Genomic DNA, 140065 nt, shown 5'->3' with positions numbered 1-140065 from the left:
GTTCGGAGAGTCAAGCCACAGTTAGTCCTGCGCAAGACAAGTTCCTTAATCCCTGTAACCTCTCCCTGGCCCCAAACTCAGCCTTCTGGACGGTGTCGTTCTCTATAGCCACTGGCCACCTCTTAAGATAACGCTTCTAATCATGCATCTCTGCCGGGGCAGCTTGTGTATGAGACCCTGAGCACTTCCTGGCCTCCCCAGCTGTGTCTGTGGCACAGGGCACCCCAAGGCTGCATCCCCGCTCGGCCTGTGAGTGTACTATTAAGTGTGAATAGAACACTCTCTCCCGTGCTGTTCAATTGTCTGGCTGGATTATAACTTGCTGAAGTGTTAACGGTTAATAACCAGGCTTGCCCATCCCGCCCTGCCCTGTCCCAGAGCATTTAGACTTGCCCTGCTGAGTCCACTGAGGCAATGGGAGAGGAGCGGAGGCAGGTGCTGGGCCACCCACCCCACACTTCTGAATCTGCTCAGTCCGTCAGAGGCCGTCCTGGGTCCAGGACGTGTATTTTTATTGCCACGGCCCTGAGGGAAACTGGGTGGAATGAACCCCTTTCTTAAGCCAACTCATGGGGTTCGGTTCAGAGTCCAGCCTCCTGGCACGGCGCCCCCTGCACCCCGTCCCATCATCCCTCCCCATCTCTGCCTGTATCAAAAGGCCCAGGTATAAACCCCAAGCCCGCAGGAGCGGAGGCGGAGGGGAGCACTCGCGGGCTGAGCTTCATGGTAGAGGAATGAGTTCACTGTTTCCCGCCCACTCAAAGAGCAGGAGGGGGCTCAGACCTCTGTCCTGGCCGTGCATTCCTGGCGGCTAAGCCTGGCCGTTACCCACCTTCCCGGATGGCCTCAGTGTGTTACTCCTGCCGCTGCTCTGAGTGTCGAAACCCCAGCGGCAAGCCCAGTCCGTTGCCCGTCCCTGACACCGCTGTGCGCAGACCTCTGCTGCCTTCCTTCCGTTCTGTGAGGTTCGGGCTTCGTGGGCCTCCTCCAGCCCTGCTGGTGTGATCGGAAAGCCCGTGCCAGGAGACTGCCACCTCAGGTTCCTGTCCCGGGCGGTCTCTCTGCTGCATGCTGCATGCCTATTCCTGAGCCACTTTCCAAGTTGGCACAAAGGCTCAGGCATCCGGACACCCACTCTATGGGGCGGGTGAGCTCGTTGAGGGCGCGTACCAGTGGCTCACACTCGGAAATGTGCCGCTGGATAGACTGTACCAGCAGAAACGGGTTTCTATTGCCCCAATTTCCTCTGACACTAGTTTGACACCATCCAACCAACCGGGGCACTATTGATATACCTGCCATTCCTAATGGCAAGAAACACGGATTGTAACGCCCGCCTGCGGCCAACGCTCAGCAAAATCTCTTTTGAAGAGCTTTTAAACAAGGACCACGGGGTGCTGAGGAAACTCTTAGGAAGCAACCAGGAGGAAGTTGTGAGAAGGAACATCCCTCTAGAGCAGAGTGCTGAGTCTCAGACCCTCTCTGCTCCCCAAGGGCGAGCTTTTTGGTGGCAGCAGGGAGTGGCGGCTGGAGAAGCAGCCTTTTCTAGCTTATTCAGCATCCACAACCTCCTAAAGGTCAGGCCTAAGCCCCGCGTCAACTCACACTGAGTCCAGACCAGGGCTGTTTAGGGGCATATTGGGGAGTGAAGAACCGCTGCCTCTCAGCTCCCAGAGGACCACTTCAGAGCATCAGAGTGAGGTCAGGAGCACTGGAAAACAAGCACTTTCATTACACACTAGCCTCCGCTTAACAGCCCAAAGCACAGAGTGGTCAAACCCAGCAAGAAAAACCTGCCAGAGGTTCATTTTGTACCATGAGCCCCCCTGTCTTTAATATTCTCTCCCTAATATTAATATTCTCCTGGTGGTTTTTTCTATTTTAAGAGTCACTAATATATTTTTTTATTGAATCACCATGAGATAGTTATAAAGCTTTCATGATTGAGTTTCAGTCGTACAATGATCAAACACCCATCCCCTGGGCTGGAGACATAGGGTTTGCCTTGCACGCAGCTGACCCAGGTTCGATTCCCAGCATCTCATATGGTCCCCCAAGCACTGCCGGGAGTAATTCCTGAGTGCATGAGCCAGGAGTAGCCCCTGTGCATCGCCGGGTGTGGCCCAAAAGAAAAAAAAAACAAAACCATCCCTCCACCAGTATAATTTCCCACCACCAATGTCCCCAGTATCTCTCCCCCCTCATCCCAGCCCTCCCCCTGCCTCTATGGCAGACAATTTCCTTCCTACTCTCTCTCTACTTTTGGGCATTACGGTTTGTAATACAGATACTGAGAAGCCATCATGTTTGGTCCTTTATCTATTTTCAGCACACATCTCCCATCCCGAACAAATCCTCCAACCATCATTGACTTAGTGACCCCTTCTCTATCCCAGCTGCCTTCTCCCCCAGCTCATGAGGCAGGCTTCCAACCATGGAGTAAGTTTTCTGGTCCTTGTCTTTATTGTCCTTGGGTGTTAGTCTTACGTTATTTTACATTCCACAAATGAGTGCAGTCATTCTATGTTTGTCCCTCTCTTTCTGACTCACATCACTTAGCATGATACTCTCCATGACCAACCACTTATAAGAAAATTTCATGATTTCATTTTTCCTGACAGCTGCATAGTATTCCACTGTGTAGATGTACCACAGTTTCTTTAATCAGTCGTCTGTTCTTAGGCACACCGGTATCAGTCACTAATATTGAACTGTCAGTGCAGCTGTATTTTTATTTATAGCTGTGATTAACACTTGGTTTACACAATCTTGGGAAGGCCTAGTCAGCTATCGTGAGCCAGCAGACCTCGCTAGATTTCCTGGTGCAGCTAGAGGGGAGCAGGACCAGCCGCTGGCCACCCCCACCTCTTAGGACCATCCAAACAGGAGCTGCCTGGCTGCACCTGGCATTGCTGGATGCTCGACCCCTTTCAGAGCAAATCAGTCTCTGGAGATCTCATTCTCCTTCATCCACAAGAGGAGACTGGGGCTCTGGGAAATGGAAGCAGAGCTTCTCGGATGTTCCTCGCCCAGGTGAGGGCAGCTTCCCACAGCGCTCAAGGCTGCATTTTGGTTTGGGGGTGGGACGGGGAATTGTTTTTTGGGTTTTTTTTATGTTTGTTTTATTATAGTTTAGGTCATATGTTGACTATACTGTTATCGCTTTGGGTTTGTTTTGTTTTGTTTTTGCTTTTTGGGTCACACCTGGTGATACACAGGGGTTACTCCTGACTTTGCACTCAGTAATCACTCCTAGCGGTGCTCAAGGGACTATATGGGATGCTGGGAATTGAACCAGGGTTGGTCGAGTGCAAGGCAAACGCCCTACCCACTGTGCTATCGCTCCAGCCCCACTTTGAGTTTTGATGTACACCACTTCCCACCTCTCCACCATCAAAGTACCCAAGACCCTCCATCAATGCCTCCCTGTTTCTTTCAGTTCACCTCATTCTTCCCCTCCACTCACTCCCAGGGGATGCATTTTGGACCTTTCCCCACACACAGGTATGTGTGTGTGCATGCATGCATGTGTGCATATGTGTGCATGTGTGTGCATGTATATATATATGTTTGTGCATTTGTGTGTGTACAGCTCTGACCACAGTCTGCAAGGCAAGTAGCTGAAGGTTTTGGCCCTGCCCTCCCCCAGAACTGTCTCTGGTTCTCACGGGACCATTGCTCTCCCCTTGTTCCCAGCTGTGCCCTAACACCCAAGAAGCAGATTTGAGTTCCTGGCACATCTATGGCCTGGATATGAATTTGCCAAGCCTTTCCTGAACCAAGCGTCCTGTGGGCAGATGCAGGTTTTGTGCATGTCCAGAGCATGGCTGTGGGAACCCAGCTGCCACCAGAACAAAATGTTCGGGACCCCTGCACTAAAGAAGGCAACAGAACAGTTTCACACTCAGGTCCGAAGGAGACGGCGTACTCTACAGGGCATGGAGCGCGGCCTTCGGTGGCTCTGCTGAAAGGCCCGAGGGAACCCTGCCCACAAGGGAACCCTGACCCCAACGGAGGGAAAGGCCTCAAGCTGCAGGGCATTGAGAGCTGTGTCCGTCCACCCTGTGGATGTACCAGACCACGTGATCAGTGCGTGTGCCTGAGCTACCGGCAAGGCTGTTTATGATCTACAGCATGAAGCTCCCGGAAGAGTCCTTGGCGATGGATTGGGGGGTCAGCAAGGGGGGCTGAGTGAAGTGGGGCCCGAGCACAAAGAGGAGCAGCATGAAAAGTCCTGCCCTCACTGCAGGGGTAAAGACAATGATGAAGATCATGTGCTGTGTCTGGGAGTAGTGGGTGGAGTGAACCAAGGTGTCAGCAAGCTGATTTTCATGAAGAATTCTTCAAAGGGCCACTGGGACTCGGGGAGAGCGTCTTGTAGGACAAAGCCAGAGGACATGACGGAAATGTGAATATAAGAGTCCCGAGTCCCAGACTGGCTCACCAAGAACAGCCTTTGCACACAGAAAGAGGGGAGGGAGCCAGGAAGGAAGTGACTCTTACCTGTCACTTCTTACCCAATCCTCTTGGCACCTGGGCCCAGAGTTCCTCGAACAGAAACAGAAGGGTTGGTTGGTGACCCGAAAGAAGAAAGAAGGAAGGTGGGGACTGAACCAAAGACAGCAAAGGGTTAAGGTACTTTCCTTGCATGTGGCTATCCCCTCTTGGACATCCAGCACCACACATGGTGCCCGAGGCATCACTGGGAGTCACCCCTGAGCACAACCAGGTGTGGCCCCAAACTCCCCAATTTTATTTTATTTTACTTTGCTTAATTTCAACACCATGGTTTAAAAAGTTGTTTGTGATACAGCTGTTACAGGTCTTGGTGTTCCAGCACCAATCTCCCCACCTGAGGGACCTTCCCTCTACCACTACCCATTCCCCAGCCACTCCCCAAGTCTGCCCCCTTGGCAGACACACAATAATGCTTTTTATTTTGCCTGTTACAATCGAATTGGGGCTGGAGCGATAGCACAGCGGTTGGGCGTTCGCCTTTCACGAGGCCGACCCGAGTTCGATTCCTCCGCCTCTCTCAGAGAGCCCAGCAAGCTACCGAGAGTATCGAGCCGGCGCGGTAGAGTCTGGCAAGCTACCCGTGTGTATTGGATATGCCAAAAACAGTAACAATAAGTCTCACAATGGAGATGTTACTGGTGCCCGCTCAAACACATCGATGAGCAATGGGATGACAGTGACAATCAAATTGATACAGTAATTATCAAAAAATTCTTCAGTAAAAAAAAAAATTTGTGGAAATTGTTTTCTCTCACTACAGGCTATGAAGTGAGGATGTCCTGAGCTGTTCACTGCTGGCCGAGACTTCTGTGTTACTGTTTTTGTTTGTTGGATTTAGTCGGCTTCTGTGTTGCTTTCTCATCTGACTTAGTGTGCTCTTCGTGGGACTTTATGTGTCAATAGTCCGGAAGCTTCAGGATCTATAGGACTAGAATGAGCCTGCAGAGATTCTAAGTGAGGCCGTGGAGCTAGTCCATGGGCCTTTGGCGTGTCAGCCCTGGCGGGGTGTGGGTGCGGCTGCCCACAGGACTCCAAACCAGGGCTCAGCCCCCCTCCTCCTGAGGGCACCCCAGAGGGCACCCAGAGTCTACAGCCTGGGGGACCATACATCCGTGAACTTCAGCTGCTTGGCTTTCCTCCCCTCAGGGATTAGTCTGTGGACCTAAAAAGATCCCCGAGATCTCCAAACTCCCCAAATTTTAAAAACAAGCTCCCCACTCCCCTCTGTGCTGTGCTGCTCTGCTCTGGGACTATCTCCAAGTCGCCAAGCCCATGATTCAACCCTCCAACAACCTGTGGACCAGCCACTAGCAGAGGGCCCTGCCAGCTGGCCAAGGGAAGGGTGTACAGCACAGCACCGAACCATTTCCATGGAGAAGACAAATGCCACCCGCTCTGAAGGCAGCATCAAGAATGGGGGGATGCTGGATGCTGAATTTGGATCCTTAAAAGTAACACAGCCCGGGGGCTGGAGTTAGATAGCACAGCGGGTAGGGTGTTTGCCTTGCACGCGGCCGACCCGGGTTCGATTCCCAGCATCCCATATGGTCCCCTGAGCACCGTCAGGAGTAACTCCTGAGTGCAAAGGCAGGAGTAACCCCTGTGCACTGCCGGGTGTGACTGGCAAAAACAAACAAACAAACAAACAAAAAAGCAAAAGCAAAAAAAAAAAAAAGTAACACAGCCCTGGGGCGGGCAGCTGGTGGAGTTGCTTATTGTGAAGCCCAGGTCCTGGGCATTGGGAGTGCCCTGGACACCGGGGTCTGGGGGGCTGGAAGTCACTCCTCCATGAGACCCCCACCCAGCAGGTGCTGCAGCCGGGAGCGGGGGTTACCATCCTAAGTAATCACCCCCACACAGACACAGCCCCAACACACAGATGCAACTGCAGGGGACCCTTTCTGGAGCCGCCTACTTGTGGGGACTGTCGCACTCGTGTGATTCCTAGCTCGCTCCTGCTCTTGACCGCAGCTGACCTTCCCACACAGCCACGCACAACTTCATCCTGTTCCTTCTCCACCCGGCCCTGCAGGTTCGGCCGCCAGCTCTGCCTGCTGACGACCATCCTCATCAACGCGGCTGCAGGGCTGCTCATGGCCGTGGCCCCGACCTACACGTGGATGCTGATCTTCCGCCTGATCCAGGGGCTGGTCAGCAAGGCGAGCTGGCTCATAGGCTACATCCTGAGTAAGAAAGAACCCTGGGGCCCCACGGCGAGGACGGGGCACGTGGCCAGATGCAGTCCAGCGGGGGTGGGCCGAGGAGAGGAAGCTGGGCCCAGCAGGACCACCGCGAGGAGAGATGTTTGCTTTCTGTGTCCAGAGCAGTTGGAATATCGTTTCTGTCCACTTGGGCTGTTGGCTTCCGACCTCATTCGTGAGCCCAGGCCCTCGGGAGTCAGACGAGTCTGCTTGGCAAGCACTGGCCGGGGGGTGCCTGGTGTGACTTTGCACTCGCTGGCATGGTAGAAGTATCTGTCGCTGCATTTCTATCGGTTTATAGAGTGACCATCTTTAACACGGCTACCAAACCTTTAAAGCCTGACTGTCTCCCCTCAGGCCTGAGAGCTAGGACCGGGGGTAAGGAAGGCATTTTCCTCTTACATGCAGCCCAACGTGAGTTTGATTCTCAGCCTCATGTGGTGACCTCCACATGATCCCCTGGGAACCGCCACGGGTGACCCCTGAGCATTGTCAGGTGTGGTTCAAAACCTCCCACAGAAAATGCTATGGCTCTGGGAATAGGTGGGATTTCTCTCTGCTGAGCTTGGATGTAAAATGAGGGTCCTCTGAACGCACACAGGTAGCATGTCCTCAGACCTCTGTCACGGGCAGTCATGCGCAGGATAGAGCATGCCACCGTGAACTCGGGGTGGAGAGAAACAAGGTCTTGGGGAGCAAAGAGCCCTGACTTAGCACGCTTTCTGATTTTTCACTTGTATATGTTCCCCCATGCCACGTCTAAGACCCCATGGTTGGGGTCGGGGAGAGAGCACGGGGGCAAGGGCGCTGGCCTTCATACAGCTGCCCCCGGTCCCTTCCCTGGCACCGCACATGGCCTGCCACACACCTCCAGCACAGACCCAGGCAGCCCCTAAGCACCGCGGGGTGTAGTCCTAGCCCTCCCCCAGACGATGCCAATGGGTTTAACAACCAGCTAGCAGCATTCTCGAGAGCTTAGGAATCAGTTCCTTCAAACCAGACCCGGCTGACTCAACAGCCCCTCTTGTGTCGGAGGGCAAGCTCCCTCAAAACCCCACCTGACACTTGGCTCAGGACATCGACTCTTCAGTGATCTCCTCCTGGCACCAGGTCAGAGCGGGCTTTGGGTCCGAGGTACAATTGCATTTGCCCCTGACAATCTATTTTTCTTTTTTTATTTTATTTTATTTTTATTTATTTATTTTTGCTTTTTGGTGATGCACAGGAGTTACTCCTGGCTTTGCACTCAGGAATTACTCCTGGCCGTGCTCAGGGGACCATATGGGATGCTGGGAATCGAACCCGGGGTCGTCCACGTGCAAGGCAAACGCCCTCCCCGCTGTGCTATCGCTCCAGCCCCATGACAATCTATTTTCCAAAAGTCACCTGGTTCCCATGGGCGGACTTTTCACCTACTAACGTGGGACCGTAAGATTTTTATCTTCAGTCACACAACAGCCATAATGATAACAAACTATGCCTCGCGGACCATCTAGAGCTCTTCAGAGGAGACTCTGGCGTGGGGGTGACGTGTCTGTGTGGCACTCTGCTTTCCCCGGGGTGGACGGCCAGCTGGCTGCACTGACCCCCGGGCTCTCTGCAGTCACAGAGTTTGTCGGGCTGAGCTACCGCCGAACGGTGGGGATTTTTTACCAAGTCGCCTTCACTGTGGGGCTCCTGGTGCTGGCCGGGGTGGCCTACGCCATCCCCAACTGGAGGTGGCTACAGTTCACGGTGACCCTGCCCAACCTCTGCTTCCTGCTCTACTACTGGTAAGTACACTCGGACCAGGACAGAGTCCGGTCCTTCTGCTCCCCGGTGGCCCATTCGCCCACCCCCGTCCCCTGTGCCCCTCCCCCACCCCGTCCCCTGTGCCCCTCCCCCACTCCCTGCCCCTCCGCCCCTTTTGTGACACCCCCCTCCCGTCTACCCCACCCCCAGCAGCCCACTTCTTCCCTCACTTGTAGTAGGAAGCCCTGGCCCAGGTTTTGGGGGGAGCTCTCATGAGTGACCCTCTGTGTCCCCACGTCCACTCTGAACCCGCTCCAGATGGCCCATGTCCTGCTCAAGGTCACACAGCCCACCCACCCCCCACCCTCCTGCACCCGCATGCTCAGCCCCTGTCCATCTCTGGCTTTACACAGCTCCCACCCGGGGCCCCGGCGCTGGACAGACAGATCAGCCTGGGCCCTGCCTGTACCCACAGTCTGCAGACACCCCTCTGCACCCCCTCTTCTGAGCTCCCCACCCCTTGCCCCCGCAGGGGCCCATGGCTGCCCTGCCCCTCCACGCTGGGGTCTGAGCCCCACAGCCCGCTGCCTCCACACCTCTTCCCCCTTCCGGAGAGCCTCGTCCTGGACACACAGGACGCGGGTCGCCTTTGGGAGGAGAGGGGGTCACGTACCCTCCCCCCCCCCACCCCGGCCCAGCCATGTTTCCTCTCTGGCCCCAGCTGAGCTGAACCTCAGAGTGCACAGGAGGGAACTGGGTTATGATGGGGGTGGGGCGAACACACCCCCCACCCCAGCGGTGCTGCTGACTGTTGCCTTGCCCAGGTGCATCCCCGAGTCCCCCCGATGGCTGATTTCCCAGAACAAAACCGACCAAGCCCTGAAGGTCATCAAGTACATGGCGAAGAAAAACAGGAAGCCTCTGCCCGCCTCTCTGCAGGTGAGCCCCGGAAGGGGGGCCTGGGGGGGACACCAAAGTCTCTCCACTGGGGGTGCAGAAAGGCTTTCTGCAGACAAGCGGACTTGGCTGGTGCACGAGCACGTGTGCCTCCTGGGGCCCGCCCGAACCGGGATAAGGTCACACCAAGGAAACCCCAAAGCCTCCAAGGCCGAGAGAGGAGGGACAGGAGAGTTCGGTGGAGCGCGCGCGCGCGTGCGCATCCCCAGCACCCACTGCCCCGAGCTCCTCTGGAACTGGCCCCTTCGAAGGAAGCCACGAGCAAAGGGTCGCTCGCTCAGTGCCCACAGGCAGTGCCCGGTCTGGGTATCAGGTCCCGGGACCCGGGACCACAGGGAAGGAGGCATTCCCGCGGGAGAGAGACCCAGATCGGCATGGCAGCGCAGACCCCGTCTCCGACACCGGAAGCACCTGGGGAGACGGTCCCCGCGCCTGGCTTTGGCAGTGGGGACACCCGTGTCCCTGCGGTCGGCATTCGCCTCTGGGGGCTTCGTGAGCCTGAACTCGGCCCTTTCCCCCTGACAGCGGCTGGCAATGAGAAAAGCACGCTTGTCGGGCAAAGAAAGGCAAGGATTGGGGCTGGAGCGATAGCACAGCGGGGAGGGCGTTTGCCTTGCACGCGGCCAACCCGGGTTCAAATCCCAGCATCCCATATGGTCCCCTGAGCACCGCCAGGGGTAATTCCTGAGTGTAGAGCCAGGAGTAACCCCTGTGCATCGCCGGGTGTGACCCAAAAAGAAAAAAAAAAAAGGCAAGGATTGGCGCATGTCATTCCCGATGTGCACCAGGCCTAGGGCTCCCTGCAGGGTGGGGCGTCTCCAGGACATTCCGATGGGGGTCGGGGCCTCGCCTCGCCCCTTCCTCTCTGGTTTCCGGCTGGGAGGCTCGTGCCCTCCTGCCAAGGGCTCTCGGGGTACATCGTCTGGAGGGCGTGTCTAGGGCACACGTGAGTCAGGGCCCCGCCCAAGCGCAGGGTCACGTGAGGCTGGTCCCCTCCGCTCCTGTGCGTTCCCACACGTCCCTCCGCTGCTCTAGGAACCGGCAACAACAGAAGAGAGGGGGCCGCTTGCCAGAGCCCCCAACTCCAGGGCCCAGGGGCGTGAAGCCCAGTCCACCCACCCCCCACCCCCCTGGGCCCCCTGGAGAGCAGCAGGCCTCGGGTGCCCGCGCCTCTGCCCAGGACTCACAGTCGTGTAGCTGACTTGGGAAACACGGATTCGGACGCAGCCAGGCGGGGCCCGAGGAAGGTTCTGAGCGGGCCCCTGAGGAGCAGAAGTGTAGCAGCAGGGAACACAGCATCCTGGGTGCCCAGCGCTCCTCCCGTCCCCCGGCCCCCGGGGGGTAAGCGCCGGAACCCCTGCAGGCTCGGGACAATGAAATGGGGGACATATGTGAAGGGCTGGGCCGGACAGTGAGCACGAGGCCAGCCCCCCAGGAGGAAGGGGCTGCGGGGACCCCGGCAGGATTCCAGGTCAGCGTCAGCTGTCCAGGCTGCTCTCACAGCTCTTTCCCTGCCCAGAGCCTGAAGCCCGACGAGGAGGACGTTGGTGAGAAGTTGAATCCCTCCTTCCTGGACTTGGTCAGAACCCCCCAGATCCGGAAGCATACTCTGATCTTGATGTACAACTGGTAAGGGCGTCTGCTGGACCCTTTGAGCCCACCTCCTCACGAGGCCCCCCCCCTGGGAGTGGCAGGAGGGGACACACTTGGTGACACCAGGTACCTGGCACTGTTGGTTGGACTCGGGGTTTGCACTTTGCGTCGTTTCTTTTCATGTACGGAAGGGCAATATGTTCCAATCAACTCTCGATCGTGAGTCGTTGCTATGAGCCGAAGCATAAATGCACGGAAACAATATCCTGTCTGGAAGTGACATGCTGCCCGGGGCCAGAGCTACACTTGCTCCCAGGGCTCTCTAGCCATGTGGGATGTGCAGACTCCCAGAAAGACGGAGTGTGGGGGGGGGGCATGACCAGGGCTATGTGGCCATTGCTAGACACCAGGTCACCTAAAGCTGCGTGTGAGAGACCTCGCAACCAGAAAGTTCAGGAAAATGACTTCTGTGCCCTGAGGCCATTGGGAAAGAGTCGCTAGAAAGGTTGACTGATAACGAAGAGTGCCCCAAACGGGCCCTTCTGAGTCATGGTTCTGAAAGTATTTACAAAAGGAGGATAATTGCTTTTCTGAATTTCCAACAAGTTAGTGTCCAGCTCTCGTCCCAAAGCATCCATCAGTGCTTGCTTCATCTTGGCCCTGCCCGGGGCTCTCCTGGGAGGTCCAAGACCAGACCACACACTGCAGGCCCGCCCAGAGACAACGATTGACCTGAAAGACCCAGGAAGCCCCTTGCTTTCCTCGATTCTTTAAGAGATGTAGATATATACATACACACACTTGGAACATAAGTACTACATGTTATATAGGATCTCAAGCTGAGGGCTACTGTGTAAATGAATCATGATAAATGTTAACTTTACCTGATTAAAAGGGGGTGGGAAGGGAAGACGTCCTTTTTTCGTGTTCTTTTGGGGTGAAATCTACTTGCTGAATAATTGTGCATGAGTAGAATGATGTTTCACTCCACAATCCTTAACTGCAAGCTGTGAGCCGTCCGCTTCGCCCCAGCCCTCCCTTGGAGCACGCTCCCCTTCCCAAGAGCATCGGGACAGCCCACGCCAGCCCAACCAAGATTTACAATCACTGACAAGAGCAGAGCTCATCGGGAATTAATTTAGCAACCTCCACAATCCTGTGTAAATGGCAAGGCCGGCACTTGGCTTCGCTCTCCCCCTCTCCTACTGTGAACGCATGTGACTCCCGCCCTCTGACCTCATCCTTTCCATTACAGATGATAAAGGCCTTCAGTCAACACAGCTAGAAACAGTGTCAAAATGTAGTGCATACCATGGTAAAGATAAATATCCAGGAAGGGGTGTGTGCCCACTGGGGAATTCGGAACCCATTTGGGGCTCCTGTTTTTCTTCATTCTTTTTGCATAAAGTAGTCAAACCTTCTGATCCCAACTGAATTAGGAGACCACGAATAGGAGCCGTAGATCGCCCGATACAGGGGGCTCGGTAAATGACTCCTGAATTGGAGGCAACTTCCATTTCTATTTGACCAAGGAAAGTTATCCTAATGCCCCCCCTTACCCTGGGTGTGAGCTCACAACCCATCACCCCCAGTGAATTAGATGGTGCAGAAACTCTGGCACACCAGAATAGCCATGACCAAGGACAGAGAGAAGTGACTGAGATTCTACTTTAGGTTTCTCCAGAAGCTTCTCCCTTCTGGTGACTGGTCTCTGGCGCTCGGCTTGACCTGAGCTCTCCTCTTTGCTCAGGTTCACAAGCTCTGTTCTCTACCAGGGCCTCATCATGCACATGGGCCTTGCAGGGAGCAACATCTACCTGGATTTCTTCTACTCGGCCTTGGTTGAGTTTCCCTCTGCCTTCATCATCATCTTCACCATAGACCGCATCGGCCGCCGGTACCCGTGGGCTGCGTCCAACATCGTGGCAGGGGCTGCCTGTCTTGCCTCAGTGTTTATCCCCGATGGTAAGTTTCTCCCGAGTCCTGAGAAGAAGGAATGCGAAGGCCCTTGGAGACGAGGCCATGTCATTCAGCATCCAAATCTGTTTGGAAAGAATAAACTTTGCATCTGGGACTTCCCTGAGAAAATTCTTGGGCCGCATCTTGCCTTTAAAAACAATTTCACTCAGAGATTTCCCAATAGAACAGAAACAGACAAAATAGCCCAAAGGGACAGAATCACACCAGTGGCAGCCTGACAGGGCAGTCTTACCCCAAGGATGGTGGCTCAGCCCGTGACGGACAGTGGGGTATAGTCTCAGCCAATGGCCAACTAACAGGATAGAGTCTCACCCGATGGCAGACTGAGTCTCACCCAACGGCAACCCAGTCTAATGAAACAAGAGCAGCTCTGAGGACCTATGACACAGATGCTCAAGCTGGCCTAGGGAACATGGGTTTGGGGGTTAACTTTTGTTTGTTTGTTTGTTTGTTTGCTTTTTGGGCCACACCCGGTGATGCACAGGGGTTACTCCTGGCTCATGCACTCAGGAATCACTCCTGGCAGTGTTCGGGGGACCAAATGTGATGCTAGGGATCAAACCTGGATCATTTGCGAGCAAGGCAAATTGCACTACTTGCTGTGCTATGGCTCCAGCCCCTGGAGTTAACATTTTTTTGCTTTTTGGGTCACACCCAGCGATTCTCAGGGTCTTCTCCTGGCTTTTCACTCAGGAATCACACCTGACATGCGGGGGACCATATGGGATGCTGGGGATCGAACACGGGTCAATCGCATGCAAGGCAAATGCCCTACCCACTGTACTATCGCTCCAGCCCTGAAGTTAACTTTTTTTTTTCCTTTTTCTTTGCTTTTTGGGTCACACCTGGCAATGCACAGGGGTTACTCCTGCCTCTGCACTCACGAATCACCCTGGCGGTGCTCAGGGGACCATATGGGATGCTGGGAATCGAACCCAGTCGGCTGCGTGCAAGGCAAACGCCCTACCCACTGTGCTATTGCTCTAGCCCCCTGAAGTTAACTTTCATTCCAGTATTTCCCCCAGGTCTGAGTTAAGGCAACTCCCTTGGTCTCCCTGCATTATCCTGGAGGAAAATTGAGAAAACTTCAATAGTTGCCATCAATGAACAAGTTCCATTCCCTTCTTCCCTTTTTAAATGTTTCATCAGTGAGGGAAGTAAACGCCTGTGTGTCAGGCTACTTCTCACTCACGGAGCTTTGTTTGTGCCCTTCCTTCAGCAGCAGCTCTGGAGAAGAAGCCCCCTGTTGCTGCTTCCTTGGGGGAACCTCTGGACACTGTTTGGGAAAGCTGGGGTACTCTTGCTACCGTGCATGACTGAGACTTAAAGTTAAGAGGGTCTGGGCATTGCATCTGAAGTGCACACAGGGTGGAGAGCTAGTACAGCAGTTACAGCACTTGGTTTGCATGCGGTCGGCGCCACTTCCATCTCCAGCACTGCAGAAGGTCCCATGAGCCTCATCAGGAGGAACATTCGAGCCCAGAGCTGGACGTAGCCGCCAAGCAGAGCTAGTGCTCTGGAAACCAAAACTATAAAGTGAAAACACACCAACATGGGGTATCTGGGTCAGTCGTCCTGAGAACAGAAAAGCACCATGGTCGTTTTGGGTTGTTTTTTTCAATGTGAACTTTCTCCTTTCAACCCCTCAAAGGGAGTCATTGAGACCACCAGGGATTATTTGTAATGTATCGTTTGTGTGTGTGTGTGTGTCTTTGTGTTTCCTTCAGACCTGCAGTGGCTCAAAGTCTTGGTGGCATGCTTGGGCAGAATGGGGATCACCATGGCCTACGAGATGGTCTGTCTGGTCAACGCCGAGCTGTACCCCACATTCATCAGGTGGGTGAAGGGGCTTGGGGCCTGGACTGTGGTCCAGAGAGAGAGCACTTGCCTGGATCCCTGGATTCTTGCCTTGGTACGCAGTAACAGTCAGAGTACTAATACTCTAGGAAAGGTGACCGAGGTGTTTGCTTATGGCCCAGCAGCAACCCCAGCTCAGGGCTCTGGACCTTCCCATCCTGCCCCAGTCCCAGCCCCAGACTGTGCTGACCACAGAAACTGGGACGAAGACAGATCCGCCAGGGGCACTGCCAGGCGGGGCCCCCCTGAGCAGGAGTCTCGGTGATGGGTGTGAGACTGAGTCACACACCTCCTGCCCCCATAAAGCCAGGAGGAGGTTTCATGGAGGAGACTGCACCCCAAGTCTGCACGGACACAGACCAGAGAGATACGGGGCACTGAGACTCGGGCAGTTTTCGGGTCCCTGCTGGACCACCTGACAGCGGCTGCTCACCAGGGAAGGGGGCGCTAAGGTTAAGCTCAGTTACGTCTCTGCCTCCAGGAACCTCGGGGTCCTCGTCTGCTCCTCCATGTGCGACATCGGGGGCATCCTCACGCCCTTCCTGGTCTTCCGGCTCACGGACGTCTGGCAGGAGCTTCCGCTGGTGGTTTTTGGTAAGAAACTCTGAGATGTCTCAAGTAAAACCGATTTTCTAGAGGTGTTTGTTTTTTCAACATTTACTTTTTCCTGCATCCAAGTAGGCACCATGCCCGGGAGCAACTGCTCAGTCTGCCCAGTAATTAGTACAATGGCTGAGCAGTACTAGCGCTGCTGGCAACTGCTGACACTGGAGCATTAATGCTCTAGGACTTGCCCTTCCAGGGCCCATGTTCAGGAAAGACAGATGGAGGCGAGTCTCCCTGAAGAAGGCCTTATGTCCCTCCCCGAGTTGCCACCCATCCTCAGTCCCTGGGCCAGAGAGAGGATCCTCCGTCCTCAAAGCTCAGGGGTGGGAAATGCCAACTCCCTGACTTCATGGTGTCTAAGAGAAGCAGTTCCGGTTTTGCAAAGGGGGCTTCTGGAGCCCAAGAAAACCAAGCCATGGTGAAGCCCGCGTATCAGTGCTGGGGATCTTGGTGGCTGTCGGCAGCTCCAAGGGGCCTGGGCAGAGCAGATGAGAACGTCAAGACGGGACCCCAAGCTAGACCTCCAGTCCGAAGGACCCTGGAGTCATGGCAGGGGACACCCAGGCGGATCCTGAGCCCTGTCTGCCGGGCCGAGGTGGGAGTCCCCTCCCTCAGCGCCCACCCCACCCCCGTGGCCTCACACATGCTCTCTGCTCTCCCCTCCTCTCTGGGGACCCAGAAGAAAGTTTCCACTGCTCTCCATGTGCCAGCTAAGTCCCAGTCAGGGCGAGACTCGCCTGAAATCAGGCCTGAGGAATTCCTCCTCACTCCAGCTACATGACCGTGAACTGGCCCCGGACCCTGGACACCAGTCCCCCAGTTCTTGGATTTAGCCCCTGGGAACCTACGTGGCCCCAATTTTAGCTTCTCCCATAGGTGGTCAGTGTGTGGACCCAGGGCTGGGCAGTACTGTGGGGGGAGGAGCAGATACCCGCTGGGTCCCTGAGGACCATTTAGCAGAGCTGGGCCACAGGCCACTGGAGCAAGGCCAGCAGGCCAGATACCACTGGTGACCCTCCCTCAGGCCTTCCCCTTGGAGAGATGGAGAATCTTAGCCACTGAAGAGGTCCACACACAGACAGCCCACCACTTCTTTCTCACCGCCAGTTCTGCCTTCTTCCCTCCCCAGACTTCAGCCTGAGCTTGGCAGTGTGAGAGGACCACATTTTAATCTCATCATCCTGCTTTTCTGCTCAGAGTGCTATGCTGGCTATGGTCTTGAAGTGGCCAAGGACACTGTTATCTGGACGTCCAGAAAGGACAACCAGGCCAGGGGCGTCCTTCTTAAAAAAGCACTGGGACCATAGCTCAGAACTCCCCTGGGTGCTAAGGCCCTTGCCGGCCAGTGTAAAATGCTCAATAGATGCTTATTCCCATCAAGGGTCATCCCGTAATTCACCGGCTCTGGAGCTCCGGAGAATCAAAGCCAGCTGAGCACAGTTCTCACTCGCCCTAGGTACCACCAGGAGATTCTTGCTAAGCTTGAAGAGAATTCACAAGGCTGTTTCAGGTGGATCCTTTCCAGCCTCACAGCAGCAGAGCTGGGAGCATTCCCAGAGGGGGTCCAGACCATCAGGAAATGGAAGAGCTTCTTTGGGGCTCCAAAACAAGCAAGTGGGAGGTCAGGAGAGAGAAGCAGAGAGTGGTGGCCTCTGGCCTCTGCTAACGGGCTCAACTGGAGTCCAGCGCTCATTTTTTTTTGAAACCCCCCAAGCTAATAAGGAACACACACCCTGCTTCCTCTTTTCTGTTATAGAAAAACATGAAAAGTTTCCTTAAAATTCCAGAATGTTAGGAGGATTCTCAAAAAAGACGAAAACACTGTCATGTTTATATTACGTGCCCCCTCGTATATGCAAAACAATTTAGAGACCAAGGAAAGAGGAACTTGTCCAACCTCTGAATCAGAGCTGAAAGGTCTGGCTATACTTATTAATTCTATTTTGCAGTAATGTGTGATTTGTTACTGGGACCGGTTAGTAATGATCCAACTTTCTGACTCATTTTCCTTACTAAGTACTGACACGGGCAGCCGTGCTCTTCCTGAGAGAGGACTTTTTTTTCCCAGAGCTATTTTCTCACTCCCAAGCATCTTACTATTGTGGCCATGGCCTCTAGCCTAGAATAACCTTGATTCAAAATGCACAGTGTTCCATTCCCCTATAAGGAGTTGTAATTCAACCGAGTTTGAAATCGACATAATATTTATGGTGGAAAATAGGGCAGAAATGGCAAAGGAATCCGTTAAGTATCGGAAAATACCAAAAACTAAAATCTTTTTTACAAAAGGAGAGATGTTCTAAGTATAGCACCGCCGCTCTTGATGCTCAGGGATGGCTCTCTCCTCGCTTCCAGCGGTGGTCGGCCTCGTTGCTGGGGGGCTCGTGCTGCTGCTCCCGGAGACCAAAGGGAAGGCTTTGCCAGAGACCATCGAGGAAGCTGAAAACATGCAGAGGTAAGGAGCTGAGTCCCCTAAATGAACATTCCAGAACACGAAGAGGGAGGATTTGGCCACCAACTGGAAAGCAAGAAGCGGAGAGGCCAGAGAGACAGAGTAGGAGATGAGGCACTCGCCTTGCATGGCGTCCCTTCGTTGGTATTTCTGGTTCAACATATATGTTCCCTTGAGCATGGCTTAGAGTCACTCCTGCGCACAGAGCCAGGAATTGCCTCTGAGCACTGCTGTGTGTGGCTCAAACCTTCCCCACCCAACCCACACCCACCCCCAAAAAAGAAAGAAAAATAAAAAGGCATGGTTGAAAATGTACCTCACACCATGAATGAAATCTATTCAAACATACCCAAGATCTAAAACCACACACAAAAAAAGAAACCGCAAAATTGTGGTGACGCTGTAGGAAAATCACTTTTTACTTTCAGATTGGGGGAAAATCTTTGTAAACCTGATGAGAAATTTGAGACTCATTTTTTTAAAAGATTGACAAGCTTGCCTTGATAAAAAAAATAAAGAATTCCGCCTTCAGGAGCCAAGGGGATAACTCAAAGCATTGGTGTGAATGCTTTGCATGCACAAAGTCCCAAGTTCAATACAGGGAACCCAAGGAGCCCTCCCCCTGGCATTGCCAGGGTTAGGCAGTGGCTCTAGCCAGCTGGACCCAAGTAGCCCTACCTCCAGGCCCACACCTCAGGCTATGCCAAGAGTGACCTCTGGGCTCCTGAGAACTGCTGTAGAACCCTCACTCTGATGCTCACACACACACACACACACACAAATTCTGCCTTGAAATACTACCCAAAGCAAGACCTAACTCTCTCCTCGCATACTCACCTAATGCCTAGATGAACTGCAGGAGCAGATCTTCTAGAAGCTGATGCCATGCCTTATTGGTATGTTGTATATGGACCAAGATAGCCTGAGTGCAATCGTGGAGGGCATAAAAGTCTACCAGGTTGACTTGTCCGTTAATGACCCGAAGTCTTCAATTTCTTGTTCTGCAAGATGGGGATTTATATATAGTATACAAACGCTTTTTTATTACAACCAATTTTGAATTAATATCCCTAAAATATGGGGGGAGGGGTTGGAGCGATAGTACAGCGGGCAGGGCGTTTGCCTTGCATGCAGCCAACCCAGGTTCAATTCCTCAGCCCCTCTCGGAGAGCCCGGCAAGCTACCGAGAGTATCCCGCCCACATGGCAGAGCCTGGCAAGCTACCCGTGGCGTATTCAATATGCCAAAAACAGTAACAAGTCTCCCAATGGAGACGTTACCGGTGCCCGCTCCAGCAAATCGATGAGCAACGGGATGACAGTGATACAGTGATACAAATACTTAAGTATGCTACCTGAGACTCTGATGGAGAGAGTGCTATAAATGTTTGGTTTTTTAGAAAAAAGAAAGAAAAACTACCCAAAGCTAAATAATGATGATGATGATGATGATGATGGAGTTTAGAGGAAAGGGTTATTACTCTTCAAAGGGCTAGTTACTCCAATATATAAAGATCTAATAGATCAACCACTCTATAGAAAAAAGTAGTGAAGAACTTGAACAGATAAGTCAATGAAAAGAAGTATGTTCAGTTCTCAGCCAATGAACAGTACGATGCACAGGTAGTGAGTACTCCCTTGAGGCCCCGAAAGACTGTTCAGGGTAGAACCGTTTCCTGGGAGGCACAAAGCCATGACTTTGATCATGGCATGACACGGCCCCAGTGTGACCCCTCTAGGTGGAACCTGTGTGTAACCCGGGTACCTCCGCTCGGGCTGCAGAGTGGCATGCTGCATCGGAGAGAGTGCAGAGAAGCGGGAGTCACCGTCACGCCAGAGAGCACACAGCTGCCTTCTGACAGATCATGGGTGACAGGACGCAAATGACAACTGTGCATGTTGCTTCACCGGCACTTCCACACTGCCAGGAAGTCACACATAGAAAGTGATAAACTTCAGGATTGTTCCATGAAAGCAATTTCTGTGTCACACAGAAAGTTGCAAACAGCCTAAATACTCTCCCTTGGGAGATAGTTACAGAAATTATGGGCTATTCAGCAAGATACTAGACAGCCTCGTAAAATAATGAGATGGTGTGATATACTCTGATGAAGGATGTTCTTCGAACTACAGACTTTTTTGAGGTGCCGTGATTTATACTGCTGTTTGTGATAGACACCCTCGGTCAGGGTGAACTTCCTCCGTCAGGGTGAACAATACTCCTCTTCCTGATGGACAGGAGTATTGTTCAGCCCAGGGTCCCCTCCCCTCTCCACCTGCTAAGCTCTGTAGCCCAGATCCCAGGTTCTGCTGGCTTTGGTCATTTGCTATTCCCTTACTACATTTTTTATAGCTCACATATCAAAGAGATCTCTCTATATCCATCCCTCTCCTTCTGACTAACTTCACTTAGCATGATACTTTCCAGATCCATCCATGGAGCAGTAAATTGCACGATTCCATCTTTGCTTTTAGCTGAGTAGTATTCCATCATGTATATGAATCACAGTTTCTTTATCCAGTGGAGTATCTGTTCTTAGATATTCCACTTTTTTCCAGATTTGACTATCATGAATAAGACAGCAATGAACATAGGAATGCAGATGCCTTTTTAGAATAGTGTCTTTGGGCCCTTGGGTTGCATGCCAAGAAGTGGAATTACTTGGTCAGAGAGAAGCTCAATTTTCAGGTTTTTGAGAAGTGTTCATAAAGTTTTCCAGAAGTTGAACCAATCAGCATTGCACCAGCAGTGGATAAGGGTTTCTTTTTATACTGACTGTTTTCAATTTGATATAGTCCCATTTGTTTATCTTTGCTTCTGTTTGCTTGGCCAATGGCATAGAATCATTGAAGATGACTCTAACTTTAGTGTCATGAAGTATTCAACCTATGTTTTTCTTGAAAGAATTCATGGATTCGGGTACAATAAGGATGTCTTTTGTCTATTTTTATTTTCACATGGTGTTAGAGAGGGGGTCTGAATTCTGTGAACTTTGTAAAAATAATTTCTGAAGGGCCAGAGAGATTGGACAAGGGTAAGGCTCTTGCCTTTCTGCAGCTTAGCCGGGTTCAATCCCCAGCACCACCAGTGCTCCTGAGCACAGAGCTAGGAGTGGGCCTTGAGCACTGCTACGTGTAGCCCCAAACCTAATAATAATGGTAATAAAAAATATTATTAGATTTATTTGTAGGGCTGATGCTTTTGTGATCGTCTTTTGGGGTGGGCCACAACCAAAACCCAGCTGTGTTCGGGGGTTACTTCTGACTCTGTGCTCAGGGATCACTCCTGGCAATGCTCTGGGATCATATAGGATGCTGGGGATCGAACCTGAGTCAGCTGCCTGCAAGGCAGCAAGTGCCCTCCCCACTGTACCCTCAAACATCATTTTAGTGACATAAGATGAAGAAGTTTGAGGGCTGGAGCGATAGCACAGCGGGTAGGGCGTTTGCCTTGCACTCGGCCGACCCGGGTTCTAATCCCAGCATCCCATATGGTCCCCTGAGCACCGCCAGGGGTAATTCCTGAGTGAAGAGCCAGGAGTAACCCCTGTGCATCGCCAGGTGTGACCCAAAAACCAAAAAAAAAAAAAAAAAGATGAAGAAGTTTGGGTTTTACTGGTTTCTCTGTCATGACAACAATGAAACAACATGACAGCAAGAAGCCCAGGCCGGCCCCACTCCCCCAGGGCTGAGGAACCGCTCGGGCCGGCCTCGTTGCTTCCTCACCCATCTGTGCATTTTCTTTCTGAGAGTCGCCGCATGGCTGACCCCAGGCAAAGTCCATTCCCCTTTGCGCCTTTGGTTTAGTATCCACCCGATTTTGCTCTTTTGTCTCCTTGTAATTTCTTACCCCCCCCCTCTCAATTTTTGTTGCTGTTGTCGTTGCAGATCAAGAAAAAGCAAAGAGAATATGATTTACCTCCAAGTGAAGAAAGTGGACATGTCTCTGAACTAAGAGCACTACCCGCTGCCCCCCACCCTCACCCCCAACCGCCGAGGCCTTGCCTCTGTGAGACCAAGCCGGGGCCCAGCACAGCCCACAGACGGGCGTGGAGCTCACGGCGGTCCCGTAGAGTCCAGCCCTCCCGCCGAGACCCGTCACGCAGCACAGTGCACTGCCCACCCTGAGCCACAGCTCCTGCGAGGCGCTGGAGGCCAATCCCCCCGGCCACACAGAGCCCACTTTCTCCCCACCCTGCCCCCGGGCCCCCACCTGGATGGCCTTGTCTCCATCTGTGTCTCTCTCTGTCTTATGCCTGGCACCAGGGGAAGGGTGGGCCAGCAGACAGACGGACAGACCTAGAGTGAGTGAGCAAAAGAAGTTGGGACTGAGAAATAAAACCTCCCAAAGCAATTACAAGTTGTCCAGGACATATGTCAAAGGCGTTGCCAGTGTGGCTGGGGGAAGCTCGAAGAGCTAGCATGCCTCAGGGGCCCCGCGATCCAAATCCTGGACCATGTGGTCCCCCAAGAGCTACTAGGAATGGCCCTAAGAACAAAGAATGTTGTCAGGATCCTGTGGAAAAAATATGCTAAAGGCACTGACCATCTTCTGCGTTGAATTTTAACAGCGATAATGTGTCAGCGTGGTAAGAAAATGTTGCCACATTTGTGGATTTCCACAAAAGTCCTTCGGGCCAGGAATGCCTTGGGCGAGGCTCTCTGTGGCCCACTGTGGGATTTTAAGGCCTCGAAGTAAATAAAAGTCGAAAATCCTATTACTATTCCTGGTGTCATGTAGTAACTAGATTTTTTTTTTAAGGCCTGTAACAAATTTTGGACGTTCTTCTCCTGCTCTGAGATTTCCTCAGAAATTTCAGTGATCTGAGCTGACTCCTGTTTCCCCGAGAATTCTCTTCGTATATTTAAGTAACTGGCTCTATCTTGAATTTCTTGATTTATTTTTCAGTTTTGAATAGAATCATTTGACTTTCTGGCGTTAAAGGCAAAGATTTCTTCCTTTTCACCTTCCCCCTCGTTCCCTGCACTTCTTCCTCCCCTCACGCTCTGTTGCCACGTTTTCACTGGATTGAATCACACTCTCATCTCTGGCAGCTGCCTTCCTCCTTCTTTCTTTCCCAACATTGGCTCTTCTTGAAGCTTGGATCTGATTGACTTTTTTTTTTTTTTTGGTATCTTCTCGCTCATTTTCCTCCAGCCCTGGCAGACCATCAGCCCCTGGGGCCTCTAAGCGGTCACAGATGGCCCCTGTCCTTCCAGGGCCCTCCCCCACACCCACCGTCTTGAGCTTTCCCAGCCCTGTGTCATTGGCGACACATCACCCAGTTCTCGGTCAGCCCCTGTGTGGAGGGGGCCCTCGAGGGCCCAAGAGGGAGCACACACTTGCCCTTCTCTGTCTCTTCTGAATTCTGGAAACAAAACCTGCCAAGCACGAATCCCAGGTCCTGTGTCACCTGGGGGGTCACAGGGCCAGATGGGAAGGGAGGAGCAGGAAGGAAGCCGGTTCCCCTAGCCCCGCCTGCGTCCTCCTGGGACCCAGCCGGGCGCAAAACCCCATTCCTGGTCTCCTGCAAACAGCCTCTTCCTCCCTTTGCTCGGCCAACCCTTCCCTTCATGAAGGCTGGGATTAAGTAGCCTCCTGGGGAAAGAACTAACAGGCTTTCAGGTGTGCTGGCTGAGCCGACAGGCAGGAGAAAGACCCCCGCAATGGGGACATGAAACCAAGCGCCCGTCTGAAGCCAGGTCGTGGAGCTAGATCACGGCCAGGGCATTGTGCTGCAGACCTGGGTGAGGGTGATGAGGATGGAGACGCTGGGAAAGTACGGAGGGAAAATGCAAACTGCAGGCCAGAAGGAACCGGGGCGAGGTGCTGGCCAGGAAGGCGGCACCTTCATTTAAAGCCCCTTAATTAAAGGAAACTCTTGTGTTTGGGGGAGGAAGACAGATGCTACTGAAACACAGGCTCTGGCTGCACAGGAACCTCGTGTCTCTAAAATGTTAGTTACATGGAGAATGGGAAAGAGTGGACCCCTGGGAAAGAAAACGGGGGGAAATGAGGGGGTTTAACTGAGCCGCCCCTCCCCCACCCCCTAGGCAGCAGGAAGCAGCACCCTTCTCCCCTTTGGTACGAGAAAGAGACTCCCTGCTGACACTGACCCCTTGTGTAGATGCCTTCAGAGGGTCCCGAGGTCTCCCCAAGCCAGGCCCCTGTTATCATGCCCAGGGACAGCGGGACTTATTCCCAGCATGTCTGGGGGAGAAGCGGGAGCCCCTGTAGGGAGGACACAGCTTGTCCCCACACTGCAGCCGATCTCAGCAGAGACCCAAGAGGGCATTGAGGAGGAGGGAGGCAAGACCGAGGATTCAACACACCGACCCAGACCCAAGGGAGCGCCCAGTGCTCCAGAGTCTAGAGTCTGGCTCTTCCATGCACCTGGAGTCTGTTCTGGGGCTTTGCAGCACAGCAACGCCAAAAAAGGGGTCAAAGAAGGTAGGTCCAGGATCTGAAACAAAGGCAAAAACAAATGCAGAGACTAGAAGAGTGAAGGGAGGATCAGTTTGATACACAAAGCTAAACTAAGCTAAGCGAAACCATACACACACACACACACACACACACACGCGCGCGCCATTAAAAATGATAGCTTTAGAAAAAAATCTGAACATAGATAAAACATTTAAGTGGCTAATAACCCAAAGGAAACAAGTACTAAAACTCAATAAGGGAAGACGGAAAAAATTCAAAAGGGTGGTAATTCACAAAATTATTGCTAAAAATTATTCAGTTATTTCAAATAACTTGTATCCTTATGGCTAACTAGGAAAACACAAAAAAATGGTGAAATAGTTTTCCCTACAGATAAATAAATAGCATTGATCAAAATGAATACAATTAGGAATTGGAGTGATCGTACAGAGGGTAGGGAGTTGCCTTGCCAGTCACTAAACTGGGTTCAATCCCTGACACCCTATATGGCCCCCCAAGCCTCCCAGGAATCATCCCTGAGCACAGAGCCTGGTGTGCCCCAAAACAGCCAAAAATGAATAAAATTAGTCCAGAGAGAAAGTAAAGGAGTTGGGCTGGAGCACTAGCACAGTGGGTAGAGCGTTTGCCTTGCACATGGCCGACCCGGGTTCGATTCCCAGCATCCCATATGGTCCCCTAAGCACCACTAGGAGTAATTTCTGAGTGCATGAGACAGGAATAACCCCTGTGCATCACCGGGTGTGACCCAAAAGGCAAAAAAAAAAAAGTAGAGGCGTTAAGGCATTCGCCTTACACACAACTGGCCCCTGTTAGCTCCCCATCACCCCAGAGGGTCCTCATGCACCATCAGGGGTGACCCCTAGCCACAGAGCCAGGAGTAAGCCCTGAGCACAATCTGGTATAGCCTAAAAACCAGAAATAATAATAATAAACTGATAGTGTCAAGTGCCAATGAGGGTGTGAAGAATGTCCACCAGCTGCTGGCCAGAACCCAGACAGATCAATAATGCCTTAGAGGACAATTGATATTAGGGTCCACCAAAACGGAGGCTTCATCAAATTGGAAATGCACCTGACTCACACACAACAATGCCCCCAGGTTTCTGTCTTCCAGAAACACTTCGGACTCCAGAGACATCTCAGAGGCCACCCTTTCGTTGGTGCTTTGGAACAAGCCAGTTCTTCACTTTGGCTATTGGGGATGCTTTAATAACCCCTGGCATACCCACACGACTCTCAAAAAAAATGGGAAATATTTATAGTTGCTCCCTAGAAAGACCCCCCCACAAAAAAGGGCAAAGGTGAGTTTGGGGGGTAATAATATAGACATGAGGGACAGGATCCCTCGGTGAGTTTGGACTGAGGAACTGGACCCCTCAGTGCCAGGACGGGGAAGGGCAGATCTGAGCCAGGACTGGGCACAGGAGACAGATGTCCAATTTTCCCGAGATTCTTGCAGTCTTTTCTTGTGCATGTGCATGGCATATGTTCATGCAAAAATTAGTGACTAACTATGGAAAATAGTTTGACAGTTTCTTTTAAGCTTTTTAAAACTGAATATATATTTATAGATGACTCAGCCACCACCACATTCTTGGGTATTTATCCCTGAGAAATGAAAACGTATGTCCACACATAATTCTACCCATCATTGTTTGAGGCAACTTTATCTGCACTGGCCCAAACCAGAAAATAACCTAAACATCCCTCCCTGGATGGATGGATAAAGGAACTGTGAAATAGCCACCACAAGGAATATTACTCAGCAAGGAAGAGAGCTCGACTAGCAAAGCGTGCTCGTGCTGAGCGGACTCCAGGCTGTCAGAGTGCTGCAGGACAGAACTCTCCTCAGAAGCTCTTCTTCGTGCCAGAAATGGAGACAGTCGGTGGTCAGTCATGACAGCCTCCCATGGCAGCTTCCATCTTCCAGGCTCACATGCGAATGATTTGAGAAGAAACCCTCCCAGGAGGGAGACCGAGGACCTTCCTGCTCTCTTTGCACTAACCACTGACTGGTCACAGACTGCTGACCACTGAGCAGGGCTTGCTTTACCAGGGAAGGAGGGTCCAGGTGGTGACTGCCAGAGTCGGGGTGTGCCCCAGCACAGGAAGGGTGGAGCTCTGTCACAGCCGGTCCTGCTAGCAGAGTGCAAACACCCCCAGCCCCCAGGCTCCCACCCCGTGACACGGGCACTGCGCAAGAATCCTAGGGAGCCCTGAACTTGCGGCCATCTAAGGAAGCAAGCGGACTCAACACACGGCCCGAACGCAGCCTTCCAGGACGGACACAGCAGAACCAGAAATCGCCGGCACAGAGGCAAGCGCATCCCCAGAACACTAGACACAATAGAAGACATTTTTAGCAACAGTTTTGTCCAAAATGGTTGAAAGAGAAATAGAGAGGGGCTGGAGCGATAGCACAGCGAGTAGGGCGTTTGCCTTGCACACGGCCGACCCGGGTTCGATTCCCAGCATCCCATATGGTCCCCTGAGCACCACCAGGAGTAATTCCTGAGTGCAGAGCCAGGAATAACCCCTGAGCATTGCCAGGTGTGACCCAAAAAGAATAAATAAATAAATAAATAAATAAATAAATAAATAAATAAAGTTTACTTTCATAAAAAAAAAGAGAAAAATAGAGATAAAATGAAGGCGGGGTCCCTTTTGATCATCTTCAGAATTCTGGCATTGACCCCAATTTTCTGTAATGTGTTAAAAGAAAAGAGTAGATGTGAATTTTTTTAATGATATTCAAGGCCTCCACGGCACAGGTTCGAGGCCTGCATTACCGGGGAGGGTTCCTTTCCCTCTCGCAAGTATGGACCAGGCCAGGGTGTCCAGCGCTGTCCACTCTCACATGCTCTCTTCTCTGCGTTTGGCCTTTGTTGTTTTGAGCTCAGGGATGGTGTCGTGGTGTCAGGGAGCATGCGGCACTAGCAGCCAAACCGGGGCCAGTGCCCAGGCCTTTCTCCTGACCTCTCTAGGAGTACCAAGTGCAGCACCCAGGCTCAAACCTGGGCTGGCTGCAGGCGAGGCTCTGCACGACCTCTCCAGTCCCATCATCTCATTACTCTCCACTCTTATTTTTTCTGCATTTTTCTGACTTTGGGTTTATTCTGTGGTTCTTTGTCTAATTCTCTCTGGCTATTTAGCCAGAAGTCTCTCTGCGCATCATTTCTCTAAGCTCCAAATATATGTAACTTGTTTAAAAGAAAAGAAAAATATCATGTTTTAAATCCTGTTTCAGAGCTGAAGTGACAGTACAGCAGGTAAGGCGCTTATCTCGCACACGTCAACCCAGGTTTAATCCCCAGCATCTCATATGATCCCCCAAGTCCTCCAGGAGTTATCCCCAAGTTCAAACCCAGAAGTAAACACTGAGCACCCCTGGGTGTGACCCCCAGACAAAAACAAATCTTCTGTCGCTGTTTTTCACAGATTGGTCACTTGGGGTCTTAGATTCCTGGAGCATTTGTGGTTTATTTCAATTCACACGCCTCTGACTTATATGTAATTGTGTTTGTGTGAACTTCGGAGTCTTTTTTGACCAAATGTAATCCAGTAATTGTAGCAAGTAGCTACCATTCCATCTCTTAAAACAAAAATAAAATCCCCTAGCCAGAATAAAACACAATCTAATTACCAATCAAGTTGGTTATAACCGAGGAAAGATCTTACAAGTCTCTATTTTATGAAAGCAAATAAACTCTAGTAATTTAATAAATGTTTATCTGGAAAAAGGAACACATGGGTATACTTGAGGTTTCTTCGGTTATTGAAGATTCCAAGTCTTTTGACATGTTAGGAAACAATGTTTATTCAGTTGACCCAATAATCCTTAAGAATTGGAAACTGCCCAGATGAAATGGACTATTTGTTTTTATTCATTCGAACCAGATGCTGGTAATAAAAATCTGGCACTAATTACTTGAAAATGTGACTTAGAATAACATATCATCTTTACTTGACATACTTAAGAAAAGAAAAAAAGCAGAAGTTGTCATACTTGGGACTGAAAGCGACTATCTCGTGCGTATGATGCAACCTACTACTTTAGGGAGATTAAACAAGAGAGCAAGAATGTCTCTCCTCAACCTCAGAAACCCTAGAAAAAGCACATGCCAGACTTCTAAACGGGCAGCTCGGAAATGCACCAGCACATGTTCTCACAACCCATTCGGAGCTAAAAGGTGCCATCAGACGAAGAACCGCTTTAAACATTCATGGTGTTGCATCATCCTAGACCAAGCCACGTGTGTGGTTTTGAGCTGCCACCAGCCGCCAGCCACACGGGTAGGTCAAAAGACACCGCTGCCAGTAGTAAAAGGCGGTCACAGAGACAGATATTAACCCCACCGGACCTGCGTGCCTTTCTGAACCCCAGCTTTGCGGTCACTTCCTGGGCGCCCAGCTACATCCGGACACCCTCCCTTTAGCTCCTGTGCAAGGCCCTGGTCTGGTCTGTCTCTGCAAGGCCTGGGAAACAGAGCGTCTGCAAGGCTTCGAACAGGCAGGGCCTGAGCCAAGAGCGTGAGAGCAGGACCTCTTCTAGGGGGCACTGCCGGGGGCTGCCGCCCCCTGGACAGGCTGTGTGGGATTCTCCGGAACCACTGCAGGCTTCCTGGGTTGGAGAACGGGAGCGGCCTAGGGCTCCAGGCGAGAGTCCCAGCCGGGTACTGAGCGAGGCGGGGCAGCACTGCAACCCAGAGAGAGAAATTTCCTGATACTGACGGAAGCAAATAGCCGTCTGCAGGAAGTGCCCGCGCTGTGCCCGCCCCGTCCAGCCAGGAGCAACAGTGGCCCCTCCCACACTTCCTGACACCCCCTCACTCCCCATTCCCACTGGCAGCCCCAGGCTCCTGCTTCTCACTGCACACGTGTGTACGTGGCAGAGACCGCCGTCCACTAGAAACGGCGAAGACGGCAGAAAGTGAGATGGTTTTATATTTTTTTTGGGGGGAGCAGTTGGCTCATGGCCAACTCCCGCCCTGAGGCCCTGAAGCCCCTCCACCCGCCCGCCCCTCCCAGCACTGCCCATTACCCGGGGGTCAGGCAGATCCTCAGCTTTTCTCTCTGCCATCCCCACTGCCCAGCACGGCCTGAACCCCGGACTGACCGGGGCCGGCAGTTACTCAACACACAGTTCATTGCATTCCGTTTTCCTGTTTGCAGGGGGCCACACGTGGCTCCGTGCTCAAGGGCTGCTCCCGGCTCTGTGGTCAGGAGTGCCCCCTGGGAGTGCTCGGGAGACTGTACGTGGTGCGGGGGGCTCCAGCCCACACAGAGCAATGCCGGCCAAGGGCCGAGCCCTGCAGCATGGTCCCCAGACCCCAGGCCAGATTCCGCTCCTGTCTTGGGGTCTGTCGTACCTGCAGGGAGGTCTCTGACGCGCGTGCTGTGACTCTGGAGGAAATGTTGGGGACGGGGCTGGGGGTCATTTGTGAGGCCCCCACTTACCTTGAAGGCACCTCGGGCTCATGTCCACTGCTTCCCTGTGGGGGGTCCGGTAGGCCCCCTGCCTGGGTTTGGTGCGGGAACAGCCCCACAGTGGCCCTCGGGGGGCTCCCACGCCCCCAGCAGGGGCTTCCTGGTTGCTCAGGTCACCTGTGCCCACAGCCCTACAACCTCCCACCTGGCTCCACGCCAAGCGCCCCATGCCAGGCGGCCCCCCACGGCCACACACAGGCACCTCCTTCACCCTCGCCAGCACGCATGGGCGCTGGCCCCCAAGGAGCGTGCCCGACCCCGGCCACCCAGCCCCCATCCCAGCCGGCGTGGGCGCTGCTGCTGCTGCTACCTCTCTCAGTGACTCTGCCCGGGCTCAGGGCAACCTCGAGGAAGGTCCCCAAGAGCCTGAGGCAAATCAGTCAGAGCCTTTCAAGCACAGGTTGACAAAAATGACTCAGAGCTGCAACTTTCCTATTTATTCCCAGGAGAGAGTACAATCATTCTGGTCCGAAGTGTCAGCCTAAGGAAAGACTGAGCTCTGAGGATGCTGCAAAGAAGAGAAAAGGGCCCCGCCGTGAGTCCAAGTACGTTTCGGGTTTGAGGTGGCTTGCTGGGGTTGGGCCTCGTCCCGCATTGCCTGGGGCTACTCCTGGCCCAGTGCTCAGGGGCCACGCCCAGCATGGACGATGGGGACCATACAGTGCTGGAATCGATCCTTCATGCCTCCAGCCCTTAGAGCTATCTCCCTGGCCCCGAGGGTCTGTAGTGTGTGTGTGTGTGTGTGTGTGTGTGTGTGTGTGTGTGTGTGTGTGTATGTGTGTGTGTGTGCATGTGTATATGTGTACATGTGTGCATGTGCATGTGTGACGTGCACATACACTCAGTACCAGGAGCTAAAGGTCAGGCTTCCCAGCACCTATATCTGGTCTCAGAGGCAGGCAGGGAGCTGTTAGTTGTGTTTGGGCCCTGTGTCCACACGTCGCTGAGCCTGACTCAGGTCAGCCACCCAGGCAGAAGGGCCTTCAGCACTCCTGGGTTAGCACCACTGGATGGACCCCTTCTTCAGGCAGCTGAGTCCTTCCTGCGTCCCCACCGGCTCTCACGGCCTTGCTGTTACATCGTCTGTCTCACCAGTAATGAAACTTTCAAATCGAGTTTTGGGGCCATACTTGAACTTCTGAAAATTCAAAGAGCATATTAAAAATAAGCTGATCTTCTTGCGGCCTGTCTTCTGAGCTATTTCATAGTTAGCGTCTGAGTTCACCTTCTGGAGTTCGCAAGGAGAACCAAGCCAAGAAAACATTTCTGGAAGAGAGGTGGCAGAAACTTCTTCCTCAAAGGGCCCCCAAGGACTTTCGACTTCGAACAAAGCTCATGTTTTGCTTCATCGTGAATGTATGCACACGGCTGACATCATTTGCTAATGTGATGCCATATTTAAAAATGATTGCACAGCAGAGAGGGCGTCTGCCTTCGCACGGCTGACCCGTGTTCAATCTCCAGCACTCCATATGGTCCCCCGAGCCCACCAGAACTGATTCCTGCGCAAGAGGCAGGAATCAGCCTTGAGCACCACCGGATGGACCCCAAAGTGAAAGAAAAAAATTTCAATCAAATAAAATGAAGACATCCCAGAAGCCTACATTGTTGACGTGCTTGCCTAGAGACATGGAAGTATTTTCTCCCAGAGTGAAGAAAGTGGTGCTTTTACTGGGAAACTGCATTCGGGGCCTCTCCCAGCAAGACTCGGGCCCTGCCAGATCTGCAGATGCTTTTGGTAAAGGTTCGGAGCCAGAACAACGCTCACTAGAAGGGGGAAGTAGAGAAGCCAGCCGCCACCTTGGAGAGCTGAGAGAAAAGTCAAGAAAGAACACCTAGAGCCCGCGGGAGTGGGGGCATGTCGAAGGAGGAGGAATACAGGAGAAAACTTCTGGAAATTTCTTCAACCACCTGCCACTGTCTCCATCTCTGCCGCGTGGTCCCCAGGGAGCCCCTCTCAGGGGCCTGTGCGTTCTGAGGTGTGGATCCGAAGGTAGATCTTATTTTCCTTGGGCTTTGCTTTCCTGTGAACAGCACGGGTCACATAAATAAATCTCGAAAGAGATCAGAAGCCTCAGGTAAGCTCGGACCCACGCGTGGATGAACAGACCAGGGTAAACCAGAGGGGGGCAGGGACCCCTGCAGCCGCTTGCTTCTACAATCCAACATCACCACCATGCTCCCGGCCGGAGGATGGACTTCACCAAGATAAAGTCTGCCCAAAAATCTGGTATGCGGGGTTTGTGACTGAAACCTCCAGGCTTTCTTGGGATCAGGATGGGCTACCTCCCCCACCTCCCTGTACTTCCAGAAGCCTTGGCAGTCACATCCACACCCCAAAGCGGCCACCCAATTGAAAAGCTACTCCAGCCTTACTGTCCTGATAAAAATCCCGAATGCCCTGAACAGACACCATGACCTCTTAGCACCTGTATTGCAAACCATAATGCACAAAAGGAAAAGGAGAGAGAGAGCAAGAAGGAACGTGCCTCCCACAGAGGGAGGCTGGGGGTAGCGGGTGGGGGCTGGGGGATAGTGTTGGGGAAACGGGGGACAGTGGTGGTGGGAAATGTACACTGGAGGAGGGGTGGGTGCTGGATCCTTGTATGACTGAAACCCAATTATGAACAGCTTTGTGATGGTCTATCTCACGGATATCCAATTTAAAAAAAAAATTTAAAGAAAAAAAACATCATGGGTCAGAAGGACGGTGAGCAGGGAGGTGGCCACAGAGCCAATAATTGCAGGGAGGTGGGGGGCCACTTCGGGCAGCCCCTGGGGCTGAGCCTGTTTTTACATTTTGAAACAGATTGTTCAAAGCAGGATGGAAGTGTTGCCCACCCGCCCCCAGGGAGTGGGCTGGACTCTGGGTGCCCACCCAGAGCTTACATCCTGCTGGACCCAGGGCAGCTAGCTGCAGGCAGTGGGGAGCAGAGACCCCAACCCCTGTGGCCCCCAAGCCTGCCGTCCCTGCTCCCGGCTTCCACACAGGCGGCCGGCCCCAGACTGATTGTCACTGGTCGGTGCTGCCCTTTGGAACCGGGGTCCGTGGGGGCCGCCAGGGCTGTCTCTCCTTCCTTGCCCAGCCGGAGGGACGGGGAGTAGGAGCGGCTACCCCGCAGAGGTGGGTGAGAAGAGCCCGGAGCCTGCATGGCATCCATCCTGGGGATCTATTCCCCAGATTCCCAGACCGTGACTCAACCTCCCCACGTGCAGGGAAGGAGCCATTTCCCAGCCCTGTTGCGGGGGGCCCAGTTACTATTTCTGGGTGGATCCCATGGAGACAGTGGGCAGTGAAATAGGAAGAAACGGGGTGAGCCTAATGAGAGCAGGGTTGGGGGGATGAGGGTGTGGGGGCTCCCCACGGGGCAGGCATGAGGCTTACAGGAAGCTCATGAAGGGGACCAGCCGTGGCCCCCACCTGCACCCACCCCGTGAGGAAAGTGCCCGGGCGGCTGTTCGGGGGATCCGAAAGTGAGAGCTCTGCGGGGCCCGGCCTGGGTCACGGAGCCGGCAGAGTGCACTGGGCCAGAACACACGCGTGTGAGGCCCTGGGGGGCGCATCCACACACCACGCTGGGTGGTGCCTGCCTTGACCTCCAGGTCACTGTCCCACCATCCATCCTGCTCTGGACTGTCCTCGGGGGCGCCCAAGGCTCCTTCAAGCCCTGCCGTGGCCCCGGCACCCTCATCGAGGGAAGGAAGCCCCAAAGGTGGGACCCCACCAGAGCTCACGGGAGGGGGGGGGAGGCTCAGAGACGGCTCTCGATGCAGAGCTGCTGCTCGGGGGTGCACCCAGATGGCACAGGAGACGCAGTTCAGAACGAGTGTGCACCCCCCAGGCCCCCCAGTCCGTGCCCCCACGTGCCGCCCGTGTCCAGCAGCTCTGGCAGGACAGCGGCAGACACCCCAAAACCTCCACCAGAGGAAAGGAGAGGGGGGAGGGGCTCACCCTGAAACCTCCAGAGGAGATGGAGGGGTTCAGCACACCTCAAAGGCTCCCCCGGAGGAGGGCAGGGGGCCAGCCAGATGGAGGAGGGCAGGGGCCAGCCAGAGGGAGGAGGGCAGGGGCCAGCCAGAGGGAGGAGGGCAGGGGGCCAGCCAGCTCACCTCCCCAGGCGCTCAGCGTCCTCGATGGTCTCCGGCAGTGCCGCCCCTCTGGTCTCAGGCAGAAGCAGCGTCAGGACCCCAGCAAGGAGGCCCAGGGCAGCTGCAAGAGAAGGGGGGTCCCACATGTCACTGAGCCCCCACACCCTAGGGAGGGTAGGGGGACCCCAGTGTGACACAGACCCACCCAGACAGCCAGATTGTGGTTGAGAGCAAGAGGGGCTGGTGCTCCCGCTGGTGCTCCCGCCGCCCCTCAGAGCCAGGTCTGCACCCACGATGCTGGGGTGGGGGCTGCTCGGGGACCCAGGAAGGACCGGGAGGGGCAGAGTGCGTGGTTGGCAGCTCTGCAGGGACACTTCCTGCAGCCGACTCACCAGAACACACGACTCGCCACTCGAGATCTTACCGAACAGCACGAGCGGCAGACCTTGCCAGACCTCCATGAGCCTGAAGACCAGGAAGGGGGCGACGATGCCCCCCAGGTCGCTCAGGGACGAGCAGACCATCACCCCCAGGTTCCTGGGGAAAGACAGACAAGCCCGACGCCGCTCTAGGACTCCAGTCTCCCTCCCAGACGGCTCTGGGGTGAGGGTCCCTACACAGGACCCTCCCAACTGCCAGGACCACACAAGGGGGTCTCCATAGAACTGTGGGGACAGAAGCACCTGAGCTCGGGGACCTCCCAGGCTTCATCCCGAGCTTCCCTTCCTCATTTGCATTTGCATAAATATGCATCGTCTTTGCATCACATTTGCATTAAACACCTTTGCATCCTTCCTAATAAACCAATAAAAACGAAGCCAGCATTTCCCTGGGTCCTAGGGGTGCTCATTGCAAATGATGCCCCAACTCCAGGAGGGGACTGTGACATCCGATGGAGAGGGAGTCGGTCAGGGGTGCAGGGGGCCCCAAAGGGTGGCGGCCTGAATGTCGGTCCACAGGGTGGGGGAGGTGCTGGTCCCAGGGGGTTAGTGCCAGGACTGAAGGGAGAAGCCCAGGAGCTGGGAGCATGGGTGGCTCCATCTCCAATGGTTTGGGGGCCACACCCAGGGGGGCTCGAGGCTCACTCCTGGCAGGGCTTGGGAGCCCGGGGAAGCGCCCTCCCCGCCACACCATCACACAGGCCCAGCCATGCCAGCTTTTGTCCTGACCCCTCTGGGCATGGGACACCTGCTCCCTTCTTTCTCCTTTACCTTCTCTGTTAGACTTCCTCTTTCCCAGGGACTGGGGCGACAGGACAGCAGTTAGGGCCCTTGCTTGCATCCCAGGACCCCTTGTGCTCCCGACCCCCAAGGCAGGAGCGATCCCTCATTGTAGAGCCAAGAATGTGTGGCTTTTCTGGCCATCACCTGGCTTTATCTTATCTAAATATCTACCTTTATAACTCTATGTGATAGACTCGGCCGGCACTCTATTTCTTTACTAACTTCCTAGGAAAAACTGTTAAAATTAGTCTCTTTCTACTTCCTTCTCACACCTCTCGGTGCACCCTTTTAGTTCATTTAATCACATTTACAGTGTTTGTCTCCCTATCTTAAAATACATTTGGCACCCGAGCCACGGCATAGCACGCATCTGACACAGGTTGGATATCCAGCTCTCCATCTGGTCCCCAGAGCCCTCCAGGAGTGATCCCTGAACCCAGAGTAGGTCCTGAGCACCACCAAGTTGCTCTCCCACACCCGCCCCCCCAAAAAAAAATGATACTAACATTCATTGTGTTGGTTTTGGTGATCGGGTAATGCCTGCAGTGCTCGGAGATTACTCCTGGCAGTTCCCAGGGGACCATATGCAGTGCCAGGGATCAAGCCCAGGTGGGTGGCAATGCAAGACAAATGCCGTGCCCCGTACTATCTCTCTGGACTAAAGTACTCCCTTGTCTGAGACTTGAACTAGACTTGGAACCCGAGCCGGGGAAGGGTGTTGAGGCTCAGTGGCGGCAGCACCAACGTCCTCTCCTCTGCCAGCGTTGATGGATGGAGCCACTCTTCAGTGTCGGAGTTGGGACACAGTGTTGATGGAGTGTCGGAGTTAGGACACTTCCTTTCTGCCCCGCTGCCCCAGCCACGCTCCACTACGCTCCCACGGAGGCTTTGAAACACTGCCCTGTTCATCACTAGGTTTGCAGGGACATTTTTCCCCCAACAGCTTTCTTGGAAAACGTGTTCACAGGAAACACGCTCAGAGACTCCAACATGGCTGAGTCTTGTGTGGGGAGAGCCATGAGCGTCGGGCCAGGCCCGGCCCGGGAAGAAGGAACACAGCACGGCCGTCCACCCGCATGGCGCAGAGGGAGGGAAGCCGAGTGCCCCACGCTCCCTCTGCAAGAACATTCTGGGAAAGGTCACACCATGGGCAAATAGACCAGGCTGGTGGTTGCTGGTGACCTGAGGTGGGGAGACAGGAGATGACCCCACGAGACAGGGGAACCATCTGGGAGTGCTGGGGGTTCTCTGTGCTCATCATTTTTGGGGTCCATGATCTTTGGGGTCAAAACTCATCCCAGTGTGTGGTGCTTGGGAGAGGGATTTGCGCTAAGCAAATTTCCCCTAAGAGCCCTGATGGGAAGCCGTTTGCGCCCCTTTTGTGGTGAGGAAGAAGCCTTGGGGTGCAGGGGGCAGGGAGGCAGCCCAAAGAGCTGGGGCTCGTGCTTTGCAAGCTGGGAGCCCTGAGTTTGGCCCCCACGTGGCAAGGTCCCCTGAGTACCACCAGATATGAACACCCCCCCAGCCCCAATTCCTTTCACAGTCGTTGGTTCCCACCTGGCCTACTCATTCCCAAGTGGTCTGGCTCTCAGCAGGCCCCCGGCCTGGCTCAGTTTCCTTCATCTCCTCCCCAGGGGCCCAGAGCACCCAGGACACAGACGGGGCAGGACTCCCTGACCGGGCTGATGCCTTGTCTAGTCTCTCCACGCAGGAAGTGCCCTGGAAGGGAACCACGTCCCTGGGCCTCCTCCACGGAGCATGACTAGGAGCGCGGGATGGTGGGGGACACCCTCCACTGCCTAGCCCCTGATAGCTGTACCCTGAAAGAGACCCTGGCCTCTGGGCCCCGCTGCTTGTCCCCGTGTCCCCCAGGGGCACGCACCTGATGAAGGTAGGGTACAGCTCAGTGTTCACCAGGTACACCAGCTCGAAGACAACGGTGATGCCCATCCGGCTAACACAAGCCAAGGCCGTGTGCAGCCAGGGTTGCTCTGCAGAGGAGACACAGGGTGAGGGCAGCCCCAGAGAGGGGTCGGTGCCCCGGTGACAGTGGCAGACACCACTTCTGGGCTTGAGAGTGGCGGGTCCTGCCTAGGTCCTGTCATGCTGGGCCCTGGGGCCTGGGATCGGCTGATGACATGCAGACACAGGGTCCCGGTGAACATCAGTGTGGGACTCAGCACACCGACCGCCCCACGTGCTCAGTCTGTGGCTGGGGGAAACCAGGGTGCGACCCCCCCGCCACTCCCCCCGCCCCCACCTGGCCTGTCCGGGCTGGGCCGTGGCCAGTGCAGAGCCAAGCACAGACATGTCACGTTCAGTCCTGCAGCTCACTGGCCACGAGCCCCGGGAGAGAGATCTGGCTGTCAGCCCTGCCCAAAGGGGCGTCCAGGCTGACAGAACCAGCTCCATCTGGGACCCAAGACTCCATCGTACAAAATCCCAATTACGGACGCTCGAGCGGGCTTCCGGTGTCACCGTCTGAGGCTGACGCCAAGCTCACGGCTCCCCTTTCTCCAGGGCAACCCTGTGGCGAGCTGTGAGAAACCCTCACAGCTACTCCCCTCACACCGGGACCCCGGGTGCAACAGGGGAACTGGCTCCTGAATTTCTGCCCTCCGGTTTGTAAATCTAAGGACCGCCCCACCCCCCCCTCCATGAATGCCTTTACTTGGTTTTAGCCTCGTGTTTTTCTTGGCTGACATCCTTGGTCTGATGTTTGTTTCCAAACACACTTTTCCCAAAGAAACCTCTTTTAGAATTGCCAGGAAGCAAATCCTGGTGCCGTCTAGCTTGGGCACGAAGCCCAGTGGCACCGGTGACGGCCCAACACTTCCCAGCAGGGCACGAGCAAAGGGGTGGGCGCCACCCACTTCCCCGAGACCCCTAGGTGCTCCTGCCCCGTCTCCTCAGAGCCTCTGGGGTCTCGGACATCCCTGGATCCTGACCCTTATGTCCACACCGGCCACGGACAGGAGATGTGGCCCATTTCAGGGGGCAGGAGAGGGTGTGGGAGAGTGGGGTCTGCGGCCAAGGGAAGGAGCCTGCAGCCGGGCTGACAGAGTATGTCAGGGTACCTGCCGCCCAGCCAGCCCTCCCGTGGGGAATGCAGCCCCCACGCCCCCGTTCTCAACAAATCTGAGAGGCCTGGGTATAGACACAGGTGCAGAGAGAGGGAGGCCCCTGCTCCCGAGGTGCCTTCTGGAATCTTCCCTCCTGCACCCTGGACACGAGTGCATCCGAGGGGGCCCTGTGAGGCGCCCCACTCGCTCCACTGCCTGGGGCCCTTCTCGTTCCCCCTCCCCAGAAGCCAAGTTCCCTGCAGCAAGAACGTCCCTGTACTGCCCTCTGCCGGCGTGGAGGGCCCGGGCGGTGCAGGTGCTCGAAGGCACCAGCAAAGTTCCTGGCGGGAACGAACGCTCCTCCTCTGAGCAGAGGCCAGCAGCTGCCGGCCAGCGCGGCCAAGCCCTGGGGTGCAGATCCCCTGTCCAGGGAAGAGCTCGGGCTTGCTCGGCTGTTGTGCTGCCCCCTGCTGGTCCTGCCTGTGTGTGGCGGCAGAGAGTCCCCAGACAGCAGGGGGGAGGAAGTGGGACAGTCCTTGGTTCAGAGGCACCGCCCCAGCCCCTGCCTCTCCATCCTTGTTCCCTAAAGACCGGTTTCCTTGCCCTCTAGGCTCAGTGCCCCGTGCTCAGCATAGCCTGAGCCCTGAGGGTCCAGCCTCCGGAGAGGCTCCCCCCGGCCCTGCGCCCCGCGGCCTCAGGGACAGGCCGGACCTGCCTCCTGCTGATTCTCCCCATTTCTTTTCCTGTTTCTGTTTTGGGGCCACAGCCCGTGATTCTCAGGGCTGACTCCTGCTCTGTGCTCAGGGAACCGTATGGGATGCCGGGGGTTGAGCACGGGTCAGAGCACAAGGCAAGTGCTCTACCCACTGTACTACCCACTGTACTATCTCTCCAGCCCCTGTATGTCCCCATTTCTGACGCAGTGGAGGAGCCCAGAGAGAAAGAAAGAAGAAAGAAAGAAAGAAAGAAAGAAAGAAAGAAAGAAAGAAAGAAAGAAAGAAAGAAAGAAAGAAAGAAAGAAAGAAAGAAAGAAAGAAAGAAAGAAAGAAAGAAAGAAAGAAAGAAAGAAAGGAGAGAGGGAGGGAGGGAGGGAGGGAGGGAGGGAGGGAGGGAGGGAGGGAGGGAGGGAGGGAGGGAGGGAAGGAAAGAAGGAAGGAAGGAAGGAAGGAAGGAAGGAAGGAAGGAAGGAAGGAAGGAAGGAAGGAAGGAAGGAAGGGAGGGAGGAAGGGAGAGAGAGAGAGAGAGAAAGAGAGAGAGAGAGAGAGAGAGAGAGAGAGAGAGAGAGAGAAGGACCCAGTAACCCTGAGTCCCGGGTGGTAGAGGTGGTTGGGGAGAAAGTGATCGTATTTCTCCTCCCAGCTTCACATAAGTTACGTGTGGGGCCCACCGACATCAAAAGGAAGGAAGGAAGAAAGGAAGGAAGGAAGGAAGGAAGGAAGGAAGGAAGGAAGGAAGGAAGGAAGGAAGGAAGGAAGGAAGGGAGGGAGGTAGAAAAGGAAGGAAGAAAGAAAGAAAGAAAGAAAGAAAGAAAGAAAGAAAGAAAGAAAGAAAGAAAGAAAGAAAGAAAGAAAGAAAGAAAGAAAGAAAGAGAGAGAGAGAGAGAGAGAAAAAGAAAGAAAGAAAGAAAGAAAGAAAGAAAGAAAGAAAGAAAGAAAGAAAGAAAGAAAGAAAGAAAGAAAGAAAGAAAGAAAGAAAGAAGAGAGAAAGAAAGAAAGAAAGAAAGAAAGAAAGAAAGAAAGAAGAAAGAAAGAAAGAAAGAAAGAAAGAAAGAAAGAAAGAAAGAAAGAAAGAAAGAAAGAAAGAGAGGGAGGGAGGAAGGAGGGAAGGAGGGAAGGAAAGAGAGAGAGAAAGAAGAAAAGAAATAAGGAAAGAAAGAAAGAGAAGGAAGGAAAGAAAGAAGCCCCGTGAAATGGTCACCTCACAGGGCTATTTCTGTAGCCTTGAAATCAGTTTTGCAGAGAAGCATGAGAGGGCCTTCTTGGACGACAAGATGAACTTCTCAGCATGTTGCCACGGAGTATGACACACGCTCATGTATGTGGCTACCCTTCACTAGATGAGAGAGATCTGTTTATGCCTAACTTGTTAGAGGATTTTATACTTTTTTAATAATAAATTAATGTTTCATTATATTGGATGTTTCGTGTCTATTCAGGTATTTTTTTGCATCTATAGGGATCTTATTGCAATCTTTTGCTTATTGATACAGATACTTAAGCATTATCTGCGATATTTCCTAATGAAGTGGCACATGGTGAGTTCACGTGCAGCCCTCACAGCCAGGGTCGCCCCTGTGGCTGAGCACCCCCGCCCTGCAGGTAGGAGGCCTCGAGCCTGACGCCGGGTCTCCTGCATATCCTGAGCACGGTCCTGACAGTGCCATCAATGCAGCCACACCCTGTCAACTCCAGCAAGTCCCACGGCCACGCGTGCAGACTCTGTGCCAGCTGTGAGCCCAGAGAGAACCACGCAACATGCATCCCCCACGATGGGGGTGAGCTGTAAAGGGAAGAGGGGAAAAGTCCTAAAGAATTCACATCGCTCTTGGCGACCTTCCAGTAGCAATCTTGCAAAGCAGCATGCCCAAAAGGAGAGAGAGAGAGAGACAGAGACAAAAAGAGAGAGACAGAGGACAGAGACAGAGAGATACAGAGAGAGACAGAGAGAAACAGGGGGGGGGTGATGGGAGGGAACCTGGGACACTGGTGCTGGGGAAATGTGCACTGGTGGAGGGATGGGTGTTGGAACACTGTACGACTGAAACCTAATTGTGAGCAGCTTTTTAAGGGTCAATCTCACAGTGATTCAATGGAGTCACTGTCACTGTCATCCTGTTGCTCATCAATTTGTTCGAGCGGGCACCAGTAATGTCTCTCATTGAGAGGCTTATTGTTACCGTTTTTGGCATATCCAATACACACAGGTAGCTTGCCAGGCTCTGCCTTGCGGGCTTGATACTCTCGGTAGCTTGCCAGGCTCTCCGAGAGGGGTGGAGGAATCGAACTCGGGTTGGCCACGTGAAAGGCGAAAGCTCAACCGCTGTGCTATCGCTCCAGCCCCCAGTGATTCAATATAAATAATAAAGTAAATAACATTTTTAAATAAATAAACAAAGAAAAATAAATAAATAAAGAATTCTCATTGCAGGGGCCCAGAGAGACAGCACAGTGGCCAGTCAGCCTGGGTGCCATCCCCAGCCCCCACTATGGTCCCTGGGTTCCACCGGGGGTGACCCCTGCGCGCAGAGCCAGGAATAAGCCCTGAGCACCACCAGCTGTGGCCCCCAAACCAGCCCAAAAGAACCCATGTCGCGAATTACGTGTCGGTAACATCTGGACTTGGTGTCTCTCAGTCCCTCGGTGTGGGGCCGGCGCGGCGACGGGCACGGGTCACTCACCGTGGGCCAGAACCATGAAGAAGCAGGCCGCGCCGGTCACCAGGTTGCAGCCGGCCAGCAGGTGGCGGCGGCCCACGCGGTCGATGACCCCCACGATGATGAAGCTGGCGGGGAACTCCACGAGCGCAGAGTAGAGGAAGTCAGGTGGAGGTGGCCGCCCGTGGCGCCCACGTGCATGATGACGCCCTGGTAGAGCACGGAGCTGGTGAACCTGCCGGAGAGACACGGGCCTGGGGGACGGACGCGCTCTGCGGCCATCACAGGCCACGGCGCCTGCTCGCACAGGGAGCACCGCGGCCGTCCTCATGCCCCAACAGCCTGCTGGGCAAGCTGGGTGACCTTCAGCCAGTGAACGACCTCTCTGGGCCTCGAGCTTCTCCGCGACCCTCCCCAGCACTCTGGTTTGTCTCGGGAGTGTTTGAGCATCTGCCCAGAGGAAGCTCCGCCTGCCGTCGGCGTGAGTCAAGCAGAGCAGACTGGGCGCTGACGCCGGCCGGTCTCTGGAAGGCCACATCGGGGCCCCCGGCTCCCCTACACACAGCCCAGCACTGGCCGTCCACCCTGGCCCAGGAATAACCGCAACACGGCAGGGCCCAGGTGGGCTCCCACTGGGTCCATCCAAGTGTCACTGGTGAGAGACGATGTCACATTGGAGGCCAGAAACAATACTGATACTGACCCTGGAGGGGAGAGTCCATTCCCCCGGGAACCCTGCCTGTCCCGGAACCCCTGCCTGTCCGGAATCCCTGTCCTATTCCAGAATCCCTGCTCTATCCCTGAACCCTACCCTATCACAGAACCCCTGCCTGTCCCGGAGCCCCTGCCCTATCCCAGAACCCCTGCCCTGTCCTGGAACCCCTGACCTATCCCAGAACCCCTACCCTATCACAGAACCCCTGCCCTGTCCTGGAACCCCTGACCTATCCCAGAACCCCTACCCTATCACAGAACCCCTGCCCTGTCCCGGAACCCCTGCCCTCTCCCAGAACCCCTTCCCTATCCTGGAACCCTTGCCCTGTCCTGAAAGCCTACCCTATCACAGAACCCTTGCCCTGTCCCGGAACCCCTGACCTATCCCAGAACCCCGGCCCTATCACGGAACCCCAGCCTTAACCTGGAACCCCTGCCCTCTCCCGGAACCCTACCCTATCACAGAACCCCTGCCCTGTCCCGGAACCCCTGCCCTGTCCCGGAGCCCCTGCCCTGTCCTGGAACCCCTGACCTATCCCAGAACCCCTACCCTATCACAGAACCCCTGCCCTGTCCCGGAACCCCTGACCTATCCCAGAACCCCTACCCTATCACAGAACCCCTGCCCTGTCCCGGAACCCCTGCCCTCTCCCAGAACCCCTTCCCTATCCTGGAACCCTTGCCCTGTCCTGAAAGCCTACCCTATCACAGAACCCCTGCCCTGTCCCGGAACCCCTGACCTATCCCAGAACCCCGGCCCTATCACGGAACCCCAGCCTTATCCTGGAACCCCTGCCCTCTCCCGGAACCCTACCCTATCACAGTACCCCTGACCTATACTGGAACCCCTGCCCTGTCCCGGAACCCCTGCCTTGTCCCGGAACCCCTGCCTTGTCCGGAACCCTGCCCTACCACAGAGCCCTGCCCTGTCCCAGAATCAATGCCCTGACCTGACCCAGAGCCACTGCCTCGCCCTGAGGGGACTCACAATGCAGCCTCCGGGGGGAGCTGCGAGTTGGGTTTCTGGAAACAAAGTATTCTTGGAGGGGCAGCAAGGTGGCGTTGGTGAGCTGAGACCAGCCAGGGGCCTGTCCTGTGCTTTGGCACTGCCAGGGAACCCTGGACGGACTTGTCCTTACTGATGTGGCCACCCCATAGGCCTATCCAGTGTTAACCCACGCCGCGCTGCCACCTGCTGGCAGGTCCTGTGAATTGCATGGACCGTGAGCCCAGCGTTCACTGGGGCCCCTTCTGAGCCCCTTACCCAGATTCCGTCTTTAATGCCCCTGAGCCTTACAACGTTGGCACTTACAACGTTACCCCCCTCCCACTTGCTGACGAAGAGATCAAGTCACAGAAGAGGTGAGGAGGTGGGCAGGAGGCAGGAGTACCTCCCCCCATCCCCCGCCCAGGCACTGCAGTGAAATAAGGGGGTGCCCACAAATGTGCCAACAGACGTGTCGGACACGTGGGATGCTTGAAGGGCCCCCCTGGGGAGGGTGTGGGACTCCCAGCCAGCACAGTGACGTGGAGGGATCGGTGACCCTGGGGAGTGAGGATTCACTCAGCCTGCCCCCACGAGCTCCTATGTGTCCGTGCAGGCCCACTCCCTGGTGCCCTTCATCCCCCCTAGCGCACAAACCAGGCAGTGCCGCGGTCCTGGCCCCACCCAGGGAGCTTCATGGCCTTCCCAGGCCGGGAGCCGAGCCTGCGTCCCGCACCTCCTTCTGAAGAGAGCGAGGACTGCGGGGTCAGAGGGCGAGTGCCAGCCTCCCCGTCCCGCAGTGCCTGCTGCGAGATCTAAGCCGCAGGCAGCCCCCGGGGAAGCAGGGAGCCCCTGCACTCGCGCCTCTCCAGGCGGAGACGAAGGCGGAGGGAGCCCTTCGGCGCGCGCAGAGAAGCCTGTTCCTGCTGGAAGGGCGCCTCTGAGGGAAGTGGGAACAGGGTCTTCCAGAGTTTGTTGGATTCCGACCTCTGGAAACCCACTTGCATGCATTTCCCTACTTCTCTGCCACTATAAAAGATGAAATCAGATTCAAGGCGGCAGTGGGGGGTGGGTCAGGGACTGCAGTGGGGGTGGGTCAGGGGTCAGGGGCTGCAATGGGGGTAAGTCAGGAGTCAGGGACTGCAGTGGGGGTGGGTCAGGGGTCAGGGGCTGCAATGGGGTGGGTCAAGGGTCAGGGGCTGCAGTGGGGGTGGGTCAGGAGTCAGAGACTGAAGTGGGGGTGGGTAAGGGTCAGGGGCTGCAATGGGGGTGGGTCAGGGGTCAGGGGCTGCAGTGGGGGTGGGTCAGGAGTCAGGGGCTGCAATGGGGGTGGGTCAGGGGTCAGGGGCTGCAGTGGGGGTGGGTCAGGGGCTGCAGTGGGGGTGGGTCAGAAGTCAGGGGCTGCAGTGGGGGTGGGTCAAGGGTCAGGGGCTGCAGTGGGGGTGGTTCAGAGGTCAGGGGCTGCAGTGGGGGTGGGTCAGGAGTCAGGGGCTGCAATGGGGGTGGGTCAAGAGTCAGGGGCTGCAGTGGGGGTGGGTCAGGGGTCAGGGACAGCAGTGGGGGTGGGTTGGGGCCCACAGTGTCAGGGGCGAGTCAGGGGACAGGCAGGCGCCTGGTGGTGGGTGTGGACACGTTGGGGACTCAGATCTGGACCAACAGTGAACTCATAAAACTAGTTTCCCTGGCACGGAGCCAGGAGGGAGCCTGCGCACCCCTGGTGGTGTGCCCCCCCCCCCAAAAAAAAGTGAAATTTTAGAAACTCAGTGTTTGGGGCTGGGTGGCGCATGTCAGTTTGGAGGCCACGGCCTGGCCCTCAGGGTCCCTCGTAGCTCTGCTCGGGAGACCGTGCGGGGCTGAGCCCGAGCCCACAGGCGCCCTGTCCCCCGCCGGGCCCCCGCGGGCCTTACCACAGGTACATCAGGACGAGGCTGTGTCGCCGCAGACGCGCCGTGCGGAACAGGTCCATGCAGGACGGCCGCCGCGCCTCCGTGTCCTCGTCCCCATCCAGGGACAGGAGCTGGGGGGAGAGGAGATCAGCCACAGGGAGGGGGCAGGGACCACCTTGGGGCCCCTCCCCACCTCGGCCAGCCTCTCACCGTACCCCCAGACCCCACCAGCCCCTCCTCCAGGCAACCCCAGAGTCACATGCAAGTCCCCAGAGCCCCCCGTGCGGTGCCACATCCTACCCCACCCCAGGCACCTTGAAGCCTGCAGGAAGCAGCTTCCCATTCTTCTGGGCGATGTGTTCCAGAACCTTCCGGGCTTGGGAGTTTTTCTTCTGTGACAGCAGCCACCGCGGAGACTCGGGCAGACGCCTGCGGACACACCACCCCACTGGGCGTCGCCCCAGAGCTTGGGGGGGTCACTCCCGAGCCGAGTGACGCTGAGGCTCAGGGACGCCCACTCTAGCTGGGGCTCCCGGTTCTGAAGCAGAGATGGGGGGTGCGCAGGCCCAGGAAGGGGGCACAGGGAAGCCCCACGGGCCCCTCACACTCAGCAGCACGGGGCCTTCCTCACGAGCAGCAGCTGTCCTGTCCCCTCGGTGGCCACGTCTCCCGATGGCCAGCCCTTGCTGGCATCCAGAGATGTCGGCATGCAACACTGGAATGAGTCTGATGCCCTCTAACCCCCGCAGACACCCGGCTGTCCATGCAGCACAGACCCCCACCCTGGGAAGCTCTGGCAGAAGACCTGAGGCTGCTGAACAACCAGACCCAGATACGGTCCCCCAGTCCTGGAGGCCCTGAGGGGAGCCCAGCAGGGCCCAATGTAGGGGTCGAGGCGGTGACACCACCCTCCTCTCTGAAGCACTGAAGCAGCGAAAGGAAGCCCTAGTCAGTGCTCACTAGGGTGACTACCAGCAGGAAGGGGGGGTAGGAGGAACTTCTGCTTTTTCTATTTGTTTGCCTTTTGGGCCACACCTGGCCATGCACAGGGGTTACTCCTGGCTCTGCACTCAGGAATTACTCCTGGCGGTGCTCAGGGGACCATATGGGATGCTGGGAATCGAACCCGGGTCAGCCGCGTGCAAGGCGGTGCTATTACCCGCTGTGCTATTGCTCCAGCCCCGAACTTCTGCTTTTAAAGGGGCCACGCCCTGGTGTTTGTGGGGTCCAGGGTCATCCTGAGGTGCCCAGCCCAGCGGCCTGGGCTTACCGTGGGTGCTCAGGGCCAGTGGCATCGGGAGCACAGCACCCAGCTCACACTCAGGACCTCACACTCACATGCCAGCTGCCTCCGCTCCAGCCTGGTAGAGGGGCGGCGGGTGGCAGGAGGGCACGTACGTGGGTGGCGGGTGCGGGACTCCTAACGGACAGATGGGTGTTCAGCTCTATCTCTGAGGCCCTGTAGGTTGGAAGCCAATAGAGACCGCCTCGTGGGAAAATAATATCTTCCTTTCTCTTCGCTGAGACCAAGAGGCGACCTCTGACCTCCGCACAGATGCTCCTCTGCCCCACACCACTCCCACAGTGCCAAAGACCTGTCTGACTGCCACGTGCTCACCTCCGCCATCAGACTTGGTCATGTTTCCTAATGGTTGGTGTGCGCCCTCGGGAACGCCCAAATCACTCATTCTAGCAGGGCAGTGGCCACACGAGCCCTACTGCTAAGTTGGACCCACCATATTGTGTCCAGGAGGACATCTATCTTTTTGAGGGGCTCTCTGAGGACCCCTGGGCTCATACGGAGGGCCAGCTTGGGATGTCGTAACAACCCAAAGCACTGAGGATGGCCAGGGCGGGGCGCCGAAGCCGCTGCAAGCCGGAGCCTGGACCACAGGGGAGAAGTGGCCAAGGTCTGCTAGGTGGGCGTGGTCCCAGAGGGGTGGGAAGAGGTGGCAGGGGCGTGGTCCAGGGAGGGGCCGCTAAAGGGCGTGGTCAGAGCCCTGGTTCAGTGAAGGCATGCTCAGCCCTCAGGGGCAGGGTGAGAGGCAGGGTGTGGGCGGAGGTTTGCCTGGTGGGCTGGTATGTGGGCGTGGCCTGTTCCTGTGGGCGGGGTTTTGGGTTGGTGGGTGGGTCCGTGGGCGGGACCTGATCCATTGGGCGGGGCTTGGACCTGGTGGGCGGGGTTGTGGGCAGGGCCTGATCCGGTGGGCGGGGCTTGAGCCTGGTGGGCGGAGCTTTGGGCGGGGCCTGATCCAGCGGGCAGGCTTTGGGCCTGGTGGGTGGGGGTGTGGGCAGGGCCTGATCCGGTGAGCGGGGGGGGGGGGGGGGAGGGGGGGGGGTTTGCCTGGTGAGCGGGTCTGTAGGCGGGGCCTGATCCGGTGGGCGGGGCTTGGTCCTGGTGGGCGGGGCTGTGGGCGGGGCCGGCCGCCGACGCTCCCTACCAGCAGAAGAGCAGGAAGAGCAGCGCGGGCAGGGACACGGCCAGCTGCAGCCACCGCCAGTGCGGAAGGACGTAGGCCAGACCGGGCAGCAGCACCAGCCCCACGGTGAAGGTCGCCTGGTACAGGATGGCCACGGTCCTTCTGTAGCCCGAGCCCACGAACTCTGTGACTGAGACGGGAGACGCGTGGCTTCTGGGGCCCCCCGAGGGAAACGGGGCGCGCCAGCCCCTGCCTGCCCCCGGTGGCAGCCCCCAAACTCCTGGGCCCCCGCTGGCAGCCGTGACCCCAGTCCCTGCCGTCCCCACTGGTCTCGAGGCGGGCCAGGACGTGTGGGGAAAGGCTCCAGCAGGGGAGCCGGGACCCCGGCGAGACGCAGGGACCTGGGGTCTGGGCTATCAGGGTGCGGTCGGCCCTCGGGGCCCCCCGACCCAGGTGTGTCCAGCCCACAGGGCACCCCCAGGGCGTGGCCGCACTCACTCAGGGTGTAGCCGGCTGTCCAACTCCCCTTGCTCACCAGCCCCTGCAGCAGGCGGAGGAGCAACAGGGACGGGTAGTTGGGGACCCCGGCCATGAGCGCGCCGGACACCGCCGCCACCAGGGAGGTGGTCAGGAGACAGAACTTGCGGCCGAACCTGCAGAGGCGGAGGAAGGGGGATCAGACGGGGGCCAGCAGGACACGGGATGCCTTCCGGGGGGGCGAGGGGTCCCTGGGACGGCGCTGTCGCCTCTCAGCCCATAGCGACCCTCCTGGGCTCAAGGGTCACACAAAGGGGTGTTCCCGCAGCATCCTGAGGGGCGGCTGTCACTCCTGTACCCCGAGTGACTGCGCGTGACGGGCCCTGCGCCAGGCTCGGCTTCTCTTTTCCCAATTTCTGCAGCTCCCGGGACCACGCCAGGGCCCCACATCAGGCCACACCTCACCCCACAGCCCAGACAACAGGCTTCACCCACACCCAGGACCCCACACCTCACCCCATCCCTGGCCCCACACCTCTTTCTACACCTCACCCCATACCTGGGACCACCACACCTCACCCCTACCTCACCCACACCTCATACCTCACCCACACCTCACCCCTACCTCACCCACACCTCACCATACCTCACCCACACCTCACACCTCATCCACACCTCACCCCTACCTCACCCACACCTCACCATACCTCACCCACACCTCACACCTCATCCACACCTCACCTCTACCTCACCCATACCTCACCATACCTCACCCACACCTCACACCTCACCCACACCTCACCCACACCTCACCCACACCTCACTCACACCTCACACCTCATTCACACCTCACCCCTACCTCACCCACACCTCACCCACACCTCACCCACACCTCACACCTCACCCACACCTCACCCACACCTCATACCTCACCCACACCTCACCCACACCTCATCCATACCTCACCATATCTCACCCACGCCTCACACCTCACCCACACCTCACCCCTCGCCCACACCTCACCCACACCTCACCCACACCTCACACCTCACCCACACCTCACCCACGCCTCACACCTCACCCACACCTCACCCCTCGCCCACACCTCACCCACACTCAGGATATCATCCCCAGGCCACCCTCTACCCTGAAGCCCGAACCATGACCACAGCCTTTCTCTGAGCCCAGCCCTCACTCCGCACATCCCAACCACCCCCGGCCCCTCTCGTTGTCCTTGCATCCCCCCAGAGGCCCACACTGGCATCTGTTCGCCTCTGCCCACGAACGCCCAAAGCGTCCTCCCGAGACGTACCTATCTGCGACGTAGCCGACGATCACGGAGCCCAGGAGGAAGCCCACGTTCACGCTGGACTGGAACAGGTCCAGCTTCCAGGCCGAATCGCACACCAGGTCAAACTGTGGGGATTCGGGGAGGCAGGTGAGGCCGCGGCCTGTGGGTGCTGGGCACCTGGGGCGGATGTGGGGGACCTGTGGGTGGGCATGGGCACCTTGTGGGTGGGCATGGGGCACCCACGGGTGAATGTGGGTCCCAGGGTGAAGGTGGGGCCTGGGGCTGAAGGTGAGGCCTGGGGGTGAGGGAGGAGTCTCAGGGTGAACTTTGGGCCTGGGGGTGAATGTGGGACGGGGGGTGAAAGTGGGGCGGGGGGATGAATGTGGGGCGGGGGTGAATGTGGGGTCTCGGGATGAAGGTGGGGCCCGGGGGTGAAGGTGGGGCCTGTGTGAGACCAGGCGTGGCCGCTTCCTGCCGCCCCATCTGCCCTCACAGGCCTCCTCCTGGCCAGCTCCCTTCCCCGCTGGGGCCTCCCTCGGGGCGACAGTCGGGGACGGGAGGCCAGGCCGGGCAAGCAGCGGCACAGGCCCTGACGGCGTGTCCCGGTCGGGGTCACGCACAGCCCCCGCTGGGGGCCCACGGGCAGCTGCTCTCAGCAAGTTCCTCGCCGCGGTTAAAGGTCGCCTGTGCGGTCTGACAGCTACGGGATTCCAAAGGGACTGGGGGCGCCCGACTCCCGCTGTCCTCTTCCAGGAGCTGCCCTCGGGGCTGTGCACGATGCCACAGATGCACGAACACGCCCCCCGCACCTTCCCCCACTGTGCTCAGGATCCAGTGCCGCGAGCTTCCGCCTGCACCACGCAGAGACCCTGAGCACTGCCGGGAAGTCTGGGGGCACCGCCCTGCACCCCATCCCTGTCAGCTGAGAGTCCGCACAAGGGGCCCGGGGCCCCCTCAGCAGCGTGGTACGCCTGAGCACTTTAACTAAATACGGGACCGGAAAGAGAGCACAGGGCTCACAGCACTTGGTGTGCCTGTGGCCCACCCCAGTTTCACCCCCAGCACCAGGGGCCCCGAGCACCTCCGGGAGGGTGTCCCGAGCACAGCTAAGTGTGGAAGGAAGAACTGAAAATAATAAAAAATTGTAAGTTTGAAAAAGAGAAAAATGGAGGGGCTGGAGCAATAGCACAGCGGGGAGGGCACGTGCCTCGAATGCCGCTGGCCCGGGTTTGATCCCCGCAGCCCACACGCTCCCCGGAGCCCCACCAGGAGTGATCCCTGAGCAGAGTCACCCCGAGCACGCGGGGTGTGGCCCCCAAACAAAACAGACAAAGCAGAACTAGAACTAACGCCGCTGAAGGCGGCTGCCGGGTCTCAGGCGCGCCCCTGCCAGCCCCCGTGCGTGCTGAGGAGCTGGGCGCCGGCAGCCCCGCCCCTGGAAGATGTTGTTTGTCCAGGATGAGGCATGACCGGAGTCCAGGCCGTAATCTGCAGCTGAGCATGACCACCCCTGCCGGCCGAGCGCGTCCTCCCCGCCTCCCCCTGCCCCTGGGTGCCCCCGCCCCTGCAGAAGGGGGCCTGACTGGCAGATCTCAAGGTCCCAGCCACGTGACTGGGAGGGACGTCTCTGTGCCCTTGGAGGTGTGGTTTCCCTCGATGGCCGGTGATCGAGGCGCACCCTGGCCGCTCCGCTGCCCCCCCCCCCCAGCGCCCCAGCTCATTGGCCAGGAGAAGAGCGGGCCTAGGGCTCTGAACACGCTGACCCCAGACCATCAGCCGCCTCTGGCTTCTGCTGAGCAGCAAGGACCCTCCAGTGGGGGGCGGCACCAGGGCCGGCCCAGCAGCTGTGGCCCAGCGCTTCCAGAAGGGACAGGGGCATATCTGGGGCATCCCACTCAGATCCCATGTGGCGCCCTCTCATCCACCCCAGCAAGAAGCCACAGCGCGCCTGTCACTCACTTCCCTGCCGCACTAGAGGCACTGACGGGCTGAGTCCCGTGGTGGCATGTGGCCAGGGTTGACCGACACCAGACCAGGCAGGGCCCAGACCGGGCTCAGGACTCATGGGGGGTGGGGAGGGCAGGTGCAGGTGCGGGGGTTGGGGGGAGGGAAGGGGACGAGTCTCACTTCTGAGGGTGGAGAAAAGGGTCCCCAGATGAGGTGTGCGGGGGCCAGGCAGCAGGGAGGAGGAGGAAGAGGAGGAAGGGCTCACAGGCAGGGGAGGGGGACCCGCAGCAAAGTCTGTGACTCGGCCATGCGTGTCCTCTGGGCCCACGAACCCCCACCGCATCTCTGGGCCACTCCAAAGTGGCCCCCAGGCCAGTCTGCCAGGCATCCAGAGAGGACCCTGCCCGCCCCCAGGAAGGAGACTCCAGGGGGTCACTGTCCCCTCCTGCCCCCCACACTGTGCCCACTCTACCTCGGTGACGATGGACGAGCCGGGCGTGTCGTACTCCCAGCCGTGCTCGCAGGGCCCCAGCGGCAGCTGGCTCCTGTCGGGGGCCAGGCCGGCCAGCGGGTCCACGCAGCCCAGGCTGCTGCGGTTCCAGTCCACGAGGAAACTGAGGCACTGGCGGGGGTAGGGCTCCCCCTCGGGCCCCGGGCCTGGCACGGTGAAGTTGAGCGCCTCGGGCCGGCTCCATCCGCAGCGGGCGCTCAGCTCGGCCGCCCCGGGGGTCCGGCAGTGGTGGTCGGGGGTGAAGCCCAGGAAGACGACGCCCACGTAGATGGGCGCGAAGGTGGCGGAGAGCAGAGACAGGGACGTGAAGGCCTCTCTCTGGAAGCGGCCGAAGGCCCCCGCCTGCTCCAGGAGCTGGTCCAGGGAGGGCATCTCCAGGCAGCGGCCAGGCCAGACACCAACTGGACTCACACGGCCCACACAGGACTCCGCGGGAGCTGACCAGCGCGGCGACCCTTGACCCCCCAGGTGCTGACGCAGGGCGAGGAGGACGGCGCAGGGCTCTGCGGGCGGGAGCCTCCCCCCGGCACACGCTTCCAGCAAAGGTTCACCGGGTGCCACCAGGGCCACGTCCGGAGCTCACAGCCCCCGCAGCGGCGGCTCGCACCCGGGACCTCACCAGCCCCGGCCATGGTGCGGCCACCACACCTCTGCCCCCAGGGCGGACTTGTGTCCCCGCTGCTCCTGGCCCAGGCGCCAGCACCCAAACGCTTCCAGACGCCACTTCTCGTCTCACGGGGGCGGGAAAGGGATCTGGAGGGGCTCAGAACAGAGAGAGGCCAAGGTCCTCGGGGGTCCGAGGTCAGCGCCGTGACCAACAGCTTTGTCAGCTGACAGAGGGCCCAGAAGGCTCACACGGAGGAATGCGGGTCACATGTGGAGACCCAAGTTCTATCCCCAACACCACATGCCCCCACGCCTGTCAGCTGTGGCCATGGTCCCCACCCCACTGAGCACTGAGGGCTGAGCATAGCTCTGGAAGCATCTGTAAGAGAAAATTAATTGGAAGCCAGTGTCCTCTTGGGAACTACAACTCACCACACACACACACACACACACACACACACATGCCGCACACACAAGCACACACACGCATATGTGCACACAAGCACACATGCATGCTCAATGTGCACACATGCACACTCACACATATACATGCACATGTGCACACATGCATACACACATGCATGCTCACAAGTACACACATGCACTTACATGTGTACACATACATGCTCACACTTGTGTGCACACATGCATTCACATACATGTGCACGTGCACACACATGCACATACTCACACATGTACATATACACACGCACATGCGTGCAGACAGTATGTGCACGTACACATCGTGCGTCCCTCTGGATCTGAGGGCCCGCAGGCCTGGACGCTGGCTGAGGTGAAGGTACGTCCCCTGTGTGCAGAGAAGCCACGCAAGACCGGGTGCAGGTGCCCGACTCTGGCCAAAAGCCCTGGGCACCAGCCCTCCGAGGCCAGGGGCCAGGCTGCGGCTCCCCACACACCCCAGGAGTCTGCAACGGCTCCCCAGAAGCCTCTGCTGCAGGCCTGGGGCCCAGACCCAAACCCTGCCACTCTGTGCCCAGCTCACAGGCCTTGGCAGGGGGCAAGAAGCACGAGGCTTGGCGAGCACTGTGTAGGGGAGAGACGTGCCCGTTGCCCTCACACTGCACCCCCACGCTGCCCCCTGCACCCTCTGTCCGACGGAGTGCATTTGCCAGGCTGGTGTCGGGGGCACGCAGGGCGGAACCAAGGCAGGGACGCAGGGCCCTGGGCTGCAGCTGGCAGCGAATTGCAGGTGCCCAGACCTGAGCGAGTCCCCACGGGTGAGGCACTGGCCCTGGGTTGGGCTCAGGCTCACAGGGATGCCCCCAGACTCCGAGCGTCCCTAGAAGCCTGGCCCAAACAGCCACCTGGACCCGGCACCTCGTCCGTCCCTGCATGAACTCTGCCCCCATCTTCCCCAGCTCCTGAGCCCAGGTGCCCGAGTACCCTTACTTGGAGGTGGGTTGTGAGCAGGGGCCCTCGGGGAGCTGGACACAGCAGTGCCTCAGCGAGGCCCACCCCTGGGTGCTCTGGGGGCCAGCGGCACCGGGAGGCAACTCAGACCCCCACATGCTGCCCATGTGCCCGAGCCCTCAGCAGGAGCCGGAGAATCACCAGCCCACCAGCCATGTCCCGAGGCCTTGGGGACACACAGAGGGAGGCCGCCTGCCAGCACAGGCGGGACACTGGTGCCCACTACCAGCCTTGCCGTGTTTGAGAAAGGGCGTTTCTGTGCACGCCCCGGGTGGCCTTGGTCCCGTATCTCAGCAGATTACGGGGTCCCCGAGGCCCCTTGTCTCGTGTCCTGGCTGGAGCGGGGCTCAGCCTCTCTCCCAGGGCTCCCAAAGCAGAACCCGGGTGCAGACCCCACCCACAATTGACCCCCTCCACGCCCAGCCTCACCTCCGGGACACTGCAGGGAGCACTGGACCCTGAGAACCGGACCCCTGGGGGTGGGCAGTGAGGAGACAGGGGGGCACGGGCAAGGGCTACGCACACAGTGCCCAGGGCAGCCCCAGGGAGCCCAGGGCCAGCTCGCACAGCTGCAGTGCTGAGGGTGAGGCAGGTACCCGGGAGAGCAACGGCTCTGAGCGTCAGGGGAAGTGGGGTGCGGCACACCCGTGACCCGAGTGGCCCACCCACGACAGAGCCAGGGGTGACCTTAGGTGCCGAGGTCGTTAAAGTCCATGGAACTTTCCAGAAGATGAAAATTAGGGAAATGGCAATAATGCCCTCTGTGACTGGGATCGGGCCCTTTCCTGAGCACGGGGGCCACCTGGGTCCCTCCTGGCACCGGGCTGTGGGCGCCTCAAGCGTGCGAGCTCCCTCTGGGCCCTGGGTCTGCTGTCACACTTGCTGTCCCGCTGTCCGTGGGTGTGACCCGGCTTGCCCCAGGGCTGTGCCCAGTCTCCTCGGCACCAGGCTCCATCTGGTGCTCTGGGCAGTGCCCAGGGGTGTCGGGGGCCAGAGCTGCCCGGGCTGGGAGCAGGCAAGCGCAGCGGCGGGGTGGGGAGACGGAAGGTACCCTGCCCGCCCCTCCTCGCCCGTCTGTCCCCTGGGAGCCGCTCGCAACCTGCTTGAAACATGAAACTGCGAAAGAGGCCCAGGGTGTGCCCAGCTCCTGCACCAAGAACTACAGATCCTCCAGGGCTGACCCGGCGTTAAGGAGGAACTGGGAGAGACCACCAGGCCAAGTGCCTGGGGCTGCACCAGGGCCTGGACACACACACACACACACACACACACACACTTACAGACACACACACACTGCTACACACACATACATGATACACACACAGACACACACACATGACACAGATACACAGACACACACACAGACACAGACACACCAAGACACACACAGAGACACAACAGACATAGGCAAACACACACACACACTTACAGACACACACATACACAGTTACACACACAGAAACAGACACATACATGACACACACAGATACACACATGACACAGACACATACAAGAGATAGACATAGACACACAGAGACGCACACAGAGACACAGACACACACAGACACAGACACACCAATACAGACACACACACAGAGACACAACAGACATAGACAGGCACGCACACACACACAGGCACTCCCTCACTCAGTCTGAAGTAAGGCACTTTCCCAAGCCACCGTGAGCGCAGTGGGTGGAGACGAGGGCTTGCTGGTGCCCAGAACGGCAATGGCCCTGGTGGGCCAGGCACTTCCCTCCCCTCCCGTCCCACCTCATCCCGGTCAGCAGAGGACAGTGGTCAGGGCTGGGCAGGACCCAGGGCAGTGTCAAGGTGACGCATCGAGCCCACCTGTGTTTCAAACAGGTGGGCAGCAGGAAGCTGGGGCTGCCCAGGACAGCTGAGTCCCGGTGACGTCCAGGTGCACTTGGGATGACCTTGAGATGGGCGGTCTCACTGTGTGACCTTGGGCCCTGGGAGGGGAGGCCCAATGCCCTCATGTCCTTAAGGGGGTCCAGACCCTGCCTGGCGAAATAGCATTCAGGGGGCTTTCTGCTGTGTGGCCCCCCACAGCTCTCTGACCCGCGTGCGCTCTTGCCCACCCAGCCCTGGGCCCGAGAGCGTGATGTCCTCCCCGACTACTCAGGGCCTGCTGCTTGGTGCTCTCTGACCTGCCCTGCGCCCAGCCCGCAAGCGTGATGTCCTCCCCGACTACTCAGGGCCTGCTGCTTGGTGCTCCCCAGCTCTCGGGGGGAATTCCCACAACAGCAAGGAAAGGGCAGCAAGGCAGCCCCAGGCTGACGGGCAGCGACTTTCTGCTCTTACTCCAGAAAGCTCCGGCGCCCATGCAGGCTGCACACCCAGGAGCACTGGGCGGCCGGGGACCTAGGGGACCCCAACACAGGGCCTAGGCTTTGGAGGGGGCAGCCGAGACCACAGGAGCAAATAGGGGCCCAACCCACCCACCCGCCCCGCCCTGCCCTGCTCGGCGGGTAACAAAATTCACACGGATCAATAATTTATTTATTTTTTATTGAAATTGAATACTTCATATTACAGTAAATTTGATTGGAAAAAAATGAGGAAAGAAATCAATTTTTAAAAATACACTCATGTTGAAAATCGAGTATGCGGAACCGAGCGCAGACCCAGGTATCTGTAGGAGGGTCGCGACTCGGGTCTATGTACAAGTCTATAACGCGAGAAGGAGCCACCACCGCCGGGTGGGCAGGACCTCGGTCCCACCTCCCTGCGCGGCTGCGCCCGGCCCGCCCCCCCGCCCCCCCCATAGGGCGTGGGAACCAGGTCCAGGGCGCCGGTGGCCTGGCCCGCCTGCAGCCACAGCGCCGGTACGCATGCGCTGTGCAAATTAAGGCTTCTTATAGGTCACACGGTTGATACGCACAGTAAAAGGTGGTATGGTGAGAAGCGCGAGAGAGAGCCTGGCTCCGGGAGACGGCACAAACGCCGCTCGGACGGGGGGCTCCCCTCCGTTCTCAGATACACACAGATTAAAAAATTCATAAACGATAAAAGAACAATAACCAAAAAAAAAAGAAGACTCAATCTTTGGGTGGATCGTATGAATTCACCGCCTGGTGAGGAAAATACTGATACATGTGCTCTGGGCACGTAGGGTCGAAGAGGTCATGCAAAAGGCGCAGCCGTTAACTGACTAAAGGCGAAGAGCAGGTGAGCCCTGCGCCCCCCGAGGGCCGGGGCCCCGGGCGGGCGGGCCAGGGGCGGGCACGCCGCGCGCTCCCTGCGGAAGAAAGCAAAAGAGAAACAGAGACAGAACCGAGTACTCTAACTCAGAGGCTACATTACTGGCCAGGTCCGACCTTCATATGCTCGTCGGAATCCTGGGAAACCCCCAGCTCCCTCTCCTGCCCGTGGACAAACGCTACCTCCCATGCTGCTGTAGGCAGAGCCTGGTGTGTGTACGTGGGTGTGTCTTTGTTTGTTTGTGCGTGCGCATGCGTGCCGTGTGTGGGTGTATGTATGGGTGTATGTGTGGGTGTGTGTGCGTGCGTCGGTGTGTGGGTGCGTGCGCATGCGCGTGTGTGCGTGTGCATATGTGCATTTCCTTTTTCTGCAGACCTGAGTAATTGACAAAGTCGGTTGGCGGTGGCGGTGGGGGTGGGGGACGCTGACATGTCGAGGTCTGAGGCCGCCGAGAGGCCGTCACAGGGCCTTGGCGCTGCGGGCAGCCCCCAGCCGGGGGCGGTGCCCTAACCTCGGGACTCGCCCGAGTGACGCTGACCTCCCCCCTCTCCCCTCCCCGCCCGAAAACTCTTCCCTTTGGAGACGGTTTCTGTTAAAGGCAAAACTGATGGACGCGGCGTCGCGGTGAAAGTCATATTTGGTTGGAGGTGCCTGGCGCGGGGCGGACGGCGCGGCCGGGCAGGCGGAGGCGCGGGGCTTAGATGTGCAGGAGGTCTTCGTCGCTGTCGTCGTGGAAGGCGGCGGCCGGGTGGGCGCTGCGGGGCCGGGCGCGGCGCACCCGCTCGCCCTGCACCAGGCCCAGGCGGTCGGCCGCCGGCCCGGGGCGGGGCGGCATGGCCTCGGCCCCGGCGGCAGGCCCGCGCACGGTGTGCACCTTCACCTCGGGGATGGTCAGCACCTCGTCCTCGCTGTCTTGGTCGTCCCCGCGCAGGGAGGAGAGCGCCGCGGCCGTCACGGGCTTGGTGGTGATGTGGCCGTTCTCCTGGCCGTCGCGGGCGGGCTGGGGGGTGGTCACCTGGATCTCTTCCATCAGCCATTCGGTCTCGTTCTCGTCGGCCTCCTCCTCCTTGTTCACCTGCACGGCCCGAAGTCGACCCCATGGGAGCCCCCCTGCGCCCCGGGCACCGCCCCTCCCCCCGCAGCGCCCCCACCGCCCCATCGGCCCGCACTCCCGGGCCACCCCCACCCCCACTGCCCAGCCGCGACCGCAGAGGTGGGCAGGCTCCCAGCCCAGGCCACGTGGAAAGTTCTAGAAACCGTCCAGACCGGCGCCCCCCCCAAGGGGCAATGCTGGCAGCCAGGGGCAGGCCCAGACACGCGGCCCAGCCCCCGTCAGGCCGGGCGCCAGGCTGCCTCTGCCCCGGGTGCAAGCACCGGCAGGGCCACCGCCAAGCCACGGACACACCCGATGTTCCCGGGCGAGCGGCACAGACCGCGGGGAGCCCAGAGGCGGGTAAAAACTCAGAACAAACAGCAACCAAGACGGGAGGGAAAAAACCGAAACCCCCAACGCGAAAGGCGCAGCAGGAGGAGAGAGGCGAGGCCCCTCTGTGTGCGCGACTAGCTCCCGGCGGCGTCTTCGCCCCGCGGCCCCGTGACACGCCAACAGCGACAGAGCCCTACCTGGGGGACGGGAGGCGGCCACCCCGAGGCGTCGGCGCCGAGCTTTACCTTGGAGTATTTGTAGGACACGTTTGTGCTTCTCCGGCAGCAGGCCGCCAGCTTGCTGATCACCGTTTCCCTACAGGGGGAATCCCGTTACCCGGCGTGGCGGCGGGGGGCACCCAGGGCACCGCGCCCGACGGCCACGCAGACCCCACGCGGCCGAGAGCTCAGGGGCAGGGGGCAGCGGGGGTCTAAAGAGCCTGAGACTCTGTCGGGCGCTACTTACCATCGGCCCGCGGGGAAAGAAGTGGGCCTGGCGGGCCCGGGGAGCTAAGGGGACCCCCGGGGCAGGATGCCACCGGCCCTGTCTGCCTTACCCAGGACTGGGCCTGCCCACGGCCATGCAGGAGACAAGGGCACGACAGGGGCAGCTGGCTCCTGGGCACTCAGACTCATCCTCACGGGACCCGAACACAGCCAGAGTCACACTAGGACATGGGCTGGGCAGGCACACAGGTGCCCATACGTATGTAAGACGGGGCCCGGGTGGGTACAGCAGGTGCCCACACATGTGTGGGACGGGGCCCAGGCAGGCACAGCACGTGCCTATACGTGTGTGGGATGGGGCCCGGGCGGGCATAGCAGATGCCCATATGTGTGTGGGCCAGGGCCGGGGCAGGCACAGCAGGTGCCCATACGTGTGGGAGATGGAACCCAGGCGGGCACAGCAGGTGCCCATACGTGTGTGGGCCAGGGCCGGGGCGGGCACAGCAGGTGCCCATACATGTGGGGGACGGGGCCTGGGTGGGCATAGCAGGTGCCCATACATGTGGGAGATGGGGCCTGGGCGGGCATAGCAGGTGCCCGTACATGTGGGGGATGGGATCTGGACGGGCACACAGGTGCCCATACATGTGGAGGATGGGCCGGGGCGGGCACAGCAGGTGCCCATACGTGTTGTGGGACGGGCCGGGGCGGGCACAGCAGGGGCCGGCCAGCAAGCACTTCTGCCCGGGCAGGCGGGGTAAATGGAGTCTGTCCACCCGAGGGACGCTGGGCTGAGGGGCTGGACCTGGGCGGCCGCCCGACCTGTCGGGCCGGGCACAGTCCCTGTGCGGGGGAAGCCGGGCAGAGACGGGGCCCGGGTCAGGCCCGCCCGGCGGGGCAGGGTGCAGGCCCGAGGCTCCACTCTCACCGGCGCTCCTTCTTGTAGAGCAGCAGCCCCAGCAGGCAGGCGGTGAGCGCCACGAGCAGCAGGCTGAGCACGGCGCCCACCGCCTGGCTGCGCTCCGACAGCCCCCGGCGCCGCGGCTCCTCGGCCTCGCTGCCGTCGATGGCGCCCCTGAAAAGCAGAGTGCGGGCAGGTGAGCCGCAGGCCCGCCCCGTGCGGGTGGGAGGGGGCGGGGGGCGCAGCGCGTCCCCCGTGGGCGGGCTCTAGCTTCCTGGCTCTGCACTCAGGGGTCACTCCTGGTGGTGCCCGGGGCACCCTATGGGACGCCGGGGACTGAACGTGGGTCGGCCACGTGCAAGGCGCACGCCCTCCCCGCTGCACTATTGCTCCAGCCCAAGGGGCTTCTGGGTTTCACCCCTGCACGCGGCCAACAGTGCAAGGGGGTGGGGGGTAGCCCAGGAGCAGAGCCCCAAAGCCGAATCCGGCACTTCCTGGGCACCCAGGAGCACCCCCAGGGCACCACCCCCAGAGCACAGGTGAAAGAGTCGGGGGGTCTGGACTGCAGGGCGAGTCTGGTGCCCACCAAAGCACCGGGCACGGCGGGCCAGTGACTGTCACCAGGTGGCACTGCGGCAGGGGCGGGTCTACACACCACAGCTGCTGTCACAGCCCAGGTCACAGCCGGGTCTGGGCAGCACACCCCCAGCTGGTCCAGGGCCGCCTGCCCGGCCCCCACCCACTGCCCCCGAGCCCCGAGGTGACTCCCGCAGTGGAACAGAGACATGGACTGGAGCGAGCCACTCACCCCAGGGGGCACACGGCAGAGGTGTACCAGGAGAAGAGGTACTGGCAGTCGGCGGTCTCGTGGCTGAACTCGGGGGTCCCCTCCTTCACCAGGGGGTCACAGTGGAAGAAGATGGTGGAGGAGACGGCCTTGCTCCGATCTTTGCCGCACTTGGAGTTGGAGGTGAACACCGCGTCGAGATCGCCATCTGTGGGGGAGGGGACGGGGCTCAGGACACACCCACCACTCCCCCAAGCCCGGGGTCCGGCCCTGAGCCCCAGGAAGCGGAGCCAGCACAGACCAACCACCGGTGAGACAGTCGCAGCAAGAGCTGTGCGGGAGGGAAGGAAGCCTGGCCCGGACGAGGCCTGGTCTTTGCCCCAGCTCATAACGCGATCAGGAAGGACAGCGAGCCACTGGGGTCGGCCCAGGAGACCAAGGCTGACCACAGCCACAGCCAGGCCAGCCGGCGGCCAGCCAAGCCATCAGCCGATGAGCCAATCAATCAACCAAGCCATCAGCTGAGGAGCCAATCAATCAACCAAGCCATCAGCCGATGAGCCAATCAATCAACCAGCCCATCACTCTTAGCCAGTCAATCAACCGACCCATCAACTGATGAACAAATCAATCAACCAACTGATCAACTGATTAACCCATCACCAACCAATCACCTGAAGAGCAATCAGCACACCGAGGGATTAGCCACTAGCCGGTGGACCACCCATCAACTGCGCAGCCAAGCCAGCCTGCACAATGGCACCCAGGGACCCCAAGGGACCCCATGGCCCGAGGTGCAGGAGAGCTGCCTGGTCATGGCTCTGTGGCTGCCAACTGTGGCCAGGACCGTCACGTGTCCAGGTTCCACGGACAAGGGCCAAAGCAAGGCGGGCCCGGTCTGTGCTCCCGGCTGTCCAGGAGGAAGAGCCTCAGGAACCTCAGAGAAAGCTGAAGAGCGTCTCTGAAGGGAATCGACCGCTGTGGCTGGTGAGTGAAGGAGCAGAAAAGCCTGGGGCCAGGGGTGGGGTGGGGGGGGCGTCATGGAGCAGTAGGATCTGTTCACTGTGCACGCACGCCGACATACATTCACTCTACAACAGACATGCACTCACACAAACACGCTCACACTACAACAGACATGCACACGCACACCAACACATACACACTTGAACAGACACACGCATGCCACACACACTACAACAGACATGCACACGCACACCAACACACACTATAACAGACATGCACTCACATGCCAACACACTCACACTATAACAGACATGCACACACACGCCAACACACACACTAGAACAGACATGCACATGCACACCAATACACACACACACACACACACACTAGAACGAACATGCACACGCATGCCACACACTCACACTACAACAGACATGCACTCACATGCCGACACACTCACACTAGAATGGATATGCACTCACACACTGACACACACTCACACTACAACAGACATGCACACGCACACCAACACACACACACTTGAACAGACACACGCATGCCACACACACTACAACAGACATGCACTCACATGCCAACACACACTATAACAGACATGCACTCACATGCCAACACACTCACACTATAACAGACATGCACACGCACGCCAACACACACACACTAGAACAGACATGCACACGCATGCCACACACTCACACTACAACAGACATGCACTCACATGCCGACACACTCACACTAGAATGGATATGCACTCACACACTGACACACACTCACACTACAACAGACATGCATAAGCATGCCAACACACACACTAGCAGACATGCACTCTCCAATATACACACATACTTGCCCCCACACACGCTCATAAATGTATACTGACATCTACATGGGCACCCGCTCACCCACACACACACACTGACACACAATCACCCACCCACTCAACACGCACACACCTGCTCACTCACGCTAAACCTGACAGTGCCTAGGTGGCTGCGGGGCAGTGGCGGAACCCGGGTTCGAGTGGGCCATGCTTGTCCAAGGAGGAACCCCAGGTTAGGTTCTGGGGGAGAAGTGGGTGTCAGTCAGGCCCCACAGCACACGGGACACAGCCTGGCCCGCCCGTGGCTCCGGGACTGGGGTCCTGGGTTAAGCCCAGGTCACACATGTCCAGAAGGGGACAGTAAAGGCCTGAGCGGTGGGGGCTACACTGGCCGCGTCTGCCCGGCTGGCCCCAGGGAGCCATGCCCGTCCCCGACAGCAGCGACCCCGCCCTGCCAGCCCACCGGCGTCTGTGTGTGACTCCCGGGCCGCGGGGCTGAGTCTCCTTTTTGGGTTTTTTTCTGCCTTTTGTTTTGTTTTTTTCCCACGTCAAGGCCTTGCTTGTCCACAGGCCAGTGGTTTAAAATCAAGCACGCAGGCTCAGATGGGGCTGAGGTGCCCATCTATGCCAGAAGACCCCACAGGCCATCCTCCGCTAGAGGCCCGGCCGGCAGTGCCTGGGGTTGCTCCTAGCACAGTGCTCACGGACCATGTGGTGCCAGAGAGCAAACAGGCCCCCCCAGACACAGCTCGAGGTCAGTCCCTTGAGCGTCCCGGCAGACCGGCGCATGCATCCATCCTGGGCACGGTCCCCCCACACCCTGCCACCAGGAGGAAGGCGGGGGAGAGGCCGTGCGGTCCCGCCTGCCCAGGCACCTTGGAGGTAGTACTTGGTGTTGGCGGGCATCCCCACTTTGCGGCTGAAGCGCTTCTCGCCCGCCTTCAGCTGGCACACGTTGGCCCCCACGCAGTCGGGGCTGGAGGAGTTCTGGATGGTGGACAGCTGGATCTCGTACAGGTACTTGTCCCCGTTGGGCCGGATGTCCCCAGAGGCACTGAAGAGCCTGCAGGGTGGGGGCGGGGGGCTCAGTCCTGCACCCCAACAATGTCCTTGGTTCCCCAGGCCCCGAGTCCCCCGACTGCCCCCGCGACTGGCCAGTGGCTAAGGAGACGGGCACAGGTCTGGGGGCTTCCGCCCGGCCAGGGCCAGGGGTGGGGGTGGCGCCCGGGGGCTCACTTGAAGTAGATGTCCTCGAGGCTGACGGTCTTGCCCGTGTTGGGGTGGGTCAGGGTCCCGTTGATCACAGTCACCTCCCGTGGCCTCACGGCACAGGCCGCACGCGAGTCCCAGCTGAAGTGGTAGGTGCAGCTGTCCGCGTCGAACCTGCGGGGGACGGGGGCGGTCAGCGGCCCGAGACGTGGCCGCAAAGCCTGGGCTGCCCAGTGCCCTGCGGCCCCCCGCCCCCCACGGAGACCCTTCCACTCTACAGCGCCCACTCACACCCTGCTGTGTGCGGCAGGAGACCCCCGGGACGCTCGGCACCCACCCACCCCACGCACAGGCCCCCCGGGACGCCCCAGCCCCCGACTCTCACCTCTTAAAGGCCGGCCTGCCCACTGTGCCCGCACAGGCCAGCTCGATGACAGTGGACGCCGTCCTGTTCTCGCCGCACGGGTGCCCCCGCGAGTAAGTCACCATGATCTTGTCGTCTGAAAGCAGCGGGGACAGAGCCGCGTCACGGGCAGCCCCAGTGGGCTGAGGCCCCTGACCATGCACAGGGCACCGGGCGCCCCTGTGAAGAAGGGACCCCGGGACCCCACTAGGAGAAGCATCTGCCAAACAGTCCCACCACGGCCCAGAGGAACAGCCTCCGCTCCTCCCGCCCCCCCTGGGCCCGGGCCTCACCCACGACGTCCAGCCTCTGGGTGTGAATGAGCCCCAAGACCTCCACTCGGCCCACGGGGGTCTTCCTACACACGCTGGCCCGCTCCGAGCAGCCCGGGGGGCCCCGGAAGACCTCACGGCACAGGTTGACATAGTACCTGGGAGAGAGTGGGCATGGGCGGGTGGTCAGGCTGGCCGCAGGACCACAGGGCCCGAGTGTGGCAGTTGGCGATGGGGGGGAGGGGGAAGGGCGTGGGGGGAGGGCACAGGGCGCGGACCCCGCCCCCTGGACGCTGCTCGGGGCCAACGGTGGGCACCAGGCACGCCGACGTGGGACTCACGCGGTGCCCTCGTAGTTGAAGAGCCAGGAGCCGGTGAGTGAGGAGAGCGGGCGCAGGTCGTAGGTGTGGTGCTGAAGCGCGAACTGGCACTCCATCTTGCGCGGCGGGCACACCACCTTGGTCTTCCACTCGAAGGTCACCTCGCAGCCGCGCGTCTCGGTCAGCACCTGCGGCCGCCCGACGTCCTCGTCCTCGTCGCACTTGAAGATGATGGCGGACGTGCGGTGGCTGGTGACTGGGGGGCGGGGAAGGCGGGTCGGTGTGGGCCGCGCCGCCGGCAGGGCAGGGCAGCAGGGCGCCCCCCCCCCAGCCCGGGGTGGCCCCTCCGGGCCCACTCACGGTGCCTGCAGAAGCCCCACTCGTGGTCGCGGTCGTAGTTGGCGGTGGTGGCGCACCACAGCTTGGCCCGGCCCTCCACCACGCACTGGTCGTAGCTCTTCCCGTTGAAGATGAAGGGGAACACGCATGGCTCCCCGTCTTCCGTCTCTGTGGGCGGGCGGGCGGAGGGCGCGGCCGCGTCACCTTGGCGCTCAGGGGGCGCCCACCCCCCCCCATGCTGGTACGGCACCACTGCCAGGCGGCCCCACGCCCCCGCCTGCTACCTGGAGGGCAGGTGTCCCCGTTGACGTAGCTGAGGATGACCGCCTCGTCCTGGTGCCGGTAGTCCAGCCGCATGGACGCCAGGCGCCCGAAGGACACGCCCTTGTTCCCCGAGAGCAGGCAGACCCCGCCGTCCTTGCAGCCCCCCTGCTCGGGGCCGGCCGCCGCCGTGCACACCCCCACGCTGTACGTGCGCGAGTCCCGCGTCACCTGGAGGGACACCACGCTGGCTGGGGGGTCTCCAGGCGGGTCCCGGGACCCCTGCACCCTTCCCCGCCCCAGATCCTGCGCCCCCTCCTGGTGGCAGCACATACTGCGGCGTCCTGGGGGTGGGAGCCAAGCCCCACCGGTACCACGCACGGTCCCGGGGCCAGCCCGGCCTGTAGCCCAGGATGGGTGAGGAGGGAGTGGCCAGTGGGCACTGGAGGACGCGGACACCACCATAGGCCCTCCCTGTGCTGCAGGGTGCCCGCCCTGCGCCTGTCAGGAGCTGTGATGGGCTCCGTCCAGTTCTGTGCCCACCAGCGCCCCCACCCTAGTCAGCAGACACAGCCCCAGGGCCCTGAGGGCCTCGTCCCAGCTCTGACCCCGACACCTAACCCGTCCCAAGCGCTGGGGGCCAAAGGTACAGCATGGGTGACCCCAGCAACAGGGAACACGGCCCCCCAGCACGGTGCGGCACAGTACAGCGCCACCCCCTGGTGGCCCCAGCACCACCCCCTGGTGGCCCCAGCACCATGCAGCAGCGGCCCCTAGTGGTGCCCCCAGCGCGGTGCAGCAGCGCCCCCTGGAGGTCGCACACGGGCACGCACCTTGAAGATGTTCTTGGACAGGCTGCTCAGGTTGAAGCTGTAGAAGAGCTGCTCGTCCGTCAGGGCGCAGCCGTCTGTCCTCACCTCGTCAGGGCACACCAGTGGCGTGTCCCACTGGAACACGAAGTCGCAGTCGCTGTTCCTCAGCAGCTTTGGGGTGCCCTGCGGAAGAAACACGGGGGTCTGGGCGGGCGTCTCCTGCTCCGCCCCCAGGCACTCGGGCACCACCCGGAGCTCCAGGCAACTGTCCTCCAGCTAGTCGGGTGGCCCCTTCCCACTGTGACGGGCCCGGCCACGGTAGGGCGCCGCCCTGAGAGGTGATGCGGGGCAGGAAGGCGTGTCCTGCAGCGGCCCTGAGACCCGGAACACTGAGCCCCACAGTAGGGCCGGAGCCGCAGTACGGGGGGCAGCAGGAAGGCAGCCAGAGCCAGGCCCCGTCCCATCCCCCCACCCAGCAGGGCAGCTGCCCGGTGGTCCCCAAGTCCTACTTCTCCCAAAGCCAGAAACGCCCAAGCCGAGCGTGTGCCCATCTTAACCCGAACACACCAGGGCCACGTGCGCCAGCCACAGGCTTACCAGAGAAGCCTTTGAAGGAGCTTTCTGGAAAAGAAGCCACGTACAGACAAGTCCCAGGGCCGAGCAGATATTGTGCAAGTGTGCAGAAGGGGGGAGGCAGACACAGCGCCCCCTCTGGTTGGGCCACACCGGGGGCTCCGTCACCCTCTGCACACCCTGTCACTTGTGCCAGCAGCTGCCGGGCACTCCCCCCACCTCAAGGGCAGGGATCGCAGAGGGCCAGCTGTGCTGGGCTCCTTCCCATCAGCACACGCCCCACAGGCACCCCAGGGGCCAGCGACTGACCGCGCAGGACGCCCTGCTTCAGCTGCCTGCGGGAGCCACGAGCACTCACCATGCTCACGCCCCGCTTGCAGTGGAAGGCGATGAGGGAGGTGTAGTTGGAGTTGGGGTCCGCGGCACAGGGCGTGCTGCTCTCGAAGTTCAGGTAGACCTCGTTGGCGATGGGGTTGAGGATTGGGGGGCCAGTGACGCGGCCAATATCCTGAAACACACGCAAAAGCCAACGGCGTTCTGGGGACGGACTGCTCCTGGGGACAGAGGTCAGGGCTCCGAGCTCTGACGGGGAGCAGGGGCAGCTAAGGAAATGGGTCCGCCTGAGCACGGACCGAATGCACCCCCCCCGCCCCGCGCACACACACACACACACACGCATGCACACACACACACACATGCACACAGAGACACGCACAATCTCACAGACACACACACACGCACACAGAGACACGCACAATCTCACACACACACAGACGCACAATCACACGCACAGACACAAGCACACAGCAGCTTGCGGGTGGACGGTGCGCGGCTCTGAGCCTTCCGAAAGGGGGACAAGCTTCAATTTCAAACACAAATCCCACAACTCGGGGCAACACAAATTTCTCTCCAACCGCGGTGAGAAGGTTCTATGGTCTTCCTGTCCACTGGGCCTATGGGACATGCCCCGTCAGGCCTGGCCTCGGCCCAGGACACGGCAGGCGGGGGGGGGGGGGGCAGCGGCACGAACGGGCACTCACGATGGGGTCGCCGTCCACGGGCACTTTGCAGATGGCGGAGCCGGCGGGACATGCCACGCGGTGCATGGGGTTGAGCGGCTGGCAGATGTTGATGTAGAAGTCGGGGTCCCCCTCGGAGCGATCCTCGTCCTCGCTCTCGTCGTATGCCTCGTAGCCCCCGGTGCGGTGGATGAGGGGGGTCAGGTCGATGATGGAGCTGCCGTTCCGCACGAAGCACTCGGTCTGCGGAAAGTGGGGGTCTGTGGGGTGCGGCTCCTGGGCCCGCGGGGACGCTCCACAGCAGTGGGCGACGGGGGGCCGGGCGGGGGCACAGGCCGTGGGGTGCCTGGCACTGCACGTGCAGCACCAGGACTCGCACCCGTGACCATCACAGAGGAAAGGCACCGAGGGCGCATCTGCACCCCCAGAAGCTCCCGGCACGCAGGCGGCCGGGGCCGGCGGGAGCAGGGGACGCGGGGTCCCGCCAGGCGAGGCTGGGCGGACTCACCACCTGCTCGCAGGCCAGGGGTGTGTGCCAGGAGAAGAAGAGCGTGCACGTCTGCTTGTCCAGCGAGATGAGCATGGGCCGGTTGGTGGGCCCCGACTCGGGCCGGCACACGAAGCTGATGATGCTCTTGTAGGTCTGGCCCGTCTTGGACGGGCACGGGGAGCCGCCCTCGTACGTCAGCTGGAGCACCTGGTCCGAGTAGGTCAGCCGCTGGTTGGCCCTGCCCACGCTGATCCGAGTCTGGCCAAAGCAGGCGCCTGCGCCACATGGAGGGGACGGGGAGCGTGGTTAGGGCCCCAGCGCCTTCTGGAGCACCAGCCTTGCAGGAAGGAAGCACCGTGTGTGCGTGTTCTCCACCACGCATGTCCACGGCTGCCCCAGCCCACTGCGCCCTGCCCACCTTCCCTGTCACAGACACAGCCAGCTGGGACCGGCTGAGACCGTCTCGGACTGGCTGGGGCGGGCAGAGGCTAGAACTAGCCAACTAGTGAGGACTGGCTGAGACACTAGCTGAGACTGGCTGGGACCGGCTGAGACCAGCTGAGATGACTGAGACTAGCTGGGACCGGCTGAGACTAGCTGAGACTAGCTGGGACTAGCTAAGACTAGCTGAGACTAGCTGGGACTGGCTGAGACCAGCTGAGATGACTGAGACTAGCTGGGACTGGCTAAGACTAGCTGAGACTAGCTGGGACTGGCTGAGACTAGCTGGGACCGGCTGAGACCGGCTGAGACCAGCTGAGATGACTGAGACTAGCTGGGACTGGCTAAGACTAGCTGAGACTAGCTGGGACAGGCTGAGACCAGCTGAGATGACTGAGACTAGCTGGGACCGGCTGAGACTGGCTGGGACTGGCTGAGGCCAGCTGGCACCAGCTGAGGCCAGCAGGGTGTGCGGTTCCAGGCAGCACTCACCCACGCCGGGGGCGCAGTTCTCGTTCTCCCCGCAGATGCTGAGATACACGAGCCCCTTCTCGCTGTAGGCAGCCGTGTGGCCCACCTTCCCGCTGAGGGAGGTCAGGTCAAACAGGTGTCCTGTGGGGACAGACGGGGTGACTCCTGGGCGATGTGCAGGGGAACACGGCCAGCATCAGGCCTCACACAGCCTCTCGACCACGCACACAGGACACACCCCAGAGTGGCGCCGGGGTGCGGAGAGCGTCCCCGCAGAATGGCAAGAGCACCGGGCCCAGGCGGCTCCAGTCCCATGGGAGCCCCGTGTGAACGCAGGAGAATGTGTCGCCAATGCCCCCGGTCAGAGCAGCACGACAGCACAGAAACGGGCGTCACCACCAGCCTGCGGAGGGGTCTCCTACAGGGACAGCCTGGCCTGGCCAGTGTGAGAGGTCAGCGCCCGCACTATGGGGCCGGGTGGCTGTGACCCCATGAGCCTGTCGGGCGTCACCGACCGTTGGAGTCTCTGCGGGTGTCAGTTGTCATGGGTGTTGTCAGGTGTCAGCGGGGTGTGCTGCTGTCACCATGGATGTGCCCGGGTCAGTGTCACCTGTCACCTTGGTTGTGTCGGTGTGTCTCTGTGGGTCCCCGTGGGTAAGTCAGGTATCACTGTGTGTGTGTCCCCACGGGCATGTACGCCGTGGGCATGTCAGGTGTCACAGGTGTGTGTGTCCTGTGGCATGCTGGCTATCACCCGGGTGTGTGTCCCCGTGGGTATGTCAGGGTCGTCGGGCGTGTGTGTTCCGTAGACGTGTCAGGTACCACTGTGTTTGTGTGTCCCCGTGGGCACGTCAGGGTGGCCTGTGTGTGTCCTGTGGGAGTGTCAGTGTCACCGTGTGTGTGTCTGTCTGTGTGTGTCTGTCTGTGTCTGTGTGTGTGTCTGTCTGTGTGTGTATCTGTCTGTCTGTGTGTGTGTCTGTCTGTCTGTGTCTGTGTGTGTGTCTGTCTGTGTGTGTGTATCTGTCTGTCTGTGTGTCTGTCTGTGTGTGTGTCTGTCTGTGTGTGTCTGTCTGTGTGTATGTGTGTCTGTCTGTCTGTGTCTGTGTGTATCTGTGTGTGTGTCTGTCTGTGTGTGTTTGTGTGTGTGTCTGTGTGTGTCTGTCTGTGTCTGTGTGTGTGTGTCTGTGTCTGTGTGTCTGTGTGTGTGTGTGTGTGCAGGGGCGTGGCACAGCGCAGGCCGGCCACGCGGCTCACCTGTGATGGGGTTGGAGACCTGGCAGTTGTCGTGCACGTTGCTCCTAACGGGGCAGGCCACGGGCGTGGGCCAGGAGAAGGTGTACTCGCAGTCCTCCACGGCGCTGATGAACAGAGGCCTGGAGCTCTGCAAGCAGAGGCGCATGGCTGCAGCCCCCGAGGGCGAGGGCTGGACATGCCCAGAGCCGGGGCCGGCAGGGTCTGCCCACAAACGGGCAGGAAGAAGGTTCTGGAGACAAACCTACTGGACCCGGGGTCGGGAGACAGACTGCGGGGTCCCCTCCCCTGCACGCCGCAGACCCTCACACCCAAGTCACTGTGGGGAGGGGGCCCTGCCCCCTGCCAGGAGCACCTCTGGGCCCCTCTGGGCACCCCCGGGCCCCAGCGGCCACAAGTGACAGGAAAGGCTGGAGAGCGGCTGCTCCAGCTGGCACTGCCCTGAACAGACCTGGACCCTGAAACCACTCAGACTGGCGAGATCCCTGGCGTTCAGGAGGTCAGAGCGGCCCGGGGACCAGAGGGAGGGGCATGGGCCTGGGGCACTCACCACGGGGCCGTTGGTGCAGGTGAAACGGATGGTGGTGGATTTCTTCCGAATCTTGTCTGGACACAGGTCGCCGTCCACGTACTTGATGACAGTGGCACCATTGTCCCACTGAGGCCCGTCACGCACCCGGCCCAGGTTCACGGGCCGAGAGTCACTGATGAGGCAGGCAGCGGCTTCAGGTGGGCAGGGCTCTGCAGGGGGGAGGGGGCGTTGGGGGTCACCCCAGACTCGGGCCCTTCCTGACCCCCAACAGACTCAAAACCCGTGGATTGAGCCCAATTACAAGAGCCGCATTCATGCATGGTGGAGTTAGAATATTCCAGAAGCCAGTTTCTGGCCCGCTGTGCACTTGCTCGGGCGGTCTGGCCTGGCAGTGTGGCCACAGGCACCCCACAGACAGGGGACCCCCCTACTCTGCAGCCGGCTGAGGACAAAACTTGTCTCTGCAGGGGCCGGAGTGATAGCGCAGCAGGCAGGGCATCTGCCTGGCACACGGCCGACCTGGGTTCGATCCCCGGCATCCCATAGGGTCCCCCGAGCACCGCCAGGAGTAATTCCTGAGTGCAGACCAGGAGTAACCCCTGAGCATCGCTGGGTGTGACCCCCCCCAAAAAGAAAAGAAAAGAAAACTTGTTTCTGCAGCCGAAAGCCAGACCCCACCCCTCAGCACGTGGGGGCTGCTAAGGAGGCTGTGAGAACCCGACGCTTCTTCCCAGGGCCCTGCGGCCACTGAGCAGGGGTCCCCGCCCGCCCAGGTGCCCGCACCAGAGCCAGCCTGTGGAGACAGGGACTTGCAGACGTTGATGAGGTAGTGCTCGGTGGAGCCTGTCCCCGTCACGGCCTCCCAGTTGTCGCTGTACTTGGACAGGGACGAGAGGTCGAAGGTGCTGCCCTCCTTGTCCCTGCAGGAGAGGGGTGGGACGGGGTCAGGGCTGGCACACAACAAACCCCCCAGGAGGCCTCTCCACTCTCCCTGTGGCTCCCTGTGGGGGTGACGGGGCCCTGCAGGACAAGTGCCATCCCCTGGGGGTGGGGCCCGGTGACAGCAGAGCCGCGCCCTCACCAGGGCCTCTGGGCAAGAGGAGGAGACGGACCAGGAAAGCCAGAGGCAGGCACAGAGCAAGGCTGGGCCGAGCACTGGCCCAGGGGCAGCACAGGCCGTGAGCAGGACGCAAGGGGTCAGGGCCGCGGGGCCACACCCCATGGGACACACAGGGTAGTCCAGCGGGGGACGAGCGCGGCTGGAACCAAACAGGCCTTGCACGTGCCCTGGGTCCCGTACCCCACCTCGGCTCGGGACACCCTGACAACAACGTCCAGCGGGCAGCGAGGGCCCTGGAGAGGAAAACGGGGCGGGAGGGCTGGGAGACACCCGTGGGGCCTTCCTCATCCCTGCGCCCGGCTCCCAGCCGGGTCCGAGCGACCCCCCGACTTACTTGAAGGAGCACTGGGTGAGGTCAAAGGGCGGGCAGGCGTACTGCGTGCGCCACTCGAACAGGTAGGAGCAGTCGGTCGTCTCCCTGAGGAACATGGGCTGCGGGGGCGGGGTGGGGGGGTCAGCGCCAGGCAGGCGGTGCCCCCCCCCGACCCTCCCCCCTGCCCCCCGGGGGCAGGCCGCGGCTCACCCGCTGGGTGGTGCGGTCACAGTGGAAGTAGATGGCCGTGGAGCGCCGGTACACCTTGTGGCACGACTCGCCCCCGGTCAGGTTCATCTTCAACAGCCCGTTCTCGTAGGTCAGCTTCTGCGAGATGAGGCCTGCGGACGGGTGGGTGGTCAGCAGGGCCACCTTGTGCCCACGGCAGCGTCGACACAGCAAGAGCAGGCCCGGCACCTCCCCCACCGGCCCCCGCCCAGGCCTCGGGGTCTTCCCCAGAGTGGGGGCGTCCCCTGCTGCGGGGGGCGCTGGCTGGCAGATGGGGGCGTGTGGCCTCTGGCTGTTCTAGAAAGGGGGCAGGGGGCGCCTGGCTCCTGGGCGCGGGGAGGCCGCCCACCTGCCACTTTGTGGAAGCCCAGTGGGCCCGGCTTCTCCTGGCACGAGGCGATGGCCTTGGACGTGTCCCTGTCCGCGTCGGAGCCGTCCACAGGGCACAGGCCGGGGCTCAGCTGCCCGCACACGCGGAAGTAGTAGTTGTACTCGCCGGCGCGCACCATGGTGTCGTTGAAGGACAGCGGGCGCAGGCTGTACAGGTTCCCGTGCCGGGGGTCTCGCACCTCGCAGTTGTCACCTGGGGGGGGGGGGGCGATAGAGGGGGCGTCAGCTCAGTGCCAGGCAGAGCCCCGAGTCCAGCAGAACCGGTTCCCACGCGGGCCGTTTCCGGTCTGGGCTCTCGGGGAGCCCCGGGAAGCGTTTCAGCGTCTCCGCAACAATGAGCGGGTTTGCGTCCGCATCTACGGAACCGCTCCCCAGTACGAGCACGGGGGGCGGGGGCGGGGTGGGCTTGGGGGGCGGCAGCCTCTCACCTTCCGCCCTGACCACGGGGCAGGCCTCCACCGTTCTCCAGACGAAGACGTACTCGCACCCGTCCCGCATCTGGAACGTGGGTGAGCCCTGCGGAGGGAGAGGTGGGGCCTGAGCCAGGGGGGCCGGGCGGGGCCTTCAGGGGGTGGGGGGGGGCAGGACGGGCCATGCTGAGGGACTCCGACGTCTGTCCCTGGCACCGCCTGGCTCCCCGGGACCCCCAGGACTTTCTGTTCTGGCCTTGGAGCCAGCCTGGCAGCGCACGCGGGGGCCACACGCGGTGTCAGGGATGGAACCCGGGTGGGCCACCGCTGACGGGGACGGGGGCGCTCACCGAGATCTGCGAGCACTCGAGCGTCAGCCGGGTGGAGAAGCGCTGGTTGCCGCACTTGTCCCCGTTGATGTAGACGATGCTCAGGGAGCCGTTGGCCGTGACCTGCGGGCTGACCTGCACCACGCCAAGGTTCCAGCTGCTCTCGTCCGACACCAGGCACGAGCCCACGGCGCTGCCTGCGAGGGGGGCGGAAGGCGTCTCATGGGCGTGCAGAGGTGGAGGGGGCGGGGGGCGGGGGCGGGGGGAGGGGAGGCCCACACACCGTGGCAGCCGGGGATGTAGGGCAGCGGGTTGCACACGCTGAGGTAGAATGTCCGCCTTCCTGCGCCGTCCGAGGTGTCCACGGCCGTCCAGGGCTTCCTCACTCTGCTCAGGCCGCTGAGGTCATACTCATTCCCTGCGGAGTCTGGGGCGCGGGGACAGGGGGCTCAGTGCCCAAGACACAGGGCGCGGGGGCCCGGCCTGCAGGCTGCCTTCCCCGGGCGCGGGGGGTCTCAGGGGCTTGCAGTGCCCCGGGCTCTGCGCCCACCTGCCCTGCCCCCAGCCAAGGACACGGGGACACGGGGCTGTCCCCTGACCCCGAGGAAACCTGCCCGTGACCCCGCCCGCGCACGCAGCGGACGGCCCCTCCTGGCCTACCTGTGACCTGACAGTCCACCGGGGACGGGACGCAGGCCAGCGCTGTCTCGAACTCGAAGTAGGTGTTGCGCATCTCCAGGTGGGAGTCGATGTCCTGGTGCAGGAACTTGGGGCTGCCCGGGTAGACGTCGGCGTTGCACACGAAGCGGATGACGAAAGTGTCGGCGGTCCCTGGGGGGGAGGGCCGGGCAGGGGGCTAGCACCGTGCTCGGGAGGGGGGTGGTTGGAGACCACGAGCAGGTGAGCAAGTGCCCCCCGCGAGCATCCCGACAGGCTCAGGAGTCTCCGAGGGGGACAGCAGGAGGGCGAGGGCTGCGTCCTCTCCGGGTGCAGACGGGCCCGGGAGGCAGCCCAAGCCCCCGGCACTGAGGCGGGCTGGAGAGAGCAGGGCACCGGCGTGCAGACAGGGGTTCACCCCCACCCGGCACCAGACGGCCCCCGAGTGAGCCCTGAGCACTGCGGGGTGCGGCCTCCCACCAGGAGAAATTCACAAGGCCAAGCTCACGGGTGACCAGTGCGGCTGCCAGGGCCGGGGCACTCTGCACGGACGGACATCCCCCGGCCTGGGTCTTCCCGGGGGCTGCCCCTCACGGGGTCCGCAGCCTCCAGGCCCCGCTCTCGGGGCCACAATCCACAGGAAGCCAGTAGGGCGGACTCAAGCTGGCCCCCCTCCTGCGCTGGGGCCCCGCCCCCTCCACCCCACCTCTGGCCTGCGGGAAGGAGGCGGGCAGGGGGGTGTCCACCCAGGGCTGCAGGGCTCAGGGCAGACCCCCTCGCCCGAGCCACGCGGGTGCCCCTCGTCCCCCAGGGGGCCGTGGTCAGGGGACCGGGGGCTCACCTTGGCCGGGGTGCGGGGGCCCCGTGTAGGTGAGGGACAGGAAGCCCTCGGGGGACAGCTGCAGGCTCTTCTCCTGCCCCACGGGCCGCACGGGCTTCAGGCTCGCCAGGTCGTCCGTGGGCGTCTCGGCCTCGCAGCCCGAGGCGGGCTTGCCGTCGAAGGAGCCGCACACGGCCATGGTGCCGCACACGTTGAGCTGCGGGCGGACGGGGCGCTCAGGCCGGGTGCCCGCACCTGCCCACCACACCCCTACCATGCGCCCAGAACCCTGGGTGGGTGGACGGCCACGGTCACGGCCCACGAGGCCGCGTCCAGGGCACCAGCCTCGGCTCTCAGCGCCCACCCTGGGCTCCACGGGCGGGGGGTACAGAGAGCTCTTGGGGAGCAGAGGGGCCAGGCCACCTGTCCCCCGGGGCCACCGCCCCTGGCTGCTGCCCGCAGGGCTCTGCGACCACCCCCGCTCTCTGCGTCCGGCTTCCCACGCCGCCTCTCTCCAGCACCCCCTCCTCAGAGCTTGAGGACTGGCGCTAAGCACTGACGCGAGCCCAGGAGCAGAGCTCTGGGACCCCACTGATAACAAAACAGCGGCAGCTGGAGAAATTCCACCTCACGGGCCCTCAGGTCACGCCTCTGTGCTTCTCTCACGAGACAGCACCATCAGAAGATTCCAGAACATGGCCATCCTGCCCATTTCCCGTTCCCAGGGCAATGACGATGCTATTTCCTCACCGCTGGTGCTCAAATGCCCACGGGCACTGCTCTAGCTAGAGGACTCGTTAAGGACACTACTGGCCGGACCCCCAAGCCCTGCCTTCCTGTGTCCCCAGGTGCCCCCACCCTCTCCTGAGCCGCAGCCTTGAGCCACACAGCGGCGGGAAGGGCTGGGGCTCTATCCCTGACCCTCCAACAACGCCCCCCCCGTCACTAGCCACCACCCGCCCGGCCAAGTCTTACCAGAAACATCTTCCCGATGCCCGAGACCACGTATCCCTGGGTGCTGTTGAGGGGGTTCAGGTCAAACACATACCCGCTGCTGGGGTCCCTGATGGAGCAGGCCTGCGGGGAGCAGAGGGGCACCGTCACACAGGCCCCCGGGGCAGCTGGGCCGGAGGGCAGCAATGAGACGGCCCGTGTGACAGCGCTGCGCTGAGTTCAGGCAGTGCCACCACCTGACCGACCACGGTGCCCCGAGCAAGGCCACATCAGATGCAGGAGGGGGCGCCATGGCCACCATGCTGCTAGGCTGGGCGGGGTCTCGGGACGTGGGGAGAGGCCAGCAGCAGCCGCCCGCCCCCTGCCCTCAGGCCTGGCCGCAGCCCTGTTCCCCGCATCCAGAGCAGCCTGGGCAGAGGGGACCAAAGGCCCCGAGGGCAGGTGGGCGTGTGCAGCCAGCAATGAGGGCACAGCTGCTCAGAGCACGGGCTCAACCCACATGCTAAGGCGCGGCCCTGTGTCCACAGACGGCGTCACCCTGAAACATGGGACATGCTAAGACACACGTGAGTCCGTCCACGCGGGACACACTAGGACATAGCCATGTGGGCCCAGCTACATGGGACCTATCAGAACATACGTGGGCTGGTGCACACAGTCCCCGCTAGGACACACGTGGTGTGTGCACTGACACGGGACTGTCCTGGAGACACTGGCTGGCATGCCTTAGGGCAGCGGTGACGCCAGCGTCCAGCCAGACTGGACAGAGACAGGGCGGGCCACAGCCCACGGAGCCATGGCCATGTCCGAGGACTCGGGGGCAGCTCCACAGGCGGGTCGAGCAGCACGGCACAGACCAACCACAAGGTGGGGACCCCCAGGGACAGGCCAGGAGGCAGAGCGGGGGGCGGAGGGAGTCCCGAGCCTTGCACGCACCTGGTCGATGTCCGTGGTGACCTGGATGGGGCAGGCGGCCTCCGTGTGCCACAGGAAGCTGACCACGCACTCCCAGTTGAGGGAGAAGATGGGGTGAGTGACCTGGAAGAGGACAGGGCAGGAGGGTTAACAGACCGTGGGGACAGCTGGGGAGGGGTCTACTGCCACCATTTGCGCGCGGCCTGGGGGATGCCTGCTCACAGTCTGGCCACAGAGGGCCACAGGGAGTGGACAGAGGGACTCAAGAGAACTCCTGGAACCGTCCAGAATGTCCACAGCAACAAGCAGAGGGGACATGGGGGGCCAGGAGCACCCTGGGCATGCCCTGAGGGCCCCCGGGGACAGGCTGGCACAGACCCTGTCCCGCAGAGGCTGCGCCCACTCGGGGGGCTCCTCCCTGGGCAGCGAGCATACGTGGGCCCCGGGGACAGAGCGCAGGAGAGGACACGGCCTGGACAAGTGGGACTTCCACAGGGCACGCGGTGACCGACACCCAGGCCCTCGCCCTCTGCTGGACCACGTGGAAGGGTTCGAGGAGTCCACGGCCTAATGGCAACTGAGCTGAGTAGGGGCCGTGCCCACGGCTGATGAGGCCAAGGCCTGGGGCCACAGTCCCCGGAAAGGGCCCCGGAAAGTCCTGAGCGCCACTGGGCAAGGGGCGGGGGAGTGACCGAGGGGCAGCTGTCTGAGCACCGCATCTGCTCTGCTCAGGCAGGAGACCCCCATCCCAGCAGGAAGGCCACATGTGCACGGTGCCTGTGTCCCTGCCCACCCTACGGATGCCCCCGGCTCCTCTGTCCCAGCCCCTCCCTCACTCCTGCGCCCTCAGCAGAAGAGACGGCAAGAGCCTCCCCCAATTCAGGCGCCCCGAGAGACACCCAGAGCCCCCAGCCTCTTGGTGGGCCCTCTGGAGGCAGAGGGGCAGGGGCGGGGGGCGGTGCTCGGAACCAGAGAGCAGGACTCACGAGCACTGCAGGGCGTGCCCTCCCGGCGGAAGTAAATGAGACACAGGCCGGAGCAGCTACAGTGTAGCAGGACGGTGCTTGCTGGCACCACAGCTGACCCCAGGCCGAGCCCCAGGGCCCCAGCCGGTCACCAGAGCCCCGTGCAGGGAGCGGGGCAGGAGGCCGCCAGCCGCTTACCGGGCCGCCGCGGGAGCAGACGAGGTGGATGCGGGTGGTGTAGGTGGTGAGTGTCCCGTCACTGGTGATGCAGGCCGAGCCGTTGACGTACTCCAGCAGGAGGCTGCCGCTCTCCTCCACCACCGGGCCCTCCGTGGCCGAGCCCAGGTTACTGATGGACGCCACCTCCGTGTACGTGCCCTACACACAGGGCCCATCAGCACCGCCCCCTGGCGCCCCCTGCCAGCCCCCCCCCCACAGCTCCATCTTTCTTTAAGTTTACAAAAGGGAAAGACAGGACCCAGAGTTGTGGCTGGGGGGGGGGCGCGGAATGGGGAGCAGCGGTGGGCCACGCACCCAGTCCCAGCCCTGCCCGCCTCGCGATGAGACCAGGATAACGTCCTCAGGCCACCCACGGCCCGAGGGGTGCCAGACGGCAGCGGGTTTGCAGACAGAACCAGGGGTTGGGAGAGCGGGTTCTGCCCAGGGCTTCCGGCACCCGCCCAGCGGCTCAGGAAAGGCGCTGTCCACCAGGGGGCGCGCGCCGGCCTGCCGCGGCCACCTCCGCCCTGACTCCCGCCTTGAGACACAAGGAAGCACTAAGACCCTCCCTGCGGGCCCAGAGCAGGGGGAGACCCCGAGGCCTGGGCAGCCGGAGCGCTCAGTCGAATGACCAGACACGCTTGGGGACGAGCTCCCCGGTGCTGGGCCTTTCTCGGCCGCGTCGTGGGGGCTTCCCCCGACGGCTGAGACCCGGAGCGCGGCGGGGAGGCGGGGTGGCCCTGGCTGCGTGTCTCACCTGCTCAATGACGTATTTCATCTGGCACACGGCAGCGTAGCGGTCGCAGCCGGGCACGGGGTTGAGGGGCCTGCACATGTTGAGGTAGTACTTCCTCCAGGAGCTGTGCGAGCCCGCGCTGTCCATGGCAAACCAGTTTCCGGAGGCGCCGCCCTCCGACTTGGCCAGGCTGCAGGGACAGGGGGCGGCGCTCAGAGGCCAGCGACGGGGCCAGGTGGGAGCCCCCCGCCCGAGGGGCTCGGAATCCATCCCCGAGCAAGACGAAAGGGGCACCGAGGGGATGCACGTCACGCCTACTGTCTCCGTGTCATCAGAGAAACACGGGGGTCCCAGGCCGGAGGCAGCCCCCCACCCCCGCACGCTCAGGTCACTCCCGGGGTGTGCGGCCAGCACAGAACTGGGGCATCACCACAGCGTGGAAACTGGCCTCACAGGCTGGGGGGAAAGGCAGCTCAGATAGAGAAGGGAACACCAAGTAGAGGATGTCGGGGGGACCCATTCGGGTTGGAAGATGCGAGCTGAAAGTAGACTATAGACCGAACACGAAGGCCACTCAATACCTCTATTGCAGACTACACCCAAAAGGCGAGAGAACAAAGGGGAATGCCCTGGCGCAGAGGCAGGGTAGGGGTGGTGGGAGGGATACTGGGATCACTGGTGGAGGAGAATGGGCACTGGTGGAGGGATGGGTAAACGATCACTGTATGAGTAAAACGCAAACACAAAAGTTCACAAGTTTGTAACTGTACATCACAGTGATTCTCTAATAAAAAAAGTAATAATAATAAAAAAAAAAAACCTGGGCCATCAGCCTGTCCGGAACTGGCCCTGCCCCTCTCCAGTCCCAGTGGCTTCAAATCAGCGGTTCCCGTGACGGGCCGCAGACCACCAACGAACACTGGGACCACCAGCGACATCAGAGGCATAAATACTCTTACAAACTCTGCCTTTGTGTTTGGGGGCCACACCCAGGGATCCTGGGCTCTGTGCTCAGGATCACCGCTGGCAGTGCTCAGCGGGCCACGAGGGCTGGCAGGGACAGACCCCCGGACCAGCCACGAGCAAGGCCAGCAAGCGCCCTCCCCGCTGTGCTGTCGCCCCGGCCCCCGACGCCGGGGGCTCGGGAGGCTGCCTGGCTGCCTCAGAAGCTCGGGAGCTGGGGAAGGCCGGGGACCAGCCTCCACCCAGAGGGGCCCACCCACCTGGACAGGTCGTACTGCTCCAGCGTGGCCGGGTCGGTCACCACGCACTCCATGGGCTCCTCGGGGCAGGCGTAGCTGGTGTACCAGCGGAAGTTGTAGGCAGAGTCGTCCTCGTCCTGAGCAGGGGGCAGGGGCGACGGGGAGAGATGGGGCGGGCCTGCTGAGAAGGCAGGAAGCGGCCCCCTGCCCGGCCTCACCAAGGGAGACCATGGCCTGTGCCCCCACTGAGTCCTGAGCCCAGGACAGGCACGTGGACCCGGGAGGAGAGGATGCACCTCGGTGCCCGGCCCCCCACCCACCCGTCCTCCCCACCCACCTGGTACTCGGGGACGCCCACGCCCACGTCCCGGTCGCACAGGAAGGTGATGAGCGTGCTGCGCGGCGCGGCGCGGCCGTCGCTGTAGGGCGTGCCGTTCTTGTAGCTGAGCTGGATCATGCCGTCGTAGTAGGAGAGCTTGGAGTTGCTCATGCCCAGGTTCCACACCTTCTTCTCGCTGCGGACCCACGGGCGCTCAGCACGGGCCCCGCACACGGAGGGCGGAGGCCCACCCACCGACACCCCAACCCCCGGCACCCCCAGAGACCAGCCCCGCACCCAGACAGACACAAAGCTGGCAGCAGCAGCAGCAGCAGCAGCAGGCGCGGGACATGCCAACCCTCGTCCGGGACGCCCCCTGCCCCCTGCCCCCCTGCCCCAGGCAGCGCCACTTGCCTCTTTGCGACCTGGCAGGCGCCCCAGCCGGCCTGGCAGGCCCCGGCGGTCACCGGCCCGCACACATTGATGTAGAAGTCGTACTTGGGCGTCTCCACTTTGTAGCTGCCGTTCTTCTTCTTGAGGGACGACAAGTCGAAAGAGAAACCTGCCCGGAGCGGTGAGGCCAGCGGCACGGTCAGCGCGGGGACCCCAGGAGCTGCCCCCAGCAGGCAGCGGCCGGGCAAGGGGCCCCAGGGCCCAGAACCGCCCCGGCTGGACACGTCCACAGGCACGTCCCCAGCAGCGGGTGGAGGACGGGGCCATGCCCAACCCAGGATGCGGGGGCAAATGCCCACAGAAGGCCACTCCAGAGGCCACTTGCCGGGCACACCTCAGGGTCCAGCCGCACGCCGCCCCCCATCCTGGCCCGCCCTCAGCCTCACGTGCGCGCTGAAGGGGCTGGGGCCGAGGTGGCTCACGAGGCCGAGCACCCACCTGCCTCAGGGTCGAAGACGGTGCAGTTGTCCCCCTGGGTGCGGGACAGCACGCAGGCCGCGGCCGTGTGCCACTCGAACTCGTAGAAGCAGCCGTCCTCCTCGACGGAACGCAGCACGGGGGCGCTCTCCAGCTCTCCTGGGGGGAGACGGTGCCGTCACACCCCACCGCGCGGGCTTCAGGGTCCCCGCAGGACACTGGCGGGCAGCCTCGCGCCAGCATGACAGAGCAGCTCAGACCCGGGCACGCGCCGCCCCCTGCTTTCAACCGTGTCCGAACACGGAGCCTTAGAGTTTTTAATAAGCCCTCGACAGCGCGGGGGCTTTTTCCAGAGCAACATCCCGGGCAGAGGGGTGAGGGGGGGAGCAGCGACCACACCCCCTCCACACGCCGTCCACTCCAGAAGGGGCCTCGGACCAGGCTCTGGGCCTTGACGGAAGCCAGGGAGCGTGGGACCCCCACCCCCAGCTGTGTACGGAGGGGCGGGGCCATGGGGACCCTCTGAGAAACACAGAATCTATGAGGTGAGGTCACGAGGTCCGCATCTGGGGGCCAGAAAGGAGTCGGGGCTGCCCACCACGGCCCCCTCCGACTCTGGGGCTGGAGTCCGGCAGCCGAGGACAGCCCGCCCGCCCCCGCCCCTGCCCCCGCTCGGGCCTCCATACCTGGCTTGCACACGAGGGTGATGTTGGAGCTGATGGTCCTGCCCTGCCCGCAGCTGTCCCCATCCGAGTACGAGAGGACGATGTTCCTCTTCTCCTTTATGGGAGAAGACAGGAACCGGCCCAGGTTTTTACTTCCAGTTTTATCTGCAAAAGAGAAAAGGAAAATAATAAGGGCGAGGGACAGAAGGCCGGAGGGATGGTGTCCGACACAAACGGTCAGCAGCCCCCTGCAAGTGACACAAACACACAAACGGCTTCCCTCAACCCCCAGCTAAGGGCGGGGGCGAGTGGGCAGCCCCAGAACTCCCAGGATGCGCAGAGGAAGGGAAAAGACAGAGGGGTGCTGGCAAGCGAGGACCCCTGCCTGACACATGGCGGGTGGGGTTCGATCCCCAGCACCCCAGAGACCCCCCCACACCCCACGAGGAGTGATCCCTGGGCCCGCCAAGTGTGGCTCAAACACCAAACACTGAAGCAAAGCAGAAACCCAGTGGGCGGGTGACACAGTGACAGGGCCCTGTCGGGACACCCCCGCTGCCCAGGCCCCTCGCTCTAGGGGACCAGGACCCTCCCAGCAGAGGTCACACCCCCAGGGCTACTCCCTCGGGGCATGGGGGCGGGAGGAGATGGTGCCAGGCAGCACCCTGGACTCCGCCTCTCAGGTCACCTCCAGCCGAGTGCAGGGGGACACAGGCCTCTGAGAGCGCGTCGGGGCGGCCGTCCCGTGGCCCCTGCGCAAGTGCGGGGAAAGGGCAGAGCCCGCTCCAGTCTCCTGCACGGACCCCACCCTCTAGCTCCGTGTCCCTCCTGCCTGGCCCTGCCGCAGGCCGGGTTCTGCCCCTTGCCCCAGCAAGAAGGGGACTCAAGCAGACCTGGCGTCCCGGGAGTCACCCGCCTCGTGGACCCCCACACTGTTCCCGGGAGGCACCAGGCCGACAGCCTCCCGGCTTTTCCTCACCCCTGGCTCAAGCCTGGCTCGGGCGACCTGGGGTCGGAGGCAAGCTCGGGCCGGGCCTGGTACTGGCCGTGCGCCCAGCCCATCCCTGGGATGCCCAGGTGACTGCCCCACCTGAGCCCCACCCTGGCCCCCCCATCCCATTTCTGAGCGTCCCGGCACCCATGCTCCTCCCGTGCTGGGCCCCGCGGAGAGGACGGGGTGCCGCCCGGCACTCACCCACAGCACACGCGGCCGCCTCGCCAGGACAGCCCCTGGCCTTGCCCCGCAGCAGCACCCGGTGGCAGATGTTCACGAAGTAATGCTTCTTCTCGGACTCCCCCTGGCTGCCGTCCACGGCCTCCCAGTTCTGCTCGGGGTCTGTCAGAGGAGAGTGCGGCTCCGTCAGCCTCGGGCCCGATGGCGCCTGCGTGAGTCACCCGCGGCCATGGCACGGCCGAAGGCGACTGGGCTGGAGCCCTGGCACGGAGCGGGGCTCCCCGTCACGGTGACAGGGACCGGGGGGGGGGGGGAGGAAGGGGAGGGGAGGCATGGCTAGGCACGGAGCCAACGGCAGAACTCTCCCAGCACCAGACACGGAGTGGGGTGGGGGGTGCTCAGGACCCCGGCCCCAGGTGTGGGCAGCCTGACGGGCATGCAGGGGGAGTGGGAACGAGAGCAGACAGAAGGGAAGAAGGGGCAAGGGAGTGGGTACGAAGGACAACCCGACCCGGGGTCTCAGGGGTGAGAACCACAGAAGATGCCAGCTGTCACACAGTGTTCACAGAGCACCGCAGCACAGCTGGGACCCCCGGCCCCCGCCACCAGGGTCGGAAGACAGAGCTGCCCTGGGCACCAACACCCCCGCCCCCCTGGGTCGGAGGACAGAGCTGCCCTGGGCCCCCCCGCGCCCCGGCCCCCCAGGTCGGAGGACAGAGCTTCCCTGGGCACCAACACCCCCTGGCCCCACACAGCCCAATATAACAAACGTCTGGATGGCGACTTGCATCCCCCCCACCCCCACCTGGCGCCAGCCGCACCCCCCCAGCACCCCCACCTGCTTGCCAGACAGACCACGCTCCCAGCTCCCCCCACGCGCCCGCCCCAGCCCCGATGCCCACCTGCATGCCGGACCAAGGCGGACAGGTCGAAGCGCTGCTTCTTGCCATCGCTGACGCTACAGGGCAGCTCCTCCTTCTCCTTGACGCAGGCGTACTTGGTCTCCCAGGTGAAGAAGTAGGTGCAGTCCACCTCGCCCGTGTACACGGGGGCGCCGCGCCCGTTGCTGCCTGCGCCACCGGGGAAGAACCAGGGGAAACACTGCTTCGGTGGCGCAGGGAAGGGGCAGGGGTCCCAGCGCGCCCCAAGCCCGCCCCTTCCATCCTAGTGAAGCCTTGGCTGGAGGGGTGACATCAGGGCCACCGAGGGCGGGGGAGGGGTGGGCAGGGCTCCGGTGGACGGAGACCAGCCCAGGTGCCCACCCCACGGGGCCGGCTCCCATGGGCCCCTTCCCCCTCGCGCACCGCAGCCTCCACTGACTTCCCCTTCAAGGAAACACTATCCCGCCCGCTCACAGCAGGCTGGCGCGCGCTGGCTGCCAGCGCCTGTTTCCACCCCTGGACGGGTTCGCAGTCCTTGGGAGGGACCTCCCCAGCTTCCCTTTCTTGCGGTCGCGTGTCCGAATTGCACAATGTTCACAGGGAAAGGGAAATGATACTTTTGTATCAAAGGCAAGTGATGTTTCAACTGCAATGTCCATTACACCCTCCGATTCCAGGCCTTCCCAGTGCCAGCCACTGCGGCGCAGCTGGCCCCGCGCCCACCGGCCCGGAGCCCTGGAGCCAGAGGCGCTTCTCAGGCGGGCCGGCAGCAAGGGCAGACCGGAGAGACCGCGGGGCACAGGGACACTCAGCGCCCCGTGGCATGGGCATGACTTGGCCCCTCTGTCCTCTCTCAGGGTGGAGGGAGAGTCTGCTCGCGGCCTCTTTGCAAGGAAGTGGAGGCGCAGAAGTGAGAGCGTGTGCCAGGCTCCTGGCCACCAGGCCCGGCGCCCCCTCCCCTGGGCATCCTTTCTCCTTCGCCTTTGTGAACGCCACGCACCGGGGGCAGAGCTGCCAGCATCCCGGGGGACCACCAAGGGCTCACCCTCCACACTCCAGCCGCTGGCTCCTCCGCCTCTCTCCAAGCACACACACACACGCACAGACAGGCAACAGCATACACGCACTCATGGACGCATGGACAGACCCACACTCATGGACAGACGCATGAATACACACAAGGACAGAAACGTTCATGGATGGACACACAATGACAGGTGCATGCATACCACACACACGGACAGCCACACGCATGCACGGACACATGAACAGATGCACACATGGATGGATGCATGCACACACAGCCAGTAACACACACACAGGAAGATACATACATGCACAGACAGATGCACACACGGGCAGACACACATGTGCACACACTGGCAGATATACACACACAAACCAACAGATGCATGCACATACACACACAGGCAGGCAAACACATGTACACAGGCAAAAGCACATATGCACAGACAGACACATGCATGCACACACCAGCAAACGCACACACACAAACCAGCAGACGTGAGTGTGTGCGCGCACGCACGCACACACACACACACACATGCGCACGTACGCCGAGGCAGGCAGACACATGCACACACACAGAAGCAGGAAGACATATGCGCACACACACACAGGTAGGCAGATGCACACGCACACACAGGCAGATGCACATGCACAAGCACACATACAGGCGTATGCACACACACACGCACACACAGGCAGACGTGCACACACGCAGGCAGATGCACACACACATGCGCACACACACACATACACACCATATACAGGCAGACGCACGCACATACACACAGGCAAACCATGCACACACACACAGAAGCAGACACATATGCACATACACACAGGCAGACGCACACAGGGCCGGACACAAGCATGGATAGAGAGACGTAGGCACGGACAGGCAGGCGCACGCCCTGCAGACAGACGGCCATGCACATGCACACTCCGTCTCCAGTCCCAGCACCGGGACATGTTCACCGGCAGGGCCAGAGGACCCAGGGGCCCCTGCCAGCTCCAGCCGCCAGGGGCTGCGCTGCTCCCGAGGCCTCACGTGTCCCCCCTGCATCCGGACGCTCGCAGGGCTCTGGGCCTGTCAGGGCCAAGGCGCGGCCGGCTGTTCTCTCGGCCTTGCTCGGGGCAGCACGGGGCAACACTGGTGACCCAACACGCGGCCCTGCCTGACAGGCACCCCACAAAGGCGCTGCCCACTGGGCCGAGTCCTGAAGGCGAGCAGTCAAGGCCCGGGGCACGCCCTGCGCCTGCCGGCCTGAGGCGGGGCCATCTCTCTGCAGGACCCTCTCCCGAAACATCGCCTCGCAGCCCCCCACCCGGGGATGGAATTGAGGCCCACTGGGAACGGAGCGAGCTTGTTAGCACCAACTTCTTTTTTCAAACCACTTACCTCAACTTCCTCTTTTCCCCCCATAAAAAACCTTATATTTTGTTCCTCCCAGGGGACCAGGTTGGGTTTCCACCCAATTCTGTGCTCTCAGAACGGTGAACTCTGGTCCCAGCAAACGTGCTCTGCCTTTCAATGGCCTCCTTAGTTTCCAGTTAACAGAGCCTTGAAAATGCATGAGCTCCAGGTTCATAAGCCTCGATAATTCCTTGAAAGGCGAGTTAACTATAAACCACGCGAGCCCCGGTACAGTAACCCCCACTGGGCACGGAAGCCCGCCTCTGCATCCATCAACCAGCACCGACCCACCCGGGGCGGCCTCTGAGACTCTGAGACTTAAACTCAAGCCAAGGCGAGCTCAGGCGGTTACAGACGGCGGAGGCAGAAGGCAGGAAGCCCACCTCAACCCACCGCAGGGCGCTGGGCACCCCCACCCCCCGCCCCCGCATTTTTCGAGCCTGTCACTGCCCTCACCCTGAAGACAGACGCATGTGGGAAAGAGCCACCTGGGGCTCACCGGGACGGACCCTACCAAGGGGCCTGGCCCTGGCTCAGACAGTGGACGCCCCGAGGCAAGGGCACGGGAAAGGTTTGGAAGGAGGCAGATCGGGCAGGATTTGAATTGCATGAAACCCAAGTGGGAGCGGCACGAACATTTTCACCTATGTTCCTCCTGCTTATATGCCTGAAAAAAAAAAAATGTAGAATGGAGGAAATAAAAAGGAGAGGGCGGGAGAGGGAATGGCCTTGAGGAAATTTTGCAAGCTGCAGCTCATCTGGGCTTTAGCTCTCCAGAACTCTTGGCTGTGCCGTGCACACGTCTTCCCTGAGTCCCTGCCTCACAGCCCTTCCCAGGATCCTCCTGGTCTGCTGGGATCTTTCTGGAATGTTCCATCTCCCAGCATGCCCAAATGAGATCAGCACACTTGCAAAGATCTCGGCCAAGTCGTTTGTGGAAAGCCCAGAGCAGAGTGGGGCCCAGGGAGGTAACGACAGGGTCGGGGCGGGGGTGGGCGGGGGTGGGGGGTAGGGGGGAGCCAGCAGCCCAGCTGCACTTCTGGGAAAGGCTGGGTCGGGCAGAGGGGTCGCCTGGAGGCGCCCCTAAAGCGGGCTGGGAGGGGTGAGGCAGGAAGGGCGGTCAACAGAGGGGGCCAATGGCCTCGGCCCCTCGCCTCTACTCCCCACTGCTGCTGCTCTAACCCCAGCCCGGGACCCTGCAGCGAGCCCCTGCCCCCGGCGCGTCCCCCGGCCCAAGAAGCGCCTCTTCTACCCTCAACTGCCTCGATCCCAGCCCCCCTCCCCTAAGAGCCGCAGCCCAGAACACAGCGGGGGAGACAACAGCACCCCCTCCCCTAATGCTCTCGAGTGTCTGCGGCCTCGAGGGGTCCGGTCCCCACGCGCACTGGAGCGAAGGGCAGACGGGCCTCAGGTTTGACCACAGGCTCACCGGCATGGCCAGCGGAGGCCAGTGCCACCCCGGACACAAACACTCCAGGCAGCAACAGGCGCTGGGAGTCTGTTCCTTACCCGGCCGGGGGGGCCCAGGGCACACTGCCCCCAGGAGCCCGACGGGAGACCCGGCACATGAACGGGACCCTGACGCCCGCCCCGGCGGCCAGCCTGCACCCGTCTCTGGGGTGGGCAAGCACCGAGCCCACCCCTTCCCATCCGAGTTGAGGACCCACTATTAGAACCAAGTCGACGCAGAACCCAACGGGGCTGGGGGTGACCTCCGGAGGAGGGGGTGCATGGGCCTGGGGGTCACAGCCCCCCAGAATAGGTGCCCAGGGTTCGGCCCTAGCAACTCGCCCAACAGTGAAGGCTCGGGGGAGCTGGGGGGTGTGGGGCCGGGGGACATGGTGACAGGGACAGGAGCCCGGCCCCCTCCCCAAAAGCCAAGGGTTCACCGGGAACGGCTGGAGCCACAGGGCATCAGCAGGACAACACTTCCCCTCACACAGGCCACTGTGCGCCCCGCTTCGTCCCGCCCTCTGACCCGCTGAGACGCGTGCCCCCAGCCCCACTTCGAGCACAGGGCTGCACAAATGACCTCCCGAAAGGATGTGCCGGCCGCAGCCCAGTGGGTGAACAGTGCCGGCCTGGCGGGGCCGGACGCAAGGCAGAGACTCATTCCCAGCCAGCGCGGGACTGGGCCCGTGCCCAACACAAACAGGCCAGCAGAGGAAAATGGAAACAGGATGTGGCGTCACCGGCAGCCCGGTGGGCTGGGGGGTGGAGGGGTCCCCTACCCGACCCACAGCAAGAGCCAGGCCCGAGGGCACCTCCCACCCACCCCCCCCCCGCCCTCCGTCTCCTCCGTCCCAGGACCCGAGCCCCGGGCGCCCCCGGGCCCCCCGCTCACCCGCAGTCTTGTTGCACTCCAGGTTGATGACGCTCATGCGCTGGAAGCCGGAGCTGCACTCGTCGCCCCCGCGGTAGATCAGGGTGAGGTCCCCGTCCGAGTAGCTGCGGGGGCAGGGGGCAGAGGCCCGTGTCAGCGGGGCCAGGACAGGCAGGGTTTTCAAACGACAACGCGGGTGATCGGCCATCACCCGCGACAAAAGAGCAGCAGCAGCTTGGGGTGGCCGAGGGCAAGGGGCTCGGGGCGCGGGGACGTGAGTCCCCAACAGGCCAGGGTGGCCACTGACTTCACTCAGACCTGGCGGGGTGTGGGGCAGGATCCACCGGCGTGGGAGTCTCGCATCTCGTACAAAACAGATGAGGCACCCCCCGCCCGAGCACCGCGCCTTCCCCAGCGGCCCACAAGACACGGGCTCTGAGGGGCCGCACGTGAGGGCCCCAAGAAGCACACCAGCGGCCCTCAGCCGGGCAGCCTGGAGCATCCGGGGCGCTGACAAGAGTTTCGGAATCTCCAACTGCAAGGGGCTGGGGGGCTCAACCCTCCCGGCAGGCCTGGAAGCCTCGTGCGCTGTGCACCCACGCAAGAGCTGCCCCAGCAGGGGTGGGGGCGGCCTCCGAGACATTAGGAGTCGGAGAGCAGAGCGCCCGGCCCACCTCAGGCTCCAGCACCCCCCGCCGGCCCGCCGGGCCACCCACCGGAGCGTCTGGTTCTGGAATCTCCCAGCGATCTTGGTCTGCTTGCGGTCAGCATTTTTCATCTGGCAGACGGCGGCATCCTTCTTGCCACAGACCCCCACGCTGGTGTCCCCGCAGACACTCAGGAAGAAGGTGTACTCCCTGCCGCCCGGGGCCGAGTAGAACGGGACGGGGACCGCTATGGGGAAGGAGCAGGGGGCCCGTCACTCCCACGCACACGGTCCCTGCGGCCCTCGGGAGCACCTGCGGCATCCTCCTGGCGGCCAGGCGTGCCTCCCCCCGCCCCCCGCCACCGCCCAACCCCCCCGCCAAGGGGTGCCCCGCCCGCACCCCCTTGCTGGCTGAGGGGCCGCAGGTCCACGCTGATGTCGTGCTGGTCGCTGTTGAGGGAGCAGCCGTCGCTCTGCAGGTAGTCCCGCGGGCAGGCGTACTCGGTCAGCCACTCCACCTCGTAGCGGCAGTTGGATTTCGCCGTCAGCCTCGGGGTGGTGCCCTGAGGGGGGGAGGCGGGGGTCACACATGGCACTCGTCACTGCCCCAACGACACAGCCGAGCTCGTGCAGGCTGCCGTGTCCCGCAGTCTTGCAGCTCTCTGGCTCCTCGCACCACGCCCCAAGTTCCTGTCCCAGCCTGCAGGGCAGGGTTGCTCCTCTCGGCCCCGGGGAGCCCAAAGCGCACGGGGATCTCCCCGAAGGGCCGGCCCCCTCCCTGCCGGGCAAGGCTCAGAGTCCACAAACGGTGGAGCCCGGCTGCCTCTCGCTCTGCCTCGCGCGCGCACACGCCCTTTACAAACAGGCGTCTGGCGCGAGCGGGCTCGGGCCGCCGGCAGCAGGAGGAACCCGCTGTCACTTTTTCCCTCCTTGAGGAGACACAGGGGAGCTGCGGGGGAGACTGTGTGGGTACGGGGGCGGCCAGGGGACTGCCAGGCCCCACTGCCCCTGCAGACGTTGGCCGGACACGCTCGGCGTCCCGGGGGAGCACATCAGAGCGAGTCAGAACCCATGTTTCTAAGGACTGGGCTCGGGCGCCCGCGTGCTGAGTGCAGGGGAAGGAGCTGACACGGGCTTCACTCGGGAAGCAGCCGGACGGGGGGCAAAGGCACACCCACGGAGACGGAGACACCACGGCAGGAGCGCGGCCAGTGGCACCGCTGCTTCCCCTCACGCAGGCGAGACAGGCCGCAGCCACGGCACTCGAGCGCGGGAATGCTCATCCGGGAAAGGGGCAGAAGCTCCCGAGCACATTCCACGGGCCCCCGGCAGCGGCCACCGCCCCGAGCCCCACCCCAACACCAGGCACACATGGACACACGCCAGGAGAGGACTCGGCCAGAGAACCAGTCACTGGTGGGTCTGGGGACCCCGGGAGGGAGTGGGGGCTGTGAGGAGGGGACCAGCGTCCCGACCAAGCAGCCCGAGGAGGGGACAGAGAACCGCGGGGTTGGGAAGCCGCTCCCACCACGTGGCACGCCAGCCTGCAGACAGGAGCTGGGGGTGGGAGAAGGAGCCGATGGCATTCTTGTCTCCCGGCTACAAACACACAAACGCACACGCGCACACACACACACACACACACATAGTGCACACACGCACACTTGCTCTCACACTCTTTCACACTCACACACACACTCACTCAGTCTCACACTCACACACACACTCTTATACACACACACACTCACTCACTCACTCACACACACTCTCTTACACACACACACACACACACATACACTCACTCACTCACTCTCACACTCACACACAAGAACGGGCCCGCTGCCAGCCCCAGACAGCGCAGAGCACATTCCGAGCTGGCGGGGGAGGGGGAGGGCTGCCTGGCAAAGGAATTCGGCTCCTCCTCCTCCTCCTCCGTTCTAGTAGGAGGCTGAGGGGGGACCCCAAAGGCAAACCCCACTCCCTCCCGCCAGCACCCCCCTGCAGCAGCACCCCACACCTGCTGAGACACGTGCAGGGCCTGGGCAGGGGCCCAAGGACAAAGGAAACTGCAAGCTTAGACCCTGCCCTCCAGGAGTTTATGACTCTGCGGAGCAGCGAATAAATAGCCAGAGGCCAGAGCAATAAATCAGGGGAGTGGGGAGGGGGAGGCAGCAAGGAGGGGCCCCCTCCCCCACCAGCCATAATTCTCCCAGCCGTCCCCACCCTCCCCCAGCCAGGCCTGCACACCATCTGCAGACTCACTCCCTCCTCTCTCGGCACCAATTAGCTCTCGGTTACCTTGTCCCCTTCCACAGTGAGAAATCAAGGGCCGGGCCTTGACACAGGGTCCCTGTGGCTGCTGCTTTAATATTCCTTCTAACCAGCAACACCATAACAGACTTTTGAATCCGCCCATGGAGTGTTCGAGCCTCGGCGCCCCCCCCGCCCCCCCAGCCCAGCTCCCCAGCGCCTACCTCTCTCCTCTCCGAGGGACACAGGAAAGTGATGGTCACCGCAGGGCTGCGGCCATTGCAGAAGTCTGGTTTCCCGGCCCCTTCTTTCACGTAGGTCAGGATAAGCCTGGATGAGCCACATGGCGAAAGGCGGAGAGAGACGGGCGGGTGAGCGCGGGTGAGCGGGCGACCCCGCACAGGGAACACCGCCCGCCCATCCACCACCCACCACCCACCCACCCCCCGCAGAAACTGATTCCCGCCATCGGGGAGAAGGAAAAAAAACATTTAAGTCAACTTCAATGAGTGTCCTTCCTTAAAAAAGGGTAAAATAAATAAAGCGACCAACATGTAAATTCGAAACGCTAACAAGAACTGCTGGAGTAAAACAAACAAAAAAACAATTATAAAGGATCTAACCAAACAAGCCGCACAGCTGGGCAGCAGCTTCTGGGGGCCAGCGCCACTTCCTGCCCCCAGGGGGCGGGCGGGGGCGGGGTGCCTGCTCCCCCAGGACAGCGGGAGAGGAGAAGGGTGCCCCCACCACACACACACACACACACACACACACACACACACCCCTCCACACCCTGTCCGTATGAAGGGGCAGCTACTACATGCACCCCAAATTCCTCCTCCCCAAAACCCCCAAAGAAGAGATGAAGTGGAAGCAGGGGGTGGGTTCCAGCCCGGGCAAGGGGGCAGCTCGGGGAGGGGCAGGGGGAGGCCCTGTGCCCCGAGGGACAGCAGCAGACGGCCCCCCAGGAGGGGGCTCCCACAGGACAGGACCATGGACACAGCACTGACCAGCACACAATGCGAGGCCCGTGGCCATGGCCCCAGTGAGTGGTCACCAGCCCTGATCTCGGTGTCCGGGGCGTGTCACAGTGCCGACTGGCGGGGCCCAACCCCCCACTTCACAGACAGCGCCTGGGACAGGGCCCCTGCAGGGGCCGGCCGGGGCTCCCCCGAGCACACCCACCTGTCCTTGCCCCAGAACCTCAGGCCGTCCTTGGGCTGGCCCACGTCGAACGCCTGGTCCCCACGCAGCAGGCAGGCAGCAGTGCCCATGGGGCAGGCGCGCAGCTGAGGGCTGGGGTCCCGCAGGGCATCTGAAACGGGCAGGCGGGCGGGCGGGCGGCAGTCAGGCCAGGCTGCCTTCCCCAGCAGCAGCGCCCGTCTGCCTCCGTCTGGTTTGTTTCTGTGTCTGGGTTTGTTTTTTTTTCCCCCCATCTCGTTGTTTTTACATCTCCTTAAGGAACATGAAGCAGGATGACTCTGGGGCCGGGGACGCCTGCAGGAGGCAGACTGGCCGCGCACCCCAGGGCCCGAGAGGCCATTCACAGAGGAGAATGTCCCCCCTGCCCCGTGCTCCCCTCCAGGGCTAGAGCTAGCCGGGAAAGCAGGCTGCTCCCTGCGGGAGACGGTGGCAGTCTGGGGAACAGCCCCCCGCCCCAACACCACCCGCCTCCCCGCCGTGGCTCTGATGACCACACTGACCCCACTGGCCGCCTGCAAGTCAGTCTTGGGGGGGCAGGAAGGCACAAAATGTGCCCCCAGCCCGGCTACCACGTGGCTAAAATGGACTCAGTGAGAGAGTCGCCCACCCGAGCGCCTGGCCGTCTGGGGGGCTCGCCCAGGGTTCCCCGCCCGCACGGGGCTTCTCCAAGAGCTTTGCAGCAGGGGCGGGGCGAGCGGGCCCCCGTGTGGCAAGCAAGGCTGTGCCCCCCGAAAGGCGTCTCACACCACAGACAGGCCCCCGGCCCCAGCAGCGCTGCCCTGTGTCTGCAGGGCCTGGGGCACGAGTAAGCAGGTCGGGCTGAAGCCAGAGCTCTGGGGCCTCTTTCAAACTGGGCTGAGGCTCCGGCTCCCACGGGGAGCAGAGAAGGTGGGCGAGAAACACAGGCCCGGGAGCAGATGCCCTGGAGCCCGATTCAGGCTGCCAGAGGACCAGAGAGGAAACAGTTCCATGAAAACAGACCCTGAGAACTCCAATCGTCTTCAAAACATCTTGGAAAAAAAAATATATATATATATAAAGGAATCAAGGTTTCCCCAACCAACAGGGTCTTTTAATTTCAAAAGCCACCCTTCTCTGTGTATCTTCAAATTAGAGTCACAAAATAAAACTAAGTTACTGACCCACCAGGGTCAAAGGCTGTCTGCTCACCTTTCTCCGAAAGAATGTTAAAAGTTGTTCTGGAGAACAAAGGAACGTGCCCCTTTGTCAATACAGTCTGAAATAATTTTTTTTTAAATATGAAATTATCACGGGTCACTGGTGGGTGAACACTTCGGTGGAATATTCACTTTATAAAACGGTTTAGAACAAACTGAAACAAAACTCGCACTGAAGCGCCCGAGACCCCCGGGGCAGAAGGGCCACACAGCTGGACGGGGGCACGGAGCCACTCACCGGCTGCCCAGGAAAATCCTCCCGCCCTGAGATTTTCTTTCTCTCCCTTTGGGGTGGATGGAAGCGAAGGTCTCATTTGGAGCCGGGCTCGCTCAACCACTGAGCCACACCCTCAGGACTTGAGGGTGGGATAGGGTGGGGGATTAAAAAAAATATATATTCCCAAACTGTCAGACCGAATTCCTATGCAGTACGTGGGAGCGGGAAGCTAAGGGGGTGGGGAGAACCAGCACTGAAAACGCTCTTAGTAGGAGATGACTGCAGAATGCACGGGGCGCTGGTGGCTAAGGGCAGAGGGAAGGCCCCGCTGATGATTCCCAGATCTCAGGGGGAGGGAGGGAGGGAGGCGGGAAGGTGTCAGCGACCCGTGATAAACCCACAGGCGCAGCTAGACTTGTGAGGGGCTTCGGCCCAGGCAGCCTCTGCCCGCCACAGTCGGTCCCTTCAACGATGAGGCCCCGCAAGGTGACACCCAGGACCTTGAGGACGCAGGGTTGGGGACAGAGACCGACCATTGTCCCCGGGTCCCTCCCGAGACCAGGAGGCAGGACCCTGCTATTCCTGTGGGCCCCGCCAGTGCCACGGGCGTGCAAACAAAGACCTGGCTCCCCGACGCCCCCCACGCTCCCACTGACCGATATCTCTGCACACATTGATGACCAGGGAGGTGTCGGGGTCCGAGTCGTCCACCAGGTAACCACCACTCATCTTAATCAGGGGGTTCAAGTCGTGCTTCTTATACTCGCCGTCGAAAGCGTAACATGGCACCTATGGGACGAGTGGACAGTGAGTCCCCGGCCAGCACCCCCACACTGCTCTCTGCTGGCCGTGATGGCCCCCGGGACAGGGCGGCGCCAGGCCACTCTCCCTTCCGGGCGTGGTCACTGCATCCCGCCAGCAAGCGCGCCCTCTCCGCCGGCAGCAGCTCCCGTGCAAGGCTCTGCGACACCCCCCTGCCTCTTACCCTCCTGTCAGCCACCTGGGTGCCACCGCTGGACTCCCAGAGCGTCCACCCACGCTCTCGCCCCTGTGTGCCATGCCCAGGAACCCACTGCCAGGGCAGGGCCCAGGCCTCGCCTTCCTTCCTGCCACACGAGCCTGGGACTAGCCACAAACACACCTTCCTGGCACCAGCTTCCCTGGACTTTCGTCAGAAGCCACTGAACAAAAGCTCAACGGCAGCGCTTTCGACTTCTGGATCTTTCTCAGAAAAGAAGGGTCTGGGGAGCAAGGAAGATGGCTCGAAGGGCAGGAAAGGGTGCCTGCCGGACACGTGAGCCCTGGGGTCCATCCCTGGCACCACGGAGGAAGCCCCCACCCCCGGAACAAAAGATGATGTACGACGTGCAGGAATGCACCTCGTCCCTCTTCTCTCTCCCATCCTGGCGGGTTCCCTCTTTTTCCCCGCGGAGATTCCACAGAGCTTCTGGATTAACTCAGGCACCAGCCCTCCTCGGAGCCTGGGGCAACACGCTCGGCCAAGCACGCCTGCCTTTGTCTACATGGCTGACCGGCCCCCCCGCTGGTGTATGTGGACACTGGGGCCTGGGAAGCTCAGGATGGCGATGGGGTTAGACCGCAGTCAGACCCTCCAGGGGCGGGTCTCAGGCTAGTCCCCCAGGAAAGCAGGGCCAGAGCACGGGAGGATGAGGCCCCCGAAGCCTGCCCACACAGCCTGAAACTCTGCACCGCACAAAGCCAGGTGGGGAGATTCTGGGGACCCCGGAAAGGGGAGAGACGCGTGTGGGGGAGTGAGAGGGCTGGGACACAACGAGCATGAGGAAGACAGGGTACACCTGAAGAACCCAAGTTCCGAAACTGGCTCCGAGTCACCCTGGGCCTCGGGGAGTCACGCCAGCAGTCCAGAGAGCGGCGAGCCTGGCCGCGTCCCCACCGCAGGAAGGACAGGAAGACACACCTTACACGGCACCCCCCACACCAGCGCCCACCAAATTGGAGCGTGCATGGGAAAAAAACAGTCCAGGCTCCTGGGGAAAATCTCCCACTTCCTGCTCCGCCGGCCCAGCAATGGAGACATTCATAAGGGCAGGAATGTGGCGGCGGGAGGGGGAGGCGGCCGCGGCCCCACACCACACACTGAATCAACCTTGGCAGGGGGAATGCGCTGAGCGTGGAGGAGCCCTGGGCTCTCGGGACGGCGAGGGGCCGTGTGCTCGCAGCCCCTCGAGAAGCTGCCGGCCCCAAGGAAGGAAAAGCGGGGCGGGGAGTGTCTAGGAATGCGGGTTCTCTCCCTGCAGAGGCTCGGGGTCAGACCCCCCATCAAGCACAGCAAAATTAGCACCAGGAGGCGGAGAAAGGATGAGGTGCGGGAAGCAGGAAGCAGGGCCCGCGGACACGCATGGGGGCGGGGGGCGGGGGGCGGGGGGGCGCTGCTTTGTTTGCTCGTGAAACCGTGTGACTTCGGGGGTTGCACCGCGGGCAGCGCGGACAAAGGAAGGCGTGTGCCGGGGGCTTCTCGCTCGGCAGCCATCACACCACACTCCCTGCGTGCCCAGGGACTCAGGGCTCGGGGCTCGGCCACTCACACCGGGGGGGCTTCCTGGCGGGGAAACGTTTTCCGGTTCCAGCAGCACCCTCGGCGCTCACCCCGCACCCCAAATCCCGGGTGAAAGAAAAAACTGAATGAGCGGAGTCCCAGCCGCCAGCCGTACCCAGAGAGATCACAGCTGACGGCAAATGGCAAACGTTCCTCAGGCAGCTTCAGCTTGGCCCCAAACGGGGTGCTGGTACCCGGGTTCCCCCCGGCTCCCAGCCCCCCTTCACCCAAACTGAGGCTGGGCTGCAGTTTCAAGCCCTCCCAGGAATGTTATCTTAACCAGTCAGTCAGAAATTTCTCAACTACACTAGCCAGGCACGCAGGAACCCACCCGTTCCCCTCCTGCCCCACCACCTCCCCCAAAGGGGGCCTCCCAGGAACAAGCCTCTCTCTTATCTCCAGGCCCTCCTGTCAACTTTCTTCTCCCCTGCCCCAGGGAGCGCCTCTCAGCTCGCTGGTGGGGGGCGGCTGGGGCACGAGCCCCCGCAGGCAAGGCCGGGGCGCACGCAGCGGGCTACACAAGGCACGAGAGGTGGCCGCAGCTCTGCTGGGTCTATTTTTTCTTGTTCTCTTTAGCCATGATTTAAGAAAAAAAAAAAAAAAAGGCACGGAAACCCGGGTCTCAGTTAGAGGGGCTGCACTCGGGGGGCCCAGGCAGGGGCTGGTCCCTGCGTTGTTTCTTTATGTAGGAAAGTGAAACGGCCCCCGTCAAACTGGGGAAAGAAGACCGAGGGGTAAAGACCCTTCCAGGGGGGCAAGCGAAGCCCCTGAGAGGACGAGTGTGTGCTGGGGCCCAGGAGGGACCGTTGGTGCTATCCGCTGCCCAGGCGGCCCGGCGTGTGCGCCCTGGCCACCCCCGCCCTTGGCGGCACACGCACGCTCTTTCTGGGGGGGACAGCCTTCTGCCTCTCCCCGGCCCGGCGTGCCGTCCTGCCTTCCACAGACTGTCATGTTTGAAAACTCGGCAATCATTTATCACTCGTAACTTCATCTGGCTGCGTTTCTTAAACACAAACATCTCTCCCTGCCCTTCTGGAACGGTCCGGCCCTCCCCCTCGGGGGAAAGTGACTGATTACGGCCATTTGTCAGGTCCCAGCACCTGAGAGGGGCTTTGAACTCAATCCTTCCAAACAGAAAACTAATGGAGAAAAGTGAGACTAATCCGCCATGAGGCCGCCGTCTCGGCGAACGCAGAAAACCAGACGCAGAGAGAGGGCTGGGGCGGCGGGGGCCCGCGGGAGGGGAGCGGAGCGGAGCGGGGTGGGCTCCTGGAGGCCGGCCGCAGGGAAAGTCCAGCTCGGAGCCCCCGAGCCCAGGCTCAGGGCTCGGAAGGGGACGCCTCATTAATCACCAGGAAAGATTTGACCCAGATAGCAGAGAAAGAGCAGAAGCATGAAGAACGGGCCACGTAGGCGCTGAGGTGCGCCAGCGAGGAATGTCGAGGCTGGAACCCTCGGGGGCCCGCAGCCACGCGGCGATGGAAACTCGCGGCGACGGCCGGAGGCGTTAGGTGCTGGAGCTCCAGAAACCGTGACCTGATATGCTTGGCGGGGTGACCATGTAAGGGCAATCGCACCCGTCACTATTTTAAACGTACGGTCCTAAAAATAGGAGCCGCTGGAGCCGCGCTTTCAACAATGAAGCCACGTGGCTCCCGCCGTGGCGCGGCGACTGGGACTCCTGAAAGCAAGAGGGGGGGAATATTTCACCCCAGTGGGTTGAACGTCCTTCTTTCCTCTCGGTCTTCAAGGACCAGGAAACGCAGCTATTTCGTAAAGGGGTTTTCAAAACAACAACCTGTTACCTCTTTGTTAGCTTTAAAAATATCCTTCTTGCAGGCAGCCGAAGTCCTCCACTCAAAGTAATGGACGCAGCCTGCGGTCATGACAAACTCAGGGGTTCCCTGTGAAAAAACAGAGCGGTCACCAGAGCAGCAGGGGGAGGGGGGGCGACACATGTTCATTCTTTCACGGTGACAGTAAGGGCGAGTGTGAAATTTAAAGGGAGCAAAGGGAAGCTGGGGTGGGAGCCCAGTGGTTTTGCTAAACAAGGTCATCGAGAAACTCTCCACCCGAGCAGCTCAGAGACAAAAGCCTCGTGAAATCATGCTGGAATCTGGGGGAATGACCGATCCAAACTGCTCTACTGCCCCAGCTATGCGAGCAGTGAGCTCATGGGAAGGGTTCCTCTGAGTCGCTCTGCTCCCAAAACTCCAAATGTTCTCTCCACCCCATGCCAACAGAATCCCGCCAGAAAGGGTGACCTCATGCTTCCTGTAAGCCTGAGGGAGGAGGCCCATCTGGACCGATCGGGCTCGCTCCAGACGCCCCCACACACCAGGGAAGCCCCTCCTGACCCAGGGCGGACTCCAAATGGGTCGCCCACGGTATCTCAGCAGGATCCTAACTCCTCGCGCCCAGGTGCAAATCCCAGGCTGCTTCTCCCCAGTTCCGCTTCTGGGTCAGGAGTGCAGAACAGCTGAAGGCATCCAGCACTGAGGGAAGGGGCCGTGACGGCGAGTCCGTCCCGCAGACCTCCACGACCTGGGGGGCTCAGCACGCCACAAGGGTCATGGACAGCCTAGCCTGATGCCCAAGGAAGCCTATTAAATCCATTTTTTAAGTTCTTCAGATGAGACGGGCCCAAGCACCAAAACAGTCTTTAGAAGCAATCTTTAAAACGGTCTTTAAAAGCAAGCTGGGGCTTCCCCCGAAATTAAACTTTCCCCAACACTCGGTTCCTACCTTCCCCTGAACAGTGAAGATTCACAGGATCTACACAGCCGTGGCTTTTGCTGAAAGCTAACAGCTGCTTACTAAAAGTCCTTTTCTAAATGCTAAAGATTAAAAAACTCCCATAGGAACACACACACACACACACACACACACACACAAATCACAACATGCTCAGGGTGAGAACAAACGTGGGGTCCACTTTCCACACTAGTGTTCAACAGGGCTAGGAACCCCATTACCCCCACGATGAGCTTCCTCCTTACTTACATCTAGTTATGTCAGTTTTTCCAATTTAATGGGAAAGATGAAGAGAAATATTAAAACACAAGCAACTGGCCTGAAAAGTATGAAAATGAAAATGCTGCAAGAACAGGCGTTAGAAATACTGGGATGGACACATGCGCACTTGCAACGGTGATGAAAAAGAAAAATCTATCGAGACTTAAACTGCTTTGGGCTTCTACACATCCATCACTTTGAGCTACGGCTTTTCACAGATGCAGCTGAAGTTTCTCCCAAGAGGTGTGATTTTAGGCTCAGGGCTTGTTTGCTTACGGTTCTTCGTGGGGACGGTGATTTAGTGGGGTTTCTGTTTGTGTGTTCAAGACTGCGCTCACCCTGTGTTCCCGGAGCCCTGCTCGAACAAAGCTGAGGCCGCGTGGGCTCTGCCCGACTCACCAGAGTTTTCCCGCACAGAAAGGCAATGCTGCTCTGCAGCCTCAGATTGGGGTTCGGGATGCCGCAGCTAAACGTGGTGTTGAATTCCATAAGCGATCTGGTGGCGCTTTTCATGGTGGGGTCACCTGTTTGGAGAGTGAACGCACGTGAGCCAGCCACGAACAAAGCCTGACCTCTCCACACTCCTCTCTGCAGTGCACAACTCAAACTCTATTCACGGGCAAGTGTCTTTAAGCTCTTCCAAGAAGTCAGAGGCACCTCTGAGATCTTAATACAGGAAAAATTAAGATTTCTTAAAACTCAACAGCATTCACTACAGAAAGAAATTTTTTTTCAATTCATTCAACTTACTGAATTTTAATTTGAATTTTTAATTTTAATTTATTTTGTGAAAAAATAAAACAGAAACAGGTGACACAATGGGAAATAGAGAGCAAGGGAGTAGGAGCAAAAAATAAGCACACTCATGTGTTATACAACCCCACAAATAAATAAGAATAAACTATTTTATGAAGGTTTGAAATTAAGGCCCTCTGGCCGGGAAAAAAAGAAAAAGACACAAAGGACACAGTTACATTATAGAAAATTTACTGTCAAAATCAAAGAGAAAATCCCAAATGTTTCTAGAGAGAAAGAATAGGGTACGTGGAACGGAAAACCAAGAGATAAGGCAGGGCCCAATCAGACAGACACACACGGGTTAATGACTACAGAAGAGATGTTCAACAGCTCTGGTGCTCAAGGCCTGCAAATCAAGGCTACCTGCACGTGGATCACAGCCTCCTGTTGACGAAAACGAGGCTGGGCAAGAGGCGGGCCAAGTGTCCACGTGCTGGGAGTATGGCTCCACAAAAGCCAGGTCCTACCGGAGACCTGACACTGCTGGGCCCCTCCCGGCTGTTCCACTCCCCAGATACCCACAAAACCCAGGCCCACGTGCAAGAGAACATCCCTTGTTCATTACATTAGCAAGAACCCTGTACATGTCCCGAGAAAGCCTGGATTAACTCTGATAGGGTCTGGATTTGAAGTATTATCTGGGAGTCAGAATAACCCTCATGACCATCACAGTGCGGGTCTTTGAGCAACTGACTTTGAGCAAGTCTCTCACTCTTTTAGGTGCCGAAAGGTCACCCCGAATGTGATACTTTCTGCATATTTGTCCAGCGCCATATATACCACATATAAAAAGACTGTGGACAAAATAGTAATTATTATATGTAATTACATGTATAATGATTAATATCTCCACGTGATGGTTATTTCCAACAAAGGGAAGGGAAACGGGGAAAGTAAGGAACACACAGATCATGGTTACTGACTAGTTCTGAGATGAGGCTTATCACCTTTATTTCAAACAATTAAAAAGCAAAAAGGTTAGCCCACGGTCTAAGGACGAGCATGTACCCCGACCTGGGATAGCCTTGCTCCAATTCAGCATGCACCCGAGTGGTAGCTGCTGCACTTTTGGGTTTTTCTCTTCTTTTTTTTTTTTTTAATGGGGAGGAAGGGATGGAGTGCAAGACGTTCCAGAGATGGGCGCGGAGGCGCGGCACCCCTGCCTCAGCTCCAGGCGGGCCGCGCGATGGTTCGCCCGGCGGCCCGCCGGCGCAAAGGCTGTGGAACCGGCCGCCTCCGCTGGAGCGCAGCAGAGATTCTGGGACCGAGGACAGCGCCTTGACCGGCGCCGTGGCCAGTGCCCGCGATTTGCGCACCGTGGACAGCTCAGTGCCGTGGTCAGTGCCCGCGCTTTGCGCACCAAGGACAGCGCAGCGCCGTGGCCGTGCCCGCGCTTTGCGCACCGAGGACAGCGCAGCGCCGTGGCCAGTGCCCGCGCTTTGCGCACCAAGGACAGCGCGGCGCCGTGGCCCGCGCCCACGGATTTGCGCACCGTGGACAGCGCCGGAGGCCACGCCCCGCAGCAGGTGCAGCGGGAGCCGGGGCTGCACCCCCAACTGCGCACTAAGGGGCGCTCGAGCGCACACGCGTACCGGGCCAGCGCCGGACGGTGCGCTCCGCGGCCGCAAGAGGGCGCGCACAGGCCACGCCCCCCCACTTTAAAAACCCTCCCCCAAACGCCGTCCCCCAGAAGGCGGCCCATTCCGACCCAGTGCGGATCGCTCCCGGGGGCTCCCCGCAACTGTGGAGTCCGCCCGCGGCCGACCCCCGCCGCCGCCGCCTGCACGGGCGAGCGCCATCGGCCTCGCGCCCGCGATCCAGCGGCCCGTCCACCTCCTCCGCCGGTCGGTGAGAGCCAGGCCGCAGCGACAGCGGCAGACCACCGCGGCCCCCGGCCGGCCTGGCCATCCTCCCCGGGGGTGAGCCGGGCGAGGACTGTGGGGCCGCGGCCAGCTCCCGAGGACGGCGCCAAATGGGCCGGGCCGCGCTCGGCGGGCCCGCCAGACCGCGCCGGGGCCGGGTCCTGCAGAGCGCGCGCCGGCGCCGCCGCTGCCGCTGCCGCCGCTGCTGCCGCCACCGCCGCCGGGCCCGCCAAACCGCGCTCGCCAGGCGGGCTCCGCCAGTCCCGAGCGCCCCGCCGGGGCCCTGGCTCCTCCAGGCCACGATCGCCGGGCTGGGTGGTCCCGACCAGACTGCGCGCGCCAGGCCCGCACGCCCGAGCCGCGGTGCGCGCCGAGTCCACCGGCCCAGGCCCGCCCAGCCGCGCCGGGCGCGCCAGACCGCGCGCCCCAGGCCGGGTTCGCCGGACCGCGTTGGGTCCTGCAGACCGCGCGCTGGGCCCGCCGCACGGCGCGCTGGGTCCGCCAGACCACGCGCTGGGTCCGCCGCACCGCGCCGGGCCCGCCGGACCTCGGGCCCCAGGCCCTGCAGACTGCACTCTCCAGGCCGGCTCCGCCAGACCGCGCCACGCTCGCCGGGCCCGCCCGCCTCGGCCGCGCTCGCCGGGCCCGCCAGATCGCGCCGAGTCCTCCGGACCGCACCGCGCCCGGGCCGCCGGACCAGGCTCTCCAGGCGGGTTCCTCCGGGCCAGGCCTGGCGCACCGGGCCCAGCAGACAGCGCTCTCCAGGCCGGGGCCGCCAGACCGGGCCGCACTCTCCGGGCCAGGCCTGGCGGGGTCCTACAGACCCTGTGTGCCCGGCCAGCCTGGCCTCGTTCACCGGGCCCCGCCAGGCCCTGTCGTGTCCTCCAGACCGCGCTCTCCGGGCTGGGTCCGCAAGACCAGACCAAGCTTGTACGAGCCCATCCGACATGACCGCCCTGGCGGGACCCCACCAGACTAACCGGCGCCGGGACCCCCGGCCGCACGCGCCGAGTCCGCCCAACCGCGTTCTCCAAGGCTCGGCCCGTCCGGCCACACCGAGCTCGCCTGGGCCCGCCAGACCTTCCCTCGCTTCTCCCAGCGGTGGCGCATTCGCCAGACCGCGGTGTCCGGGCCAGCGCCACCCGCCCGAGCCGGGGCCGCCCGAGCGCGCTCGCCAGGCCGCGCCTTGCGGGCCGTGCTGGCCCGGGTCCGCCAGACCGGGCCGCGTTCGCCGGAACCCGCCGCCCCGGCCGCGCTCCGCAGCCTCGGCCGCATTGGGTCGTCCCAAGCCTGCGTTCCCGAGGGGCGGCCCGGCGGCGCTCGCCCGTCTCCAGCGGGCCCGGCCGCGCTCCGCGGCCCTGGGCGCGCCGGGTCCTGCCGACCCTGCGCATCCGACCCGCCAGGCCGCGCTCGCCCGTCCCCACCGGACCCGGCCACGCTGCTCCAGCACTGCGGCCGCCGCGCCGCGTGGCGCAGACTCGGCGCGTTCGCCCGAGCCCGCCCGAGCCCACCCGAGCCCACCGCGCTCGCCTGCCGCCCCCGGCGAACCCGGCCGAGCTCAGCCGAGCTCGCGGCATCCCGACCTCGCTGACGCCGCAGCGCCGGGCTCGCCGCACGCCGCCCGCCGCCTCCGCGTCTCCGCCGGCCCACGGGCCGCTCCGTGCTAGGCACCAGGGTGCCAGGCGGCCCCACCACCCGCCCCGGACCACATCGTGTGCTCCAGCCTGCCGTCACGTGCTGTGTCACCACGTTCTAACAGAAGCCTGTCGGCCTGGGTTTTCCCTCCAGCTACTGCATCCTTTTTCTGCTCCTCTTTATATTAACACTCTATAAAAGAAATTTCTATTCTTGCTACCACCGACTCCCCCATCCCCGGAAAGGGACACCCACCCCCCCACCCCCTGCCCCGTGCTGCTCTAGAACTGCCTCAGCTCCAAGTCTTCGGTTAAGTGTCACCCTCTGGGGGGTGGAGGGAGGGGCTCTGACCCCCCCCCCACCCGAACACACACTGTGGAACCCCAGCACTTCTTCCTCCGCCTCCACACCCCTTCCCTGATTTTTCTACAGTGTTGGTCATGTCCTAACCCAGCTACTACCCGCTGTTGTTTCTGTCCGTCTCCAGATGTTAAGCTCCAGGAGAAAAGGGATTTTTTGGGGGGGGTCTGTTTTGTGATTGATGCAAGTATTTGTTACAGATAAATAAATGGGTATTAAGTGTTAACTGTATTAAAATATAATTTATATCTTTTAAGAACTTACTCAACCAAGTAAATGAGAACAAAAGTGTGCTACAATGTCTCAAACTACCCCCATGCAGTTAGATTTTTCCAGCTTATGTGCTACAATGAACCAGGCTGCCAAAGAAACATTTTTTCCTCTGCACAGAAATCTGTGCACGGTACTAATCTGTCTCTCCGTGAGATTTACCAAGGTAGGTTATGGGAAGAGAGACTTTTGAGATTTAACAGGCCCTGCCAGAGTATCAGCAGAGACGATAAATGAGACAAAGACATGACTCATACCCTGAACTCAACCAGATCTCATCTTAAATATCCAACAGAAATATATGGCTTTAAGAAAATGAAAGACTAACAGACTTAAGAAGAAAAGCCTTAAAAAAAAAATATTTGAAAGCCAGAGGCGCAAAATGCAATCCAGGGAGCGGCTGGGACGGCGGCAGCAGACTTCGGGGACTGCCCGTGAGCGTGCAGGCCGGGCTCCTGCAGGCCAAGGAAGCCGTTTGGCACAGCATCGGCCTTACAGTTCTCCTCATCCTCCCCAGGTCACCAGCCAGAAGCGCCCCAGTCCCGAGTGTGAGTGGTGACGGTAAGAAGCTCAGCTCTTGCTGCTCCTGGCGGGAGGGCCCCATTTCCATCAGTCTGGAAACAGGCTTCCCAAGGTGCAGATTTTTAACCCTCTGACTCATTCCCTGAAAACCAGAGTATGAATCGGGGCTGCCCATGGGCACGTGAACACGTTCAGTATTTACACATATTCATGACACTTGAATTCAGAAAGCTGTAACTGACCATCTGATTTGGGCTCAGGACAAAATCAGAACAAGGCAACTAGAGGCTTACTACATTTATAAGTTTAATATTAAATTTGTTAAAAAAATTATTGTTGTACTTAAGTTTTAAATGTGAGATCAGACAGCTGAAGTACTTAAAAAGGAAATCAAATACATAAAATGTATAAATCATTTTAAAGCGCAAGGATACTTCCACTAGGTTGTAGGTTGTAAATGGAACCAAATGTTGTTCCCAGGCCCCGTAAAAATGTTCAACTCTGCTACGTTTACATACGGAACAGTCTCATTTTCCTAAGAAAGAACCAGAGTTGTTGTTGTGTGTGTGTGTGTGTGTGTGTGTGTGTGTTTAGTCAAAAATGAAGCAATACAGCTTGAACTAAAGCTGACGTCTGAAAAATCATTTCTAAGTGTGAAAATGGCCCTTGGGCACTATGAAACTCACATCAACAATTATCTTCCCAAAGGGTTCTCTAGAAAACCATCTTCCTTATTATAAGCAACAGACCAGACAAACGTGCCCGTTTCCAGGCTCCTTGCTGGCACTCTGTGATTCAACCATTGCGACTTCTGCTGATTTGATGAAAGAGAAATGAGATGGCGTGTTTCTGAGGCTTTCCCGCCTGGGCACTGACGGCGGCGCAGCCACGGCCATCCGGATCACCTCCTCTCTGTGACCTTTAACCTATTCCTCCTGGACTGTTTGTCTTTCTTATCATTTATTCAGAGACACTCTTAGCTCTCCAGAGTCCAGTTATACATTTCACTTGCTAGGGTCCTCCCCCACCCAATGTTCTATTATCTTTTTTGACTCTTTTCTGTTTGCTATTTGGGGGGTGGGGGGCTGACCCCTAGCAGTCCAGTAGTGCCTGGAGGACTAACTTGGCACACTGACTTCGACCTGTGCTCCAGGCCGGTTCCTCTCGAACTCTAACTGCCCTCCAAGTTCTGTGTTAGGCTTCCACAGGGAGGGCTACCCCTGTTCCTTACCAAGGAGTCTAATTACAACCAGTTTTGGTTGTTTTTCTCCACGTTCGCCGTCATGTATTTTGAGAACCCCAGTTCCCCTCTTCTGCTGAGAGTCTGTTCTTTGTGGACGTTCTCAGAATGCACCCCCCCACCCCACCCACCCCGTCTTTCTAGCAAGTTCATGAGAAGTTTCAGCTGCCTTCTCAGAATCAGGAGTTCAGATTTCCCATCTCAGTTCCCATTTTAGCTCTGCCCCGTCTGGTGTGACCCAGTGACTCACATCACACAGCCCTGAAGAAGTACCCGGACGCCTCAGTACCCAAAGCCTTAACCACGCCACCGCCCCTGGCAAAGCCACGGACCCTCAGAAGACAAGGGGAAATGGGATCTCCGAGTTCCAAAGTGGCTGAATGAATTTAAATAGCACCAAAGCAGAACACCTGGCACAGAAGTGCATGACAAATCTCGTTATTAAGTTACAAAACTAAATTTACAGTAACAAATTTGGTGCTTTTGCTGGAGAGCAGAAACCCGCCCAAGCAAGGGACTCAAGCAGCCTCTCAGTGCAAAGGCTGGTGTCTGGCTCACTGTGGGCTTTGCTGTGCTCGAGTGACAGCGGAAGGTCAGAGGTCAGAGCGCATTCTCGCAGACCACCCTTCCCCACCCCCCCCTTCAGGAGGTCAGATGCTTGGGGGAAGTATCCACCACATGCATCTTTGAGTAAAAATCAGACTGCACAGATGGTGCTGGCTTCCCAACTCACCAACGACTCAGCCTGTGACCTGGCTTTTAGCTCATCTGCTAAATTCTCTGCCGCTACCCTTTCACCGTCCTCTCCCGTCCCACCCGCGGGACCCAGGCTTCCAGAAACCAGTCTGGACACGGAACGACCCTCCCAGGACCTGTCAAGCAAAGAACCCCGAAAGGGTGCATGACCCACATCCATCAACTCCACGGACTGGCTTTCCACGCCGCCTGGACGGTGTCCGCAACTGTCCGTCTGGGGCCCTGGAGGCCTCGGTGCCCGGCCCCATTCTCCCGCACTGGCCACTCCTGGCACCCACGAGAAGACTCGCTTGTCGTCAGAAAATAGTATCAAAGTCGACAAGGAAACCAAGGAGAAAATGACTTTTCCTTTTCCTGAAAACCAGAGTGAAGGCTGCCAACAAGCCCTCTTGCGGCCTCGCTCTGAGGATTGTCGAAAAGATCCCAACCAGGAAACTGGCGATCTCATTTGCAAAGGTTCTCAGAATCATAAAACACATCTGAGCCGAGAGTTCAGCGCACCTGCCGCTTCCTCGGATGGCTACCCGGGGCCTCAAATCCGTCTGGCCAGCTTTACCCGTCTAGACAGGGTCCTCTCGGGGCGGGCGAAAAACCAAACAGGAGTTCGGCCCGAAGACCTCACGGGCACAACTTGGAGGAGGCGAAACCCGACTTTTCTAAAAAGCCCTTGGAACTGTGAGCTGAGGAATTCCCACTCGGAACTGTGGCCTTGCTTCCCGCAGGCGGCTGCCCCTCGGCCCCCAAACCGAAAGAGCTGCCCCTCCTGTTCCGGTGACTGCCCGACCCCTGCGCTCCCCGTGGGCCCTTCCATCAGCCTCGCAGGCGGGAAGGGGGGGGTGTGCAGCCACCCTGCTGCCCCCCTGCAAACCTAGAGGCAACACTGAGCGGAACTGCAGGGGGACGGGCTGAAGAGCCACTGGAGAAGAACACAGCCCTGTGGACACCGCCAGACACGAAAGGGATGGTCCTGGGGCTGCCGGGGGCACCCCTGCTCCGGATGGTGTTCTGGGGAGGGGGTTCAGACCTCACGGGGAATATCTAAAAATATTCCTAGGTGCACTACAGTGTCTCGGGGACTTCTCGAGGGCTGGCGCCGGACACGTCCCTGTGCACAGAGCCATGGGGTCACGGGGCGAAGACGGGCCTGCCTGGGTTCTCTGACTCACCCACAGAGCGGTAGGTCTTTGTCTTCCAGTTGTACATACAAATGGCACTGGAGGAGCCGCACTGGGCAATGTTCACATTTCCGCAGACGTTGATCTTATAAAGTATGTTATTTTTGGTATCAACAGCTTCCCACGTGTAACTAGAAAGGAAGAAAAACAATTTGTCACTGTCATTGATCCGCCAATAATTAAGCTTCTCTCTAGTTTTTACATTTGAGCCACATTAGCTTAAGACTCCCACAGCCTAGAAGACACACGCTCATCAGCCAAAAATACTAAAGTCGAAGGATGTTACGTGGGATGGGGCCAGGACCGCCAAACCACTAAATACCGCCTCACTCTGGTTCAATCCGCCCCGAAGCTGCCTCGGGACTCCATGGTCATCAAAATACTTCTAAGTCCATGGTGAAGGTTAAGAATATCCATTCAGATAAGTAACTGCCCGGGAGCCATGCTGCAGAGCGGACCCCTTCCACAGTGCAGGTGGGGACCACCTTCCCAATCACACTCAACGCTCCAATGCCAGAGAGCTGCTTTCAACTTGGGGAGTGTGTTTTAAAAACTTAAAAAGCTTTTGAAGTCATAGCTGGAAAGGCAGTTTCGCTTCCCGCCTCACCTCCAAAGAGACAGTTCAGAGGCCCAGGAGCTATACCAGGAGTCAAATACCTGATTCCACATCCGATGGACTTGAAACGGACCCGCTACCTGGAGCCTCTCACAGGCCTCTCAGCCTATTGCCTTGCGCAGACCTTTGGCAAGGCAGATACGGATTACTTATTAATGGGCCAAACTGCAAACGTGGGATAGAATAATGGCCCTTCCGGACCAAACAACGATTCTCAACTCCTTCTTTTTCCCAGGGAGCAATGTGTCCGGTCTGATTTTACAAAATGGGGCTCGCTTCCTCAGCAAGGGCAGATACTTTGAAAAAAGGAGGCGAGAAACTCAAAGGAGCCCTTCGCAAGAAGCGAAGAGGCCGAAGAGGATGCCTATCAATTCCACAGTCCTGCTGAAAGGAAGATTGATTGAATGAGAATTGCGGGGGTGAGCTCCACCCCGCGTTGTGGGGAGTCTGGGGAGCAAGGGGAGGCCCTGGAGCCTCTAAGCCTGAGACAAAGCACATGTTTCAAGGGTTCATCTATAGAAGCAACAGTCAGTCCACATCCCAGAGCCACATGGACGAGCCCACCCCCCTCCTTGTCCGGAACAATCCCCTGCAGACACCCCCAGGGCTGGAGGGGTCACAGACAAGGAGCTGGAGTGCAGGGCGCGCAAATCCCCCCACTGGAGCTGGGAGCACAGAATCAGCAGGGCAGAATGCTCCCCTGGGAGAAACCTGAAAAACAGGCCGGCCGGGGCACTTCCTGACCGTGGGGTGACTCCAGGCTCACCCCAGGCTGAAGGCAGCTGCCACGGAACCGGCTGCCTCCTCCCCCTCCCAAACACCTTCGCCTTCTCCCCCAGGGCTGGTCAGGAGGGGTAATGAGCTGAGAAAGGCTGCGAGTGGATTAGCGGGCACGGGCAGGGGTGAGGGTCTGGCTCCCGGACCTTCATTAACCTTTCCTTCGGGCTCCAGTCTCCAGCATTTCCGCTGGCCGGGGCACAAAGGGGCCCGGGGGGCGGGGAGGGCGGGGAGGGCTGTTTTCTCCCGGGCAGGTGAGGAAACCTGCAGGCAAACAAATCCCCAGACGGTCCCTCCTCCTGGAGCCGGGCGCTGACAAAGCAAAAACAGCTGCAGCAGACAGAGATAGGAAATGAAGGGACTCATCACACTCTTGAATGACAAAAAAAAAAAAAAAAGAGGCCGGCCGGAAAGCAATTCCAGCAGGGCAGGCCCTCGGACCCGTGGAAAGGGAGCGGGCTGAGGCTGAGTGGGGGGCAGGGTGGGACACTCGCCTTTCTTAAAACTTTGATGCAAGCTTTTTTTTTTTTCCCTTACTTGTAGACTACTCAGAGAGGCTCCTCTATTAATTACCGCTCATTAGAGGGGAATACTCATCCCGTGTTCAGGAGCCAGGACTAATTTTTTTGTCTCTTTTTTTTTTTTCCCCAGGACACGGAGGCATCAAATGCAAAACCTCGCCATTGCGTGTTCCACAGTCCTAAGCAGATGAGAGCTGGATGGAGAGACCAGCTAAGAACAGGGCGGCGGGGAGGAAACCACTGCAAGCAGCTGCGCCCCGTACTTGACGCTAAGTTTGTCTAAAGCAAAGAAAGAAAACAGAGCCCGGGAAAATGGAGGGCCATGGGGAAAGTGTGTGTGTGAGGGGAGCAGAAAACAGAGATGGGGGGAACTCGGCACACACTGTCCTGATTCTTCTTTCTGGTAATCAGTCCCTGCGGGGAGGAAGCCGTGGCTGGATGCGAGTGTATTCCTCTTCTTTCCTGACTTTTCATAGTCTGTGGTCAAGACTGATCCAGGCGGCCCAGAGGAAGGACGGGCTCAGGCCCGAGCCCGCCTTGCAGGCACCTGGGCCTGAGTTCCAGTCCCCTGTGTCCCTCGCGTGCTCAGTGTGCGCCTGCCGGCACTAAAAACCCATTTCCTGCCGCGCAGCGGGGTTCGAGGGGCCCGGTGCTGAGCCCCACGACGAAAGCCTTGTGAACCCTCATGAACACCGTGACGGCAGTGACCGTGATGGGAAGGGAAGGGACGGGGGATGAGGGAGTTAAAGAAACAAAAGTGAAAAAGCCTCCGTGGGCTGCCGAGGAGGGCCCTGGAGTCGGGAGTGGGGCTTCTCCTCGAGAGGGCTGATTCCAGCCCTCACTGTCACTCACAAGAGCAAATGCTGCCGAGCAGCTGGGGGACGGGACCAGAGTCACATTTTCAAATAGAAGAGCCAGTCGCCTGTTTCCGGACGCCTCTCCCGAGACATCTGCAGGCCATCCACACTTGAGACATTCAGATTCCAACGGACACGGGGCCGCTTTGAAACAAAGGAAAGGGCCGGGCGGCCGGATCACCAGGCACCCAGGAATCCGTGCTCAGCTGAAATCATCTTTTCTGATTATTCATGAAGACGTACGAGCATAGGGCCTTCAGCGCCCGCAGGAAGCCCAGGGAAACCAGCGGGCAGACTTACACCCGCAAAAAAAAATTTTTTTTTTAAGCAAAAAAACTTTTTAAAGGCGACTCCATCATAAACTTGAAAGTCACACAGTACTCTTTCAGAAAATTACACGTTCAGAAGGAGCCGACTCTGGGCTCTCCCAGATGAAAGGACAGGCCACCAGCGAGGCCTCGGCTGAAATCACTCGCTCCAAACTGACGGTTCCGCTCAAGAGCACCGTGATCACATGAGGCAACCAGAGAATGGTTTCAGAAGCAATAAAAGTATTATAAACGGAATCAAATTTAATTATATCTTTGAGAAATAATAAATTTTTGCCCAAGATCTTGTCCACCAGAAAATCTTCTCCCCAAAAGCAAGCATGCTGGTCAAAAGCAGGAAACCCAGCCGTGACTCACGAAACAGCTAAGCGGGGAAGCCTGCTGCTCCAGAAGGCTTGCTCTGACCCCAGAAAAAAGGAGGAGGGGGAAACGTGAGGGGGGAGAGAGACCTAGGGAGAGAGAGAGAGGGAGAGAGACAAGAGCGGGAGAGAGGAGAGACGCGGGCAGGGGAGAGGGGGGAGAGCGAGGGAGGGAGAGACCACATAGCATCTCAAAGAGCCAACTCAGCTTTTTAATAGTAAAGTTTTTAACTTTACCAAGAAACAAACCTCCAAGAGGGGCTATTTGCAAGCTATGTGGAAATGTAGACTCCGCAAACACACACGTGTTTCACATAAATTTCCTGACAGACACGTCCTGCGGCCGGGCAGGTGGGAGCCCAAAGCCCATTCCCCTGCAGCTCCCCCGGGGCCCTTCCAGAGCCAAAGGGCCTGGGTCCCAGCCCGCCCCACCTGTGGGAAGCGCCAGGGCCCAGGACGCAGATGGACAAAGGGAAGCCTGGCCGGAAACCCTGCCCAGGGTCCCAGTCCTGCAACCCTCACTCAACACGCCCCCTCCGGCCCCCCGGCCCCAGCTGCTCCCCTGCACAGCCCGGGGTGAGAACTCCCAGGCTCTGAAATGAGCCAAAAGCACGCACCCGCCCCCCCTCCTGCCCTCCGTCCTCGAGGGCCCGAGGCCGAGTGCCCGCCCACTCCCAAACAAAGCAGCCCCAGCCCGACCCCAGCGAGCAGGCCCGCCAACTCCTCTGGGCCACGTGGGTGGTCCCACTGAGCCCCTAACTCTGCGGCCACACGGCAGGGGTCCTTCCCATCCTGGGTGCTGCATCTGCTTCGTGTCTGTCTCCCCCGAACACCCCAATCCTGGACAGGCGGCACCCCCGCCCTGAGAACAAGGCCCGTGGGCACAGAGGGGCGGGCGCCCCCACCAAGGAGAGGCCGGGGCAGCAGGGTCCTGGGGTTCAGGGCTGCAGTGCTCCTCCAGGGTCAAAGATGTCTGGGCCCCACACCACCCGTCACAGGGACAAGGCCAGGGGCAAGGCCAGGCAGACAGGGCCCTGAGGGCAACTGCCTCATTGATTTTCAATCCTTAAGTTTCTTTTTAACTTTTCAGAAAATATTTGGTTTCCACTACAGTCCTGAAACTTAACATTCTCTCTCTCTCTCACCCTCCCTCTCTCTCTCTCTCTCTCTCTCTCTCTCTCTCTCTCTCTCTCTCTCTCTCTCTCGCAGCAGGCCCTCCATCAGGAGCTCTGTGTGGCAGAAAGAACTCAGAGCAGATGGGGGTGCAGCCACCCCCCAGCCTCACCCTCACCCCCTCCGGTTCTGCATTCTCTCTTGTGCAGTGTGACGTTCCAAACTGCCCGAGAGAGGCACCACCACCCCCCCACCCCGGCATGGCTGCCCCCACCCCACAGAGCCACTGCTGCTTCAGTCTCTCTTCGCTCCCACCCACACCACCCCCCGAAGGGCTCCTGGCTGCAGCGCTGCCTTTCTGGAACCCCCTCGGCGAGAATGACCTCACTGCAGAGGGGAGGGCGCCACGTGGCAGGCACCCTTGCATCCTGCGGGCAGGGGCAGGAGGCCGGGGGGCTGGAGTTGAGGCTCCCCGTGACTGAGCATGCCCGAGACCCCCGTGGCTGCTCTGGGGAGTGGGGCTGGGTGCAGGCCCGCGTCTGCCCGGGGCACACGGCTCCCATTTTCACCTCCCTGGGTTTAAATTTCATAATCTCCTGAAAGGTGTTGGCAGATGACCAGCAGGAGGAGGCAGGCACACAAGTAGCATTCTGTGAGCCACCCTGCGGGGACCCCCACATTCTCAGCCCCCGCAGGCCCGGGGAGTGGGGCCCGGGGGCCACACCCGGCCTTCGGAGCCTGGAAGAGGAACAGGGCGGCAGCACTGGAGTCTGGCTCCACAAAGAGAGAAGTCAGGAGCGGGGGAGGAAGCGCCCGCCGGCCTCCCCGACACCTCGGGGGCCGGACCCACAGGCCCTGCGGCCTTTTGCGAAACTGCTCGGGGAGTTTCTTCAGGGCTGAGTCCACACACATCTGGGGCCGAGGGGCAGAGCACGTGCTCTGTGTGTGCCAAGCCCTGGGCTCCCTCCCTGGCACCGCGGTAGACGCCAGGGACAGGAGGGGGGGCTCTGCCCGAGGGGCAAGCCCTGACAGCGGGTGTCCACACCAGGGCTGCCTCTAACGCTCAGCGTGTGATGGACAGTCCGCCCAATCTATGAGAGGAAAAAGCCCAACTCGAAAAACCACGCTTCTTCCCGCCAAGACAAAAGGGTTCCAGGAACCCTCGCTGAGTCCCCCACACCCTCTCCCCCGGGCCACGTCGCTTTCCTCTCTTTAATTTCATCTCTGCTCGCCCCCCCCTTCCCCAGGAGTCTGGGGGTTCCGGCCCTGGCCACGAACTGGGAGAGATTATTCTGCTGGCCTCCACTCATGGGTCCACGTAGCAAGACAGGGGGACAATGGACTCGGTAATAAAATAAGCAGATGTGAGTCTATCATTTGGCTTCCTTTTAAAAAAAAAGAAAGAAAAAGAAAACCCACCCAGTTGGTGATATACGAGCTGAATTCGCAGAGCAAGATACAGCTCACGGTCACTGGCTCGAGGAATGTTTTTCTGAACCTAGAGTGAGCCCCAAATCGAGGCTTTGGAGACGAGGGAGATGCAAAGTCTTTCCAGCCTGAGCATCAGAAAACGGTTTTCCTGCCTTCGGCCGGCCTCCAAGTCCTCTCACGGAATGTTAAAGCAATCACTTGGCGCGCGGCTACCCCTTGTCATTATCAGACAGTTTCTCAACTCCTACATCCAGCCCACTAACCTTCCAAACTCTGCAACGGTCTCGGAAACGAGCGGGGGCAGGGGAGGGGGGCGCAGGGGCGGGGGGGGGTGGGGGGTGGGAAGGGGCCGCTTCCAAAGTGGACACTTGCAGCAGAGTCACGCGCAAGACGTGAAGCTGGGGTCTAGGCTGGTCTGATCCCCAAGCCGCTGCCCAGCCAGGGGTCACTGGAGTTTGGCACAGCCCGGCCCGGCCTATAGAGGAAGCACTTCACTTCCGACGCTAACAGCTCTGCCAGGCTGTGGACGGAGATAAGGGCACAAGGGAGAGGGGGCAGCACGGGGAAGGACAGGGGGACCATGAGCCAGAGGACAGCCAGGGCAGGGGGATGCTGGACAGTCTCTATCAGCCACCTCTGGGCCGGGCAAGGTCCCCCTCAAGGCTGTTCTATCCAGCTCTCTATGTGGATGTGAAATCAGGGGTTTGGGGTCCCTGAACCCCTCCCCATGCTGACCAGCTGTGCAGGACACAATCTCTCCGAGCCCCCACTTCCTCATCCCCGAAACACAGCCCACCCCATGAGGTCAGCGTGTGGAAAATCAAGGCGGGAACAGTGTGCGAGCAACGTGGCAGAGGCTCTCCTGGGCCCACGGGCAGCGGGGGGGGGGGGGGGGTTCAGCCAGTGCAGCTGCAGGGTCTCGGAGAGGGGCACCACAGGGTGAGGGAGGAGAGAGGATGGGGGGCGTGGGCACGGATCTGGAGCCTGGAGGAAGCCAGAGCTGGGGGCCCAGGGCACACGCCTCCCCGGGCGGCTGGCCGCCCCAGGGTCGAGCCCCTCTTCCTTCCCCCGCCCCCCCGAGGCCCTGCTCTGGAGGTTCCTTTCCAAACCGAGGTTCTCCTCCCCACCTCAAGACAGGTCAGACAAGTCGCCCCCAGCCCCACCCCAAGATCCCACGTGGAGGCTCTTTCTTTCGAGGTCTGAGTGGGGTGGGGCAGGCCTGCTGGGAAGACGCGGGGGTTCGGGGTTTCGGCAGAAGGTCCTGGGCGGCCTGGCAAGGCTCTCGGTGCCAGCACGGGGCATGTGCCAGTTTCCCCCACACTTACCTGCACCACGGACAAACCTCGTGCCCCAGCCTCTACCCAGCCCCGGGCCAGCGCCTGCCGCCCCACCCAGCCCAGAAGGGCCAGCCCCACCTCCGGGGGGTGGGGGGGCTGAGCAACACCTCCGAGAGGCAGGCAGGTGGGGTGACTCAGAGGGACACGCCCATGTCGCTTCGAGGAACCCACTCCTTCAGCACTTCCACTCCACAGTGCGGCTTCCCCGGCCGCCGGGGTGTGGGGAAGCGCTCCTGCTTTCAGTGGAGAAGGAGCTTCCAAACGGCTAAGTGCCTCTGGCGGAAAGGCTTCGAGAGGGAGGGTGGCCATCAGCCTCGCACCTCCCAAACAGGGGGGACCTGCAGGAGCAGAGTGGGCGTCCATGGAGCAGAGTGGGCGTCCACGGGCTCACATGTGTTTGAGCACAGCTGAGAGTGTGTGTGTGTGTGTGTGTGTGTGTGTGTGTGTGTGTGTGTGTGTGTGTGGTGTGTGCGCGGGTTTGCAGCTCACACACATTTGACACAGCTCATTTGTGGGCTACCTTTGGGCTCACAAAGGTTTGCCTCAGCCCCTCTGTGTCTGTTCCTTCTGCAGCTCACACAGGCTGGATACAGCTCATTTGTGGGCTACCCGGCGGCTCCCAGGGGCTGGATACAGCCTGTCTGCTTCTGTTACTTGTGCAGCTCACAGCTCCTGTGTATGTTTTGTGTGTTACTGGTGCAGTTACATGTGTGTGCTTCTGCAGCCCCCAGGCACAGAGACTCACACGGACGGGACACCTTCCTAACTCTCCCCCTCATCTGCCCGTGGCCCTCGGATTCCCAGGGCCACGTTCCCGCTGAAGCGCGGCTGAGAGGGGCGCCACGGCACCCTCCCGAGACCAGGGGTGCCTCTGGGAACACCCGGGGCAGGGCCACTGGGGACGGCGTTCTCAGGAACTGCAGGAGACCGGGAGGAGGGTTCCCATCGAAAGACCCCCCACCCCCACCCTGGTTCACACAGAGACAAAAATAGGTTTCTGACGCACTGCTGGGGCACCTCAAAACCAGCAGCAGCTGCGCCTTCAAGGCCCGGCTCAGGAGACCAAGGGAAGAGGCACGTCCCTCCCCGGGCCTGCAGTCCTGGCCCCCGCCCCAGAGCCAGCCCCGGGCCCCCCTTCCAGGAAGCCTGTGAGGTCTAAGCAGGGCCGGGGGCCCCTTCTGGCGCCCACACCCCTGCCGAAGCCTGCTGAGCTCCCACAGGAAGACACAAGGAGGTTCTCTGCTCCTCGGGACGGCGGGGCTGCCGCAGCCACCGCAGGGAGGAGGGCGCAGCCAAGAAAATCGCAGGAAAGGGCGCAGGGCCCAGGCCCGCCCTGACATATGGCACCTGGCGCCCGCCCAAATCCCACACCTCCTGTCATCAAGCTCCTCGTTGTTTCAGGGGGTTTCAGTTGGGCTTTTCTGCTGCTCACAACTGAAGGAATCCTGAAGGATTCATACCTCAGAACCACAGGCTTCTGGATGAAAAATGGACCCGAGAACCAAGAGTCCAGCGGTTTTCAAACTTTTTTTTTTTTTGTTAACGATCGCAAACGTTGCTTTTCTCCAAAGGGCTCTTGGGTAGAGGGGGTGGGGGCAGAGGAAGGAAAAATGCGCCAGGGAGGAGGGGGGGCTGGCTCCCGAGGGGCCCACGGCACCCAGGGTGAAGAGGGGCACGTTGGAGGCCCTCGGGCGCTCTCAGGCAGACACGGGGGCCTACGTGCGGCCGCTGTCTCCCCCAGCACACGCTGAGCACACAGGAACCAGGACCCGGGGGTCAGCAACGTGCCTGGGCCCCCACCACTCGGACAGATTCCAAGCTGGACAGGATTCCAAAGCTCTCCTGAGGAGGAATGTGAGATCCCCAGGAAAGGCGGGAATCCGCCCCGCGCCCGCTGGAGAAGGCGGCCTGTGCCTCCAGCTGCAGCCTGAGCGGCTGTCCGTCCCCGGGGTCAGCAGCTGGCCCCCAGCAGGAGGAGGGGGAGAGGAGGACAGTTGGGAGACAGGAAGGCACCTAAGACCCAAAGGCCAGCCAGCCCACCTCCAGCCCACCCCCCACCCCCCAAAAAAAAGGGGGGGGAAACATTTCTAGCCGAGCACAGATGCACCAACTGCAGCAAACGCCCAGGAGGCCCTGCCCTGTGCCGGGCAGGCAGGCACCCAGGGGCACCCGCCCCGTGAAAACGAGATGGGCCCCAGCCAAGAGGGGCCCTGGGCCAGAGGAGGAAGAAACCGTGGGAGCAGGGTGTCGCTCCCCGTCTTCTGAGGCCCCCCGACAGCTGGGGTCCACCCAGAACAGACAGCTGTGCGGAGGCACCAGGCGAGAGCTGGGGGAACGCAACAGAGACGTGGACAGGCTTGGGAACGATGGAATTGCACAACTGGGGGGCGGGGGGCACCACATTCTCCCAGCACCCCCTCCACGGCAGCAGCCGAGACAATGCAGGCGGCGTAAAGAGCACATTTCCACCAGGAACAGCTGCCGCTCCCAGACAAAGACACGACACAGAGCCGCTCCCTGGGTGCCATTGGGGCCCTGTGGCGGGTGGGGCCCTGGCTCGGGCCCCCGTGTCCCGCGGTGAGGAGACATCCACTCACTGGGGGAGCACCGAAATAGGTGCTGCCCGTCCCACCCCCAGCCCCAAAAAGCAGAAACCCAGGGGTCAGAGCTGAAAGAATGTGAAGGACCTAAGAAGGCAAATATTTAGATTGGGCGGCTAAAGGGCCAAATGCATGGGGAGGGTGGGAAGCCAGGCTCGGGGACCGGGGGCACAAACGTGCTCCACAGGCCAGGATGCCGGACACGGTGTCTGAGACGAATGCTGGGCCCCCCCAAAAAAAGAACACGCCAAAGCCCAGAGTGGCGTCGACTCAGGCGAAAGAAACCCGCAGCTTCAAATCCATCCCTTCACTGTGCAAAAACCATTTTTCAAAAATCTGAGCTTTCCGCTCACAGCGAGAAAAAGAGTCAGCAGTAATAATCATGAAATTAATCACCCGTAAGTGGTGACAGAGATGGACAGGGCGTCCAAATCACAAGGGCAGTTCTTCTGAAAAGACTCAAAGAGGTAAACAGCCCTTTAAGAAATGGGATTACGAGGGAAATGCACCCCAAAACCTCAGAAATTTCTCTTTCATACCTACTGATACCAAGAATAGGTCTAAAAGTATCCACGTGGCATGCTACGTGTTTATATGTAAGTGTATAGTACAAGGGACAATTTTCTACTAAGGAACAGATTATGAAAACTGGCTTAAGGAAAAGTACAGTATCTGAGTAAAGATAAAACTAAAATTGGTATCAAAATTCCTGCTGTACCCTACCTCCTCAAAGGCACCAGGCCAGGCAGTTTTACTGGTGCCTCCTGCCTAAAATGAAAGAAAGGAAATGTCCCCTGGATGTAAAAACCTGCACAAAGCAAACAATCCCCAGTACCAATCAAGCATGGCCTTCTCACGACTGCAAACATCCTATAAACCCTATATAAAATGTGAGCAAGTTGAGTAGACACATTCATGGCAAAAAGATAACTTCTCATCATAGAATCACAAAAACAGGCATGAAAAAATGGATCCAATGATTACTGAATACAAACTATAGAACATAAGGGAAAACTGTTTTGACTTGTGGTTCTCAGCTAAGGGACAACAAGGAGCCAGAGCAACAGTACAGTGAGTAGGGGGCTTGCTTTGCACACAGCCAACCGAGGTTTGAGCTCGGCTCCCCATATGGTCCTCTGAGCCCACCAGGAGTGATCCCTGAGTTCAGAACCTGCGGGGTGTGGCTGCCCCAAAAATTAACCGTAAGAAATATTAGGTTAAAAAAAATTTTTTTTAAAAAAAGAAAGAACTACTGGGAGACACGTGTGCCCTAAGTGGTGTCTCCTGGATATGGTGGGTGAAAACCAGGCGTGCTACCAAGCACGTGCCCAGCCAACTTGTGTCTCTGCCCCCCAACAAAGCCAAGCTAAATGCCCAGCTGTGCCCCCAAGCAAACCCAAAATCAAGCCAAGCTAAATGCCCAGCGTGCTGTGGCTGGGAAACCCTGAAGGAGCAGTGAGTTCTTAGCCTACAAAGAGGGTCAATCTTAAAGAAGAAACGTGGTAGACTGAAATGTTCACAGAAACGTGCTTCAGAGCTCTTTCAAAGCTGTCCCAATGAGATGGCGAAACAAGAACTCGGGGATATGTTCATAATACACATCACACGTAGCAAGGATGGACTTTCAGAGAACATATTCTTCTTAAAAACCCTTGGAGAGCTCAGTGAGATGCCCCTGCTCCCAAATATTTAAGGCACAGAAGACAAGAATGCTTCTAAGTCAGAAAAAGATACCAAACAAAAGATGGTCCCGAAAGATGTCCAAGGACACTGGGCAACAGAGTGGGTGGGCCAGGGAGAGACCCCAGCGGCAGGGTAAAGTGCTGGCCTCGAAGGCAGCCGCCCCAGGTTCCATGCTGGCACCCCACATGGTCCCCCAAGCACCACCAGGAGTGATTCCTGAGTGCAGAGCCAGGAGCAGCCCCAAGTGTTGCTGGGTGTACCCCCCCACCCCAGAAAATCAAAGTGGCTCTGAGACAGCACCACAAAGCCAAAGACGGGGACCCCAGCAATTGGGATGGGGGTCCAGTGCTCCAGACACACCCTCCTTTGCCTCGGAGTAAAGCAGCCCTCGAGGAGCGGCCAGCTGTGAGGACAGGGATAAACACACCCAACAGAGCCCTGGCCACACAGTCTTTTTTCCTCAAAGCCTGAGGAGGAACTGCAGAGTCACTCTTGGGGCAAAGAGAAAAATCCCAGCATGCGGGATTTACTGGCCTCCCTTTGGGGTCTTCCTAGGGGCAGGGGTGCCCTGTGCCGGGCCCTGCCTCTCCCTCATCTTAGGAAATACTTAGAAATCAATGGAGAGGGTCACTTTGCTAATTGAAGTTGAGGGAACACATCCTCCTAATTCACACACGGGGGTGGGGGGAGACCTTCCCAGCACTAGGAGGGGAGTATTCCCACCCCACCCCCCCAGTCTCAGCTACTTCCACCTCTCCACAAACCCCCCATGCCCGGCGGGGGTCAAGGCAGAGCCGGGGCAGAGCTGGGAGATAAGGAAGGGCTCTTTTTCCAATAAAAAGGTGTTGGAGGGTGAGGGGGGGGCGACTCCTGCAAAGAAATGAGCTCATTTCTGCCCCTGCGGGGCTTGTGGGGCCCAGACTGTTTCCTACATCTCGACCAAGCAAATTCTTTTTCTCAAGCCCCCCTTTTTTTTTTCCTTAAAATTTCTCTCTTGAAACCCTGATAAAAGACAAAGTGCAAGCAGGAATTCATTTCCTGGGAATGGGTCAGAATGCTGCTGTGAGCAGGAGGCAGGCCATCCAAGGGCCCGTAATTAGCCATCTCGGCGTTTCTACACACATTTATTGTTGCAAGAAATGTATACACACAAATGGACGGGGGCCAGGCTTCACATGTGGCCCAAATTAGGCATCTGAGCAATGTTCCCTCGGAAAAAAAAAAAAATCTCAGGGAAGGGGGAAAAAAAAGCCAAAAAAAAAAAAAATCCATGGAGAGAGCAACTAACGGCCTCACCTCCCAGCTGGATTCTTTATTCTCTTGTCCTCGACATACAAAAAAAAAAAAAAAACTTTGCAGCATTTGTACCCTAACAGTTTGGAGGGGAAGGGGAAAAGTTGTTCGGGAGAACAATCTGCAGCGCTTAAGTCGGTCCATCGGCCGGTCCGCATCATTCTCCCTCCCCAAGCGGCGCCTCGTTAAGGATGTTAACACCTCAATGGGGCGGCGGGTGTGGGCACTCGGGGACTCCGCGGCCTCTGCCCCCGACCCCCGCCCTGGGGCCCTTCGCAGGTCCCAGGCGGGCGACCTTCGGCCGCTGTCCCCCGCTGTCCCCCGCAGCCCCTCGCGCCTGGCCTCGCTCCCCGCCGCCCCCGAGAAGGCGCGGGGCGGGCGCGGGGGGGTGGTGGTGGGGGGAAGGTGCCCTGCCCGGCCGGGGGCCATCGGGTCCATCGGGTCCAGCAAACCGCCCCCCCACCCCGCCCCCGGCTGCCACGATGGCGGCCTCGACTCCAGCGCGGCTCCCGCCCGGCCCTCGGCGAAGCCGCCTTTGTCCCCGCGGCCTTCGACGACGGGCAGGGGCGCGCCGTCTCCTGGCGCGCACCGGGGTCCGAACGACCCCAAAAAAGAAACTGCACCCCAGAAATGCTGGGGCGCCGAAGCCCGGCCGACGGGCACCCCGCAGGCGGCCCCCGAAGAGGCCGCGGAGAAACAATACTGCCCCCAGCTCTCTCTCGCCTGGCGGGCCGGGCGGGGGTCGGCTCGGCCCCCCGCCCCGCAAGGCGAGTCTCCTTTTTGGAAACGGGGAGGCCACGCAGCCGGGGCTCGGCTCCCAGCAGCACATTGTCCGCCCCACCCCCACCGCGGCCTCGTGGTCTGGCGGGCGGATTCCTGGGGCCCAGGCAGCAAGGCCAATGACCACGACGGTTTTCCACGGGAAAACGGGGGCTGGGGGCACATGATCGATTTACGAGCTTCGGTTCTATGATCCCTGAGTCTGGATGGGGCGGGGGTGGTGGTGTGGGTGGGGGCCGGGGGGGTAGGGGCTGCGGCTGAGCGACCCAGGGGCAAAAAACAAACAGTACCACTTGCAAAAAAAAAAAAAAAGCAGCTATTACAGACTCGAGGGCAGAGAACCGGGTGGGCTATTTACATTTCAGCCCAACAGACGCCAAGGCAGGGAATGAAAAGAAAAAAAAAAAAAAAGCCACTTAGCACACAGTCTGCTCTGGTCATCCTCAGAGGGGCTTTTCAGAGCTGGACTGGGCAGAAGGCCTCGCAAGGCCCCTGCTTCTCGAATGCGTGCTCAAGTTGAGGGACTTTCAGCCACTGTTACCTCATAAACGTACACAATTTTTTTTTCACACCTCTTTCTGCCCACCTACCACCCCATCCCACCCCACCCCTACCCATCCACTCCCCCCCCAAAAAAAAAGAGAGTTCTTAGCAAGTATTTAAGCCAAAGCACCCACTTAAAACGGGAACAAATAAAAAAAAAATTTTTTTAAATCCTTCACTTGGCAGGTATTGGGTTTCAAGCAGAGATGACACGTGGCTCGGGAGAAGTCTCATTACAAAGCCACAGGGCAGTTAACAGGTGGGCACAAAGGCGCCCACACCCAGCAGCCTGCACTGCCAATTTGCTGGCCAAAAAAATACCTGGCTGCAGGAGTAAAACCCAAGCGGCTGCGGAGAACCTCTGGCTCCCCTGACAATGCCTATCCTGACAGGGCGACACTGGCCGTAAGACAGGATCGCCATTTCCTGCTGGGCCTAGACGCCTGCGTCCAGCTGCAGATGACGTTAATGAACAGCCAGTTCAAGGCACACTGCAAAAATGAAGGCCCCAGGGCACGGGCCATGGGCTGGGACGCTGCCCCGCAGGCCAAATTTAAGTGTGGCGACAAAGAAATCACTTTCCAGTCGACAACTAGACAACTAGACGGTGGGCTTTTTTTTTTTAAGGATGTGGTGGGGACACGCAGCCATTATCCCACGTTCCTGCTGGTCCAGTGTCAGTCTCCGCCTGACCTTGCTCCCTTTTCTGCCTATCACGCGGCCTCCCTTGAGTAACTAAGTATCTGAGCAAGCTAACTGGGCCTTGCTTGGAAACAAAAGTCCACTCTTCCTCTCTTCAAACACCAGGCGGGAGAAATTAAGTGTGTTCCTGCGTGGGGCCAGTCCACTGGAGACTCAGCCTGGCTCCCCAGTGAAAAAAATTAATTCCGCCAGGTTTGAACTCAGGGATGCTACTAAGACCGTCTCAGATACCAGGGCCCCAAGAAACCTACCAATGCCCACTCCACCCCAGCTCCCCCGAAATAAGTCAAAGGGTCTTCAACTTTATTCGGAGTTGTAACTCGCTTGGGTCAGAAAAAAAGGTGGGGGGAGGGGGCACTAGTGACCTCGGCCGTTCCGTCTGAGAACTTTCCATTCCGCCTTTCTACTGAAGCTTACAAACACTCAATAAAAGCTGGGTTTTCCACCGTCCTAAACCGTCGGCGAGGCCGCCGTTGAGAAATTTCTCGGGATTGGCAGCTCCCCAGGCCCGGGGGCTCGAGCCACGGCTGGGATTTCGCGGTCCTCGACGGGGCTAACGATTATACAACCACGCTTCCCGGGCCGAGTGTCCACGAGAATAATCTACCCTGAGACAATGACATCATGTGAGCTACTAGACAGGAAGTTGGGCTCGGAGGAGTGAAGGGTAAAGTCGCGAAAGCCCATTCAGAATGAGCAACCCCCACCCCGCCCTAACCCCAGTCCGCCAGATCAAAAATGGAAGGGGGGGGGAGGGAGGGAAGTCACCTTCTGCAGGGGAAAAAAAAACTACCTGAAAGAGAAAATGAAAAATTCACTTGCAGGAAATCGATCCGCAAATGAAACAAACCGCCCGACCCTCCTCCAACTTCAAGGCCACTGGCGCGGCGGAGTCTTCCCCGCCGAGGGGCCGCCCCGAAGCGCAGCCGGCCCGCAGAACTCGCAGGAAAACGTGGGGTGGGAACAAAGCCGAGCGGCGGTGCCTGCGCCCGGCAACTTTGGCAGGCGCCGCGCTGCGCCAGGGCAGGCGCCGGGCGCGCGGGTGCCCGAGTGTCAACCCGCTCAGGTCGGGGCGGCCGGCCGCTCGCACACAAAGCCGCCCGGGACCTTAGTGACAGCCACAAGTGGTCCGACAACCGCCCTCACCCCCGCCGCCCCCGCCGCGGGCGCCGATCGCCCCCGCACACGTCCCAGAGCCCCCAGCCCGCGCGCCCGACCCCGCGCTCTCCCCCACACCCTCGCCCCACGCGTCGGCAACTTTCCCTCGCCGGGACGGGGCACTCCAAACCCGGCCTCGAGAGCACTCCGGGCACCCCCCACCACACACACACACTCCGCCTTTCCCTCGAGCGCCCCAGTACCCCCCACCCCCATCACCAACCCCGCGGCGCGCCCCGGGCAGCGCGAGCGAAGCCGGCGCCCCGGCGAGCCACCCACCTGCACAGCTCGGGGAAGTCGGCGCCCTGAGCGCGCGCGGCCCCGGCGGCCCAGGCGAGCAGCAGCAGCTGCAGCGCGAGCAGGGAGCGCAGCGGGCGGCCAGGGCGCACGGGCCCCAGGTGGGCGCTCCGGGCGGCGGCGGCCCCCATCGTGCCGGGCCCGGACAGCGCGGCGGGCGCGGGGCGAGCGGCGCGCGGCTGCGAGGGGCCGCGGCCGAGGCACGGTCTGGCCGCCAGGACGGGCGCAGCGGCGCGGGCGCAGCGGCGCGGGAGCCGAGCGGGAGCGGAGCGGGTGCCCGAGGGGAGCGCGGCTCGGCTGGGCTCGGCGGCGGCCGCGGCGGCGGAACCCCGTCACGTGACCACGGCCGGCACCGCCCCCGCCCCCGCCCCGCTCACGTGACTCCCTTGTTCAGGTGATCCCCGCCCGCCGCGGCTCCGCCCAGCCCCGGTCACGTGAGCGCGGCGGGCGCGGGGCTGCGAGCGGGGCGCGCGGGTGCAGGTGTGGGGGCCCCAGGCGGGGGGGGGGCTTCGACGCCCCCTCCCCCATCTTCGGGGAACGATTCCTCGTTCCCCCGCCGAGATGCGGCGCTCGGCGGGCGGGGGAACTCGGGCGCCAGCTCGCGGCCGCCAGTGCCCGCGCGCGGCCGCGGAGCTTCGGAGCCGCGTCTGTGGCAGGGGGGGACACACGCGTTCCCCTGCTCTGGGGTGCAGGGTGGGGGTGGGGGGCTCCGATCTCCCGGGACACAACCTCCCCGATCCCCCAGGAGCCGGCGGCTCCCCAGCGCGGGCTTGCCCCCGCAGGAAGGCGGCCCCGGGGAGGGGCACGTGTCGTGCAGAAACGTCCCTATGGAGAGAGGCCACGCAGCCAAGCTGAGCGAATGTCTCTGCAGCTTTGGGGTGGATGCCACGTCGCGTGGCGTGCTGCTGAGCGAAAGCACAAAAGCTCGCTCTGAAAACGCGGGACACTGACCAATCTTGCCTCCTCGGAGCTAAGAAAAGGCTAGAAGATGAGAGTGAGGCGAGCTCTCTCCGTAGCTGGGCCGGCTTCACAGGCGGGAATCGGGGAACCAATGCGGGGTGGGGGAAGGTGCGGGGAGAATCTTGTTGCAGGTGAGGAACTGGTGATGAAATTCACTAATTTACCCAAAGACACTTTCGGCAGGCCAAGCTGGGATTTGCACCAATCATGATAAGGTAGTAGGTAACATTTGAGCAGGTAATTATGTGCCAACCAGCATTCTGGTGTTTTAGCTCATTTAATCCTAACAATCCTTGTTAGGGGGAGGTCTCTTTACAAATGAGGAAATTGAGGTGCAGAGATTAAGTAACTTGACAGGTCATGCAGCTAATAAGTGAAAAGGCCAGGCTTTGAGCGGAAGCCAAACGGAGAGCCTGTAGGTCAGCCACTGTGCGCTAATTGTAGCCAACACTGCGGACGAGAAATACAGCCTAAGACAGAAAAGTGGTGTGGAGTCCATGGAAATGCTTAGATGCGTGTAGTGTAGGCATCAAGAAAGGGTTTTTATTTTCAACCCCAATGTTAATAACTATGCAAAGATCTTCAACAGACACTAAAACTATCGGGTGAAAATTTATTGCAACCCAGGAATATTCACTATCTCCAAGGGAAAAAATATATCATAATGGAAAGGGCTGGTAAAACCAACTTAATCAAATGATTAGAATTAGTATCGCCTAATATTTGGAAAAGCTAGCCTTTTCTGTTTCCTAAAGTGATGCAATGAAAAATATTGCCTTAGGGTAATATCTTAAAAGAGGGTATAATCATGACTCAGATGCAGATGTAAAATGAACATGTGTCGAGATACTACTTAACTCATTAAATAATGTAAGAGCCAGCAACATGTTGCAACTGGTAAGGAAAATCCAAAGTGAATCCAAAGCATATAGCAGTCAAGAATGCTGAGTTCAGTTGCCTAATGGAAAATTGGTCAATATCCATAGATAATAAATCAACTGAGAACCTGAGACATAGTACAGGGGTTAAGTCATTTACTTCGCATGTGGCCAATCTCAATTAGATCCCCAGCACTGCATATGGTCCCCCAAGCTCCTCAGGCTTGCCTTCTGACCACAGAGCCAGGAGGAAGCTCTGAAGACCAGCAGTTGTGACCCAAAATCTTGAGGAAAAAAAAAAAGTTAACTGAAGGGCACTCGATCATAGAATACTGCTTCACATATATGAGATCTGGGTCAGTCCCCCATACTGAAGGTTGGGGGTGAAGGGGGTAGGTCAGGGAGATGACTCAGAGGTTGGAGCACAAGCTTTGTATGGGTTCTTCCTGGGTGCAATTTCTAGCCCATGTGGCCCCTTGATTACCACCAGGCGCAACTCTCCCCACCATCAAGGAGCTAGGAGTAGGTCGCATTCAGACACTCTGAGTGTGGTTTCAAAAGCTAACAGCAACAACAACTGCGTACCTAGGAACACAACTTGCATCTGGAGACAAGTCTCATGGATATCTCTGTCAGGGCTTCGAAATTTAGAGTTGTAAGACAGTCACAAAACCCTCATCAAAACTGTTCAAAGAAAAGAGACAACAGGTTTAACATGGAGTCACTTGTGCTAAGCCTTGTGTCACCAAACAAAGGCATACTACCTAATGGGATAATGGTTTCAATCTCTCCCAGGAAAAGAATTTTAAATCAGTCAATCTGGAATTACTTAACACTAAGGAAGTAATCTTCCCAATAGACCCTTGCAGTCCATGAAAGAAAAATGGCCAGTCTCTGCCAATTTGTTCTCTGCGGCTCTCTCCTCCCTGGTCCACTCCCTTTCGTTTTTCTGTCTGCTCCTCAGAAGTCCTTTCTATCTGCTAGATAGGGTGCTGCCCAATGTGTGGATCCTTGAAAGAAAGCCAATGAGATCTTTAAAGTGTGTTCAGTTGAATTTCATTGTTTATCACATCAGCCCAGAAGAATGTCCTCGACAATGCCTAGCTCTCCCAGTAATGTTGTCATCCATGTCAACATCCTACACAGTCCTCCCTGTAGAACTCAAAAGCATTTACGTGGCGTTCTTGCCAAGATGTTTAAGCTAAATTGAACTAGAAGAAGACAATCATATCCAGACTGAAACATTCTAAGAGAAAACTGAACTGGGTTACACAAAAATGTCCTTGCTTTGAGGATCCCACCAACAACAACCCTAATTCCCACACCCTCACCCAGTGAAAGGAAAAAAAAAAGATGAGCACTTTTCTAGATCAGGGTACCCCACTAGAGTCTGGGGGAGCAAATCTGGCCACTTGCTGTTCTGTAAGTAAAGCTTGCCTGGGAGAGAGCAGCGCCTCTGTCTGCCTTCTCGGGTTGCTTTTTCTGCAAGAGTCAGATTTGCCTGCAGTGTCTGCACAGCCTGAACTCCTTGACCACCTGGCGTTCTGTGCTGTACCAAATCTTGCTCCAGCAACTTCGGCCCAACTGAGATTTGTTTTATCACCCCTTGCTGATTTGTTAGAAATACCAATGTATGGGCCCCACTCGTAACTGATTCAAAGTCTGCAGACGCTGTTTTTGAACCAACTCTGAGAGATTCCCACATGCATGAATGTTCGTAAGCCACTGTACTGAATTAATGGAGAATAAAGAGACAAGACCACAAGTTAAATGCATGATCCTTAACGGGTCCAGGATGGAAAGATATAAAGGACACTGGGGGTTGAATAGGAAAATGAATATCAACTCTGGGCTCAAGTCACATGTGAGAGAGGACAGAGCTGCTCTTTGCTTTAAATTTTACAGCACACCTTTGAAAAAAAATAGAGACGGAGATGAGAGCCCAGGGCCCCACGCTATGGGGTGAATTATGTCCCTCCAAAAAGATATGTTGCAATCCTAACCCCCATTACTTTAGAATGTGACCTTATTGGAAAATGCAGTCATTGCAGATGGAATGAGTTAGCATCGGAACATTCCTGCGCGGAGTGCGCTGTGCGTCGAACGGGACTAGGGTCTTTAGAAGAAGTTGTCGGGGCTCAGGGCAGGCTGCCCCAGAAGAGCCGAAGTGGCATATTTATTATTTTCAATTAGGGTTGCTTGGGAAACAGCCAATAAAGAAATGATAGTCTGAACCTCCCTGTCTCCTAAAAGTAGATAATAAATCTCTGTGGTGAGCAGCCCCCCCAACTCTGGGGAAAGCACCCTCTTACTCCCCCACCCTACAAGAAGAGACTTTCAGGGCCTCTTTCTTGGAGTGAATGAACCCTGCTTAGTTCACAAAATCAGTGTTCAAACCCCAGCGTCCTTCGTCCCACCAGTTCTTCAGGACTGTCTTGCTTCTTTGTCTGAGAGACAGACAAGCAGCCCATGTTGGTCGTTCCTTTGCACCCAGGGATGTCTCCTGTGTGCATCTTAAGTAGGGATATATTTCCCCTCCTGCTCATGCCTCCTTTACTGACAGGGTTCTCTGCTAAGAGCCTAGAGGGGAAGATGAAAATGTTCATTCCCAGCGAAGTTTAGAATCACAGAAGTAAGATGGCCGTGTGAGGAAGGGCAGGGGAGCCTCGGCCAGCTCAGCCCTGGAGAACCCCAGCATCTACCAAAGCTAGAAGAGGCAATGTCAGAGCCTGCTCTGAGTCCGCTGGCGCTGGGTCCCAACTCTGGCCTCCAGGCCTGTGAGAGGCTTCTGTCACAGCTCAGTACACCGGAGACTCAATCCTCATTGATTATCTTGGAAACTCTGACTGCAAGCACAGAAACGTCTAGTAGAACCAGACCCTTGAATGGCATCTCTTCCAAATGTGCTGGACCTGTATTCCTTCCTTCCTTCCTTCCTTTAAATCTTCCTTTCTTCCTTCCTTCCTTCCTTTAAACCTTCCTTCCTTCCTCCTATCTTCAACCTTCCTCCCTCCCTCCCTCCTTCAACCTTCCTTCCTCCCTCCCTCCCCTCCCTTCCTCTCTCCCTCCCTCCCTTCCTTCCTACTTCCTTCCTCCCTCCCTTCCTTCCTTCCACCTTCCATTTTCCACCTTCCTTCCACCTTCCTTCCTTTCTTCCTTCAATCTTCCTTCCTCCCTCCCTCACTCTCTTCCCTTCCTCCCCCTCCTTCTCTTCTTTCCTTCTTCCTTCCTCCTTTCCTTCCTTCTACCTTCCTTTCTTCCTTCAACCTTCCTTCCTTCCCTCCTCTTTTTTCTTCCTCCCTCCCTCCTTCCTTCCTTCGTTTCCCTCCCTCCCTTCTCTTCTTTCCTTGCGGGTGGTTCAGTCACTCCTGGCTATGATTATGGAAACATGCATTATTGGGGAGGCGAGCTCCTACTGACAGGGCTCCATCTCCCGCCCCCAACACTCATCCTGGCTTTACAGACACAGCTCAGACAACGGACCACACACACAGACACTAGCTACTGCTGTAGGAGCTGCAATATGCTATCAGGTGCCACTCTGCAGCCCAAACACAAGCTCTCAAACAGATGCTCACAGATTTCTCTCTCTCTCTCTCTCTCTCTCTCTCTCTCTCTCCCTCTCTGTCTCCTCTATCTCTCTCATGCATGTGTATGGAAGCATATCATGAAGTTCTAGAAACATAGAAGCTCTGGGAAAAGCACCATTCTACCTTTAAAGCACTTTGCATTCCTTTTGGCGCATTCATTGATCTCTGTTTTGATAAATAAAAGTGTCTGCCCAGAAGACAGGACTGTAGATAATATTCCCAAATGACCGTTGATTTCTTGGGTGAGATCACATCATTATCATTGTGTAGGAGAATGCCCTTGTTCTTTGGTGCTGGCTGTAAAGCACTTTCAAGTGGTCCAGAAAGGAATGTCCATCTGGGCCGATAGCAGATGTCAAAAATAGAAGGTGCTGGTAAATGCAGAGAAAGAGTCTATCAGTGTTTTTGTAATATTCTTAGATTTGGCCAGGGGTGGGGGAGTTGAAATTTCTCTCTCTCTTTTTTTTTTAATGTTGGAGCCATTTTGTTGGAGATATTTTGTATGATTATTGGCTACTCATAAATGCTCAAGTCGTTAGCCTATTTCCGAGCACTGGATTCTGCCTTTTTCCTGCCGGTTTCTGAAACCAACATTAGAAGGTCTAATTAGGAGCAGCTCTGAGCTAGTGTTTCTGTCCCTGGAGTCAATGGTGCAGAGCGTGACACAGCAGCGAGTCCCCGAAACTGGCCATCTCCCACCTGTCTCCAGTCCCATCAGCTCCACTCCCAGTTCATCTGAGTTCTACCATCAATGAGCACTAGTTTGGCTTCTTACCCTGTTCAACTTTACATTCTCCTATTGCACACATAGGTTGAATTACCAATTGTCTTTATCCTTCTGGCTTATTTCGCTTCCTATCATCCTCTGGAGCTCCTTCCATTCTGTTATGAATGGCAAATTTTCATCTTTTTTTTGTGACCAAATAGGATTACATCGTGTAAATGTACCATGTCTTCTTTAATGAGTCACCTGTCAACTGCTGCTTCCATCACTGCCGTTTTGTAGTTATTGTACAGGAGCTCCCCTGAAACCGGGCGGATATAACTGTGGGTGCTGGCATTTCTCTGTTCTCCAGAGAGGTACCCAAAGGTGTGATGGCAGGATCCTGCATGAGTTGTTCTCCACTCTGAAGGAAGTTCCATAGTCCACTTCCAAAGTGGCAGAGAATTTTTCAAATGAGTGCTGGGAGCACAACCCCATCATGGAAAAGACTGTTTCTGATCCCAAGGAAACTACTCTCTGGGGGCTGGAGCAATAGCACAGCAGGTAGGGCGTTTGCCTTGCACACGGTCGACCCGGGTTTGATTCCCAGCATCCCATATGGTCCCCTGAGCACCGCCAGGAGTAATTCCTGAGTGCAGAGCCAGGAGTAACCCCTGTGCATCGCCGGGTGTGATCCAAAAAGCAAAAAAAAAAAAAGAAAAACACCAAGGAAACTACTCAAAGGGCTGGAGCACATCCCAGAATGATGCTACCCACAGCCCCACTAAGTTGTACCCCTATTCTCCCCCTCAAAAAAGACTGCTTATAAGTTGCTATCCTCCCCCCCAAAAAAGAGTGCTTATAAGTTGCTCCTGGAAGAATGGGGGCTGGGAGGTGGGAGAGAGTGATGGGTATAGAACAAGGGCAAAGAAGAGCACAAGGACAGAAGCACAAATAAAAGAAGACAGCAGCTGTGTGGCTAGCACGGCCTTTCCATGAGTTTCCAGCACACGAGAAAACCACTTTGGTCAAAGGTTGAGCCCGTTCTTGGTCTGGTTAGTAAGGGAGAAAGTTCCTTTTAATATGTGCTGGGTCAGCTCCAGCACAGTCGAAAATGACCACCTAAGAAATTTGGATGTAATTGCCTCTCAAGTGAGGAATGAGGACAGTGGACATGAGACCATAAGACTTATTGTGTGTCGAAGATCATTTGGGTATTACATCATTTTCTCTCCACAGTGATTCCATGAGACAAGTATTTTATTATCCTCATGGAAAAGATGAGAAATCCAGGCAGCAGGGAGAAATTAGAGATAATCAATAAAGTTCATCTCTGGGAGGGAGAGAAAGCTCCAAGGGCCAGAGGTCATGCTTCCCACACAGGAGCCCAGGCCACCACATGGTACCCCAAGCATCGGCAGAAGTGACCCCCAAGCACCACGCCAGGAGTAGCCCTGAGCACCAAAAGCCAAATCTAGCAACCATAAAGATCACGGAAGAATGACAGAGCTAAATGTGTTCAGCATGATCTGGTATAAAAGACTGTAATTTTAATGGAGAAATGTGAGATGTTATTAGATTTTATGATTAAATGTCAGATCAGATGTTGAGAGAGTTGCAGTGTGCAATAGAGATTCCCAGTTAGTGTCCAGAAAATGTCATCAGGATATAGGACAGACTGGAAGCCACTTTTTATTTTGTTTGTGTTGGCGGGCACACCCAGCAATGCTCAGGGCTTACTGGCGTACTCATGGCTCTGCACTCAGGGCTCACTCCTGGGGTGGGGTAGGGGCTGCAGGGAACCATATGGGGTACCAGGGATGGAACCCATGTCAGCTGCACGCCAGGCCTTACCCATGGTACTATCTCGCCGGCCCCCACTTAATGAAAGTATATGAAATTAAGGTGACCCAGAAATGTGTCCTTCCCCAGAAGACCCCGTCCCAGCTGCTCACCACCGGTCAAGTGTAGGGCTCAGTCCTCCAGCCCTCTCGGGCAGCTGGGAGGCCTGGGCGTGAAGAGGGGGACCTTGCCAGGCCCAGATGCAGCCAGTGCTTCCCCAGGGTCCTTGCCCAGATCTTTCTTCACTGGGAAAGACCAGCAACCGCCCAACAGCGTGAGGTTATGAGCCTCCCCACAGCCATGCTCGCCCCAGACGGAGCGCAGCTGCCTGTCCCCACCCTGTCATGGGAAGGGAAGCCTCCTGGGACTTGCTCTCTAAGAAAAAGAGATGCAAAGAAGACACTTCCACAGTGGGGAAGGCACTACCCTTGCACGCAGTCAACCTGGGTTCGCTGCCCAGCATCCCGTAAGGGTCCCTGAGCACTGCCAGGAGTGATTCCTGAGAGCAGAGACAAAAGTATCCCCTGACCATTGCCACGTGTGCCCCCTCCTACTCAAAAAAAAGTCACTTCCTTGTCCAAGGGTGGGTGTGAGCTGTCTGTGTTAAGATAACCTGGTGGCAGTCTGGGGAAAGTCAGGTCCTCCCATGGGAGAGAGCTGGCGAGTGAGAGGGTCCGCTGGTCTTCCCAACCGCCCCCAGGCTCCTAGAACTGCCCCTGTGTCTGATCCTGAGCGGCGGGCCATGTGATGGTCGTGATTAAGGTGAACCCGACGCAGAGCATTCTGCAGACACGTTGCAGGAGAGAGAGCAGCAGGATGGAGGCAGACGTGGCAGGGAAGGAGGCCCTCCTGCTGCTCCCAGCCCAGCCCACAGGCTGCCGCTCCCCTGCCTCCCCCCTCCCCCCTCCCGTCTGCATGCCAGGGCCCCCAGGAGGCTGCACACTAGTCGTGGCCACCCCAGAGAACTTGGCTCCCCGATTAGCTGAACCACACCTTCTCCAGTGACATCTGATCCCTTTCCCAACTTGTCCTGCCTGGGCCCCCTCCCTCCCACTCTCGGTGCCCACACGTGCTTTACGACTCCACATTGCTTTCTGCTGAGTTCTTCATTGCCAGTTGCTTCTCTCCCTCCTTGGCTTCCCCCGATTGCTGTTCTTGCACCTGTGGTCTGTGGTCAAGCACCCTCCGTGAAGGGCAGGCACTGCATTATCCATACCTTTGGTTTGAGTTTTTCTGTTTTGTTTTTGTTTGTTTGTTTGAGTCACACCCAGTGAAGCTCAAGGGTTACTCCTGACTCTGTGCTCCAGGATCACTCCTGGTAGTGCTTGGGGGGACCATATGGGATGCCGGGGATTGAACCTAGGTTGGCCTCATGCAAAGGCAAAGGAGCTGGCCTCATGCAAGGCACTGTACTATCACTCTGACCCTGTTTGGACTTGTTTGTTCTTTTCCCAGGAGGTTGTTGGGCCACACCTGGTGGTACTGAGGCCTTCTCCTGGTTCTGTCACTTCTGGTGGGGTCTAGGGAACTACCTGTGGTGTGGAAGGCATGCAAGGCAAGTGCCTTACCCTTGTCCTGTCTTTCTGGCCCCTGCCCACACCTTTGCTGTCAGGAAGTCCCATTCCTGGCCACAGTGCCCATCCACTCCTAATTATGACCAGAAGACCGCATCAGGTAGAGCTGTAGGGACCACACTCAGCCCCGCGGCAGACAATAGGAGTCAAACCCATGGCATCACACTTGTACAGGAGGTGTTTTAGTCACAGAGCCACTCCTGGGCTCTACTAATTCTTTATATTAAACATTCCGTGTTGGCAGCAGAAATAACTCCAAGGACTGGAGCACACGCATTGCCCATGGGAGCCCTGGGGTCAATCCCCTGAGCACTGTTGGGTGTGTCCCCAAACCCCAAAACCATAGTAAACATCCCCCATTGTCACATCGAGCTGGAACCATCTGGATCTCTTGTTCCATTGACTTTTGTATTTCCTGCACCCTTCCCCCACCCCCACCCCCCAAAAAAAGCAAGAAAGCACAGTAGCTGACCTAGCATGCAGAGCAACTAGTGGGAAAGGACAGCAGGGAAGGCATCTGGGGATTCAAGTTCAGGGACTGGAAAGCAGAGGCAGCCAAGGAACAGGGAGAGGGAGAGGAGAAGAGAGAGAAAGGGCCAGGAGAGAGGCCGAGGGATGGAGTCTGAGGAATACCCCGGAGGCATCACCAGGAAAGAACTGGCCTGAGCTGCTGGCCACGGCCCCGAGGTCAGAACTGGACACAGCTGCAGGGGAGACACTTGCGGCCAGGAGAGCTCGGAAGGGAGGGAAACTGGACATCAGCAATGGGAACCAAATCGCCAAGGGAGAGAGCAAACGAGAGAAGAGATTCCTGGTGTATTAGTGATCCCTAGGAGTGTAATAAATTACTCTCAAATTCAGTAACTTAGAATAACAATCACTGATGAATTCTCACAAGTTTCTGTGGGTCAGGAATGCAGACAGGGCCAATAGGGGGGGCTCCTTTCTGCTCCATGACTTCTGGCCCTCAGCTGGAAAATTTGAGGGTTTGGGGTTGGAATCATCTGAAAGCTCATTCTCTCCCACGTTTGATGGTTGGTGCTGGTTGCCAGCTGAGACCTTTGTGGAATGCCTGCGTGTGGCCTCCACATGTGGCCTGAGCGCCTTCAAACATGGTGGCCGGGCTCCAAGTCAAGCAAAGAGGAAAGAGGGTGGGGAGGCAGAGGGGGAAGGAGAGGGAGGGGAGGGGGGAAAGGGGTGGCCTCCGAGGAATAGGCCCATCACCCGTGTGTGGCCATGTGCGGTGGGTCAGGGCAGTCCTGGTCCCTGCCTCTGGAAGGGGGTGAAGCTGGAGCCCAGCTTTCAGCAGGGGCGTGGGGAGGCGGCGTAGGAAGAGAATACGGAAGGCGCCTCATGTGGCCACTGTTGCAACCCACAATGGCACCCGTGGGGGCATCACCTTAATGAGTTCGCTGCCACTGGAGGCCTCGCTGCCATCCCTGGGCGCCTCACCCAAGTCTCCTGCCAGCCAGCAGCCAGGAAGCTGAGGCCGAAGCTGCGATGGCCTCAGGACAAAGCGTCAGAGCCATGGACACTGGCCACGGTCTACCAGTCTCCCCAAACAACCTTCAACTGACGTGGGAGGGAACGACCCTGACTCAAGAATGAAGAGAGGGGAGAATGCTAGGGGTGGCTGCCTTCTTTTATGTTATGTTGGTGACATCAGGGATCATTCCTGGGGCCTCACCTATGAGGAAAGTGCTCGAATGCTTCACCCCTGAGCTCCCAGTGGCTACTGAGACGTTCTAATCCCAGCTGAATTCCTGTGTAATATTTTCAGTAGGGTGTCAAACTTAGGGGCCTGAGTTATAAAAAGCCCCTTCAGTTTTCTTCTGCCCTCAGCCTGCCCTTCTATCATAGTAGCAAATGAACTCATTGTTCCTGAGAATTGGAATGGGAGTCATAAGGAGCAGAAGTGGGTCAATGTCGCTACAGCCAAAAGGTCCACTGGCACGGGGCCCAAAGTGTGAGCCCGACCCAGGAACATCTCCTGGTGGAGCTGGTGAGGCAGAGAGCTTGAGCCTCGCCAGCTAGTCTCGGTGTTCCCCAGATTTTGGACAGAACACGGGTCAAAAACTTCCTATTAAAGAACAGATGGTAACTTTTCTGGGGGGAATGGGGGTGTTTGGGTCATGCCCTGCAGTGCTTGGGGCTCATTCCTGGCTCTGTTCAGGCATCACTTCTGGTGGTGCTCAAGGGACCATATGCAGTAACGGGCAACAAGCCAGGGTCAGCCACGTGCAAGGCCAGCGTCTTCCCCTGTTCTATCACGCCCGCCCCGGAGAGTAACTATTTTAAGCCTTAGGAACCATCCAATCTCTGTCACAATGATCCCAGTTACTGTTTCGGGATGGAGGTGGTTATAAATGCCGGGCACATGAGCTCATGTTTATTATGTCGGGTCCTAAAACAAATGCATTGACCAAATAGGCAAGGGGCAATTAGATTGTGGTCTTCTGATCCTTAAGATTGTGTTCAAAGTGAATGGTCTTCTGGTCCTACGTCTGGAAAGCAGACTCTTTGGGGGTCCCCAAACAAATTCTGATGTGTGTTGGAGAGGGAGGGTGTTAAGTCCACACAGCCAGTCAGCACACAACGGCTGGTGTCCTGAGGCTTAAAATGGCTCAAACAGGAGCCAGGATAAGTCTCTGGTACACAGAGTCAGGGCTCACACATATGGGGTCACATCCCTCCTCCACTGCCTTCAGATATGAAACATGAGCCCACAAGATACCTGTGCTTCTGGTCCTCGTCTGAGTCCGAGGCTTTCTCCACCACTTCCCGGCCTCGAGTCCTTTGCTAGAGTAGCTCACAGGGAGATCTTCCTGGGTGAGCAATGTTGCCACAGGAAGCCGTTTGGGAAGAGTCGGAGCAAAAATGCGTAGGGGAAAGGCCAGCTAAGGGTCCAGCCCCTGGCCCTCACCCTGCACCCCCGTTCTCCAACATGGTTCTCTTGGGTTCTGAAGGCGGCTTCATGACATCCATGTGATTAATTGACAGTTGACTCCCCCTTCAGCCTTTCTCTCCAACTGCCAGAAACCAGGGAGCCAAGCATGCCCCAGCAAGAAGCCATCCTGGCAGGCCCTCAAGAGGCTCAGTCACCCAGCCCCCGTGTCCCCCCACCCTCAGTCCATGGCCCAGTGACATGGCACATCCACCTCTACAAACACCCTCAAAGTCATTCACAAGAACGAGAGATGCCTCGATCCCTCTTAACACTTAGGAACTTCAAGAGTCAGGAAGAGGCAAGAGCAAATAAATAGATTTCCCCACGGACACAGACAGAGGACTCGGCGGTAGATTGTTCATTGACTGTGTCAACCTAGATCATTTGTCTAAGCCATCCCCAAAGTCTATTCCTTGGCTGGACTTGTTGGGCATGGATAGCCAGAGGGTACCAAAGAAACACAAGAGACCAGTATTGGAGACTTCTTAAGACATTGTTTTTTTGTTTTGGGGTTTTTTTTTTTTTTTTTGCTTTTTGGGTCACACCCGGTGATGCACAGGGGTTATTCCTGGCTCATGCACTCAGGAATTACTCCTGGTGGTCGGGGGACCATATGGGATGCTGGGAATTGAACCCGGGTCAGCTGCATGCAAGGCAAACATCCTACCCGCTGTGCTATTGCTCCAGCCCCCGACTTCTTAAGACATCAAAGTCTCTATGCCAGGCAAGGGACAAGGGACCTCCTAAGTCTCTTGACACAAGCATTGGGAGAGCTTTAAGCCTGTGGGTGACAGAGAAAAAGCCTTTCCCTACACTTACTTTCATGTGAGCTAAAACCAACAGACAAGAGCCCAGCTTCTCCTTATTAACTCTGAATGAGGTCATTTGTTCTTCCAGATCACAGCATCCTAAATGGAAACCCACCCAGAGGGTAGCTCGGAAATCTAACTAGGGTGCTGCCGATGGCCAGGCGGAGCAAACCATCACTGCTGTGGAAGCCAACCTTTGACCAACATGCGCACTGGTGATAGTGTAACCATCCCCAAACGCTCCCCAACCCCGATCATAATCACATTGATTCCATCTAGCCTGGCCTTGGACCATCCCCCATCCCAGTCAAAATGAAAAACTCCTGCTCTCTCTTTCATCATTTAAAAAAAAAAGTTTGCAAACTATCTCTTCTCTTAGCTTGAGATTCCCCAGGTCACGTAAGAAAAAAAACTCAGTCGAAAGAAGCCAGCAGTAATCATTAGCACGGCAGAGTGGCGCAGTGCAGAGTGGTCCCGAGACCACAGCCGGCGGGAGGCTCTTACCCAGCAGTTTCTCCCTCCTGCACTCCCCCTCGCCCCCCTCCCTCACTCTCTTCCCTTTTTCTCTTCTCTGGAAAATAGCAAGACTGAAATTTGAGTTTGAGGGGTGTGGGAGTCCAAAAAAAAATCCATCTTCTCCCATCCAACTTCTGCCCCTGAGTAAATCATTATGCGCTCGCCATTACTAGTCCTCGTAAGTAATATTCTCTAGTACCAGGGGATATAAATAGGGCCTTGTGGTTATTTATTAAAATCAAAAAGTGCTGAGTTTCTTAGGAAGTTAAAACACTCACAATCTCATGCGCTCCACACCCGGCCCCCGCCCCCCAACCCTCTCTCTTGACTCCTCGGGGGAGGCTTAGCCCAACCAGTGGTAATATTTTTTTTTCCGATTTCTTTTTTTATCTTTCCATGATGGCCCAGTTCCGTAATGATTTCAAATTTGAAACAAAGAAATAAATGGATCCAACTCGCACTTCATGACTTGCATGGCTAGCAGCTTTGTCTCCAGTGCAGTGTCTCGGAGAAACGAAATCTCCCTCCCCATTTATGGGGCCCTCAATGTGCCAAGTATCACATGAGGTGACTGGTAGTCATTAACCCTAACCACCACCCGGTAAGGTCTTATTAGCTTCATTTTACACTTGAGCAGTTGGGGTTCACTAGAGGTCACGGACGGAGGTGGAAGGACCAGGAAGTGGAGGGGGCCCCCGGAGCTGGCTGGGGTCCGGGGGATTTCAAAGGACGTGCAGGGAAGGAGAGAGCTCAGTTCGGAAACTATGAAACGTGTGCTCCGGCCAGAAGCTCATGTTTATGTAGCGCTGCTGGCGGCGAGGCGGCGAGGCGGCCCCCAGGGCGGGACGTGCCACCCGAGGGTGGCAGGAGGGCGGGCGTGCGCCCGGTCACGAGGGAGGGAAGGGGCAGTGGGCCGTCTCCAGGGTGGGACCCGTGAACTCCAACTGGCACCCGAGTGTCACAGCTGCGCCTCGGCCCTCCGCCCTGTGAGACTTTGCGGGAAGCTCAAGTTCACACGTTTGATTGATTACAGAGCAGGGACCGCAGCTGAAGCCTAGTTTCTGATCCCAATTCCATGCTTTTTTCCTGTAAACCGACATCTTTCCTTTAAGCCCCACAGACCTCCCCCCCTTCTCCAGGAAACCTTGGTTGACCCCTCTGGCGTCAGTGGTCGCCCCATTTTCCATGCCAAGGACACTCCTTAGCTCGGCCTCTTGTTTGGCATTTACCATATACGCACTGACTTGTATCGTTAGCTAACTTTCCATCTTTGTGCATTTATTTTGGCAAACTCAAAGGCAGGGGCTATATTTTATATGATTTTTTGAGCACACATAATATTATTTTGTGTGCCTTCGGCAGGATCTTAGTACAGCACCGAGTGAGTTGCA

General features: G+C 59.0%; 3 protein-coding genes across 3 annotated transcripts in view; 1 reads left to right on the top strand and 2 right to left on the bottom strand.

The window, feature by feature from the left end:
* The window catches only part of LOC101551973 (solute carrier family 22 member 2), a 26069-nt gene extending 4032 nt beyond the window's left edge, over positions 1 to 22037 (top strand). The window contains exons 3-11 of the mRNA XM_004600769.2: positions 6551 to 6705; positions 8323 to 8491; positions 9275 to 9389; positions 10927 to 11036; positions 12751 to 12965; positions 14708 to 14816; positions 15319 to 15431; positions 17799 to 17898; positions 21783 to 22037. Coding sequence (XP_004600826.2) covers positions 6551 to 6705; positions 8323 to 8491; positions 9275 to 9389; positions 10927 to 11036; positions 12751 to 12965; positions 14708 to 14816; positions 15319 to 15431; positions 17799 to 17898; positions 21783 to 21849 — 1153 coding nt within the window. The 3' untranslated portion in view covers positions 21850 to 22037. The remainder of the gene's footprint in view (positions 1 to 6550; positions 6706 to 8322; positions 8492 to 9274; positions 9390 to 10926; positions 11037 to 12750; positions 12966 to 14707; positions 14817 to 15318; positions 15432 to 17798; positions 17899 to 21782) is intronic.
* A 9749-nt stretch (positions 22038 to 31786) lies between these two features.
* LOC101558390 (solute carrier family 22 member 1) lies at positions 31787 to 52179 on the bottom strand. The gene is given in 13 exon segments (XM_055136625.1): positions 31787 to 31853; positions 33940 to 34039; positions 34343 to 34455; positions 37024 to 37132; positions 37757 to 37772; positions 41614 to 41744; positions 41747 to 41811; positions 45183 to 45292; positions 45476 to 45590; positions 47603 to 47771; positions 48080 to 48234; positions 49371 to 49474; positions 51769 to 52179. Coding segments are annotated over 13 exon segments (1665 nt in total).
* Positions 52180 to 56355: 4176 nt separating this feature from the next.
* On the bottom strand, positions 56356 to 124986 carry IGF2R (insulin like growth factor 2 receptor). The gene is made up of 48 exons (XM_055135083.1): positions 124838 to 124986; positions 108451 to 108590; positions 100241 to 100365; positions 98632 to 98730; positions 94905 to 95037; positions 92836 to 92965; positions 91875 to 91980; positions 89801 to 89963; positions 89471 to 89648; positions 88776 to 88879; positions 84013 to 84180; positions 83132 to 83272; positions 81958 to 82101; positions 81293 to 81430; positions 80816 to 80963; positions 80420 to 80597; positions 80104 to 80219; positions 78902 to 79070; positions 78124 to 78303; positions 76982 to 77083; positions 76067 to 76168; positions 75113 to 75308; positions 74275 to 74445; positions 73898 to 74041; positions 73636 to 73811; positions 73304 to 73391; positions 72835 to 73068; positions 72468 to 72598; positions 72279 to 72376; positions 71608 to 71744; positions 70843 to 71033; positions 70296 to 70422; positions 69063 to 69182; positions 68148 to 68404; positions 67661 to 67882; positions 66979 to 67128; positions 66069 to 66230; positions 65259 to 65466; positions 64996 to 65142; positions 64657 to 64891; positions 64337 to 64473; positions 64026 to 64140; positions 63668 to 63814; positions 63307 to 63494; positions 60649 to 60835; positions 59868 to 60014; positions 58739 to 58808; positions 56356 to 58142 (listed from the first exon to the last, which is right to left on the bottom strand). Exons 1-48 carry the CDS (start codon positions 124984 to 124986, stop codon positions 57765 to 57767), a joined length of 7476 nt encoding a protein of 2491 aa, XP_054991058.1. The 3' UTR covers positions 56356 to 57764.
* Between the last annotated feature and the right edge of the window lie 15079 nt (positions 124987 to 140065).

Source organism: Sorex araneus, chromosome 4 (genome assembly GCF_027595985.1).
Source record: "Sorex araneus isolate mSorAra2 chromosome 4, mSorAra2.pri, whole genome shotgun sequence".
Taxonomy (NCBI): domain Eukaryota; kingdom Metazoa; phylum Chordata; class Mammalia; order Eulipotyphla; family Soricidae; genus Sorex; species Sorex araneus.
The sequence above is the reverse complement of the archived record's forward strand: the minus strand, read 5'-3'. Positions and strand labels throughout refer to the sequence as shown.

Coding starts and splice junctions, on each gene's coding strand:
- IGF2R (XM_055135083.1), bottom strand. CDS start 124,986: ATGGGGGCCGCCGCCGCCCGGAGCGCCCACCTGGGGCCCGTGCGCCCT. Junction 95,038..98,631: donor TTTTTAAAGCTAACAAAGAG/GTAACAGGTTGT, acceptor CTCGTCCCATAG/GTGCCATGTTACGCTTTCGA. Junction 65,143..65,258: donor CGGGGACACCTGCCCTCCAG/GTAGCAGGCGGG, acceptor GCCCGCCCACAG/AGACGGAAGACGGGGAGCCA.